Genomic DNA, 142,523 nt, shown 5'->3' with positions numbered 1-142,523 from the left:
TGTGTAGGGTTTCATGAGCCACGGCATTAACGGGTAAGCGGGATCTCCAAGGATCACAATGGGCATTTCAACTTCCCCTACCGTGATCTTCCGCTCTGGGAAAAAAGTCCCGGCCTGCATCTTCCTGAACAGCCAAGTGTTCTGAAAGTTGCGTGCGTCATGCACCTTTCCGGGCCAGCCTGTGTTAATGTCAATGAAACGCCCATGGTGATCCACAAGCGCCTGGAGAACCATATAGAAATACCCCTTCCGATTAACGTACTCGGATCCTAGATGGGGTGGTGCCATAATAGGAATGTGCGTCCCATCTATCGCCCCATCACAGTTAGGGAACCCCATTTGTGCAAAGCCATCCACTATTTCCTGCACGTTACCCAGAGTCATGGTTCTTCTGAGTAGGATGCGATTAATGGCCTTGCAAACTTACATCAACATGATTCCAACAGTCGACTTTCCCACTCCAAACTGGTTTGCGACTGACCAGTAGCTGTCTGGAGTTGCCAGCTTCCAGATTGCAATAGCCACCCGCTTCTCCACTGGCAGGGCAGCTCTCAATCTCGTGTCCTTGCGCCGCAGGGTGGGGGCAAGCTCCTCACACAGTCCCATGAAAGTGGCTTTTCTCATCCGAAAGTTCTGCAGCCACTGCTCGTCATCCCAGACTTCCATGATGATGTGATCCCACCACTTGGTGCTTGTTTCCCGAGCCCAAAAGCGGCGTTCCACGGTGCTGAGCATGTCCATGTATGCCACAAGCAATTTCGTGTCGTACGCGTTACGCGGCTTGATAGCATCGTCGGACTCCTCACTCTCACTGTCACTTTGGATCTTAAGGAATAGTTCGACAACCAAACGTGACGTGCTGGCGAGATCAGTCAGCATACGCCTCAGCAGTTCGGGCTCCATTTCCCGCAGACAGATCGCGCTGCACAGAAACCGTTGAAAGATGGCGCCAAAGGTGAACGGAAACAAAGGGATTTCTGGGATGCGAAGCGATGCATCACGGGGCATTGGGACAGGACCCAGAATGCCCCGCACCCACGCCCCCTTCCCACAACCCATGGTGCCAGAATGGGAAAAGGTGCTCTGTGGGATAGCTGCCCATAATGCACTGCTCCCAATAGCGCTGCAATTGCAGCAAATGTGGCCACGACAGTGCGCTGGGCAGCTGTCAGTGTGGACAGACTGCAGCGCTTTCCCTACTCAGCTGCACGAAGTCAGGTTTAACTCACAGCGCTGTACATCTGCAAGTGTAGCCAAGGCCTTTGTTATGAAACCAGGAACGCTCCCCAGTCAGAAGAGAAGCATTCCCAAGTGTGAAATACTAGTGTATCACAGGAGGTGTCATCTCCTGTCCAACACAAGAAGGTTTACAGCCATCAGACAAGCTATTGTGGAAAATTGTGGACAAAAGACTTAGTTGATTGCTTCCCCCCACACCCATGTAGAGGAGCTGGAGGCCCAAACACTGATCCCATCAGTTAACAATGCCTAGCCAGAATGATCTCTATGCTGCTTGGATGCTGGTGGGCCGGGGGGGGGGGGGGGGGGGGGGGGGGGGGGAGATGTTTTAGTGTTTTAGGCACAAAGGCCTTGGCTATACTTGCAAGTTACAGCGCTGTAAAGCCTCCCCCAGCACTGTAACTCACTCCCCTTCCACACTGGCAGGGCACTTACAGAGCTGTATCTCCCTGGGTACACCGCTGTAGGTACTCCACATCTCCAAGAGGAATAACAGCAGCAGAGGAGTGGCTATGACTCATGGGTGTACCTTGTCAAGTGGCCAATCCTCTTCATTGTTATGACCGGCTGCAGGAATGCGGAAGTGCCGGTTTCAAAGCTCTTACCACAGAGAAAAGCTAACAGTTTGCAGCTTGCTTTGAGTGAGTAAATGAATGAGCAGGGGGCCGGGAGTTCAGAACTTGCAAAATAGAGAGCTGACATGCTCCAAAAAGCACTCTTTCTTCCCCCACACTCTCTGTCACAATCCATCCCCCATTTTGAGAAGCACGTTGCAGCCACATGAATGCTGGGATAGCTGCCCATAATGCACCGCTCCCAACACAGCTGCAAATGTTGCAAGTGTGGCCACAACACTGTGCTGTCAGCTGTCAGTGTGGACAGACTGCAGCGCTTTTCCCTACTCAGCTGTACGAAGACAGGTTTACCTCACAGCACTGTACAGCTGCAAGTGTAGCCAAGGCCAAAGTGAGACAGCTGCAGCTACTCAGCTTGGGCTAGTTCTAAAGGACATACAGAGCTTGCTTATCATAGAAGCTTCTATTATCTTTTGAAACTTACGATTGTAACTCGTTTGTGTGTATACATTTGCCTGCTTTAACCTTTGAAATAACTCTCATTTCCTTCTTTTAGCCAATAAATCGTTAGTAATTTGTTACAGGATTGGTTACAAGTGTTGTCTTTGGTTTGAGATCTGACCTGCAATTGAACTGGGGTAAATGACTGGTCCTTTGGGAGAAAGCAAATATTGTTGTGATTTTTGACACAATGGATCATCTATCACAAAGGCAGGCTTGCCTGGGTGGCAAGAAGGAGTATCCAAGGGGACTGTCTATAACTCTATGGTAAAGCTGTTACAGTGTTTGAGGAGTTCACACTTGATACTTGGTTGTAGAACACACAGTCAGCCCTCAGGTCAGTACTCACATTTCTGAGCTACTCCTAACAGTGTAATCTACAATGGAAAGAGACTAATAAAGAAATAACAACACCTTCATTCAGGAGGTTACATACAATAGCCCTGCAGTGTAATTCTGTAGAATGCTTTTCCAAATAATAAAAATACCTTTCTTTGCATCGAAATCTAAAATAGAGATTTCTCAATGGTAGCAAATTGTGACAGCGGCAGCCTTATTGTGTGTCATAATTCGCTACACATGGACCAAAGGATGGAAAGGGGGTAGCAAATTATGACAGTCATTCCCCCATTCATCTCAACTTGCTACCAATGGATCAGAGGATGGGAAAAGACAGAGGTAGCAAACTGTGACAGACATACCTCTCTCTGTCACAACTTCTGGCCTCTGGACCAGGAATTGGGAAAGATAAAGGATGGGGAGAGTGAGGGGAGTAAATTGCAATGAGAATTTCCCATCCATCAGAATTTATTACCCCCTCCTGAAGATGAGGAAAGGAAGAGGAAGGAAAACTGTCACAGGTGTACCCTCATCCATCACAATTTGTTACCCTGTATCAGGAATGGAGAAAGATAAAAGAAGCAAACTCTGATAGGCATATACCGATTCATCACAACGAGCTACCTCTGAATCAGAGGATAAAGAAAGGTCTGGAGCAGAGGCAGGGGTGAGGGATTCTTCCTAAAGTGGGGAAACCATGAGGCCCTGCCCCTTCTGTAGACCCACCCCACACCTTCTCTCCCACTTGAGACCCCGCCCCCCCAATGAAGCTGGAAGGTGCAGCTGGGCCAGGCAGCCTGGGCCCCTCCACCTGCCAGGGTGGGGGGCCCGAGAGCAGCCCCCAGCCCATGTCCCTGCCCCCCCCCCCGGGCAGGTGAAGGGTCTGAGGCACCCCACAACTGCCTGTATGGCTCTTACCCTGACAAGACAATGGTAAGAGCTGCCAGGGCAGGTGTGGGGAGTCACAGACCCTCCATCTGCCTGGAGTGGGGGGCGCGAGTGACGGGGACATCGGCCAGAGGCTGCTCTTTCATACACACACACACACACCCATCCTGGGCAGGTGGAGAGTCCATGTCTCCCTACAGCTGCCTGGGCTCCCCATGGCCTCTCTTACCTGGGCTGGGCTCCAGCTTCTGAATCTGGCCTGGCCAGGGGGCAGGGCCTCAGGGAAAAGAGGAGGGACTGGGGGCTAGACCATGGAGAAAAGTGGACAGGCTGTGTCCCTTGGGCCCGCCCCCGTGTTCTGGCACCCCTGAAGGGGATGGGCAAAGGTAGAAGTAGAAAATTGTGACAGGCATATCCGATATCCATCACAAGTTTCCACCCCTGTACTAGGAGATAGGGAAAGGCAGAGGATGGGGAAAGGTGAGAGATAGCAAATTTTGATGGGAATGTCCCCATCCGTCAGAATTTACCAGCCCTGGACCAAAGGATAGAGAAAGGCAGAGGTGGTAAAACTATGATAGACTAACCCCGTCCATCACAGTTTCTTACCCCTGGACCAGAAAATGGGGAAAGGTGAGAGGTACTATATTGCGGTGGGAATGCCTCCATCCAGCACAACTTACTGCCCTGGGACTGCAGGATGGGGAAAGGCAGAAGCAGCAACTTGTATGGCAGCAAAAGGGAGAATACACAGATGTCAAACAGCTACCAGTCAGGGTGAAGGGTAGCATGTAGTGCCAAAGAGAGAAAGAGAGAGAATTGGAGGTTTTTTTCCTACAGCCCAGTGATGAGTTAATTTTATCCTACAAGTAACCAGAGGAAGCTGGCGGCATAGCACTCGCAATTCCACGCCCTTAACTAGGGGAACAGCCCTCGAGGCTCAGACCAGGGCTCGCAGACAGAGACATGTGGAGAAAAGAGACCCAGTGCAATCGGTCTCGCTAGGACCCAGAAGGCGCCGGGCGGAGCGATTCCCGGGGTCACTCAGCCTGGCAGCAGGAAGTGAATAGCAGTCGCTGCAGTGACTCTGTTGCAAGACCCCCGGGCCTCGGCTGCTGCCGCTGGGGACCCCAGAGCCCTGGCTGCAGGCGGGGGAGGAACAGTCCCACTGCTCCCCGACAGACTGTCCCAGTGCAAAGACCCCAGCCTGTCCCGTCGCCCCCTTACTGGGACCCAGAGCCCTGCTCCCAGGCAGAGCCCCACGTGGATAGAAGGTGAGACCTGCCCCCCTCCCCAGGGAAAGACGCTCCCGGTGCAGCCTGTCTGCAGGGGCAGGGGGATGCCCCAGACTGCTCCCAGCTGGGCTGACTGCGATTCCCTGCATTGGGCAGAGGAAAGCTGGCTGCCAGCTCCCATAGTTTGCAGTGAATGTGAGGGATTAGGGGTGGGATAGCAACATGTGGGGAGCCAGAGGGGTGTGGGAGCTGGAAGGGGGTTGAAGAGGGGCAGGGGGCTCTGAGAGCCAGAGGGCATTGAGGGGAGAACAGGGATGTGTGAGGGGACAGGGATGCTGGGGGCGGGATGGGACTATGGGACTGCTGAAGGGAGGCTGAGGGAATACCCAGGAATCAGGGGGAGAATTGTGGGTCTCAGGGGAACAGAACTGGAATAGAGGGAAACTCTGAGTGGGGGGGAGGATAAAGAGAAGGAAAGGGGACAGGATGTGGGGAGAGGGGCTGTGGGGAAGCTGGAGGGAGAATATGAGAGCAAGTGGAGACTGGCTGGGGAAGGGAGAGCCAGAGGATAGGAGAAGAGAGAGGGATGGTGAGAGATACAATGGCAGCTACCCCAGCCCATGGGGTAGTAGAGGAAGAGGGGGCTGCCCCGTCTAGGGTGACCAGATGACAGGAAGAAAATATCCGGACACAAGGGGGGGGGGGTCACTGGCGGAGCAAAAAAAACCAAAAATCGAGTGCTGCCGGTGTAACGACACAAACAGCTCCCTCTCCCAATTCCCTATTGTGGCCCAGTGCTGCTGGCAGTCGGGGGCGGGAGCTGAGAACAGCCAAGTGCTGCGGGCAGTCAGAGGAGATTATGCACCCTCCCTTAGCTATGCATACCTTCAGCCTCTGGTTTTCAGGAGGGGGGGGGAAAAACCAAGGGAAAACAGCTGAGTGTTGCGTTTTGTGCTGATACACCCGCAGTCAGAGGAGAAGAAAAAAAAAAAGCCAAGAACAGCTGAGTGCTCCCGGCGGAGGAAAAAAAAAAAAGCGGAGTGCAGCGTCCCGACTGAAGATCAATCGGGACGCGGGACAAATACCTAAATATCGGGACGGTCCCGATTTTATCGGGACGTCTGGTCACCATAGCCCCGTCCAGCACCCAGGGGGGAATCTTATTCCTTAGAAATGGTCAAACATTAGGGAGTGGGCAGGGGACTTTTCCCTAAGGGATCAGAATTTACAAGGTAAATATCCCCCTCCCATACCCTACTCCCAATTTAGACTTCCATATTCTTAAAACAATCTCATTATTTTGGGGGTCTGACTCCTGAATGTTAAATGTTTGGGGTTGACAGGATTGAACAGGGCCCAGGGGGAGGATCAGAGTGTGAAATGGACTAAAATTAATTCAGAAACCTCCCCAATTGCCCTACTCACCCTGACAGCCTGCAGAATAAAAAATACATTTTGCTCCAGATCATCCCATCTTCCTAGGGGCCGGGGAAGGGAAATGGCTGTGAGGAAGCCAGCTCAGGTAGGGGATATTTTGAGGAGAGCTGCTGGGGAGGGTTGTTGTAAAGGGGGAGGGGCAGGAAATACACAGGGTGAGGCAGGGAGAGGGACAGGGTGTGATAATCCTGCTGGGACATGCTCAGCCTAGGGCCTGATTTATGAACAGGCCCATTGTGGGTGGAGTTAACAATCCTCCGTTTCTGAAAGAGGAAACAACTCCCTGGATAGGGCAGGGGAAAGAGACCAGAGTGCTGGAGCTTGAACCTTCTAGCCAGAGATTGCAGTGAAATACAAAGGGAAGGTGTTGGGATTCCTGTCACTGTTCCGTGCCCAGAGCTCTGCTTCCCCCATCAGCCTGTGCCTAGTAGGTAGGTGTGTGGTAAATGAGAAAACCCTGCCCTCCTCTGTCTGCTGGGAAGAACAAGGAGCCTTCACCACCTCTCTGTTCCCTGGAGCCTCCTGGCCACTCTGAACAGGGTGGGGTGGGATTCCGCTCTTCTGGCCCTCCCAGAGCTGTCCTATTTTTGTGCTTCTTCCTCCGTGAATAGTGGGATTGTGGCCGGGGCAGCAGGTACTGAGTGGGGAGCACTTGTTGTTTCAGATGCCGGTGACCTTTGAGGAGGTGGCTGTGTATTTCACCAAAGGGCAGGGGGCTCTGCTGGACCCCAGTCAGAGAGCCCTTTACAGAGATGTCATGCAGGAGAATTATGAGATTGTGACCTCACTGGGTAAGGATTCATTTACCCTCAGCTATTTGAAGCCATAGGGCCTGCATTCCTGCATTTGGTCAGGTTTTTCCTTGCTCAGTGAGATTAGAGGAGAAAGGGTCACATAGTCCACAGCCCCAGTGTGAGAGAGCCATTCACCTCCATACCCCCTCTAATGGGATAGGGGAGTCATGAACTTAATGGACATGCTATTTTATCCCCATCCCTCCAGCTTTCACAGGAGCTGTGTATTATCCTATCTGCACTAATTCTCACTCACACACAGGATCTCTGTTCACCTCACTTCCTGGGAATAGCTCCATGTGTGGGGAAGACTCTGGGCTCTGGTGGTTTAGACATAGACAGAAGTTTAACACCAGAGCTGTTTGTGTCTCAGCAAGTCCCCCAGAGCCCACAGATCCTGAAAACTCCTAGTAAGGGTGTGACAATTCCCCCCTCCCCTAGACATCTGCCTCTCCCAAGGGGGCTCAGTTACCATGTTCCCATCAGTTTAGCTCCCACAACCCCCCAGGAAATCATGGAGTCAGTTTAATCTCAAGATGTGCCCTTTGTGAGGACATACTCCACCAATCCTCAGTGCACTCACATCATGCCTGATTTCACCCCCTGAGCAGGACTCCCCATTTCTAAACCTGACCTGATTGCCCGGCTGGAAGCAGGGGAAGAGCCGTGGGTCCCAGATCTCCAGGTCTCTGAGGAAAGGAAGATCCCAAGAGGCACATGCACAGGTGAGGGGTCAGTGACACTGACACACAAGGTATATGGCAAATGAAGGAAAAAGCTGAAAATGTGGTGTGAGCCCCCTCAGTTCTGCCTCATCTCACCCAGGTCAGGCTGTGGTCAGCAGGTGTCATATCATCATGGCAGATATCGCTCATGGCTTCCCACCCACCCTGTTAGCTATCAGGAGTTTTTTCCCTGACTTCACTTCTCTGTGAATGTTTGGATGGGATATGGAGACAGAATCCAATTTCTCAGTCTCCCCAACAGTTGTTGTGTTTTCCCACTTTTCTATTCCCCTTTGTGTCCTTTGTACTAGCCCAGGCAATGACTCCTGCCTGGATTCTCTCTCTCCTCCAGCAGATGAGACAATGAGTGAGAACAAGGAGGGGAATCCACAGCAGGAAGGTCCCAAGGAAGTGGAACTGCAGGGAACCTTTTTGAGAAGAGCTGAAGGGAATTTTTCCAAGTGCTTGGAACAGAGAAAAGCCTGCAGTAATTTGCGCAGGTCGGAGAGAAACCTGGGAAACCGCCCAATAAAGAAAGTGGATGAATCCATTGAATGTGAAAGAGGCGGCAAGGATCTCAAGGAAACCACAGCCCAGCGGACAAATCACAAGGAAAAGAAACCCAATAAATGCTTGCACTGTGGGAAAAGCTTCAGTCAGCGCTCAGTACTTACTAACCATAGGAGAATCCACACAGGAGAGAAACCCTATAAGTGTCTTGCATGTGGGAAAAGTTTCAGTCAGCACTCAGGACTTACTAACCATAGGAGAATCCACACAGGAGAGAAACCCTATAAATGCTTTGACTGTGGTAAAAGCTTCAGTCAGAGATCAGGTCGGATTACACATCAGAGGACCCACACAGGAGAGAAACCCTATAAATGCCTGGACTGTGGGAAAAGCTTCAATGAGAAATCAACTCTAATTAAACATCAGAGAACACACACAGGAGAGAAACCCTATAAATGCCTTGAGTGTGGGACAAGTTTCAGTGTACCATCAGCCCTTGTTGTACATCAGAGAACCCATACGGGAGAGAAACCTTATAAATGCTTGTACTGTAGGAGAAATTTCAGTCGGTGCTCAAGCCTTATTAGACATAGGAGAATCCACACAGGAGAGAAACCCTATAAATGCTTTGACTGTGGGAAAAGCTTCAGTCAGAGATCGGCTCAGACTAAACATCAGAGAACCCACACAGGAGATCAACCCTTTAAATGCTTGGACTGTGGGAAAAGCTTCAATGAGAAATCAGTTCTGATTAAACATCAGAGAACCCACACAGGAGAGAAACCCTATAAATGCCTGGACTGTGGAAAAAATTTCAGTGGACCATCAGCCCTTATTGCACATGAGAGGACCCACACAGGAGAGAGACCATATAAATGCTTGGACTGTGGGAAAAGTTTCAGTCGGTGCTCAAGCATTATTAGACATAGGAAAATCCACACAGGAGAGAAACCCTATAAATGCCTGGACTGTGGGAAAAATTTCAGTGGACCATCAGCCCTTATTGCACATCAGAGGAGCCACACAGGAGAGAGACCATATAAATGCTTGGACTGTGGGAAAAGTTTCAGTCGGTGCTCAAGCATTATTAGACATAAGAAAATCCACACAGGAGAGAAACCCTATAAATGCTTTGACTGTGGGAAAAGTTTCAGTCAGGACTCACACCTTATTAGACATCAGACAATTCACACAAGACGGAGACCCCATAAATGCTTGGATGATGGGAAAAACATGGGAGAGAGACCCTATAAATGTTTGGACTGTGGGAAAAGCTTCAGTTGGCGCTCAATCCTTATTAGACATGGGAGAATCCACATGGGGTAGAAACCCTATAAATGTTTGGACTGTGGGAAAAGCTTCAGTCAGCGGACAGGCCTTATTAAGCATGGGAGAACCCACAAGGGGGGAAATTGTGAAATTGTCAGAACTCACACCTTATTACACATCCAGACAGTCCACATAAGAGAGAATCCACATAAATACTTGAATGGTGGGAAAAGCTTCAATCCCAGGTCATACCTTCCTAAACATCGGAGAATTCACATAGGACAGAATCTATAAATGCCTCAACTGTGGAAAAAGTTTCATTCGAAGCTCAAACCTTGTTTCACAGACAATCTACGAAAGAGAGAGAGCACATAAATACTTAGATTGTGGGAAAAGCTTCAATGGCTGCAGAAAAAGATTCATTCTAAGCTCACACATTAGTCCCCATCAGATAATTTACAGAAGAAAGAGCTTGAATGTGGGGGTGCCTTCATTTGGTGCTCGCACGGCATCAAGCATCAGCAAATCCACCCAGGGAAGAGCCCTCTCGGATGTCTTTATCTTGGAAAATGCTTTAGATGGAGCTAACACCATACTGGACGTAAGAGACTCCTCCACACAGGAGAGAAATTCTCTCAGTTCCCTGACTAGGGCTGACCAAAGTAAAAACTCCATTTCCTAATTCCCACACACAGCAGTGGCATTTGGCTCCCAGGTATCCAGCTGCCCATGTCTGGGGGCAGGTTCCAGCAGCAGCTGACCCTGAGCTGATCAGCAACCCTCTGTTTTTGCCTGGTCTAAGCAAACCCCAGGCAGAGGAGAAGTCCTTATCAGCCCCTGCTGCAGCCCTGGCTGCTGAACTGATGGGCCTTCCTGCCTCCTGGTAACTTGCTTGGGGAAGGGAGAGAGAAACACTTCCAGAAGCTCCCTGTGCCTGGATAAAGTTCCCCCCTCTCCCTTCCCAGACGTGATGCCCCTTCCATGGAGATTAGGAGAGGGATACTTGGGCCAGGCCTCACATTCACTCTGGATGCCTGTCCCCACCTCACCCCCATTTCCCAGCAGTCCTGGCCTGGTTTCCCCCACTTACCTGGAGCTGGTCCCTGCAGAGTGAATGTCCCTGGGGCTGGCAACTCTTCCCCTCCCTAAATCCCTGAAAGTGCTGGGTTCTGGGGGATCAAGTGTGAAAGGACCAGGAGGGATGGGTTTTGGATAGGAACCTGGGGGATTGAATGGTTGGGTCTGGTGGATGTTGGAAGCAGAGGGTGCTGGAGAAATCAAATATTAGGGATCATGGGCTAAGAGCGGAGAGTACCGGGAAGAGAGGTGCTGCTTGTATCACTCACCCCCTCTGCCCCTTTTTCCCTGCATCCTCTGCATTCAGAAAGCTCCATTGAGAGGGACTGATTTCCACAGGGTCTTTTGTAGGAGGACTAAAGGTCTAGGGATCCCACCTCTGCCTCCACAGCATCATCCTCCAAGGGTCTCTCTGTGGTGGGAAAAGTGGTTGGGATTAGCTAGCAAATCTCCCCTGACCCTCCTCCACTTTTCCTAAACTAGACTGACCCCAACCATCTTACACATTCCATCCCCCTTTAGCAGAGTGATTGTTAGAGTCACTGAGTTCCCCCTTTGGGGAGAGATTGTCTCATTCCTACATAGTCTCACATTGCTCCAGGTTATGCAAAATAAATAAATAAATTATTTTTTGTACATTGACTCCCTTAAAGACCAGAATTAACAGATCCTAAAAGTGCTGGACCAGGGATAGGAAAATGTGGTGTTTTGGGTTCTGTGTTATTTGAGGGTGATGGGGTGAGTTGGAGGGGTTCCCTCTTCTCCCCTTCGCTGTCACACTTCACCCCGACACAGCAGCCTCTGTCTGAGCTTTAGAGAGTTTATCCTCTCCCCATTCTCTCCACCTCCCAGGATGGCTCTTGTCACAATGTTCTTTGCTCTCCATGCTTAGGAATCACACTTTGATTCTTTTGATCCTGACTCAGACTCCTGAGGGCTAGAGATGAGTGTCCAAGACCTGGAGGGGGAATTCAAATGAATCCCAAAGCTCTGTTTGAGCTTTCTGAGCTTAAACCCCTGTTTCCATCTATTGATAAAGTGGCTTCTAGGCTTTTTCCAGCCAAGTCCAGAATATTTGTGGAGGGATAGATTTTAGGTTTGGCTTTTTTTTCTTTTTCTTTTTTAGATCAGGACAATGCTAAAACTTTTGTAAATGACACAACCAAATAATGAGGAGGTGCTGAATACAGGTTTAGCCAGTTCAGAGGAAAATGGATACATTTGTTTTCCTTCTTTTGGGAGTTATGATTCTGTGGGATTTCTCTTTATCTAACCTGAATGTGTTCTGTAGCCCATCTGGTAGTGCTGGATTTTCTCTTTTCTGAAGGGTGTTTAGTCACATACTTTGATATTAGTTTAGTTTGACAGGGTGTAGCACAGTTTTATTCAGGACTTTATGAGACAAACGATCATTTGCCAGAAGAGTCCTTTTTTATTTTATTGTAACCTTTCTTTACCCTTTGTCATGAGATTTTTGTGTGTTTGAACAATGAAAATTATCACTATCTCTCAGCACGAATACCAAGGATGAGAGCTAGATTCACACTCTGAGAGGCCGAAACTGAACGGGGCATGGAGTTACTGCCTGATCCCTACAGAGATGTGAGATGCAGTCAGGAGCGGGAGAGGGTGGGGAAACAGAGCTGGGAAACTGCAGACTTTTCTCTTGAGAGCCAGACAGCTGATGCTGAAAACTGAACTTGCTGTGCCAATGCCAGAGAGACACAGGAATTGCCTTGTGAGTGCTGGGTGAAGTCCCTGAAATATAAAGGGTTACAAATGATGCCCAGAGATGAATTATAAGTGGAGCAGGCAGCATCTCCCGACTGCTGAGAGGAGAAGCCTGGGGAGAGACAAGAAGGAAACTGGGGAAGCCAACAGGTCTGGACTAGCCTTGAAGCCAGGCTGACCCCCATCATAGAGGCCAGACGGAGATGAGCCTGACAAACCAGTTGGTCACCCCTCCCCATCTACCAGTGTCCTGTGTGGGGATGACAGAGACGCTGTCTATCCCACTCACACCACACTGTATCTGTCTAATCGCAGCTCCTTGGATTCCCTGCTCTCTGAGTGTTTGCTTTGTGTCTTGGGGATTTGGGCATAGCAATGTGCTGGGCTGGGGAAGTAAAGTACCATGCTGAGCTGGGCTGGGGAAAGGAGTCTGTCTTTTTTTTGTTCTTTGGAATAATAAAGTAAAATTTAGTTTCTCACACTCCAAGTGTAGTTTGTTTTGCATTAAATACCCAGCAGATTCAGAGTGGAGTTTAACAGTAAAAGCAATGCTAACATGGTCTGGTACGGAAATACACAGTGAGGTCACCCATACAACCTCACCTCTGCCCTGTCATAGGCTAAATTTTAGGCAGTATATTCACAAATTGATATACGTATAATATGGCTGAAGTGATTCTACTCTCTGAACTGGGTTTCATCCCAAGATCCCCACTCTCTCAGCCTTACCACCTGCCTAATTCTAACTCAGATCCGTTTAAATCAATGGGGCTATTTGCTGTAGTAAAATTAAACATTTGAATAAGGTTTTGTGGGACTGGGAGTTTAGATTGCTGGGTTTGGGAACCTCTCTCTGTTGATGCTTGGCCTGTTCCTCATATCACAACTTTCCCCAAATTAATTCATGTCTGATTACCAAGTAATTGTGTCTGAGTTAATACCTTTAATTTTAATACAGCAGCAGTCAGAGGCTCCACAGAAGACTAAGACCTGGTCTACACTGGGGGGGAAGAGGGGGGGAAATATCGATCTAAGTTACGCAACTTCGGCTACATGAATAACGTAGCTGAAGTCGACGTACTTAGATCGACTTACCATGGTGTCTTCACCACGGTGAGTCGACTGCGGCTACTCCCCCATCGACTCCACCTGCGCCTCTCGCGGTGGTGGAGTACAAGAGTCGACGGGAGAGCGCTTGGAGGGTCGATTTATTGCGTCTAGACTAGACACGATAAATCAACCCCCGCTGGATCGATCGCTGCCTGCCGATCTGGCAGGTAGTGTAGAAATACCCTAAGGCCATATTGTTCTAGGTACTGTATATACACATCATGAGAGACAGCTCCTAAGGGAATGAGCTTACAATCTCAATATGCAGAACAGCCAACATAATGATTTTTTCAATGTCAGAAGTGACTCTGTAATCTAAAGGGCTACGAGTGATGCCCCAAGTGGAATGGTGAGGGGAGGGGGCAGCACCTCTCGATTGCTGAGAGAATGAGGTTCTGCACCTAAAGCAGGTATTCAACTTCTGTTATGTGTGAAATATGCCAATTGTTCTTTCCCAGAATTACAGCACTTACCCCTTGTCAAGGCTGAATCCCCAGTCTAGCACTTCGAGTGCAGAAGGTAGGGGCCCGCAAGGATTCTAAAAATTAATACTTGCCACTCCAGGCTTGTATTAAACTCCCAAGGTTACAGCTTTTCTCTGACCTTGGCTTGGTAAATGCTGCCACCACCCAAATGCAAAATACCCCCTTTGACCCAGGAAGGAGCACTTGGGAATTCCTCCCTGTGGGGTACCCTCAAGCCCTTTTATCCTCACCCCCACCCTCCGGGGAGGAGCTGAGAAAGAAAACAAAGGAAATTAGCTGTTGCCACCAGCTAATCAAACAGCATATGCACAAACCTCTTAGGACACCAAAATCCGATCCTGTTCTTAAAAAGAGTAAATTTTATTAAAAACTAAAAGGAAGAAAATATATTTGGAACTTAGGCTTTTGCTAGATTTTAAAAGAGCAATTACAAAAAATTAAGCACCCAAAATAGCTTTTTGGGGGTTCAGCTTAAAGGTTACCAGCAAACAAAAGCATCTGGGGTTAGCACAGAGGAGTCCACAAGCCTTAAAAATAAACAGAAATAAACCTAATTGCGTCTTTCTAAACATTACTAATTTACTTACATATTTGGGTTGTTAAAAGTAGTTCTAGATATGATCTGATGATTTTCATATCTGGTTCAAACTTTACACAGTATGTCTGCTGCCCCGTCTCTTCAGCCCAGAGAGAACAACCCCAGACAAAGGGAAAGTTTCTTTCTCAATTTTTAAATTGCCTGCCCATTGGCTCTTTTGGTCAGGTGCCCACTTCCTCTTCTTTATCTGGGGGACTTTTTAACCCTTTACAGGTAAAGCAAGTAGAGAACAGCTACCAAGAGGGATTTTACAGCTAACTGGCTGGGACTGGGTGTCCATCATAGAATAGAATCATAGAATATCAGGGTTGGAAGGGACCTCAGGAGGTCATCTAGTCCAACCTCCTGCTCAAAGCAGGACCAATCCCCAGACAGATTTTTGCCCCAGATCCCTAAATGGCTCCCTCAAGGATTGAACTCAAAACCCTGGGTTTAGCAGGCCAATGCTCAAACCACTGAGCTAAACCACTGAGCTATCATCTCCCCCTCCCCCTTCATTTATCACATTTTCTGAGAAAAGTAAATCTGTTACTGGCTTTAGCAATAATCATTAGCAATGGGTCTGTTCAGCCATTTAGCACCGACTGTCAGATCCTGCCATATAGTGCTTCCCCTCAAAGCACCATACTATTCTGAGTAAGGTATTTTAGTGCTTGTGGACCCAGATTATGTTAAACTGAGGTTTAGGTTTTGGGTAAGTTTTTCAAAAGCCTCTTTTCAAATATGACTTCAGGTTGGACTTTTTTTAAGGTATTAGGCAGCTGAGGCTGTAGATAGGGGCCTAATGGGGTTGTCAGAGCAGGTTAGGAAGCAGGGGTAGCTCCTGAAAAAGATTTTGGTGCCGGGCTGCTACTTTCACTTTAGGTACCAGAATCTGCCATTTAGAGGCCACTGATCCTCAACCGCCTCCCGCACTGAGCTGCTGCCGAACTCTGAAGGTGTCTAAAGATCCTATGCACCTAATTTTCCGTCATTTAATTCCCCCTCATGCCAACAAATCTGGTAATGGACATGCATACAGCTGCCTCAGACTATGCACACTGATCCCTATTTCATACCTAAGCCCCAGCACACTCCTCACACTAAGGCTATGTCTACACTACCACAGTAAGTCGACCTAGGCTTCACAACTCCACCTACGTGAATAATGTAGCTGGAGTCGACGTACCTTAGGTTGAGTTACCGCGGGAGGTCAATGGGAGAAACTCTCCCCTTGACTTACCTTACTCTTCTCGGCAGGGGTAGAGTACAAGGGTCGACTGGAGAGCAATCTGCTGTCGATTTTGCAGATCTTCAGTAGACCCGCTAAATCGACTGCCGGTGGATCAATCTGAGCGTTGGTCCCGGCTGTCGTGTAGATGTAGCCTAAGTGTTCCCTGGCCTATCTCGCATGTGGCTGCCCCACTGCCCCCTCAGGTTTGTCCCAGTTCCCTACCCCATTTCTGAGGGGGAGGGGGCCTGAGGCCAAATTTGGTGCTGCAACCCACATGGCACAATGCCACTCGCTCAATTTTGGCCCCAGAGCCTCCCCTCCCCCTTACATAACTGTGCTGGGACATTATGGCCTATGCAGAGTGCGCAGAGCAGCAGCCCCGGAACCGGACCACCTGGTGCTTCACCGCCCACATCCAGGTGCAGCATGGGGAGCTGCCGACAGTGCCCACATGGGGGACCCAGACAGGAGAAGGACATGAGTGGGTTTTGCCAACAGCCCACAGATGGGTTAATCCAGCCCTATGAATAACCAGAGGAACCTGATGGCAAAGCACTGACAGCTCCATGAGCCGAGTTAGGGGAGCAGAGCTTGTAACTCCGGCCCAGGGCTAGTAGCCAGTGAGCCTGGTGTGGAGACAAGAGACTGTCTCTGACAATCTGCTCCCTCTGCCCATCTGTTACCAGAGTGAATCACACACAGAGTCAGTGTCCCCGAGAAATGTGTTTCCTACTGCTCCTGGTTCTGGGCTGCCTCTCTCGGACCAGGACCCATCACCCGCATGACCAGGTTGATATTGGGGATGCTCTGGAACAATCCCCAGTCTCCACAGAAACCCCCCGTCTCCCCCTTCCCTGGGATCTGGATGTCTCCTTTCTGCCCATTGACACACCAGCTTCTATGCATGATGTCCCGTTAATGCTGAGAGAAGCTGCCCATTCCCAGGGGACATGGGGCCCCCAGTAGGCAGGTTCTGTGGCAGGGGGGCTGCAGTGCAATCCCTTGATCGCTAGGACCCAGGAAGAGCTAGGATGCGGCTCTGGGAGCAATTGCTGGGTTCACTCTGTCCTGGGGGCAGGAAGGGGGTACAATATGAATCGCACTTGCTGCAGTACCTGGGGCACTGCGGGGAGCCCACGCTCCTTGCAAGGTCCGCAAGCCCCGGCGGCTGCTGCTGGGGACCCAGGAGCCCTGACTGCAGCCTGGAGAGGCAAATCTCTAGCAGTAACATTCCCGCTGCTCCCCAGGAGCCTCTCCCAGTGCAGAGACCCCAGCCTACCCCTTCTCGGGTTCCAGCCCCTGCTCCCAGGGAGGGCACGGCTTGGAGGGAATGTAAGAGAACCTGCCCATCCCTACTCCCCCTCCCCCCCCAGGGAGCGGTGCCTCCTGGTGCCAGCCTGGCTGCAGGGGGAGGGTTTGTCCCCAGGCTGCTCCCAGCTGAGCTGGCTGCAATTCCCTGCTCTATGCCCAGGAAAGCTGCCGCCAGCTCCCATTGGCTCGCAGCAAAATGTATATTGGCTTCTTTGTTCATTTCTTTAAGTTGCCTTTTGCTTGTCTTGGAGCTTTCCATGGGGTCGGGGGTGGGGCAGAGGACTAAGCCCTAAGGGCTCTGAAGCTAAAGGCGAATATCCCCACAGAACTTGCCCACAACAGACACACTATTTCATTATTTTCTTAAGCCAAACTCATGATATCTGGGCTCTGGCTCCTGACTGGGACTGTTTGGGGTGACAGGACGGACCAGGGCCCCTCTTAGATTTCTGAGCAGGAATCAGGGCTCAGAGTCACCCCCAGAACAGCAGGGGATAGAGCTGGATGAGCGAATAGGATCAGCATCTGCCTGGGTGTCCTGGGGGGCTCAGTCATTAGCTGCTGCCACCAGCAGGCCTTGGGTATTGCTGAGGGAGAAGAGGCTGGTGTCTGCCTCTCTCTGGCCTAAAGAAGGGCTCTAAGTAGCTCAAACACGTGTCTCTTTCCCCAAGCAGAAGTTAGTCCAATAACTAACCAACTGGTCTCTCTCTGCTCATGGTATTAGAGCTCTGGAGTTGGTTTATGTGGGTCAGATGCTGCTGCCTCCTCCATTGTGATCTGTGAGCCCAGACTGAGAAGCTGCTGCTCGGCCAGTGGGATCTGTGCTTGGGAGAAACCCTCATTAAAGTGGGGATTTTCTTTGATGGCTAGAACCAGGCCTCTGGGACAGCTTTGGTCTCTGCAAACATCAACTATTGAGCCGAGACTCCAGGTCAGTGGTTCTCAACCTGCAGCCCGTGGGCCACTTGCAGGCCCAATGAGCACACAGATGCAGCCCAGGTGACATCGTCAGTGCAATACAGGGAGTATTGGATGCAGCCTGCTCACATAACACATTATGGGCCACCTATGTGGCCCACAATGGTAAATAGGTTGAGAACCTCTGCTCCAGGTGATGGGAGACACCTGGGTGAAAGTGCTGGGGATGGGCAGGGCAGGAAAGTGATTCTGCGCAAATGGCCTCTTTCGAGGGACCTGTTGGTGAAATTGTACAGGAGGGGAGGGGAGAAAGCAGTGCTTAATTTATGCCAGGGCTGAGCTCCAACACCTCTAGGCTTGGTAGTTCCTAGTCCCTGAATGTCTGGGCTTGCAGCGTCAGTTATGAAAGTAAAAATTTGCCTCAGCCCCTGTTTCATTGCAGATAAAGCACTGGGAAAACAGGAAAGAGACTGAAGGGGCAGCAGGAGCAATAAGTGGAGAAAGAGGTTCCCAGCTCCCAACCCTGCCCAGATCCATTCACTGCCTCACCCTGGGCAGATTGACTTTCCTGGGAACAAGGTGAGGAACAGAGAGAGGAGAAGCCAATTCTTTTCACTGCTGAGTCAGTGGTGGGGGGACGTGCTGCCCTCAAGGACAATGTCAGGGTGAATCTCCCAAAGTGGCTCTTTTGATCCTGCTTTTTTATAGCATTTGCTTCAGAGACTCTTTTTCTGGGAGGGTTTAAAATTGTCTCAGTGGGAGCTTCTGTCTGCAGAGGAAGAGCCAGCGGCTAATCAGGGAGTGAAATGGACTAAAGCTCCTTCCGAAACCTCCGCAATTTCCCTTCTCTCTCTGACAGGCTGAATATTAACATCCATTTCCAACTCCAGATAGTCTCATCTACCAGGGGAGGGGCAGGGAATTGGCTGTGGTGGAGCCAGCTTAGGTAGGGGATTTTCGGGAAGCTGCTGATAGGTTTGCTCTACAGGGGGAGGGACAGTAAATACACAGAGTGAGGCAGTGAAGGGGACAGGATGTGTTAAACCTGCTGGGACATGTTCAATCTGGACCTGATTTTCTGAACAGGCCCACTGGCAGGGGGTGAACATTCCCCCATTTCTGAAACAGGAACAAAACTCCCTGCACAGGGCTGGGAACATTTCCCACTGCCCAGTGCTGGAGCCTGAACTCACTAGCCAGGAGATTGCGTCTGATGATGTCTCAAGGTCCCTTCCAGCCCTACATTTCTGTGATTATAAGAAACATTAGAGGAAGCTGTTGGGATTCCTATCCCTGTCACCTGCTCGGAGCTCTGCTCCCTATATCAACCTGTAGCTAATAGGTGCGTGGTAAATGAGAAGACCCTGCCCTCCTCTGTGTACTGGGAGGGACAAGGATCTTTTACTTTCTTGCCACCCCCTGAAGCCTCCTGGCTGCTCTGATTGGGGGAGATTCTGCTACTTGCCATCCCAAGAGCTTCCTTCCTCCCTCCCCTGGGACAGCAGGTGTTCAGTAGGGAACATTTGTTGTTGCAGATGCCGGTGACCTTTGAGGAGGTGGCTGTGTATTTCACAGAGGGGCAGGAGGCTCTGCTGGACCCTGGTCAGACAGCCCTCTGCAGGGACGTCATGCAGGAGAATTATAAGAATGTGACTTCACTGGCTAAGGGATTCCTGTCCCCTCGGTTATTAGAAGTGGTGGGGTCTGCATTTCTGAATCTGGTCAGGTGCTTCCCTGGTGAGTTAGACTGGAGGTGAACAGGTCCTATAATCCACAGCTGAAATGTGAGACAGGGGTGTCAAAACCTAGTGGACATTAACTCATCCCCACCTCTCCAGCTTTCAAGGGGCCAGAAGCCGTGTATTGTCCTGTCTGTACTGTTTCTCACTCACACCAAGTCTCCATTTCCATCTATTGGTAAAATGGCTTCTGGGTTTTTTCCAGCCAAGTCCAGAATATTTGGAGATGGGCAGATTTTAATTGTCTTTTTGTTTGTTTGTTTTGTTTTTGCATTAGGACGATTCTAAAATTTTTGTAAATGACACAACCAAATAATGAGGAGGTGCTGAGTACAGCAGGTTTAGCCAGTTCATAAGAAAATGGATACATTTGTTTTCCTTCTTTTCTGGAGTTATAATTCTGTCGGATTTCACTTTATGAACCTGAAAGTGTTTTGTAGCCCACCTTGTAGTGTTGGTTTTTCTCTCCTCCCAAAGGCTGTTTTGTCACATACTTTGATATTAGTTTAATGTGACAGGAAGTAGTACAGTTTTATTGAGGACTTTCCGAGACAAATGATCATTTGCCAGAAGGGTCTTTTTTATTTTATTTTTACTTTTTTTTTTACCCTTTGTCAGGAGATTTTTGTGTCGTTTGAACAATGAACGTTATCAATATCTCTCAGCATGAACGCCGAAGGTGAGTGCTAGATTCATACTGCTGGAGTCCGAGACTGAATGGGGCATGGAGGTATGGCCTGATCCCTGCAGAGATGGGATACACAGTCAGGAGGAGGAGAGGGTGGGAGGTGAGGGGGCACAGAGCTGGGAAACTACTGACTGTTCTCTTGAGAGCCAGACAACTGAAGCTGTGAAGTGTGAACTTGCTGCACCAATGCCAGAGAGAGACAGGAATTTCCTTATAAGTGCTGAGTGAAACCATTCTTGAAATCTAATGAGCTACACATGATGCCCCAAGAGGAATGATGAGGGGAGGGGGAAGCATCTCCCGATTGCTGAGAGGATAAGGCTGGGCAGAGGCAAGAAGGAAGCTGGGGAAGCCAACAGTCTGACCCTCATCTTTGAGGCCAGAATGAGATGAGGAGCTTGACAGGCCAGCCAGTGACCCACTCCCCATTTACCCATATCCTGTGTGGGCACGACAGAGACTCTGTTGCCCCACTCACCTCACTCCGCATCTCTCTAATCTCAGCTCCTTGGATTCCCTGCTCTCAGAGTGTTTGCTTTGTGACTAGGTCCCAGCATCTCTCCTGGATTCTCTGCATTTTTCTGCCAGTTTGTAAAAATTTCATATTCTTATATTTCATTTAGTGACACATCATAATTTACTGTCAGTGAAAGTTGCTGCTCTAATGGGCCTGAAATTAGAATTCATCTACTTCTCCCAGCCTCAGAGCAGGTGCAGCACAGGCTCTGCCAGTGAAACCTACTTCAACTGTGGCCTGGAGCGACCACCTCTGGGGATAAAAGGGGAATTGAGTCTCTATGGCCAATTCAAATCTTGGCCTCCATGCTCTGAGGGACAGGAAGGTCTCATATTAAGTGTTATAGAAATCTGTTCACTAGGAACTAGACTGATACACCAACTCCCCCCTCCCCAGCTTATTCCACACAGGTCTCCAAACAGTACTTGGGTGGGAAAGATTCTTGACCACTGCTGTCCTGGGCTGAAGGGTAACAAGTGCCCCAGCAGTGAAAGGCCCATATTCCATCCCCGCAATCCTGAGGCAGCCAGTCCCCAGGGATGTGACATCTCTAGAATATAATTTAGGTTAGTCTTTCCCATTCAATAGGTAATTCCAGAGTCTTCTATAAAACAGTGAGAACCTCAGGATGAAGTTGATCAGAGAGATTTGTATCCAAAATGTGACCTCAAATGTGAAGAACTCAAATGTGAAGTTGCGGAACTATTAACTATGGTTTGTAACCTATCCTTTAAATCGGCTTCTGTACACAATGACTGGAAGTTAGCTAATGTAACACCAATATTTAAAAAGGGCTCTAGAGGTGATCCCGGCAATTACAGACTGGTAAGTCTAACGTCGGTACCGGGCAAATTAGTCGAAACAATAGTTAAGAATAAAATTGTCAGACACATAGAAAAACATAAACTGTTGAGCAATAGTCAACATGGTTTCTGTAAAGGGAAATCGTGTCTTACTAATCTATTAGAGTTCTTTGAAGGAGTCAACAAACGTGGACAAGGGGGATCCAGTGGACATAGTGTTGGCCATGGATTCCCTGAGCTAATGGGGCTTTTCCATTTCTAATATTAATGTGTCTGTGAGTCTGCAAAGGACAACAGCCATTCACATTTAAGCAGTGCATACAATGAGTTACACCAGGGATCAGTAACCTTTGGCATGCGGCCCATCAGGGAAATCCGCTGGTGGGCCGGAATGGTTTGTTTACCTGCGGCATCTGTAGGTTCAGCCGATTGCAGCTCTCACTGGCTGCGGTTTGCCATTCCAGGACAATGGGAGCTGTGGGAAGTGGCGGCCAGCGCATCCCTCGGCCCGCACCGCTTCCCGCAGCCCCAATCTGCCCCACCCCACCTTTTCCTACCCCAGCCCTGCCCCCATCCCCCAAATCCCCGCCCCTGCCCTGCCTCTTCTCCGCCTTGTCCCCTGAGCGCACCGCATCCCCGCGCCTCCCCTTCCCTCTGAGAAAGTCCTAAGCACCGCCAAACAACTGTTAGGTGGCGGTGGGGGGGGAGGGAAGCACTGGGAGGGAGGGGGAGGAGTGGGAACTCAGCGCTGGAGGGGAGAAGGAGGCGAGGACGGGGAGCTTGGCTGCCAGTGGGTGCAGAACACCCACTAATTTTTCCCCGTGGGTGCTCCAGCCCCGGAGCACCCACGGAGTTGGTGCCTATGGGCTCCGAGCGCTGGGAGCCGTATTCCCAGCGCTCGGAGCTATTCCTCTCATGGAGGTGGATTAACAGGAGCTCTGGGAGAGCTCTCTCCCAGTGCTCGTTCATGACCACACTCACACTTCAAAGCACTGTCACGGGAGCACTCGCATGGCAGTGCTTTGAAGTTTCTAGTGTAGACATAGCCTAAGGCTGCTCTGGCTCCATGTAATACAGTATCACCAGCATTCATGACTTTGTCATGAGTCTCATGAGCTTTACTATTTCTTTAACACCCAGCTCCTGGAAGCATGTGATTAGCTGAGTATCTTGGCTGCCATTTTCTAAAACAAGGATGTTTCTATCGCTTGTGGATGAAGAAAAAAACTTGAAATTGTTCCCTAAGTGCAGGGCCAGATTAATGCAGGGGCTTTAGGGGCTGCAGCCTAGGGCCTCAGACTAAGGAGGCCCCCGCAAAAATAAATCCATAATTATATACATCAGTGGTCACCAACCCATTGATCGCAATAGACTGGTCGATCCTGGAGCCTCTGCCAGTCGATTGCGATCTCTGGGCCTCTAAGACTCCAGTGGCGCAGCAGGGTTCAGGCATGCTGCCTGCATGCCATGGCCCGATGCTGCTCCCAGAACCGGCCGTCTGCTGGCATGTCTCTGCAGCCCCTGGCGGAGGGGAGGGAGGAGGAGGCAATTCCACATGCTGCCCCTTCCCCCAGCACTGTCCCTGCAGCACCCATTGGCTGGGAACTGGCCAATGGGAGCTGCGGGGGTGGCACTTGTGGGTGCGGGAAGCACACGGAGACACACAGTTCCCCTCCCTCCAGGGGTGTGCAGAGACGTGCTCGCAACCTGCCACTTCTGGGAGCGGCGTGGGGCCACGGCATGCAGGCAGCCTGCCTGAGCCCTGCTGAGCCACAGGCTGGGAGCCTGTGCCAGGCTCCCTGCCAGAGCCAGCACTTCGCACCCCCTCCTGCACCCCAACGCTCTGCCCCAGTTTGGAGCCCCCTCCTGTACCCAAACTTCCTCCCAGAAAGAAACTAATATAACAGTTGTCCTAAGGTAAGAAGTAGGCTATTTTGAATTAACTTAACTATATTCTACATGTTTTAAAACTGAAATGTAACCACAGAATGGCTTTATGTTAATTAAAAGGCAAGTTAATATAGTGTTAATAGCCTCAATGCCATAATTGTGATATTTTTGTTTTAAATTAGGAAAAAGACTTGTATACAGGGTCCTCACAAAAATCTAGTAGCCCTAGGCCCACAGGAGAGTTAATCCAGCCCTGCCTAAATGCAGCTTCCAATTTATGAGATTAAAAAAAAACAAACTAACAAATAACCCCCTACATTTTTATTTATTTTTATTTATTTGTTCACATTTTTGCTTTTGTTTGTTTGTTAGCTTTTGGGTGTCACTCTGGTTATATTTTCAAGATTTTCGACTAAACCGTGAGTGCACAAGACATACAATTTTTTGTTTTTAGTGAAAGCTTCTATTCTCATCTGAGCACAGCACTCCGAGAGCTGGGACTTTTAGAAAAGCACCAGTTATTGAAAGAATTGGAATAAAATCATAAGAGCTGGGGACAATGCTATTGTGAGACATTTGCTAATGTGGAAAGGGCTGCACTGCTGTGTAGATAAGCTATAAAGCCTCCATTTTCATAGTACCTGAGGACCTCAAAACACCCATATGAGGCAGAGAACAAGGGCTATTATCCCTTTTTTATATAGATGAGGAATGTGAGGCACAGAGCATGTAGGGATTTACTTATGGTCCCACAGAAAATCTTTAATAGAGCAAGGAATGGAACCTGGTTTCTCTACTCCCACTGTACTGCCTTGAACAGTGGACCATCATAATCAGCACGGTCTGCACTGATCGTCCCCCTTGTTGTAAGTCTCTGTAGAGAAGCCCAGGACTCAACAGACCATGGAGACTAAACTCATCTATTCCCCAGGTCAGGGCTGAGGCCCAATGGTTGAGGCAGCATGTGTGAGGGAAGTTGGCACCTGGACCCCAGCACTGCACAGGATATGGGATGAACAGCGAACTCCAGTCTCCAAGGCTCTCAGGCCATTTGTCCATTCTGGCTGCAGGAGCAGATCTGGGGATAGACTGGGGGAGTCTGGTCGTATGAGGCCAGAAAAGGGAATTAAATTGTGATGGAAAGGAATGATTACCAGAGATGCTGGTAGGGAGACAGTTAGTTACATGGGCTGTTCTGTGACTGGGTAATGTGGCAGCTATTTAATGCATTACACTGTGGAACTGATACATTGTTGCAGATGGATGGTGTGAGCTGAAGTCATTTTCTTTGAGGAGAAGGTCTCAGGTGCTGCTCTTTCCTTGCAGGACCCATTGTTTGATATCCGTAGTCATCAGCCAAACACATTCACCCTGCTGTGTTTCTTGTTCCTGGGCCCTTCATCCTGGAATGACTTGGAATAGAGCAATGTCAGTATGAGAGTCAACAGGGAACCTGAGGAGCAGCCCTCTGGAACCAGAGAAGGAAATCCAACTGCAAGAGGCAAGGACCGGTGACACTGCTGGGGATATAGCTAGTTACATGGGCTGCTCTACAACGGGGTACAATGTTGGGCGAGATTCTCACATGGTGCAAATTCGCCTAGAGCCATTGAAGTCACTGAAGGTACATGGATTTACACCAGTGGGGAGTCTGACACATCATTACCACTATTTTATCACATTGTTCTTGGACACATACTTGCATCTGTGTAGTGGGAGCTGCTACATTGATGTAAATTAACTTTCCCAGGCCCAGAGGCCCCCTGGCAGCTGGCTGCCACATCCTAGCCATTTAAATCAGGAGCAGACAGGAAACAAATTCAAATCCCTGAGGAGGGTACGGGGAGGGAGGGGACATTCAAATTTTTTCACAGTTTGGACCCAATTTTAGAGACTGTCTCCTGGAGAGCAGGCCCCCTCCCACTAGCACTCTGGCCACGACAGCAATGGGTGATATGCACAAGAAATATAAGCTGCCTATTTGGTATCTCTGAATCTGCCTGCGAATGCAATTGTTCATCTGGAAAAAAAGTAGAGAGTCAGCCCCACTTCACCAGCAAAGGTCTGAAGCTAACAAATTTTGCAGGATATTCAGTATTTGGGTTGATGCTGCCTGCTGTCCCACTGCACCTCAAAGGCAGGCAGGGTTCCATAGATACAGTGTCCCACCAGATACTCTGTGAGCTCAGTACACAGTGCCCAAAACTGGGATCCAGGACACAATGGCATCAAATGTCACCTGTACAGGTAGCTGTTTAAAATTCCATGCACTTCACAAACATCTCTACTTATTGACCAGCAAGCGGCATGGTCACAACTCTAGATGGAAGTCAAGTGGATACCTTCTTCCCTCTTTTTACCAATGCAAAGCTTTTGATACGGTCTCCCACAGTATTCTTACCAGCAAGTTAAAGAAGTATGGGCTGGATGAATGGACTATAAGGTGGATAGAAAGCTGGCTAGGTCATCGGGCTCAATGGGTAGTGATCAATGGCTCCATGTCTAGTTGGCAGCCGGTATCAAGCGGAGTGCCCCAAGAGTCAGTCCTGGAGCCAGTTTTGTTCAATATCTTCATAAATGATCTGGAGGATGGCATGGATTGCACCCTCAGCAAGTTTGCAGATGACGCTAAACTGAGAGGAGTGGTAGATATGCTGGAGGGTAGGGATAGGATACAGAGGGACCTAGACAAATTAGAGGATTGGGCCAAAAGAAATCTGATGAGGTTTAACAAGGTCAAGTGCAGAGTCCTGCACTTAGGATGGAAGAATCCCATGCACTGCTACAGACAAGGGACCGAGTGGCAGCAGTTCTGCAAAAAAGGACCTAGGGGTTACATTGGACAAGAAGCTGGATATGAGTCAACAGTGCACCCTTGTTGCCAAGAAGGCTAACAGCATTTTGGGCTGTATAAGTAGGAGCATTGGCAGCAGATCAAGGAACATGATCATTCCCCTCTATTCGGCATTGGTGAGGCGTCTTCTGGAGTACTATGTCCAGTTTGGGGCCTCATACTACAAAAAGGATGTGGAAAAATTGGAAAGAATCCAGCGGAGGGCAACAAAAATGATTAGGGGGCTGGAGCACATGATTTATGAGGAGAGGCTGAGGGAACTGGGATTATTTAGTCTGCAGAAGAGAGGGTGGTCAAGCACTGGAATGGGTTACCTAGGGAGGTGGTGGAATCTCCTTCCTTAGAGGTTTTTAAGGTCAGGCTTGACAAAGCCCTGGCTGGGATGATTTAGATGGGGATTGGTCTTGCTTTGAGCAGGGGGTTGCCTGGAACTGGGGCACAGGCCTGGGACAAACCGAAGTGGGCAGTGGTGCAGCCACATGTGAGATAGGCCAGGGAAAACTTAATTTGAGTAGCGTACTGTGGCTTAGATATGAAATAGGGATCTGTGTGCCTAGCCTGAGGCAGCTGTGAGCATGCCCAGAATCAGATTTTTAGGCACCTGTGGGATTTTAACAGCAGAAATTTAGGTGACTAGGATCCTTAGACACCTTCAGTGTTAGGCAGCAACTGGGTCGGGGTTTGAGATTCGGTGGCATTTAAATGTCAGATTCAGGAACCTAAAGTGAAAGTAGGAGCTAGGAACCTAAATATTTTTGTGGATCTAGCCCCTGGTGCCCAACCCTCTTTGACAACCCCACTAGCCTCCTATCTGCATCCTCGGGTGCCTAATACTTTTAAAAATCCAACCCTAAGTCATTTTTTAAAAAATGCTTTTGAAAAACTTACCCAAAAGCTAATGGGCTTTAAAAATCAGTTTAATATAATCTGGACCCACAAGCATTAATATAACTTAACCAGAACAGCATGGGGTTTTGAATGGTATCACTCCACGGCAGGGTCTGACGGTGCTAAATGTCTGAACAAACCCATTGTTAATGATTATTGCTAAAGCCAGTAACAGATTGACTTTTCTTAGGGTACGTCTTCACTACCCGCCGTATCGGCGGGTAGCAATCGATTTATCCGGGATCAATATATCGCGTCTCGTTAAGACGTGATATATTGATCCCCGAACACACTCACCGTCGACTCCGGAACTCCAACAGAGCGAGCGGCGGTAGCGCAGTTGATGAGGGAGCCGCAGCCATCGATCCTGCGCCATGTGGACCCCAGGTAATTCGATCCAAGATACTTCATCTTCAGCTACGCTATTCATGTAGCTGAAGTTGCATATCTTGGATCGATATTCCACCCTCCCCCCACAGTGTAGACCAGCCCTTAGAAAATGTGTTCTGCACTCTAGGAGTAAGTGCTGTAATTCTGGGGAAGAACAATCTGTATTTTTCACACATAACAGATGTTTAATACCTGCTTTAGGTGCAGAGCCTCGTTCTCTCAGCAATAGGGAGGTGCTGCTCCCTCTCTGCATCATTCCTCGTGCGTCATCACTCGTAGCCCTTTACATTTCAGGGTTGCCTCTCACATTTATAAACTCATTACATTGGCTGTTCTGCATATTGAGACTATAAGCTCTTTCCCCGAGGAGCTGTCTCTCACGATGGGTATATACAGCACCTAGCACAATATGGACTTAGTCTTCTGTGGAGCTTCTGGCTACTGCTGTATTACAAATAATCATGGTATTCACTGAGGCCTGGTCTACACTAGGCGTTTATGTCGAAGTTAGCGCCGTTACATCAAATTAACCCTGCACCCGTCCACACTGCGATGGTATTTAGTTCGACATAGAGGTCTCTTTAATTCGACTTCTGTACTCCTCCCCGACGAGGGGAGTAGCACTAAATTCGACATGGCCATGTCGAATTAGGCTAGGTGTGGATGGAAATCGACGCTAATAGCTCCGGGAGCTATCCCACAGTGCACCACTCCGTTGACGCTCTGGACAGCAGTGCGAGCTCGGATGCTCTGACCAGCCACACAGGAAAAGCCCCGGGAAAATTTGAATTTGAATTCCTTTTCCTGTCTGGCCAGTTTGAATCTCATTTCCTGTCTGGACATCGTGGCGAGCACAGCAGCACTGGCAACGATGCAGAGCTCTCCAGCAGTGATGGCCGTGCAGTCTGGGAATAGAAAGAGAGCCCCAGCATGGACTGATCGTGAAGTCTTGGATCTCATCGCTGTGTGGGGCGATGAGTCCGTGCTTTCCGAGCTGCGATCCAAAAGAAGGAATGCAAAGATCTACGAGAAGATCTCTAAAGACATGGCAGAGAGAGGATACAGCCGGGATGCAACGCAGTGCCGCGTGAAAATCAAGGAGCTGAGACAAGGCTACCAGAAGACCAAAGAGGCAAACGGACGCTCCGGATCCCATCCCCAGACATCCCGTTTCTACGAGGCACTGCATTCCATCCTCGGTGCGGCCGCCACCACTACCCCACCAGTGACCGTGGACTCTGAGGATGGGATACTGTCCACGGCCGGTTCCTCGGACATGTTAGGGGACGGGGAAGATGAGGAAGGAGATGAGGAGGGCGAGGCAGTCGGCAGCTCTCACAACGCTGATTTCCCCGACAGCCAGGATCTCTTCATCACCCTTACAGAGATCCCCTACGAAGCGTCCCCAGCCGTTACCCCGGACACAGAATCTGGTGAAGGATCAGCCAGTAAGTGTTGTAAACATCTAAACATTTATTTTTAACAAAACAGGAATATTAACAATTAAAAGAATGGGTTGTTCATGATTAGTGTGCCCTAGGCGCTTAACGGTTTAGTAATGGGCAGTGCAAGTTTTGAAAAGAAATCTAGCAATGTCCGGTTTTCAGTGATTGTCCTGCACAAGCCGCTCTACTATTTATTCCCTGCTACTGCAGCTACAGTAAAATGCGGTCTATGTGTCCGGGGATAGAGCAGTAATCCTCCTGGGACATCTCGATGAAGCTCTCCTGGAGGTAATTTGAAAGCCGTTGCATGAGGTTCTTGGGGAGAGCGGCCTTATTGGGTCCTCCGAAGTACGACACGTTGCCGCGCCACGAGATTATCAAGTACTCGGGGATCATTGCTCTGCACAGCAGGGCGGCATACGGCCCTGGTCTTTGGAGGCTTTCCCGGAGCATTCTCTCTTTGTCGCTCTCGGAGATCCTCATCAGGGTGATGTCGGCCATGGTGACCTGCTTTTAATTAGGTAGGGGAATGTTAGTGTTGGGACTGCTTTCCCGTTCCTTTACAGAACTGTAACCGCTGGTTTGCAGCCACGCGGTGGAGGCGGGAGAGGGGCAGCCGAAAGGGATCGTTCCTGGGGACAGCCGCGAGGGGGTGGGACAGGGGCAGAGTTCCCGCTTGCCGGATTGCTGGCAGCAGGGACTGACATTGCTTTAAATGTGAAATGAGGCCAGTGGTAATATAAAAGTTTTAAACTGCCACAAGTGTACGGCTTACCATGTCTGCCTGCAACAGAAATTCCGTTGTGCTGCCTCGCTTCTCAAATGTGCTGTTCAAGACCCCAGGCACTGAATGCGAAGGCCGAGAATTCGACCTTGTGCTGAGTGCGCATGTGAAAGGTGCTGTGCATGGTCTTGTTCACAGAGAAAGACTATGTTCTTTGTTCACAACTACATTTATCTTTCTGAGGAATTCACTCCCTTTTTCCCATTTCCACAGCCCCGTCTGCGACTGTCTCACAACCTAGCCTGGAATCACACTCCCAGAGGCTAGCGCGGATTAGGCGTAGGAAGAAGAGGACACGGGAGGACATGTTCTCTGAGCTTAGGGCCTGTTCCCAAGCCCAGGCAGCACAGCAGACCCAGTGGCAGGAGAACTTGACCCGAATGCACCAAGCCAACATGGATCGGGAGGAGAGGTGGCGGCAGGAAGACCAGCAGGCGACTCAAACGCTGCTTGGACTACTGAGGGAGCAAACAGACACGCTCCGGCGCCTTGTGGATGTTCTGCAGGAACGGAGGCAGGAGGACAGAGCCCCGCTGCAGTCCATCTCTAACCGCCCTCCCCCGCCACCAAGTCCCATACTCACCTCACCCAAAGTGCAAAGAAGGAGAGGCGGCAGAGTCCCTGCTAAGTCTCACTCCACCCCTGCAGAGAGCTCTAGTAGCAGAAGGCTCTCATTTCCCAAAATTTGAAAAGTTCTTTCCTTCCCGCCTGACACAAGCCCACGTCCAAGTTTCACCTCCCAATGCCATGTGTAGTTGATAATAAAAAATTCGTTTCTGTTAACTACTGTTTCAATCATGTTCTTTTGGAGGAGGAGGGGAAAGGGGGTTGGTAATTGGACAGGACAGTCTCCTTTGGCAGGGTACATAGTCGGGGGCAGGCACAGCAGCAGGGCACATACACAGTGCAGTGATGCAGTGACTAGTTACCCCGGTTAGTCTGGGAGGTTGTTTTGATGTAATGTTGGGGGGGGGGGGTTGCTCTGTGACTTTGTGGCGGAGGAGGGCAGTTACAGATCTTAAGCGCCGGTCCTTAGGCAGGATCACAGAGCCACACAGCATGAGATCTGTAACTGTCCTCCCCCTGCCACAAAGTCACATAGACCCCCCATACACACAGTCCCGATCAGGAGGGGTGACAGGCTCCGTTGAAACAAGCATCCCACCGCAGCGGAGCCTGTCAATCCTTGAGTTTAGAAGCTGCATTCGCGTCACAACACTACACCCGCTCCGCACCACAGTCCGCGTCCCAGTTTTAAAAAATTCCCGCGAAAACAGTATTAAAGAAAACGGTGTGCTTTAACAAAGTAGAACTATTTTTATTTCGACACGTGTGTTGGAGGGGGGGTGAAGGGGGTATGTAACTGGATAGGATAGTCAACATTAACTGGGTAAAGAAACGGGGGCAGGTTTAGCTTCTCAGTACACAAACTTTAAAGTCACAGGTTACCCTGCTCACTCAGGAACTTTGCTTTCAAAGCCTCCCGGATGCACAGCGCTTCCCGCTGGTCTCTTCTAATCGCCCGGCTGTCTGGCTGTGAGTAATCACCAGCCAGGCTATTTTCCTCAACCTCCCACCCCGCCATAAAGGTCTCCCCCTTGCTCTCACAGAGATTGTGGAGCACACAGCAAGCTGCTATAACAATGGGGATATTGGTTTCGCTGAGATCACAGCGAGTCAGTAAGCTTCTCCATCTTCCCTTGAGACGGCCAAAAGCACACTCCACCACCATTCTGCACTTGCTCAGCCGGTAGTTGAAGAGTTCTTTTTCAGTGTCCAGGGCGCCAGTATAGGGCTTCATGAGCCAGGGCATTAGCGGGTAGGCTGGGTCCCCGAGGATGACTATAGGCATCTCGACATCCCCAACAGTTATTTTGTGGTCCGGGAAGTAAATACCTTGTTGCAGCCGTCTAAACAGACCAGAGTTCCTGAAAACACGAGCGTCATGAACCTTGCCCGGCCATCCGACGTAGATGTTGGTAAAACGTCCCCTGTGGTCCACCAGTGCTTGCAGCACCATGGAAAAGTAGCCCTTTCGGTTAATGTACTGGGTGGCCTGGTGGTCCGGTGCCAGGATAGGGATGTGAGTTCCATCTATGGCCCCACCGCAGTTTGGGAATCCCATCGCTGCGAAGCCATCTATGATCGCCTCCACGTTTCCCAGGGTCACTACCTTTGGCAGCAGTACATCAACGATTGCCTTGGCTACTTGCATCACAACAACCCCCACGGTAGATTTGCCCACCCCAAACTGGTTCGCGACTGACCGGTAGCTGTCTGGCGTTGCAAGCTTCCAGAGGGCTATGGCCACTCGCTTCTGTACACTCAGTGCAGCTCGCAACCGGGTGTCACTGCACTTCAGGGCAGGGGACAGCAACTCACAAAGTTCCAGGAAAGTTCCCTTCCGCATGCGAAAGTTTCGCAGCCACTGGGATTCATCCCAGACCTGCAGCACTATGCGGTCCCACCACTCAGTGCTTGTTTCCCGTGCCCAGAATCGCCGTTCCACGGCATCAACATGACCCATTGCCACTGTGATGTCCTCGGCACTGGGTCCCCTGCTTTCTGACAGGTCTGTGCTACTCTCAGACTTCAGGACATCACCGTGGTGCCGTAGCCTCCTCGCCTGACTTTTCTGCATCTGCCTCAGGGAAACCTTTATGATAAGCTGCGAGGCGTTGAGAGCGGCCACAACTGCAGCGATGGTCGCAGCGGGCTCCATGCTCGGAGTACAGTGGCATCCGCGCTGTCAATGACTGGAAAAGCGCGCGAACTGATTTCCCGCCGGCGCTTTCAGGGAGGGAGGGCGGGAGTGATGGACGGATGACGACAGTTTCCCAAAAGCACCCTGGACTCATTTTGTTACCCAGAAGGCATTGCCGGCTACACCCAGAATTCCAATGGGCAGAGGGGACTGCGGGAACTGTGGGATAGCTGACCACAGTGCACCGCTTCGAATGTCGACGCTTTCACCGTTAGTGTGGACGCACAAAGTCGAATTACTGTCCTTAGTGTGGACACACACGTTCGACTTTGCAATATCGATTACAAAAATTCGATGCAAGTAAAATCGAACTACTCTCGTAGTGTAGACAAGGCCTGAGACACAATTATTTTGTAAGCAGAGAAGTATGAATTTGGGGAAAGTTGTGGTATGAGGAACAGGCCGAGTATCAACAGAGAGAAATTCCCAAACCTACCACTCTATACTCCCAGTCCTGCAAAACCTTAGTCACTTGTTTAATTGTCCTACTGTCAATAGCCTCATTGATTTAAATGGGTCTGAGCTAGAGTTAGGCAGGTGGTAAGGTTGAGAGAATGGGGGTCTTGGGCTGAAACACAGCTCAGAGATCAGAATCGCTTTAGCTCAGCTTTGTGCCACAGGCCGCCTGTGTGTCCGGGGTCCCAGCGTGGTGGTTTCTGAGCTGTCCCGCTGCCCAGAGCAGAGGGGTCGGGGTCCGGGTCAGCGCTGCTGGTCTGCCCCATGTGGTGAGAGTCTGGGGTCAGGGCTGCTGGTGGGCCCCACAGGGTCTGTGGTCCAGGGGTGCTGGTGGGCCCCACAGGGTCAGGAGTCCAGGGCTCCCGGCCAGCCCTGCGGGATTGGGGCCTGGTGCAGCTGCTCAGCACTGCAAGCTCCAGGGTCTGGGTCCAGAACAGCCGGCCTGCCCCATGTGGTGGGGGCTGGGGCAGCCATCTGGCCCCGCAAGCTCTGGATCCCAGTCTGGGACAGCCAGTACACCCTGCAGTCTGGGACAGCTGGCCCAGCCCCCTGGGGTCTGCGGAAGCCAGCCAGTCCCATGGGGTCTGGGGCAGCCGGCTGGCCAGGGCAGCTATGTGCTGGGGTCCAGAGTCTGGGACAGTCACCTGGCCCCATGGGGAGCCAGCTGGCCTGCCCCGCATGGGTCATGGGCAGTTGGCCCCGTGGGGTCTGGGCAGCCACGTGCTGGGCTCCAAGGCGGGAAGTCATGTGCTGGGCTCCAAGGAAGTGGGGTCTTGTTCCTGGGCGCAGTGAGGGTCAGGGTCGGGGCTGTCGCTGCCCTGCAACGAACCCCTGCGGTCCAGGTGAGTATACTGCCTGCAGCTGAGCCTATGACAGGGCAGAGGTGAGGTTTTATGGGTGACCTCACTGTACATTTCCATACCCGACCATGTTTGCATTGCTTTTACTATAAACCTACCTCTGAATTTGGTGGGTATTTAATGAACAACAAGCGACACTGGGAGTGTGAGAAAATAAATTTGACTTTATTATTCCAAAGGACAAAGACAGACTCCTTTCCCCTCCCCCACCCCAGCTCAGCAAGGTTAGGGTTACCATATTTCAGCAAACAAAAAAGAGGACGGGAGGAGCCCCGCCCTAGCCCCGCCCCTGCCCCTCCCACTTCCTGCCCCCCCAGAACCCCCAACCCTCCCCCCGTTCCTTGTCCCCTGACTGCCCCCTCCTGGGACCCTTGCCCCTAACTGCCCCCCAGGACTCCACCCCCTATCTAAGCCTCCCTGCCTCTTGTCCCCTGACTGCCCCAACCCTTATCCACACCCCCACCCCCAGACAGACCCCTGGGACTCCCACGCCCCATCCAATCACTCCCCACCCCCTGACAGCCCCCCCCAGAACTCCCAACCCATCTAAACCCCTCTGCTCCCTGTCCCCTGACTGCTCCGATCCCTCTCCCCACTCCTGCCCCCTGACAGCTCCCCCCCAGAACTCCCAGCCCCCCACCCCCCTGCTCCTTGTCCCCTGACTGCCCCCTCCTGGGACCCCTGCTCCTAACTGCCCTCCAGAACCCCACCCCCTACCTAAGACTCCCTGTTCCTTGTCCCCTAACTGCACTCTCCTAAGACCCCCCCCAACTACCCCCCAGGACCCTACCCCCTACCTGTACCCTGACTGCCCAAAACTTTCTCCACTCCCCCCAAAAAGCCCCCCCCCCTGAACTCCCGACCCCCCCCCGTTTCTTGACTGCCCCCTCCAGAACCTCCCTGCCCCTTCTCCTGTCCCCTGGCCCCCTTACCCTGCTGCTCAGAACAGGGTGTTGGGCTCTGTGCGAGCCGGACACATGGCTGCGCTCCCCAGCACAACACACAACCCGGTCCCTGGCCCTGCACAGTGCTGCCGGACCGGGACACTGGGCTGCAAGGGAGGAGGAGCTGCCGGCTCAGAATGCAGGGAGGGAGGGAGGGAGGGGGGAGGAGGAGCTCCTCTACAGCTGCTCCAGAGTCCAGCCCGTGACTTTCCTGCAGCCCTCCCAGCCGCTCGCTCTGCTCTGCCGGGGAGGGGGGAAATCCCGGACATTTTGAGTGATTTACAAATTCCCCCCGGACGCTATTTTTAGCACAAAAAGCAGGACATGTCCGGGTAAATCCGGATGAATGGTAACCCTAAGCACGGTACTTTTCATCCCCAGCCCAGCACATTGCTGCACCCAAATCCCCCATGCACCAGCAACAAAGCAACATTTACAAACTGGTAGAAAAGTGCAGAGACTCCAGGCAGGTCCGGATTAACTTTTTGTGTGCCCGGTGCCAAACATATTTGTGGGCCCCCATTGGGGAAATAGGGCACGTGATAGGGGGCTGTCCGCAGAGTGAGGGGCCGGTTGGGGGCAATGAGACGCAGCGCAGCAGGAGTGGTCCCACTCAGCCCAGCACAAGGGCACTGTTTACAATCCCCAAACTACTAGACGCACACTGGCCCGTCCAGCCCTGTGCTGCCAGCGTGACCCTTCCACACTGCCCCCCTGCCCAGTGCCCTGCCCTTATGCCAACGCCCCCTCACGCAGAGACTTCCCCCACAGATCCCTATGCCCAACACCCCCTGCCTAGAGACCCCTCCCCGCTGACCTCCCACCACAACTGCAGTCTGGGTGCAGGCAGCTCAGTGGGGGATCTGGATGCACAGGGAGGTGCCAGGTGCAGGGGCAATGGGAGTCTGCAGGGGGGACCAAGTGAAAGTGGTTGGAGCTCAGTGGGTGGGGGTGGGGGAGTCTGGGTGCAGGGGAGGTGGGGTTGTTGTACTTAAAGTACTGCACAGGATCTTTTCAGGGGGAATAAGGCAAACACCACATTCATTGGTAATACACGCATCAGTCAACACTGTATCATGTGCATATGATCTATATTACACTCATGCACTCACATACACACACACAAACACACTCTGTCTTGTTGTTACCAACTAGTTGCTCCCCTTAACTTTACTGGCCAGGTGAGTTAGATAGGGGAGGGGTGGAGCCGGGCTTCTGCCGATCCGGATCGATGCTCCGATGTTGACAAGACGGGACCCGGGGTCCTCTGCAAGACACCTCACATTTATAAAAAGAAGAACAGGAGTACTTGTGGCACCTTAGAGACTAACAAATTTATTAGAGCATAAGCTTTCGTGGACTACAGCCCACTTCTTCGGATGCATAGTGGGCTGTAGTCCACGAAAGCTTATGCTCTAATAAATTTGTTAGTCTCTAAGGTGCCACAAGTACTCCTGTTCTTCTTTTTGCGGATACAGACTAACACGGCTGCTACTCTGAAACCTCACATTTATAGCAGCTTCCCTCTCATGCAAATCTGTACCAGATTCAAAATTTGTGTCTGTGTCAGTTTGTCATTTGAGCTGCTTCCTTCTGGGTGTTGTCCCAATGCTGTTCACAGAGGGTGTTTCCAAAAGAAGGTGCTGGCTTCTAACCCCATCCCCACCCCAGGCCGTCAATATGTCTGCTCTTCTTTAATAAGCCCACTTGACAAGTTTGATTGTCCTTGGGTCTGGCTTCCATCCCCTCTCCAACTAGCTGTCTGGAGGTGCTTGCCTTCCACGCCTTGCTCATTCACACCTCATTCATTCAACATGCCAATTGATTAAGGGAGTGTGGGGAGGGGGAATCTTGGGGTAGGTCTACACTTACTTCCTGGTTCGGCGGCAGGCAATCCATCTTCTGGGATCGATTTATCGCGTCTGGTCTAGACGCGATAAATCGATCCCGGATCGATCCCGGAAGTGCTCGCCGTCAACACCGGTACTCCAGCTCAGCGAGAGGAGTACGCGGCATCGACGGGGGAGCCTGCCTGCCGCGTCTGGACCCGCGGTAAGTTCGGACTAAGGTACTTGGAATTCAGCTACGTTATTAACGTAGCTGAATTTGTGTACCTTAGTCCGAAGTGGGGGGTTAGTGTGGACCAGGCCTTATTCTACTCCTAGCAAAAAGACATTTTTCTTCTACTTTAACTATCCTTAGGGGCTATAACATTATACCAAGGCTTAACACAAAGTTTTCTATAAGTTTTTCTACATAGGGATCTGATACAAAGTTCTTATATCAAAGGACTTGATACAAAGTTGTATGAAAATAGCTTAATACAGGGTTATATGAAGAGGCATAATACAAAGTCATATGAAAGTTATGTGAAGATGCTTAATACAGAGATTTATCTACAGGGTTCATTTGGGTGGGGATCTAGGTGTAGTGGTTGGGGCTCAGTGTGGAGGGTGTCTAGGGGGACTCATCGGGGTGGTACAGATGCAGGGGAGGTGGGGCTTGTCAGGGTGAGAGTTTGATGGGCCTGCTTAACAGGGGAGCACCAGCAGCTGCCAAGGGGATCCGCATGCTGGGCCCCCGTTTCCCCTATCCCAGGGATCGGTAACCTTTGGCACATGGCCCACCAGGGTAAGCCTCCTGGCGGGCTGGGCCGGTTTGCTTACTTGCTGCATCCACAGGTTCAGCCGATTGCGGCTCCCACTGGCTGTGGTTTGCCGCTCCAGGCCAATGGGGGCTGCGAGAAGCCATGGCCAGCACATCCCTCGTCCTGCACCCCATTAGCTTGGAGCCGCGATCGGCCGAACCTGCAGACGAGGCAGGTAAACAAACTGGCCCAGTCCTCCAGGGGGCATATCCTGGCGGGCCGAAGGTTGCCGATCCCTGCCCTATCCCCTTCTCTTCCCCATTCCATGCCCCTTCCCCACCATTCCATCTCCTCCCCATCCCACCCCCTTCCTTCCCCACCACTTTGTCCCCCTGCCCTGCCTGCCCCACCATGGGCACTCACTGTTGTACAAGATGAAGGATGGCTCCCAGCACTCAGAAAGGAGCTCAACCAGCACTAGGACCCAGAAGGTGGTGTCCAGCTGCAAAGTCCTGGGAGCTGAGCAGCACCTTCTTTTTTCAGCCTGACTGTGCAGCTCTGCAGACAGAGTAGGTATGCTCGTTCCACCCCCCCTCCCCAAGGCCCCACCCTGCCTCTTCTATGCCTCCTCTCCCCAGGTGAGCATGCTGCAGCTGTGCTCCTCCCCCACCCTCCCGCTGGCAAACAGCTGATCAGCGGCAGGGAGGGCGGGAAGGAAGCAAGCTGTGAGAAGAGGCAGGGGAGGGGGAGCTTGGCTGCCCTATTGCAGCAGGAGCCTCACTGCCAGGAGCACCAAGCTTCTGCCCCCCTCAGGAGAGAGCGGGGGGCGGAGAAGAGTGGGCCTGGTCAGGACCCCCCTGAAGTGTGGGCCCGGCTCCATGGCGCCAGTGACTCCATGGTAAATCCACTACTGACTCCAGGAGAGATGCTGGGACCCAGTCACAAAGCAAACACTCCGAGAGCAGGGAATCCAAGGAGTTGAGATTAGAGGAATGCAGTGTGGGGTGAGTGAGGAAGACAACATCTTTGTCTCCCCACACAGGACACTCTAGTAGATGGGGAGGGAGTGACCAGCTGGGCTATCAGGCTCTTCTATGATGGGGGTCAGCCTGGCTTCCAGGCTGGCTGAGGCCTGTTTACTTCCCCAGCTTCCTTCTTGTCTCTGCCCAGCGTTGTCCTCTCAGTAATTGGGAGACACTGCCCCCTCCCCAGTTGGGGCTAGGGTGACCAGATGTCCCGATTTTATAAGGACAGTCCCGATTTTGGGGTCTTTTTCTTATATAGGCTCCTATTACCTCCCACCCTCTGTCCCGATTTTTCACACTTGCTGTCTGGTCACCCTAGTTGGGGCATCATTTGTAACTCTTTAGATTTCAGGGATAGCTTCACCCAGCACTCACAGGGCAATTCCTGTCTCTCTCTGGCATTGGTGCAGCAAGTTCACAGTTCTCAGCATCAGCTGTCTGCCTCTCAAGAGAAAAGTTTGCAGTTTCCCAGCTCTGTTTCCCTCACCTCCAACCCTCTCCCCCTCCTGACTGTTTCTCACCTCCCTGTAGGGATCAGGCAGTAAGTCCATACCTTGTTCGGTCTCAGCCTCTCGGTGTGTGAATCTAGCTTTCACCCTTGGTGTTTGTGTTGAGAGATAGTGATAGTTTTCATTGTTCAAACACACAAAAATCTCCTGACAAAAGGTAAAGAAAGGTTAAATAAAATTAAGAAGGACTCGCAGACCCCTGGGAGCAGAGATGGGGTGAGGAGGGGCCTTTTGTGGAGAGTCACTTTTCTGTCCTGCCCCAGCACTTTCCCCCAGGTCTATCTCCTCACTTGGAGTCTCTGGCTTAGGAGTTGATATGGCAGAGCTCAGGGCAGCTCAGGGTGTAGTTCCAGCCTCACGAGAAAGTCCCCTCTTGGCTGGACAAAAGCGGGGGTGGCTTTAATGAAGGTCTGTCCCAGCACAGACCCCACTGGGCAGCAGCAGCTACTCAGCCTGGGCTCTAAGAACACAGTGGAGGCAGCACATCTGCCTCAGGAAGCCCAGCTAACTCTAGGGCTCTGGTATCCTTAGCAATTGCCAGAGCCCTCTGGTGGGGGCAGCTAATGATCGAGCCTCCCTGTGCTGGGAACTCATTCTAACATTATCACACACTTTTTCACAGGCGGCCAACCTCCTGGCTGACATCTCACTTCTGTGGGTGAGTAGGGAAACCAGGGCACAACTACTGTATGCTTGCGGCTTTCACCCTGGTCTGTATGCAGCTCAGCTATATGCCACTTTGGTCCCAGCACCAGTGATTGCTAAATGGCATGGTACAGTTTCCTACAATGGGGGAACTAACAAGGCTGCAATCCCTTGGAATCTGCGGCAGAGGATTAACAAGTACCTCTTGGAAACTTTCCAGAGCCTCTCTCTAGAGCATTCCCTGCAGGTCTCGATGTCCATCGACACCCTGCTTGGCCATGCAGATTAGCTACACAGGGCAATGTCCAGCTCACAGAAAACACTACCTGCCTCCCACTTTTCAATTCCCTACACAAGTCACAGCAACTTACCCGGCATCTCATCTGCTTCCTGCTCCCCATAGAGCACTTCTGGAGTGAAGAAAAGTTCCTGGCTGCTTGCCCCACCGGGTAACCCTGCTGGGAGCTCCACATCCTCTTCTAGCTCCATCCAGAATTTCAGCCTCTGGGTTACCCCCTTTCTGCTGCTTCCAAAGTATCTACGGGGCAATCGGCGATGGAGGTGGGGTCATCACCGAAGATAGCATTCAGCTCCTTATAGAAGCGGCAGGTCTTAGGTACACCACCGGAGCAATGGTTTGTCTTCCGCGCCTTATGGTACACCTGCTTCAGCTCCTTTATCTTGTCTCTGCACTGCTGCATGTCCCGATCATAGCCCTTTTCGCACAAGCCTCGAGAAATTTGCCCATATGTGTCCCGATTCCTACGGTACAGTCACAGCTGCGACTGAACAGACTGCTCTCCCCATATACAGATCAGATCCAAAAGTTCAGCGGTGGTCCAAGCGGGAGTGCGTTTGGTGCGATAGCCAGCCATGCTCACCTGGGAAGCCAGTAAGCAGGAAATGAGATTTAAAATCCCTGGGGCTTGCAAGGGGGAGGGGTGGGTTGGCTGCAGGGCAGCGGAGTTCAAACCGCTGACCAGAGCAGCAGCATGGGAATTATGGGACACTTTCTGGAGGCCAATAAAATAATAAATAATAATAATAATGAAAGGCATGGTGTCTACACTGGCTGTTTGTTGACAGTAAAGGGAGGGGAAAAGTTAAAATTCTCTTGTGGGGTGGAAGTTTTTTGTCACCAAAACTGGGCGTTTTTTTTTTGACAAAAGTCCCATTGCAGTGTGTATGCTATCGCTGTTTTGTCACCAAAAGGTTTTGGCGACAAAACTTGCCTTTCATAGACAAGGCCTAAAAAGGAACAAATCAGAATTTTCTTTCATGCTTTATTTACAGTAAATACCCATCAGAGTGAAAAGGAGCTGAGAAGCAGCTTCAATACCCACAACAATGAAAAAGAGACCCTTAGATTTTGGAAACAATTTTTTTAATAGTGCTAAAATGGCAACAAAATCAAGGAAGTAACATATGAAATTAATGAGTTACAGTCTCACCTAGCCGGGTGGAAGTGGGGGGGACTGAACCAGAAAGAATAGAAGAAACAAAAGGAAAAGATAAAGTAAAACAAAATGAACAGTGTGTCCTGGAGAAAGGGTGAAAGGGGAAACAGCCAGAGGCCGTGAGAGGGGAAGGGATAAACTCAGGGGAAAGAATGGAGAACGCGATGGGGAATGATCTGTGATAGGGATCAGAGGAGAGTGGAAGAGACACACAGAAATCAATAGGGATGGGAAATGAATGCTAGAAAAATGGTGAGTAAAAATGAACAGTATGAAAGAAAAGGGAACACAAAAGGGACAAAGATTTATAAAACATCACTGATTTGTACAAAACGCTCCCTGCTGCTGCGGAGCTTCCAGCTTCCCATCCTTGGTGCTACATGGAGGGAGGGAGGAGGAGCTTCCATGGGTTCATAGAGATGAAGAGCCGGGGTCTGGGTAGATGGAAGTCCTCCAGGGTCACAGAGACTTGGATGACGGTAGCTAGAGAAGCCCATTTTTTCCTTCTTATCCCTCCACCCCCCATCCCCATTTTCAATGACACTGTCTGAGCCCAGATCCACAGAGTCATCCTGGATCACAGAGAACAGTGACAAACAGGCTGCAAAATCCTTGGGGCAATGAAGTTGGCTTCTCTGCCTCCATCACTCCTTGCTCTCTATGGTTTGACAGATCAGAGACCCCTGCCTCAAGACAGTAGAGACTACACTGTATGAAGCTAGAGAGGCTGGTTTCAGGGTCCCCAGTAGGATGTTCCCCTTCGCCATGTGTCTCAGGGCCACAGTCTGAGCTGAGATCCTGGCCACCCCACCCAGAGCCAGGGGCGGATTCTCTCCCCAGTGACAGAGGCCGGCGGGAAAGCGAAGATTGGGGCCCCATCACCAGCATTGAAAAATGTCACCTGCCTCCGTTCACAGTCTAGATAAATTCCGAGCCTGCTGGGGACCTGGTTGAGAGGTAGGGGGGGTCTCAGGGGAGGTGAGAGACTGGCAGTGACCCCAGCAGCACTCCACAGCCCAGATCCCTCCCTCAGGGTTACGGCTGATCCGCCCTTTCCTGTTCACAGACTCTCTGGCCACCCCCACAGCCCAGTATAGCCCATCCCCCACTGGAACCTCCCAGTAATGTTTCCCTGAGGTGAAACCTTCAGAGCCCAGCACACAGAGGTCAGTGTCAAATCTCTCAGGATTGTTGGGCAGATCCTGTGCTGTGTCTTCCCATCTCACACTTTTCCGATCCTCAGACAGGACGAGTTGGGGATGAGCCGTGTCTGGATCCAGAGTCACAGTCACTGGGGGGGAGAGAGAGAATCAGAGCGCGAGGGGCTGAGCTCAGCCCTAGGGGAGGCTGGGACCATTTCTCACACTCCCCAGCAGCCATGTTCTGGCTGGATCCCAGGGAACTGCCTCTGTTCTGGGCACCTGAGGCTGAGCAGAGAAGTCACTGCAGTAGTTCCTCCATCTGTGTAATTGGACCCACTTCATTAGTTTCTCATTTAGTTGCAGAGGCTTCAGCTCCCAGCTCCCCCTGCTAAAGCTGCTCCATTCCCAGCAGCAGAGAAACAGCCAGGAAGGTATCAGAAGTTTTTGTGAGGAGGGAGCAGAAGAGGCAGGTATCAGCTTTAAACCCCAGAGGGAAGCTCCCTTCCCTAATGCAGCCTCCACTCCCAGGCCAGGGAACAGAGAGGATGGTACAGCATTGGGAGGCGCTAAAACTGGAGAGTAGGAGGCAGCATTGTGTGGGGTTGCCCCATTCCCAGCCCAGAGAGAAGGGAGGAGCTGCCAGCATCAGAGGGAGAGCATATCCCCAATCCAGGAAGCAGTGGATAGCTCCAATGAGAGAGACCTGCCCACAGGAAAGGTAGGATATAGGAGAAGAGTGATGGGGAGACCCCCTGCACCGGGGTAAAGCAAAGGGATGCAGGGCCGGCTCCAGGCACCAGCAAAGGAAGCAGGTGCTTGGGGCGGCCAATGGAAAGGGGCGGGTCTTTGGCAGTAATTCGGCGGCGGGTCCCTCAGTCCCTCTCTTCCTCTTTGAGCTGCTGCCTAAGTGCTGCAGAAGAGGAAGAGAGGGAGCGAAGGACCCGCCGCCGAATTGCCGCCGAAGCATGAAGCGGCACAATTGTGCTGCCGCTGGAGTGCCGCCGATCGGCTTCATCTTTTTTTTTTCCTGCTTTGCCGCTTGGGGCGGCAAAAAAGCTGGAGCTGGCCCTGGAGGGATGTGTCAGTGCAGAGAACTCTGTTCGGGTGCTGGGCAGTGAGAGTGTTTCTGTTCAGCAGCGTGGGCATGAACTCAGCACTAAGGTTGGTGTCAGGAGTGTTTGTGTGACTTCAGCTTGGGATCTCCTCACTGTTTCATGTGTTATTTTTAAGGCTGTGAATGTCATGGCTGGTGTTCGTTTGATTGGTAACTTTAGTTACAATCTCATGCAGATGTATTCACTGGAATTTTCTCATAATTTAAAGATAATCTCCCCTGCAATCTCACCCAGTCTGAGTGATCCCAGGGATTCTCCTCTTTTTGTCTCCAGTGTAGATGGCAGAGTGGCTGGAGGGGGAAAGGATTAAAGAGACAAGAATTCAGGCTTTTGTAGTTATAATAGCATTTGCACTCTGACCTCATAGAACTCTGTTTTAATTATGGTAAAGAAACAGACAGAGACACACTCATGTCTTTAATATAAACCAATCTGAAACGTACCTCCATTATCCAGTTCTCCAGAGCACACACAAGGTCATTACAAGGGCCAATCAGAGGAGGGGCCAGGAGAGCCATTTAGCCTGGGGCTCAAGCTCAAAGGGGGCCTCAAATTTAGACACTTATTATTTTTTTGACATTTGATAAATTTCAATTTGTTTTTATGCACATTCCTATTGGACCAAAATGTGACACACACTCTCAGCTTACAGTGGCAAATTTAAGCAAATAAAAGATGTGATTTGGTAAAAGACATAATTTTTTTGTTAACTGATATAGATTTTTTATTTTTATTATAGTTAGGGGCCTCAGAAAGCTGGAAGTGGCCCAGGCCTCTCTGGACCTCTGAGAGGGCCTGGTCATTACAGCATTAAAACATAGCCCCCATACCAACTAAAAATAGTATTGCTGTTGTTGCAACTTAAAATGTTCATTTCTGCATTTTTAAAAATGGATACAATTTACTAGAAGTAACTGTTCAGGTATGCTGTAAATAAAGAAGGCGGGAAATTTAATGCTTTTCCTGGAGGGGTTAACTTGTTTAAAAGAAACTCCGCATCTTAAAATAATGGATAGAAAGCTCTTTGCCCATTCTACTGACTATCTGAATTTTTTACTATTCAATCTGGCCCCAGTCCAATTAGATCAGATAAACAGAGTTCTGCTGTATTTCCTTTCTCAATCAGGCATTTCCTAGCAATGGAATCAACAACCATGAGAATCCAGTTGCTTTGTTTCATTCACTTACTGACTTTTGTCATAACCTAGACCCAGATCATACAAAGACTTTGGTATAAAAGTAAATTTACCCACTTTGGTCCTTTTGATACTAACGGGATGTTCAGAATTTGCAAAATTCTGGCTCTAATTGTGAGCTGTTGTGTCTGTTTACCCAGTGTCTCTACAGAGAGCAGAACGATGGGGCCCTCGGCCTGCATAGGCAGAAATAGGAATAATAATAGAATCATATTATCAATGTGGAAATGGGAGACGGTTGACTCAATGGGCCAGATTCACTCCAGTACTGGCAAAAGAGGAGAGGGGAGGCAGTTTGACTCTGCTATTCAGTAGCTGCAGGGGCCGGTGCAGACTTTGGCACAGGCTAAAGAAGTTTTGAAGTCCAGTGAGAGTCCCTATTACAGCGGCCCTCATGTTTCTTGGCTAGCAGAAAGAGTAGGCACAGCTTTACACTGCCCACATTCCTCTATCCCTTGTCCACCCCCTCCCTCTTCCACCCGCCCTCAACAACCCCACTCCATTCCCAGCCCTCTCAGGAATGCTCCTTGTAACTGCAGCTGCTGTGGAGGAGACACAAGAGGCTCCTGTGCTGGAGGGATTCCTCATGGTGTGGGAGGGGCTTTTTCCTTCCCTACAGCCCATGTGGCACAGACTAGTTGCCATATGGGACCAGGGCATAGTGATGGACTATGATTTAACAAGTGGCCTATAATTTAGGGTCCAGATTTTGGTCCCAATCTTTAGGCACCTGGGGTCTGGTTCTCAGAGGGGCTGGGCATCTGCAGCTCCCATTGATTCCACCTGCAGCTGTGGATGCTACACAGCTCTGCAGCGCATGCCCTGCAGTTCTCTACTTAGAAGAGAAACTCAGGTGGCCAAAATTAGGTCATTTTACTAAATTTGGGCATTAATATTCTGACCTTTAGAAAGTCATAATTAATGTGAGACATCCTGTTGCCTCAGCCCCTACTACATCTGCTCAATTTGTCTGCTTTCCACTATATATTATGTTAAGAATTGAGAATAGGTACAAGGGTCATTTTTTTATGCATAAGTTTGGACAGCCCGAGATTGTGCGTTTAGACTGACTGTTTTGGCTTTGTCCTGGTTGGCAGTTTGCTTTACATAAGGGAAATGTTGCCTTAAGTGACCTTGTGATTAAGTGATGTGTTCATAAGTCGTTATGTGGAACAAAGAGATGATTTGACCCCACAATATGCTTAAGGACAACAGACACCCAAAATATACTGCCCAGGAGCAGTTAGCAAAATCCAAAAAACCCAGATGCAGAGAAAAGGGACAACGTGACCTATACATAATCAGTGGTAATAAACCAATCAGAAAAGAGAATAATAATATGAAAATAACTTGGACAGAAAAAGCTCTACCCATTATAAAGTTCATGCATGTGTATTGTATGAGTTATATAAAATAATTAATATTCATAACACTCAAAAGTTATTGCAAAAGAATAAATATATATTTTGGACATGTATAATATATCATACTTCGTAAAAGGTAGTTAGAGCATCATAGGAAAAATCCACTGTGACCCGCCTATGCCCCAGAAGACAAAAACTGGCCAGTACTTCTTTCTGTATGTCTGTCATTTCTTACTCCAATACTAATTATAATTGTGAGGCATGCTTTTTGTACAAATAAAGGTTTGAATTCATAACCCTGAGTGTCTTGGACCCCAAGTGCATGGCAGTCTCACCAACAATTAAATAGAAGCATAAACTAATTATGAACTAATTAGCCAGAGCCATTCTCCTGCCATAGTCTCAGAGGCTTATCCCAATTTCCCTACCCTAGATCCCTTCTCAGTACCTTTGAATTTCCTCAGAGTCTTCATTAGAGCAATAGTTTTCTGGAAGAAGTCACTGAGTCTCTTTTCCAGTTCAGGAGAAATCTCCAATGGCTGCTGGAACTTCCCCTTCTCACACCTGGACAGAAACCGTTTAACGTGGTTATATTTCATTTAGTGACTCGTTATTAGTTCTTGCTAGTGAGGTGCTGCTCTAATGGGCCTGGAGTTAGAATTGCTCTACTTCTCCCAGTCTCAGAGCAGGTGCAACACAGGCCATGGCAGTGCAACCTCCCCCACAAAAGTCCCATTAATGTTCTTCAACTCTGGCCTGGAGAGACCAGCTCTGGGGATAAAAGAGAAATTGAGTCTCCATGGTCAAGTCACCCCTTGGCCTCCACCCTCTGATGGACAGGAGGTTCCCATGTGAAGTGTTGTAGAAATCTGCCCACTAAAGATTGATTCACCAACTCCCTCCAGCCCAGCTCATTCCATCCAGGTTTCCAAACAGTCCTCAGGTGGGAAAGACTTGATCACTGCTGCCCTGGGTTGAATGTTAACCAGTGCCCCAGTAGTGAAAGTCCCATATTCCATCTCCCTAATTCTGATGCAGCCAATCTCCCAGATATATGACTTCTCTAGGATATCATTTAGGTTCATCTTTTTCATTCAATAGGCAATTCCAGAGTCTTCTGTAAAAAGGTGAGAACCTCAGGATTAAGTTGATCAGAGATATTTATATCCAAAATGTGACCTTCTCCCCACATTTTGCTGTAGAGCCCTGGGGAGATATGTTGCTAACATCATCTCCAAATTCTTTCCCAGCATTATGAAGTGTGAGGGGGAGTGAAAGAGAGCCACCTACCTGCTCAAGGTGCTTCTGACATCATTTTGGAGAGAGAGAGAGAGAGAGAGAGAGAGAGAGTTTCAGTCCCACCTGATCCACGCTTAACATTCCAAGGAAGAGATTTTGCAAGTATGGGGAAAAGAGGCCCTGGCCTGGACCCAGGACCAATGGATTCCCTGAGCTAATGGGGCGTTTCAATCTCTAATATCTGTGAGTCTGTTACTGCAAAGAACAATAGTCATTCATAATTTAGCCAAGCACACACTGAGTTACACTGTGGTCTCTAACTGCTGGACTCCTGTGCCCATGTTTTAGGAGCAGTCCTGTCCCTGTGTTGGGATCTGGATTATTTCTAACACCGCAGGAATTCAGTTGCTGGTTTCTGATACTCCCCCTCCATCTCACTGATCAGCTCACTGAGACGGGAAATCTCCTCAGAGAGTTTGGTGATATTTTCATTCTGTATCTTCTCAATCTCCTTGTCCAGCTTTTCCAGCTGGGCCAGCAGGAGTCGCTCTTGTTCCTCCAGGAACTGCAGCAGTTGCTGAAATTCAGAAACGATCTTCTGCCTCTCCTTTTCTATCTGTTTCTGTAAACCAATAGGGAAAGGGCTGGTCAGGGATATGGAGGCAACATGGAGTCATGGGTGGTGGGTGAAGCTTCCCTTGGGGAGGCTAGGCCCCTGCCCCGCCTCTTCCAGCCAAGGCTCCACCTCTTCCAGCTGAGGCCATGTCCCTGGTCTCTGCTCTCAGCCCTCCCCCCCCCCCCCCCATGGCCCTGGCTAGAGTAGGGGGAGGAGAGGGTAGCTGAGAGCTTGGTCGGGGTCATGGATGGGGGCTCAGAGCTCGGCCCTGGACAGCGTTCTGAGCCTGTCCCCTGTTTTGCCCCTTCCGCCCGCAGTCCCATACATAGCTCCATCCCATTCCGCCTGTTGTCCCAAGGCCATGCCCCACTCCACCTCTTTCCCCTGAGGTCCTGCCCCCACTCACTCCTTTCTGCCCCCTTCTCCCCCTACGAGGCGGGGAACAAGAGCTCTTCCAGCCTTGGCACCATGGGAGGGGGAGACTTTTCTGCAGTTGGCCACAGTCCCTGGGCATTGGCCCTATGGGCCCATACAGTAATCCACCACTGCCTTCCCACCCTCCCCTGGGCGAGTGAGGTTTGTGAAGGCTTAGCTTCCCCCAACCTTCATTATGTGCTACCCGTGCCTTGGGTCTGATGAGTTTGCCTTGATGGCCTGTTCCACTTAGCAACCAGCGAGGCCTACTGAAAAAATATACTAGGTGAAACAGTCAGGCGCTTGGTTGCTTGACCTTGCTAGATAAGAGAATGCTTGCAGAGGCTGGGAAAAATGCTTGCAGATGCTTTTTGAAGTAACTTGTATTTCTTTGTCTAACCATGAAGCTTATCAAACTATAACAGTTATTCTTTGTTTCTCTCTTGTATGCTGGGAAAATATAGCTGGGAAAATACAGTGATGATGCGGCAAAGTGGCTAATAAAGACAGTTTGCATCTGCAGAGAGGAGGGGGGCTGGTTCTAGGGATACGGGCAGTAGTTCTCTATTATATTGCATGCCTACAATAAAGAGCTTGATAGTTGGATATTTGCTGGTCGTTGCCTGTCTCTTTGCGGTCGGACAATGAAACCTGAGCCGTCCGGGATAAAAGAAATCCCCGACAAATTTGGCGACTCCGCCGGGACTCGTCCGACTCTCCGGCGAGGGGGTCCGTCTCCGACGCAACGCAGCGCGCATCCTTCGATTGAGAGGAGCCTTGCCTAGGAGTCGGATCTCACGTCGGCGATATGGTGTTGTCTCATGAACCAGCCTGAGTCCGTTTAAATCCAGCAACATCATGGGGGGAGGGATAGCTCAGTGGTTTGAGCATTAGCCTGCTAAACCCAGGGTTGTGAGTTCAATCCTTGAGGGGGCCACTTGGGGATCTGGGGCAAAATCAGTACTTGGTCCTGCTAATGAAGGCAGGGGGCTGGACTCAATGACCTTTCAAGGTCCCTTCCAGTTCTAGGAGATGGGATATCTCCATTTAAAAAAAACAAAAAACATCCACCTGCCCTTTGAGCAGGAGTCACAGGAACTAGGTAAGTGAGCGCTCGGTACAGAAAAATGGGACAAGGTGGCAGTAAATGCCCAGGGAACACCCCATTATCTCCCATTCTGAGAGATTGGAAGGATATATCCAGGACGGCCGGATTGTCCAAGGCTAAGATGAGAAATTTGTGTCAGATCCAATGGCCGTCATCTACCTTTCATTTGTCACCGACTAGAGACTGGCCGGAGTGTGGAACCTTTTCCACAGATAGGATGAACTCCTTAAGGGATATTTTGGTTGATCTTAGGCCGGGACAAATTAATTATTTGTTTGTGTGGTATAATTATAAACCCACGGAGGGACGGGTAGCTTTTGAAGCTGTTTGTATGGAGAGCTCTTGTAAAAATCCCCCGCCATATGCCCAGAGCCACACCGGGATAAGGACGATTTTGTTTCTGTTTGTCCCCCTGTCCGGCGGAGTTTCAGGCTTCAAAAACAGCAGGTTAGGGACAGGTCAGGGACAGAGGAGAATCAAGGGGGGGGGGGCTCAGGGTGATGTTCCCTCATCTTCAGAGGGATCAGGCAGCCTCACCCCCTCTGTGCAGCCTTCAGCTAGCCTTCTTCAAACTTGGCCAAGGGCTGCTTCTCAAACACTCCCAATATTACAGCAGCCCTCGTCCTCGCGGACCCCCACTAGATTACTTAACTCTGTGAGGGAGGATGTTTCTGAGACACCCCTGATATTACAAGCCCTGTTGAGAACTTATCCAGTTCCACTGGTCGCTGGGGGACATGCGATGGTTTTTACCCATACCCCGTTTGCAACTTCAGATTTGCTTAATTGGCAGCACACTATGCCTCGCCTACGAGACAATCCCGAGGAAGTGGAAAGAATGTTCCACACAATCTTTTCCACTCATGTGCCCACTTGGGCAGATGTAAATCAGTTATTAGACACTCTCCTGACAGAGGAAGACAAAAAGTAAAAGAAAAATCTGCAGTCCATTTGAGCAATTCTTGGCAGACTGCTGCCCATAAGTGGGATCCCAACAATCCAGCTCAAAAGACAAGTTTGGATAATTTTTTGAAAGCTGTTTTGAAAGGCATTAGGGACGCAGGGGAAGCTACTCCAAATTGGAGTAAGGTGACAGCTTGTGTTCAGCGTCCAGATGAGCATCCCTCTGACTTTTGTGCCTGACTGATTTGTGAACTTAGAAAGCATGGGAATTTGGATCCTGAAACCGATCATGGAAAGGATATACTTAAATTGGTTTTCATGTCACAATGTGCAGAGGATATTGCTAAGAGATTTAGAGAGCATCCAGATGGTATGCAAGGGAAAAGTTTGCCTGAGGTAGTTAGCATCGCTACTAGAGTGTTTAATGGAAGAGAGGAGAAGAAAGAAAAAGAAAAAAGGAAGGAAAAGCAGAAGGATATAAAGAAGCAAGTGTCACTGTTGGCAGTAGCAATGACTGGGGGAAGGGGAAGAGGATGGAACAGAGGTGGATGGAATGGACGGAGAAGAGGAGGAGCAGTGAGAGGCAGAGGACGTGGAGAAGGAGTTAGAAGTAGTGATTGTCATTATTGTGGTGCAGAATGACATTGGAAGAGAGAGTGCCCAGTGTGCCCTAAGAAGGAATATAAGCCAGAGGCAGCAGGGCAGTTCGCAGAGGACAGCGAATGAAGGGAGGTGCCGCTCCCCTGGAGTCCTGAGATTTATGAGGCTGGACTTGTGCAATTTAAATGTGATGCCCGGTTCCCTATTATTCCCCTTAAAATAGGGAATGAGACTTTTGAACTGTTAGTGGACACCCGTGCTACTCATTCAGCTATTCCCAAGGGAGCGGTCCCAAAAGGAAATATTGAAAAATGTGTGATAGGAGTTACTGGAGAGACAGAAGGATGTTTTATGACCAGCGAATGCATGGCCACTTTGGGCCCTTTAAATATTCAGCATTCCTTTTTGCTTATGAATGGGCCAGTAAACTTGCTTGGGCGAGATTTGCTGTGTAAATTGCATGCTCAAATTTTTTGTAATCTGGATGGCATCATTCTAAGGTTCCCATTGGAAAAGGCATATTTATTGGCAGGGCTGGAATGGAAGTTCAAGGATCTAGTAAAAACCTCCCTGTGTGAGTGCAAAACGAAGTTAACCCTATAGTGTGGGGAGGAAAACATTCAGTGGGACTAGTGAAATCAGCTCCCTTTTTAAATCTGACAGTGAAAAGTGACAAGCCGTCGCCTGCCCAGAGACAAAACCCTTTGAAACCTGAAGCTGTTCAGGGGCTAGGGCCCCTCATACAGGATTTGAAGGAGAAGGGAATTCTGGTGCCAAGCGTCTCCCCTTGCAATACCCCTATTCTGGCTATTAAGAAGCCTCAGCCTGGGCCAGATGGAAAACCAGTGTATCAAATGGTTCAGGACTTAAGACTGATTAATCAATATGTGATCCCAGAACACCCTGTAGTGCCAAACCCTAGCACCATACTGGCAATGGTGCCGCCAGATGCAAACTGGTTTACTTGTCTGGATCTGGCAAATACTTGTTTTTCTGTACCGGTTGCCCTAAATAAACAGTATTCACTTTGCATTCACTTGGGGAATACTAGGTGCAGCCGGGCAAAGGGGGGAGAAACAGGAAATTCCACCCCCAGGGCAACTTACATGGACTAGAATGCCCCAAAGGTATGTGGAGGCATCAGGGGTGTTTGCTAGAATTTTAGCAGAAGATTTAAAAAATGTCCAGCTACCCCACGGCTCTACTTTGGTAACTTATGTTGATGATATCTTAGTGGCATCAAAAACACAGGAAGATAATGAAATTGATTCCATCTATCTACTTAATCAGTTGGCAATGAAGGGACACAAAGTCAGCCCCACAATATTGCAATGGGCAAAACAAGAGGTGAAATATTTGGGGTGTACTTTAGGGCTGGAATTCGTTGCATAAATCCCCAGCAGGTAAAAGCAATTTCCTTTTCCCACAACAAAACGAGGAATGAGAGGCTTTATTGGAATGATTGGATTTTGTCGTTCATGGATAGTGGCTGCAGGCGAATTATTGAAGCCGTTACATGAGTTAACTAAAGAAGGGGCAGAGGAGCCTTTACATCCAAATGCTGAGCAGTTAAGAGCCTTCAGACTACTCAAGGAGTCCCTTGTTCAGGCCCCCGCTCTAGGGCTCCCTAATTATAATAAACCCTTTGACCTGTATGTACATGAATCTAAAGGAGTGGCATCTGGAGTGTTAACACAATTATTTGGAGGCTCTCCTCGACCTGTTGCTTATTTGTCAGGACAATTATACCCTGTAGCTCAAGGCCATCCAGGCTGCCTAAGGAATGTTGCAGCAGCTGCTCTCATTGTGGAAAAAAATCAAGAAATAGTACTAGGACACCCCCTCACAATGTACACACCTCATGCTGTGGCCAGCCTGTTAAATTCACAACAGCATAAGCATCTGACTAACCAACGATTGTCAAAATATGAAATTGCTCTCTCAATGACTCATGGGGTAACCCTCAAATGATGTGCCACGTTAAACCCAGCTTCTTTGTTGCCCCAAGAGGGAAGTAGTGGATATGTGCATGATTGTTTGCAGGTTTTGGACTTAATTTCCACCCCTCGCCCTAACCTTACTGATGTTCCCCTCCAAGATCCTGAAATGGAGTTGTTTGTGGATGGATCTGCCTTTGTCCGTGAGGGAATCAGACACTCCGGATACGCAGTTACTGATAGCAAGACTGTATTAATAGGGAAAGCTCTTTCACCCGGGGTGAGTGCCCAGGCAGCAGAGTTGAAAGCCCTGACTGCAGCCTGCTTCTATGCTAAAGGAAAGAGGGTCAATATTTATACGGATTCAAAATACGCTTTTGGGGTGTGCCACGCCACAGGTGCAATTTGGAAGGAACGAGATTTCATTACCTCGTCTGGAGCTCAGATTGCCCACGGAAAGGAAATTGCTGAACTGCTTCAAGCCATTCAGGCTCCTAGGGAGATTGCGGTGATATACTGCAAAGCTCATACCAGGCAAACTGATCCAGTTGCAATGGGAAATCGCTTGGCTGACAGGGTGGCCAAGGCAGCAGCCCTACAAGGGGCCCAGTTAGACCTGATCTCTCCCTTAGCTCAATGACAATTACAAGCTTCAGATACTGAAAAGGCAACATGGGAAAAGTGGGGGGCCCAACCTAATTCAGTGGGAATTTGGGAATGTGATGGTCGTCCTATCCTACCTAGAAGCTATCAGCGTGAGGTGCTACAAAAGGTTCACCGTAACACCCACCTAGGAGCGAATAAAATGGTTCAAATCATTCTTAGGCAGTTTGTATCCCCTAGATTAAGTGAAATGGCTAGAAGAGTAGTGGAAAGTTGTATTCTTTGTCAGCAATGTAATCCTAAGGGAACTTGCCAACAGGTGCCACCTGGTGGGCGCAGATGGGCTCATAGGCCCATGCAGCACATTCAAATTAATTTTACTGATTTACCTTCCTCAGAAGGAAAGAAACATTTGTTAGTGATCGTAGACAGGGCCGTAACAACAAAGAACGTGGCCCCCTCCGAACGGTGGCCCCCTCCGAACATATGTCCGGGCGGGGCCCCTTACAATGCAGAAACTGGAATGCAGTATTTATTTTGCCACTTTTAGGGACCCCCTTCCTTGCGGGGCCCCCTTCGGTCGGAGGGTACGGAGGGCGCTCGCTACGCCTCTGATCGTAGATCGACTTTCAGGATGGGTAGAGGCCTTTCCCACTGCCCAAGCCATTGCCAAAGCAGTTTGCAAGGTGCTTCTTAATGAGATCATGCCAAGATTTGGCCCTCCTGAAAAAATTTATTCTGACCAGGGAACGCATTTTACAGCAAAAATTTGCAAAGAACTCACTGAAGCAGTTGGGACAAAATGGGTTTTTCATGCCCCCTGGCACCCTCAGAGTTCAGGCCAGGTGGAGCGTATGAATGGAACTCTAAAGAACACCCTAACTAAGTTGTGTAAGGAACTTAAGATGAAATGGACGAAAGTTCTTCCTTTGGCTTTGTATATTGTTCGGACTACCCCGAATTCTAGGACTAAGCTAGGACCCTTTGAGATACTTTTTGCACATGTACCCCCTTCCTTTACTTCTTTGGTTTCAATGCCTAGTGACACTGATCTGACTTGTGAAATGGAAGTTTATGTAAAAGCATCGCAGCAGCATTTAACAACATTACAACAGTACTCAGCACAGTCTCAATCTTTACCATTGTGGAAAGCTGTTCATTCTATTTCGCCAGGTGACCCAGTGTGGATCAAAACTTACTTCAACCCAAGTGGCCAGGACCGTTCGAGACTATCCTGGTGAGCCCTACTGCTGTTCGGGTCAAGGAACTTCCCACTTGGATTCATCATACCAGAGTAAAACGGAGCCTCGCTAGGGAGCCCGACCTGGTAAAGGGTTCCCCAGAAGCAGATGGCGTCGGACTTCGAGGGAGCCATGCACGTTCACCCCACTGCGAACCGGGTGGGCCAGAAGCAGGCGACCTTCTTGCTCAGGACAAATGGACTGCTACCCCTTTGGGCAACCTATGGCTCAAATTCAAGAAGAAGTATACTGGTGCCCATTCCCCAAGGAATGGCAATGAATAGTTGCCTGGGGAGTTGGTGGACTCATTTGTGTATTGTTTGTTGTTTTTATATGTGGGTTACTACTGCTTTATATAATTATAAAATGTGGGTGCTGTCTAACTGCTCAATTGTGCAAAACAGCCCCTAAGGTCAGTCAACCTTATCATGTAATCTAAGTTGTGTTCCTCGAGTCCCCTTAGTGGGTCCTCTAGGAACAAAGCGGGGACTTGATGAGTTTGCCTTGATGGCCTGTTCTGCTTAGCAACCAGCGAGGCCTACTGAAAAATATACTAGCTGAAACAGTCAGGCGCTTGATTGCTTGACCTTGCTAGATAAGAGAATGCTTGCAGAGGCTGGGAAAAATGCTTGCAGATGCTTTTTGAAGTAACTTGTATTTCTTTGTCTAACCATGAAGCTTATCAAAATATAACAGTTGTTCTTTGTTCCTCTCTTGTATGCTGGGAACTTCCCCATACACGTTAACAGACTTTTCCAGTAGCTGTACTGGCCGCGATTGCCAGGGCAAATTAATCATTAATCATTAAACACACTTGCTTTTAAACCATGTGTAATATTTACAAAGGTACACTCACCAGAGGTCCCCTGTGTGCCCTCAGGGTCTTGGGTGAGTTCGGGGGTTACTGGTTCCAGGTCCAGGGTGACAAACATATCCTGGCTGTTGGGGAAACCGGTTTCTCCTCTTCCTTGCTGCTGTGAGCTACCTACATTACCTCCATCCTCATCTTCCTCGTTCCCCGAACCCTCTTCCCTGTGTGTTTCTCCATTGACGGAGTCATAGCACACGGTTGGGGTAGTGGTGGCTGCACCCCCTAGAATGGCATGCAGCTCCGCGTAGAAGCGGCAAGTTTGCGGCTCTGCCCCGGACCTTCCGTTTGCTTCTCTGGCTTTGTGGTAGGCTTGCCGTAGCTCCTTAATTTTCACGCGGCACTGCTGTGTGTCCCTGTTATGGCCTCTGTCCTTCATGGCCTTGGAGACCTTTTCTAATACTTTGCCATTTCTTTTACTGCTACGGAGTTCAGCTAGCACTGATTCATCTCCCCATATGGCGAGCAGATCCCGTACCTCCCATTCGGTCCATGCTGGAGCTCTTTTGCGATCCTTGGACTCCATCACGGTTACCTGTGCTGATGAGCTCTGCGTGGTTACCTGTGCTCTCCACACTGGGCAAACAGGAAATGAAATTCAAACGTTCGCGGGTCTTTTCCTGTCTACCTGGTCAGTGCATCTGAGTTGAGAGTGCTGTCCAGAGCGGTCACAATGAAGCACTGTGGGATAGCTCCCGGAGGCCAATAACGTCAAATTCCATCCACACTACCCCAATTCCGAACCGCAAAGGCCGATTTTTTCGCTAATCCCTTCGTCGAAGGTGGTGTAAAGAAACCGGTTTGAAGGGCCCTTTAAGTCGAAAAGAAAGGGCTTCGTCGTGTAAACGTGTCCAGGCTTAATTCGATTTAACGCTGCTAAAGTCGACCTAAACTCGTAGTGTAGACCAGGCCTAACAAAGTGACAGAACAAGGAGCAATGGTCTCAAGTTGCAGTGGGGGAGGTTTAGATTGAATATTAGGAAAAACTATTTCACTAGGAGGGTAGTGAAGCACTGGAATGGGTTACCTAGGGAGGTGATGGAATCTCCTTCCTTAGAGGTTTTTAAGGTCAGGGTAGAGAAAGCCCTGGCTGGGATGATTTAATTGGGGACTGGTCCTGCTTTGAGCAGGCGGTTGGACTAGATGACCTCCTGAAGTCCCTTCCAACCCTGACACAGAAGTAGTTTTGCTGCAAACAAGTCTAATCCTAGCGGTATTTGGCATGGACCATGTCAAGGCTGCTTCCCCACTTTGAACTTTAGGGTACAAATGTGGGGGCCTGCATGAAAACTTCTAAGCTTAACTACCAGCTTAGATCTGGTCGCTGCCACCACTCCCAAAGCTAATTCCCTTCCCTGGGTAGCCTTGAGAGACTCTTCACCAATGCCCTGGTGAATACAGATCCAAACCCCTTGGATCTTAAAACAAGGAGAAATTAATCATCCCCCCTCCTTCCTCCCACCAACTCCTGGTGGATCAAGATCCAACCCCCTTGGATCTAAAAACAAGGAAAAATCAAACAGGTTCTTAAAAAGAAGGCTTTTAATTAAAGAAAAAGGTAAAAATCATCTCTGTAAAATCAGGATGGAAAAATAACTTTACAGGGTAATCAAACTTAAAGAGCTCAGAGGACCCCCCTCTAGCCTTAGGTTCAAAGTACAGCAAACAGAGATAAACACTCTAGCAAAAGGTACATTTACAAGTTGAGAAAACAAAGGTAAACTAACACGCCTTGCCTGGGTGTTTACTTACAACTTTGAAATATGAGAGACTTGTTCAGAAAGATGTGGAGAGCCTGGATTGATGTCTGGTCCCTTTTTGTCCCAAGAGCGAACAACTTCCCAAACAAAGAGCACAAAGAAAAACCTTCCCCCCCCTCCCAAGATTTGAAAGTATCTTGTCCCCTTATTGGTCCTTTGGGTCAGGTGTCAGCCAGGTTACCTGAGCTTCTTAACCCTTTACAGGTAAAAGGATTTTGGAGTCTCTGGCCAGGAGGGATTTTATAATACTGTACACAGGAGAGCTGTTACCCTTCCCTTTATAGTTATGACAGACCTGCACTGTCTGGAGCTCTTTTGTGTGTGGACTCAAGGTGTTTGGGGGTCCACACAGTGTTTAACACAGTGACCTCCTCTAGTGCAGGCTGGTATTTGAATGTAAGCCCTCATGGAGCAACACATGAGTACAGCATCCCAGTGGGAAATCTCCTCTCCCTGTTAGGCTTGAGACCTTTATCACAGCGTCTTTACCTTTTAATGGCCACATTTCATCACTGCTCAGTGCTGCTGGGGATGCAGCAAGGCCTAGTGGTTAGGGCCCTGATCTAGTCCTTGAGAGACCTGGGTTCTATTCCCAACTCTATCACTGACCAGCTGGGTGACACTGGGAAAGTCACTGCCCCTCTCAGTGCTTCTGTTTCCCCTCCCACCCTTTGTCTGTCTTGTTTAGAATCTAACCTATGCAGGGCAGGGATCGTACCTCACTGGGTTTTGTGCAGGGCCCAGCACAATCATGGTCAGATCTCATTTGGTCTGTTGGGGCTACAGAGACGAAAATACTACTAATAAAAAGCATGTTACAAATCAGTAACAACAACAGCTTGTAATTTCCTAGTCTCCACTCTGAAGAATATAAGAATGGCCATCCTGGGTCAGACCAAAGGTCCATCAAGCCCAGTATCCTGTCCTCTGACAGTGGCCAATGACAGGTGCTCCAAAGAGAATGAACAGACAGATTATCATCAAGTGATCCATGCCCTGTCACCCAATCCCAGCTTCTGGCAAACAGAGGCTAGGAATACCATTCCTGCCCATCCTGTCTAATAGCAATTGATGGACCTATCTTCCATGAATCTATCTAGCTCCCTTTTGAACCCCATTATAGTATTGGCCTTCACAACACCCTCTGGCAAGGAGTTCCAGAGGTTGACAGTGCGTTGTGTGAAAAAATACTCTCTTGTGCTTGTTTTAAACCTGCTACCTATTAATTTCATTTGGTGGCCCCTTGTTCTTGTATTATATGAAAGAGTAAATAACTTTTCCTTATTTATTTTCTCCACACCAGTGATGATTTTATAGATCTCAATCATATCCCCCCTTAGTCGTCTTTTTTCCAAGCTGAAAAGTCCCAGTTTTATTAATCTCTCCTCATACGGAAGCCGTTCTATACCCCTAATCATTTTTGTTGCCCTTTTCTGAACCTTTTCCAATTCCAATATATCTTTTTTGGGATGGGGCGACCACAACTGCACGCAGTATTCAAGGTGTGGGCGTACCATGGATTTATATAGAGGCAATATGATATTTTCTGTCTTATTATCTATCCCTTTCTTGATGATTCCCAACATTCTGTTCGCTTTTTTGACTGCCACTGCACATTGAGTGGATGATTTCAGAGAACTATCCACAATGACACCAAGATCTCTTTCTTGAGAGGTAACAGCTAATTTAGACCCCGTCATTGTATATGTACAGTTAGAATTATGTTTTCCAATGTGCATTACTTTGCACTTGTCAACATTAAATTTCATCTGCTATTTTGTTGCCCAGGCACCCAGTTTTGTGAGATCCTTTTGTAGCTCTTCACAGTCTGCCTGGGACTTAACTATCTTGAGTAGTTTTGTATCATCTGCAAATTTTGCCACCTCACTGTTTACCCCTTTTTCCAGATCATTTATGAATATGTTAAATAGGACTGGGCCCAGTACAGATCCCTGGGGGACACCACTATTTACCTCTCTCCATTCTGAGAACTGACCTTTTATTCCTACTCTTGGTTTCCTATCTTTTAACCAGTTACCAATCCATGAGAGAACCTTCTCTCTTATCCCATGACTGCTTATTTTGCTTAAGAGCCTTTGGTGAGGGACCTTGTCAAAGGCTTTCTGAAAATCTAAATACTCTATATCCACTGGATCTCCTTTGTCCACATATTTGTTGACCCCCTCAGCGAATTCTAGTAGATTGGTGAGGCATGATTTCCCTTTAGAAAAACCATGTTGACTATTTCCCAACAAATTTTGTTCATCTATGTGTCTGACAATTTTGTTCTTTACGATAGTTTCAACCAATTTGCCTGATACTGAAGTGAGGCTTACTGGCCTGTAGTTGTCAGGGTCACCTCTGGAGCCCTTTTTAAAAATTGGCATCACATTAGCTATCCTACAGTCATTTAGTACAGAAGCTGATTTAAATGATAGGTTACAGATGACAGTTAGTAGTCCTGCAATTTCACATTTGAGTTCCTTCAGAACTCTTGGGTGAATACCATCAGGTCCTGGAGACTTATTACTGTTTAGTATATCAATTTGTTCCAAAACCTCCTCTAATGACACATCAATTTGGGACAGTTCCTCAGATCTGTCACCCAAAAAGAACGGCTCACGTTTGGGAATCTCCCTCACATCCTCAACAGTGAAGACCGATGCCAATAATTCATTTAGTTTCTCTGCAATGGCCTTATCGTCTTTGAGTGCTCCTTTAGCATCTCGATCATCCAGTGGCCCCCCTGGTTGTTTAGCAGGCTTTCTGCTTCTGATGTATTAAAAAAAATGTTTTGCTATTACTTTTGGAGTCTTTGGCTAGCTGTTGGGAAGGGAACTTTGGCTAGCTAAAGGGAACACTCTCACATAGACTGGCCTATAACTCATGTGATTTAAACCTCACTGGTCATTTAACAACTTCTGTTCTGTAGAAAGTTCCCTTATGGCACCAGTGGGAGCAGGGTTTGAAGAGGAACCAGCTTCCCAGAAAGAAATTCTCTCACATCAGACATCTTTAATTCTTCAGGGCTTTTTGCCTTTCTTGCCACTCTGCCATATAATTTACTTGTTATACACAGGCTTTACACAGCGGAATAATGCAGTTACACTGGGTTCCCTCCACATCTTTTAGCTCAAATGACCCGAAGTGGGAAATGGTTTGGAAAAGAATTCAACTTCTAAGAGAAAGGTTTCTTGCATTCTACATCTGTAAATTCCTCATGCTGCATAATTTATTTTTTATAGCATGTTTCATACAATGGAGGCTTTACAGAGCTCAGAGATGCAGTTACACCACTAGCTGTGATAGGCAACTTGCTATAAAATTAATCTGTAAATAAAATCCAAAGTTATTACTCTGATTAATAGCTTAAAAAGATATCCAAAATCTAAAGTTACTCAACTTAAAAGCAATTCCTTACATTGTACTCCTAGGCAGTCTCCTCTAAGGGAACCACCATGTGAGCTCACGACAGATGGCAAATCAGTCAGATAAAAGTTTGATCTTCTTCACAGAACAGTTTCAAAAGCTCTTGGTGTTCCCTGCACACCCTCTCCCCTCCCGAGCCTTTTGCTGCCTCTAAACTTGGCTGTTTCTATGTCTTTCATGAGCTGCCTGTTTGACCTGAGGTTTCTCTGTTGCAGTTTCTCTTTACTGAGGGCCAGTGGCAGATTAACACACTGGCCCATGGGGTCTCAACCAACTTGGGGCCCCCAGGAGCACCGGAACCTGTGTAGGAGGGAGGAGGGCCACCAGCACCAGAATTGTGGCGCAGCCCTCTGCCCCTCCTGTTCCCCAACAGGCCCTGCCCCCTGGCCAGGCCAGAAGCTGGAGCCAGGCTGAGGTAAGAGCCGCCCAGGGAGCCCAGGCCACTGTGGGGAGCCCTGGACCCTCCACCTGCTGGGGGGGAGCAGCCCTTGGCCCGGGTCACACACCCAGGGCAGGTGGAGGCTCCAGAGCTCCCCACAGCAGCCTGGGCTCCCTGGTTAGCTCTTAGGGATCCTTGGGGGGAGAGCAGGAGCAGGGGGCGGGGCCTAAGGCCCACCTCAGTCCCTCCCATGACCAGGAAGAGGCTGGCACAGTCCCTGGCACAGTGCCTGCCTGAGGATAAGGAGGCAATGCATGGTGGAGGCATGAGGGGTCACATGCCCCACAGATTTCTGGGGATTCTTCTGGTGGGGACAGCCAGCAGCAAAGAGGCAGTACTCCGCCTGGCAGCAGTGCTCTCCCTGGTCCTTGCAGCTTGGGGAGGGAGGGAGGAAGCAGCAGGAGCTGGTTGCCAGCTGAACTCCTCCCCTGCCACATGGGGCTATTTCACCTTCCCTGGTGCTGAAGTCCCAGTGCTGCTGCCTGCTTTGCAGACGGTCCACAGAGGTGAGTCGGGGCTGGAGGCAGAGGCATAGTGTGGGACTCCAGGAGCAGGGAAGGCAAAGCAGCCCCATGTGGTGGGGGACGGAGCTCAGTCAGCCAGCGCCTAACACAATGGGGTCCTGGTCATTGACTGAGGCTCCCAGGTCCTATGATAATACGGCCAGCCACCCTGCTGTTTCCTCCCTCCCCAGGTTGCAGGAACACACTGATACAGCTACTGCCGGGGGGTTTGCTGCCTCCTTAATGCTGGGTGTCCATGCCAGAGGGGTCCTGAGAAATCAGAAATCACGTGACTCCCAGAATCTTTCATTTGTGCCCCCCACTAGCCACAGATATGTGTCACCTCTGAAAGTGGGGGGCTATGGCTGCCCCACTGGTTCTGGTTCCCCTCAGCCACCGGAGTGTGGTGGGCCCAAATATTCTTTGTGCCCAGGGCCCCAATCAATCTTAATCTGCCTTTGCTGAGGGCAGGAGATGGCTGTATCGGATCCCTCCCAGCACAGGCTGAGCAGGCTTGGCTATAATTGTGCCCACATGCCAGAGTGATGGATTCTGTGAAATACTCCAGACAGATGGGACATGTAGCTTCATCCTGGAGACTTTCCACCCAGTTGTCTGCAGCCATGGCTCCCTCTGGGCAGTGTAACAGGGTAAGGTTCAGGTTCCTGAGCTCAGAAATATGCCCCACCTGCAACAACACTGGGTGTTTCCCTTTGCTGTTTGCTAAAGGTCAAACACCAAAGAACTACACTGAGCATGTGGAGAGAGAGAAGCTCAGGGGTTTGAAAGCTAGCTAACAATGACTCACAGACCTGAGAGGTTCAAAGGACAATTCTGCAGCCATTGAACCTGAGTAATATACAGAAACAGCATTCAAACATGACGCTGGGTAGAAATTTGAATTTTTTAGAAGGGTCATAGTGCTACAATCTGCCTTTGTCAAAGGGCTATTTTTCATTTGGGGTAAATGCAATCTGAGTACAGCAGAAAATTCAGAAAGTGCTCAGATTATGTTTGAAAAGAAAATAAATGACACATACAAAAGCTTGTTTGGAGGGAAGGGAAATTTGTATACTCATTTATATACACTGCAAGCTATTTGGGGGCAGGGACCTCAGTATATGTAAGCTGCCAGCACAGATTTGTGTATCATGTTTATTTTCTTGGGATGGTAAACTGGGCCTTCTTCCCCACCTGCTTCACATACAGAGCCCCCAGCTTGGGAGAGGGGGATGAGGATCCCATAGCAGTAGTTGTTGGAGTGAACATCACATTGAGATGCGTAGGGCAGTTTCCTCTTCTCAGAGCTATTAACTCAGGCTCTCTACAGACTCAGTCACAAGTCACTATATCAGTTATGCTTGTGACATATTTTCAAACTTTTCTTGTCAATCATATCGGCTAGAAAGTTACTTTTTGGTTACTGATTTTTTTAATTCTGAAACCTGAGGATCTGTTTTAATCATGTGACTCCAGAGATGGGTCTCTAGGGAAGAGCCCAGAATACCTGCACTTAAACCCACTCATGTATAGACGTTCCAACAGGGGCAACTGATTCTTCCTAAAGGTGGAGGGGCCACAAGGCCCACCCTGTCCCGCCTCTTCCCCTGAGCCCCTGTTCCCGGTCAAGCCAGAAGCTGGAGCCAAGCTGTGGAGCCAGGGACCCTCCACCTGCCTGGATTGTGGGGGCCCAAAAGCAGCCCCTGGCCCATGTGTCCACCTCTTGGACTCCCCACTCTGCACAAGTGGAGGGTCTGCAGCACCCCACAGCTGCCTGCGTGGCTCTTACCATGGTCCGGCTGCAGCTCTTTGGCCCCCAAGGCCCCACCCATGGGCCAGGCTGGAAGCCAGAGCCAGGTCAGGGGAATAGCCACGCAGGCAGCTACGAGGAGCTGCAGACCCTCCACCTGCCCTGGGTGTGGGACCTGGGGGCCAGGGACATGGGCCGGAGGCTGCTCTCGGGGCCCCTCCACCCAGGCATGTGGAGGGTCCATGGCTCCCCACCACTCCCCGGGCTATGTTCATGATTAATAACAACACCCTGCTGGCAGTGCCTGGGCTGTCAGGGGTGTGGTGGGAGCATCTCATTCCCTCCATTCCTGGCCTGGCAACAGCATGGACACATCTTGCTTTAATCCTGAGTGTGAGGAAAGTGCCTCACACAGAGCTCTAGTCCCCTTGTCTCCCTAATGAACAGTGCAGGATTGACAAGCTGAGGCAGCATCAGTGGCTAGAGGTCCCTGCAGGGGGGAGATTTAGGTCGATCCAGAGATCAGGGGAGAAAATCTGGGAAACTGGGAGATTCTGGGGCTCTGAAAGACTTAGTCTGAAAAGGAAAGGATTAGATTAACCCAGATCCACAGTGTTTCCTACCTTGTATTTCGGGGCAGCCTCCTCCATGAGAAGCACCATGTGAGTTCTGTGCTCGGGGGATCTCTCACAAACCACACACACAGCTTCCAAGTCCTCTTCACAAAACAGATCCAGGGATTTGGCGTGTCTCTCACACAGATTCTCTTTTCCTGGTTTTATATCTAGTTGTTTGATTTTTTCCACTATATTTGCTAGCTGATAGTTATTCCGGAGAGTCCCTTTCCGGATTCGGGCTCTGCAGTTGGGGCAGCACACAGGGTCATAGTCCCCCTTTGTCCATGTACCACAGTACTGAGTGATGCAGCCTCGGCAGAAGTTGTGCCCACAGTGTATGGACACTGGGTCTGTCAGATATTCCAGGCAGATGGGACATTTGGTTTCCTCTTGGATTTCCTGTACAGGAGTCACTGAGGCCATGGCTGCTGGGATCTCTGGTCTTCTGTTCTCTCTGCATCAGAAATGGTTTTGCTGATAATGGGAGGTGCCTGTCCCACCTCATATCAGGTGCAAAATGAAGTGAAGAAAAAGGAGAGGCCAGAAGGAGGAGCAGGAGAAAGATAAGAAAAGAAGGAAGCAGGAACTACATAGGCAAGGAATGGGAGCAGTGGGGTGTAAAGTAGCAGAAAGGGAGTGAAAGGAAAAGGGGGGAAGGACACAACCAAACAAGAACACAAAAGCTTAAACTCAGGGTCTGTCTACACATTACATGTCCAGGGAGTTGTATTCCAGTGGCTAGCACAAGCTGCCATCTTGCTGCTGCAGCCACATTGCTATTGGTAGTGTGTTTGCTCCAGCAGAATCAAAACATGTACATCTACACAAACTGTGCTGTGTAGACTTGTCCTCAATCAAACTAGGACATTCTTAATTCACAACGAGGGCATCCACAGCCAAACACAGACTTGCATTGAAACAACAGTAAGTGGGAACTAAACATAACTGAGTTATTTAAGTGACTGTCGGGGTTCCCCCCCCCCACTCTGAACTCTGGGGTACAGATGTGGGGACACGAATGAAAGACCCCCTAAGTTTATATTTTACCAGCTTAGGTTAAAACTTCTCTAAGGCACTAATTCCTTAGAGTGATATTGCTGCCACCACCAAGTGATTTACACAAAATATTCAGGGAAGGGTCACTTGGAATCCTTATCCCCTTAAAATATCCCCCCAAGCCCCTTCACCCCCTTTCCTGGGGAGGCTTGAGAATAATATACCAACCAGTTGCCTTAGCAATGTGAGCACAGACCAGACCCTTTGTCTTCAGGACACTGAATTCAATCCGGTTCTTAAAAGAAGAACTTTATTTATAAAGAAAAAAGTAAAAGAATCACACCTGCAAAATCAGGATGGAAGGTAACTTTACAGGGTAATAAAAAGATTTAAAAGACAGAGGATTCCCCTCTGGGCTCAACTTCACAGTTACAAAAACAGGAATGAAACTACCCCTGTAGCATAGGAAAATTCACAAGCCAAAACAAAAGATAACCGAATGGATTTCCTTGCCCTACTCACAGTTTCTGTGGTTTTAGAGGGATTATTCTAGGTATATTTTTAGGAGATATTGTACCTGCTTGGCTTCTCCCTCCGTCCAGAGAGGGAACAACCCACAGGACAACAACAAAATCCTTCCCCACCAGATTTGAAAGTATCTTCTTTTCTCATTGGTCCTTCTGCTCAGGTGCCAACTAGGTTATTTGAACTGCTTAACCCTTTACAGGTAAGGCAATCCAGTACAGCTGCCAAGGATACATAAAGGTTGCTACCCTTCCCCCTATAGCCATGACAGTGACAATGTGTGGGCAGAGGAGCCTTGGCTTGGCTGTGTCTTGCTGAACTTCTAGCCACCCACCTGGGACCAGACGGGCTATAGAGGCTCCATTGGTTAAGGTCAGTTTGTGTGCGCTAGTGATAAGGCATGAAAACAGCAACAACTCAGTAATCAGCAGTAACCCTTGAGCTGAAGGGTGATTTTATGGTAAATCTTTTAAGATTTATGAGATCGCAGTCTAAAGGTTACAGCCCAGCCCATTCAAAACACCAGCTAAGAGCTAGAAAGAAGATTTTAGTTATAAACTTTGTAAAACTCCATAGACAGAAGGGAAAGTAACAATCCTACCCACCCCTGCCCCATTCCAGCTGTCCCAGTCTCTTCCCATAATTTTTTCTCCTTGGGCCAATACTGAGCTCATAATCACTATGTGTACTGATTCTCCTGGGGGAAAATACAAGCCAGGGATCCATGTTTTTGGTTTGTCTGGGGAGAGAAGTGTCAGCTCTGAGAGAAGGAACAATAAGGACTGCTCAGCACACAAAGCTAGATATTCTGAAGTCCACAATAAGCAGCAATCTACTCCTCTGCACAGGCAGTTTGCTGCTGGAGCTCCCCGCAAATGTTTCCCACCACGCATTTGCTGCCATAGGTCTAGATTCTGACCCAGGTTCTACCATTGCTCCTTTGACCTGAGCAGTTAGCCAATGTTTGGGGCCTCGCTCCATTCTTCCATGTGGAGGAGAAATTGATTATAGGAATCACGTATTTCTTTGGTGCAGTCATTATTATTTACAAACAATGTCCCACACATTCCTGTGCCCTGACGACAGTATAAACAAACAGCAGCAGGCAGTTTCCTTACTCAGAAATCCACACCTGCTTTTCCAGGGAACCCTGTGCCTGTAGCAAACTCTGTCTCAGTTTCCTGCCAGGATCAGACTCATGACTGCTTCTCTTGGCTTTCAGCACACAGAAAGCTGCCAGCCAGTCCCTCAGACACTGTATTTTCAGCTAGCTCCAGGGAACTGCCCCTTAGGCTTGACATACACTTAAAACATAGGCGCTGATTCTGTGGATGTTCTGGGGCTGGAACATCTATGGGGAAAAAATGATGGGTGCTGAGCAGCCCCCCATCAGCTTCCCCCACCCCCCAGCACCTCCTGCCCACCAGCAGGCCCCGCAGATCAGTGCCTCTCCCTCCATCCCCGCACCTCCCTTATTATAGAGGACCACTGAGATGAGTAGAGTTAAGGCTGAGACCAGCTTTCCGTTTAAAACTTGACTATTTTTAATCAACACTTCCTCAGATTGCCTTGATATTTGGAGTGCCTTGTGGAGGAGCAGGTTCGGACTAGTGGCCCAAATTTGAGGCCATTTGATGAAAGGTTCCCAAGATTACTTTTGAGTGAATTCTGTGCCAATGCGCACACACAGAATTCATTGCCCCCAGAGATTTTTTTTTCTCCTCAGAATATAGATTCTGCTGGAGAGGTGCTGCAGTTACACCTTTTGCCCACCAGGGGTTTCCGCAGTGCCAGAAGAGAGGGCAGCCAGCTGGGCGGAAAGGCTGCATTCCTCACAGCAGGACCAAGTAAGGAGGGACAGAGTGGGGCACACGGGGCTGCTGGGGTGTGTGTGTCACAGACTGGGGTTCAGAAGGACTCGGGGGAGGACAGACTGGGGTGTGGGCTCAGGAGCTAGTGGGGTGATTGCATTGAGCCAGGGGCTGAATGGGAGGGGGCTGCAGGGATACGTGGGGATAGGGGAGAGGGGTTCTGGGACACATAGGGATAGGGAAGGGGGCTGCAGAGACACACAGGGATGTGGGACAGGGGCTGCAGGAGCACACAGGGACAAGAGCAGATTTGCCTGCCTTAATGGGAGAGGCTAGGGGTCAGCCAGGGTCTGCATGGGAGAGACTCCCCAACTCCCTAACAATCTCTCCCCCACCTGCAAAAGAAACCTGTTCCATACTTCTCCCACCCACACCCAACAACCCTCCAGGTTCACTCCCAGGCTTCTTCCCTCTCTCTCAGCTCTTCTGTTACCCCTGACTCCACAAGCCTTTGTACTGCTTCTGAGGAGTGCAGGAAATATGTATCTGTATTGTAGTTTAAATGAATTATTACTCAAAGTTATGTATTAATATGCCTAGTAAGGAATCTATTTGTCAAAAAAAAATTATTGAATCTTTTTTCTTGTTGTCTGTATGGTTACAGATGTACTTATTGACAGGTATTTTGAAATAAATTAACAAAATAATTGAAACTGGCATGATTATAATGTATTATTTTGACAAATAAAATACACCTCTACCCCGATATAACGTGACCCGATATAACACGAATTCAGATATAACACGGTAAAGCAGCGCTCCGGGAGGGCAGGGCTGCGCGCTCCAGCAGATCAAAGCAAGTTCGATATAACGCGGTTTCACTTATAACGCAGTAAGATTTTTTTGTCTCCCGAGGACAGCGTTATATCGGGGTAGAGGTGTATGCAGATTTTTTCAGAATTTTAAAATATTGTTTGCACAATTTTTTGGTGCAGAATTCCCCCAGGAGTACAAGCTACAGTTCCCTGAATAAAACAACTTTTCCAAAAGTGGATGGCTTCTACCAACATTTTTGTGTCCACTAATAGGGAAAAGCCCAGGGCTGAGCATTTTGCATCTGTGTTTCACTCACTGGAGGCTTACCCCCATTGGACCCACTAGCCTTTTCTGATCACCGTTGGCTTCTCCTGATAAGACCAGCTCTCAGATTCCTATGGCTGCCGCACTAAAGTGATTATACTGAGCATGTGCAGAGAGAGCCCTGCAGGGTTGAAAACCAGATGCATCTCATAGACTCTGGGTGCCTCTGAGGGACTGCAATGGCCACAGAATCTGAGTGTCACCTAGACATTATGAGCTCAAATCCAACCCCAATCAGAAATTAAAAAGAGGAGGGATCTTGTTCCAATCTGCCTCTGAGAGGTTTGTTTATTGGGGGGAATGTAGCAAGGTGAGGGAGATTATGGAGAGGGGGATAAATGAGGATGGCTGAAGGGGAGGGGAGAGTGGTTGGGGGCTCAGATGAGGTGGGGAGGAGGGGAGGATTACAGTAGTGGGAGAGGTGGGAGGAGTGACATGGAGGAGGGGCTCAGACACCTGCAAAGGGGCATGGTTCCCTCAGATTTAAAAATTTTATTAAGATGATGTTAAAAAAAACAATAGTGAACAGAGTTTGAGCATAGAAGTTTCTGGTTATCAGGGAATAACATACAGATTATCGAGGGTGCAAAGTTTGGTTTAAGATAAGGTGGCATGAGGAATACATAATCTGCAATATCCCCGACTGGGGGTAAAAGGTTGATGGGTCAAAGTACAGACATTGAGATATGAGGGTATGAAGCTCATAAAGTGGCTATGTTCGGGTGTGGATAATAATGAGTGGATATGATGATGAGGATGGATTGACCCTCATTTGGTGAGATTTAATGTTCAGGGAGTTTATGGTGCCAGTTCATATGATCTAACGGAGAAGGTCACTTGGTCTCTTTCTCGTAGTGGAAGAATGATGTCACTCTGGCTCACGCCTCCTGGTACTGTCGGTGGCCGGTGATGTGCTCGATGTAGATGTCCCTGGACCATCGGATGGCGTCTGAGACCATGAGGCGCCGCATGAGACGTGCGTAGCATTGACCGATCCCGCAGGTCCGCAGCACACGCTCGTTGCAGGGGTCCCAGGCGCCCAGGGCTCCAACAATCAGGGCGTCCATCTGTACCTCATAGCCCTTCGCTCTCAGGGTATCAGCCAGGGAGGCGTACTTTTCCAGCTTACGAGCTTGGGCTTCGCAAAATGCCAGGGTCCTGTTCTCAAAGGAGACCGTGACGTCGACGAGAATGATTTTTTTCTGGGCCTCATCGGTGACGACCATGTCAGGTTGTAGCTGGCTGTCAGTACCGGCGATGGTGCAGATCACGGAGATCTCCCCTAGGCGTGGCGCAATGGCTTTCACCAGGCGGTTCTGGATGGCGTTGTGGCACAGCTGCCAGGCTCTGGAGTGGGGTTTGCAGGTGCACAGGACGTGGGGCAGGGTCTCGTTGGGGTAGCCGCACTTCCTGCAACGCTTGTCTCGGTTCCCATGGCGGACGGCTCCATTGAGCGGGACGCAGTTGAGCCGGGCACGGTGGATGAACCACCAGTCGGTGAAACGGGTGAAGCCACCCCTGGCGAGGAAGTGGTTGCTAGCGTCCCACTTGCTGGTCAACTCAAAGGCTTTACCCTGGTCCGGTTTACGCTTCAGGGCTTCCAAGTACAGCAAGCGGATGGCGGCCTTCAGAGTCCTCTCCAGCAAGACCCTGGCCATCGGGGTGACGATTGTGTTGTCGTCCGACCTGATCTGAGGCACTCGGACTCCCAGCTCCTGGCACTCCTTGCACCACTGCCAGCAGCAGCCGATCCGCTTCTCCAGGCGACGCGTGGCGTTGCGAGTGCGGGACCACAGTGAAGCGATGTCGCGCCCATCCCGACCGAATTCCCCATCCAGGGAGCCGCTCAGGAAGGTGGCGATGTCTTGGTTCGAGGGGGCTCTGCCGATCCGCTTCTCTGTCGCATCACGCAGGGCGTTCGCAGCAATGTTCCTCACCGTGGCGTCAGGACATGTCAGCAGGCGGAAGGCGTGGGTGATCACCGCGATGTCACACAGGTCACCCATGCAGGGGACGTTGGCGCCGCCGTGCCTGTGGGCGATGTAGACCAGCTCGTTGCTGGCTCTCTGGGGAAGGAACAGCCACTTCTTCACCAGCTTCCGGATGATCTTGTCTGCCTTGTTGAGGGGCACCTTCGCCACGGTGGATCTCCTTAGGGTGAACGAGATGTGTGAGATCAGGAAGGTGTTCAGGGCGTTTATCTTCTGCCACGGTGCCAGCAGGGAGGCATCAATCTTGGCGGCATCCTGCAAGATCTCCTGGATGGTGTCCTCGGGTGTCTGCCGGACATGGAACTTTGTTGGCGTGCCCAGGTGCTGGTATGCCTGCCCCTCTGCCAGGGGGATGACGGGCTCACCCTGGATCTGGAACTCCATTGTCTGCACCGAGTCCCTTTTGCTGCCATCAATGTTCAGAGTTGCACACTTCTTCGCATTGAAGTGGAGCCCCATCCAGTCAGTAGCTCGGCTGGTGGCATCTAGCATACCTTGGAGGCTCTCTGGGTCGTCCGCGGTCAGGACCAGATCGTCCGTGTAGGCCAGAATGCTGAGTTTCTTGCCGTGCAGGTCGAAGCCGGTCGGGCCGCTGGAGATGGCTCGGATGAGCGGTTCCATGGCCAGGTTGAAGATGATGGGGCTAAGGGGGCATGCTTGTTTCATACCGCGGTGGATAGGGATGGCGTACGTCTCTCCGTCCGTGGCACGGATTGGTGGTGGTGCAGTCCTTGTAGAGGTCCCAGAGGATCTGGATGAAGGTTTCTGGCATCCCGAACTCTCCCAGGGTGGCAAAGATGTGATGGTGGGGTATGGACCCAAAGGCGTTGGTCAGGTTAAGCCATGCTACTGCGCACTGCCTCTTAGACCTCCTGGCCTCCTGGATGGCCGTCTGAAGGAGGAAGTTGTGCTCGTAGCATCCCTCGCAGGACATGAAACCCTTCTGCACTGAGCTGACGGTGCCCCTGCACACTGACCAGTCTGTGATCCTTGCCACGAGGCAGCTGGCATACAGCTTGTAGATGGTGGAGCAGAGGGAGATGGGCCTCCAGTTGCCAGGGTCGTCTCGGTCGCCTTTTTTGTGGATGAGCACGGTCATGGACTTTTTCCAGGAGCGGGGAACGCGATGGAACTGCTTGCATTTGTTGAAGATGGCAGCGAGCACCAAGCAGCCAGGGTCTCGCTTCTTCAGCAGGGGGTAGCGGATGCCATCTTTTCCAGGGGCGGTGTTTTTGGTTCAGGTGCTGCGGGGACGGTTTGCAGCCTTGTTATCCCTCGGACTGTGGAGGTGTTCAGCTGGGTCTTGTGGCGGGGGTCCTGGTGTGGTGGGGAGGGCAGCTCTCGGTGTCTCCGAGGCAGCACTGGATCTTCTGGGATGGAGTGGGATTCTGGAAGCACCGGTGCTGGGCTTTGTCGGGGCACGGTCGTGTTTGGAAGCGCTGGGGATGGTTCTGGTTCTTCTGCAGGCGGCATCCAGCTGGTGGGTCCTCGGTGGGGCATGGGGTTTTTGGCAGTCAGAGGCTCTTTGGGTAACCTTGGAGGAGGTGTTGGGTCTCCCGGGGGCGGGGTCTGGTTGTGGGATCTGGGGGCTACGGGAGGCTCCTCCGTTGGCTGGATCTTGCCGTGCAGCCTGGGGAACGATGCTAGTTGCTCCTACAGCAGGGCGGCATGAGGTTACCTGTGGGGGAGCGCTGCAGCGTCTCGCGTCCATGTTGTGCCAGATGGTTTTTATGAAGTCGCTGAGGCATCTGGTGAGGTTGTTGACCTGAGAGGTGGCGGTGGTCCCCCTCACAACAGGGTCCAGCGTGGGGATTCTGGAGACGGGACCACACACACAGAATGGGAGAATGTGGGACTGACAGGCCCCATCCACCCCATATCCCAAATTGCTCTGCTATCCCCTGCCATGTCACCCCTCACATCATCCACCCTCCCTCATTCCCCCCTAATTCCCATGGAAATGAGGCAGTCTGGAACCTCAAGGTACAATGCACCTCTTTGCTTTGATAACACACTCATGGGAGACTCAGACCCAGCTCCCCTCATATCTCATATCATCTATGAATCCCTGATGCTTCTCAAACTAATCCCTAGATTTCCTCACATCACATACACACCTCTGCCAACATGGTGGTAGGTGGGGGAACAATTCCTGATATTCCCAAGGCCCAGAATTATCACTCAGTAGGTCACAGGTAGAAAGGCAGGAGTGCTGACAGAATTTACACATGCCGTCCTGATGCCCAAGAGATTCAGAAGGAAACTGGCATCCTAACTGATAAGTGCGTGCTGATGGAGGAGCAGTAGCCAAGGTGGCATGAACATTTCTGCTTAAATGAGGATTTTTCAAAATGCGTTCAAATCCATGTGCAGGGGCAGATTGCCTAGGAAATGGCTGAGATATATCAGGGTCAGAGTTGGAATTAGCTGTGAAATTTTGGAGTTATTTCATCATAGGGGTTAGGAGTTAGTTACCCTAAAATTACCTTTATTCTGCAACTCAGCCCAGATCCACAAAGGGACTTTGGGATATTCTGCTTGGGTCTGTCTCAGTCTTTCCTGTTAAAGCTCTTCCACAGTTTAAATAGGTTTCAGAGAAGCAGCCGTGTTAGTCTGTATCCACAAAAAGAACAGGAGTACTTGTGGCACCTTAGAGACTAACAAATTTATTAGAGCATAAGCTTTCGTGGACTACAGCCCACTTCTTCGGATGCATACCGAAGAAGTGGGCTGTAGTCCACGAAAGCTTATGCTCTAATAAATTTGTTAGTCTCTAAGGTGCCACAAGTACTCCTGTTCTTTTTTCACAGTTTAAATAGTTAAATATGCATTGGGACAGAGGCAATGAGAATGATTCTGCAGTCCTATCTTTAGGGCAGTCACCTGAGAAGGGATTTAAACTGGGATCTCCCACCTCTCCAGGTCAGGCAGAGAAAAGAGTTAGACTGGGGTCTCCCACATTACTGGGGAATTCCCTAACCACTGGGTGGAAGGTTCTAAAGTAGGTTATGCTGATTTAGGAGTGCTCTAAGCACACCTGCCAGACCAACTCTCCACCCCCCACAAGCATCTGGGCTCTAGATGCCTGAGTCCCTCTGTGGAGCTGGGCATTCCTGGTTTGCCAAGGTTTGTGTGTAGGTAATGAAATGTTCCTGCTCTGGAGGGGCACAAGGAGCGCAGGCTGGGGCTAAGGGCCTTCAACTTTAACTTCATGTTAAATTCACAAGCAAAACTTTGCTATGTTCATGTTATCAGTAGAAAGCATGGCCCAGCTCTACACAGGTACTTGACAGGTTTCAGAGTAGCAGCTGTGTTAGTCTGTATCCGCAAAAAGAACAGGAGTACTTGTGGCACCTTAGAGACTAACAAATTTATTTGAGCATAAGCTTTCGTGGGCTACAGCCCACTTCATCAGATGCATGCAGTGGAAAATACAGTAGGAAGATAAATAGATACACAGAGAACATGATCCATTGTCTACAGCCAAGCTCTACGATACAATCGCATTTGCTCCAACCTTGCAGACAAAGACAAACACCTACAAGATCTCTATCAAGCGTTCTTACAATTACAATACCCACCTGCTGAAGTGAAGAAACAAATTGACAGAGTCAGAAGGGTACCCAGAAGTCACCTACTACAGGACAGGCCCAACAAAGAAAGTAACAGAACGCCACTAGCCATCACCTTCAGCCCCCAACTAAAACCTCTCCATCGCATCACCAAGGATCTACAACCTATCCTGAAGGACGATCCCTCACTCTCACAGATCTTGGGAGACAGGGCAGTCTTCGCTTACAGACAGCCCCCCAACCTGAAGCAAATACTCACCAGCAACCACACACCACACAACAAAAACATTAACCCAGGAACCTATCCTTGCAACAAAGCCCGTTGCCAACTCTGTCCACACTTCTATTCAGGGGACACCATCATAGGACCTAATCACATCAGCCACACTATCAGAGGCTCGTTCACCTGCACATCTACCAATGTGATATATGCCATCATGTGCCAGCAATGCCCCTCTGCCATGTACATTGGCCAAACCGGACAGTCTCTACATAAAAGAATAAATGGACACAAATCAGACGTCAAGAATTATAACATTCAAAAACCAGTTGGAGAACACTTCAATCTCCCTGGCCACTCGATTACAGACCTAAAACTCGCAATATTACAACAAAAAAACTTCAAAAACAGACTCCAACGAGAGACTGCTGAATTGGAATTAATTTGCAAATTGGACACCATTAAATTAGGCTTGAACAAAGACTGGGAGTGGATGGGCCATTACACAAAGTAAAACTATTTCCCCATGCTTATTTCCCTCCCCTCCCCCCCACAGTTCCTTATATCTTCTTGTCAATTGCTGGAAATGGGCCATTTTCATTACCACTACAAACAGTTCTTTTTCTCTCCTACTGATAATAGCTCACCTTAACTGATCACTCTCGTTATAGTGTGTATGGTAACACCCATTGTTTCATGTTCTCTGTATATATATATATATATTCCTACTGTATTTTCCACTGCATGCATCTGATGAAGTGGGTTTTAGCCCATGAGAGCTTATGCTCAAATAAATTTGTTAGTCTCTAAGGTGCCACAGGTACTCCTGATCTTTTTACAGGTACTTGAGTGTCTAAACCTCATATTTAGGCCCCTAAATTCCAATATTAGGTTGTACTGATGCCTCATCTGGAAGCGTCTCTCCCATGTAAACACCAGCATGAGCCACAAACCAGGGGAAGACAGGCATGACTCCCCTGCCTATAATCCCTGTGAGGGTTGATTTCGTAGGCATGCTCTGAGCACCCTTGCTGCACCAGGTGCCATTAACATCAAGGAGAAAACAGTAGTGAAGGTGCCCTCATTATAGTTTTCGGTTCAGTGGTTAGAGCCTTCACCCAGTATGTGGGAGATCTGCATTCAATACCCCCCATCTGCCCTCTGGGGAAAAAGGAATTGGACAGGGGCCTCCCACCTCTTGAGAGCATGCCCTAACCACAGGGCTATGGGATATTCTGATGTGGGGATCCCTCAGCCTCTCCTGTTGAAGCTGTTCCACTTTGGATAAATGATTGAAGAGTCATTGGGGAAGAGAAAGAGAGAACGACAATTGCTCTATTACCTGGTGCTTAGATCACACACCTGGACAATGGGAAACCTGGACAATGGGAAACCCCTATAGGAAACCCCTATTCAAATCCTTTCTCCCCTTCAGCAGTGAGAGAAATTGAACCATTGGTCTTCTACATTCTAGCTGAGGGCTCTGACCACTGGGCTAAATCTTACATGGTGGGCACTGCCACCTCCTCTTCTGGCCATTTTGTGTGTATTGAGGCAGGCACCTGTGGTGTTGTGAGGATTCTTGGAGTTGCAAGCTATTGTTTTAAGAGCAGAGGTGGGGAGTGGTTCCCTGGTCATTTAAAAAGGGGTTCTGTAGCAACCCTGTGAGCAGACACTGAGGCCGTGTCTATGCTACAAAATTAAGTTGACATAAGTTACTTTGACAGACAGCCACCACAGTAATTAAGTCGGTTGTGCATGTCCACACTATGCTCCTTGTGTCTATGGTGTGCGTCCTCATTAGCAGTGCTTGCATCAATGCAGAGAGCAGTGCACCATGGGTACTTATCCCACTGTGCAACTTGCCACCATCTAGCACAAGGTCTTTTGGGAAGAGTTTGCAATTCCTCATGGGGGCAAAACATTCACGCAGGGATGAGTGGGAACATGGTGTGAACGTCCAATGCAGTTTTCTTCCTCCCCTAATTTTATCTACAACCCATAATATTTCACGCCTCTTTTCAAAAGCTAGCAAACCCACACGTCTGCCATCTCTAGAGAAGCCTGGATCCCGCACAGCTCTGCACAATTGAGGTGAGTGTTGTGAACATAATGCACCTGATCTTGCAGTATTTCCAAAGCCACCAGAGGAGCCACCACATGGAATATGGCAATTCCTTTCAAGTACCCTTGCTGGAAGCCATGGAAAGAAACAATTCCAAGTTGCTGCTGGCAGTTGTGGAGCAGCTGACTATGGTGGAGCACCAGTTCTGGTCCTGCCCCAGAAATAAGCACTGACTGGTGGGATCGCATTGTTATGCAGGTATGTGATGAGGAACAGTGGTTGCAGAATTTTTGGATGTGCAAGGCCACTTTCCTGGACCCATATGTGGAATCATAGAATCATAGACTATCAGGGTTGGAAGGGACCTCGGGAGGTGCATCTAGTCCAACCCCCTGCTCAAAGCAGGACCAATCCCATACTAAATCATCCCAGCCAGGGCTTTGTCAAGCCTGACCTTAAAAACCTCTAAGGAAGGAGATTCTACCACCTCCCTAGGTAACCCATTCCAGTGCTTCACCACCCTCCTAGTGAAAAAGTTTTTCCTAATATCCAACCTAAACCTCCCTCACTGCAACTTGAGACCATTACTCCTTGAGAACTCGCCCTAAACCTCCCCCACTGCAACTTGAGACCATTACTCCTTGAGAACTCGCCCTAGCCCTGCAGAGCAGTGATGCTAAAATGAGATCTGCATTGGCAGTGGAGAAGCGAGTGGCAATAGCTCTGTGGAAGCTTGGAATACTGGACTGCTATCAGTCAGTTGGGAATCCATTTGAATTTGGGAAATCCACCGTGGATAAATCCACCCAAGTGTGCAGGGCCATTAATCGCTTTCTGCTAAGAAGGACTGTGACTCTGGGCAACGTGCAGGATCTGGTTGTTTTTGCCGCAATATGGTTCCTGAAATGCAGTTGGCAACAGATGGCATGCGGATTCCTAGCTTGGCACCAGATCACCCTGCCTTAGAGTACATCAACAGAAAGGGCTACTTTTCTATGGTGTTGCAAGCACTGGTGGATCAGCAGGGACGTTTTATCGACATCAATGTGGAAAAGTGCATGACACATGCATCTTTAAAAACACAGGCCTTTTCGGAAAGCTGCAAGCAGGGACTTTCCTTCCAAACAACAAAATCATCCTTGGAGAAGTTAAAATGGCACTAGTGATCCTGGGAGACCCAGTCTATCCCTTACCCACATGGCTCATGAAGCCATATACCGGACACCTGGACAGTTGTAAGGAGCATTTCAACAACAGGCTCAGCACATATAGAGGGACAGTTGAATGTGCCTTTGGCCATCACAAAGGTTGCTGGTGGAGCAGTTTACTCACTAGGTTAGACCTCAGTTTTCTTTTTGTTTTTTGTTTTTTTGTTCCTCAATGTAACTTGCTTCAACAAAACTCTGTAGTGTAGACAAGGCCTAGGTTAGACCTCAGTGAAAAAATATACCCATGGTTATAGCTGCCTGCTGTGTGCTTCATATCTGTGAAGCAAAGGGGGAGAAGTTTCCACTGGTGTGGAGGGCAGAGGTGGATCAGCAGCTGCTGATTTTGAGCAGCCAGATATCAGGGCTATAAGAAGAGCTCAACGGGGAGCTATGTGGCTCAGGGAGGCTTTGAAAGACTGCTTTAATAATGAGCCACGGTAATGTGCGTTGCTTTTCTGTGTGGTGCCTGCCAATGTGTTTTTAGCACCCTGAACCACACTGTGAGAGCTGTCTCTGTAGTAATGTAACCTTACAAATGTACTTCTTGCTGTGATCTCAGAATGATATCACACACACATACCTGCTCTAAGCCTTAGACACCACTCCCCTCCCAGAGCCGGGGAGAGAACCCAGGAGCCCTGACTCTCAGCTCCCCTCTCCCTTTAACCACTAGACCTCACTCCCTTACCAGAACCAGACAAGTGTCTGACCTGCCAGCAGCATGAGCTGTGGGGGGATGCCCCGCACTGGGGATTCTGCATCTTGCTGAGTTGGGGCCTCTGGGTGCTCAGAGCTCATCCTCTCCTGGCAGAGGAGCCCCTGGATTCCAGCTTCTCCAGACACCCCATGAGGGGGTCAGCCAGCAAGAGCTACCTGCCCCACCGGCTGCCCTCTAGGGGAGAATGGGGGGCATACTCCATTCAGCCCCTGGACTCTCCAAGGGGTGAGGAACTGCTTGATATGATGGATCTCCAGGGACTCGGCTGAGACCTGGACACTCATTTCACACAGGGGCCACCCCACAGTCTGCAGTATGTGAGTGGAGGCTGGTGGTTAGAACAGGGAAGGGCTGGGAGCCAGGATTCCTGGGTTCTATCTCTAGCTCTCACTCCCTGTGTGACATCATTCATATCCCTCTCACTGCCTCACTTTGCTTGTCACCCTTCTTTCCCCTGGGCTTTGAACTAATAAAGATGAATTAAGTTTCCATAAAAGGACTTTTATTGCACACACATACAAACAAATATATGTACAACAAAAATAAACTTTACAAATACAGGCCAATGAAGTTGGGAGGGGGGAAGTGCATTCATTTGTCTTTTAAAAACACATATACTGACCTTGTCTGTCATAGATCAGTCTATGTGTGGCTGTGATTGTCTGTACTCTTCCCCGGAGTGGAGTGGTAGGGAGAGGGCACCAGCCCTTCAAACCATGTGCAGTGTGCTATTCGAACCATGTGTGCGTGTCTGTGTGGGGGGGGGTGGGGGAGGGGGTATCAGTCTGGAATGCAGTTCTGGATGGGCTGCAGCAGGAGGTGAACTCAAATGTGTTACACCTGAAGGTCAACCCGACTCCTCAGAATGTCTGTTTTTGCCTTCAAAAGCGCTATCATCTCCTGCTGCATGTCACACTCATTCTCCTGAGCTTTTCTCCTCTCCTCAATGTCCCTGGCAATTTTGTGCGAGAGAGCAATCCTCCATGCCCTCTGCTCAGTGTTCGCTGCCAGGGCTGGCTCTAGTGTTTTTGCCGCCCCAAGCACCAAAAAAAAAAAAAAAAAAGCTCCGAGAGGGAGTGACGGCCCCGCCGCCGAATTGCCATGGAACAGCCGGACGTGCCACCCCCCTCTTCATTGGCCGCCCCAAGCACCTGCTTGCTATGCTGGTGCCTGGAGCCGGCCCTGTTCACTGCTCCAGACATTTGCATGATCTCTGCAAACATATCATCCTGCATGTGATGTTCCCCTGGTGTTATCCAGACTGGTGATCTGCTAGGTCACTCCAATCCTCGACTCTGGGAGCCAGCCTTATCCTGCTCTGCTGTGAGAACCCCCACTCCTGAGCTGTTCATGCTCAGCCTCTAGCATGTAAGCTGCTTGGATTGTGCAACCAAACGACACTAGCCAATATCTCCAGTCCCAGACACAACCCTAGGAACCTCCGTCTTGCAGTGTCCAGTTATGCCTGCTGGACGCTGTAAGCTTATATGAGTTCATCAATTTAACAAAGAAATTGATATGTACCAGGCTTATTATCCCAAGGGGAGTCTCTGACATGCTTCAAACCAAACGCACTGCTTCAGGTAGAATAAACAAACAGATTTGTTAACTACAAAAGATAAATTTTAATTGATTATAAGTCAAAGCACAACAAGTCAGATTTGGTCAAATGAAATAAAAGCAAAATGCATTCTAAGCTGATCTTAATACTTTCAGTGCCCTTACAAACTTAGATACTTCTCAGCACAGGCTGGCTGGTTGCCCTTCAGCCAGGATCTCTCCTTTGATTAGCGCTTCTGTCACTTGGTGGCGATGTCTGTAGATGGAGGTGGAAGAAAGAGAGAGAGCATGGCAAACGTCTCTCCCTTTTATCATGGTCTTTCTTCCCTCTTGGCTTTGCCCCCCCCTTCAGGGTCAGGTGAGCATTACCTCATCGTAGTCCCTGACTGACCACGGGAAGGGGGATGACTTACTCGAGAGTCCAACAGATCCTTTGTTGCTGCCTAGGCCAGTGTCCCTTGTTCCTGTAAGGCTGGGCTTGGTTCTTCCCATACATGCCCTGATGAGGTGTGAACTGCGCCTCTATTCCTGGAGAGTTTTGCCTGGGCTTGATTTAAGCCATGAGGACACATTTTCAGCCTCATAACTATATACATTAAATTACAACCTATAACATTACTATAACAACAATGCTCAGTGCATCATGAGCCTTCCGAAGACACCCGACATGACAAACTTTGCATTGGACACCACACAATCATTTTAGAAGGATTAACGTGGGGGTGCTGGGTGTTCCCCTGAGGTACAGAGTGTCACACAAACCCAGCAGTTTCCCAACTTGGTTCTCCCACCTCCCACCCTCTCCTCCTCCTGAATGTATCTCACGTCACTGGAGGAATAAGGCAGTAACTTAGTTCCCGATTTCAGTCTCTGCCTCTCGGAGTGTGAATTTAGCTCCCACCCTCAATATTTGTGCTGAGTCATATTGATACTTGTCATTGTTCAAACAACACAAAAGATCCCATGACAAAGGGTTAGACAAGGTTAAAATTAAATTAAAAAAAATACTATTCTGGCAAATGATCGTTTGTCTTGTGAAGTCCTCAATAAATCTGAGATACATCCTGTCAGACTAAACTAATATCAAAGCATGTGACAAAGAGAGAAAAACCCACAATCCAGGGTGGGCTATAAAACAGTTTTACATTCATAAAGTGAAATCTCAGAGAATCTTTTAAGACTCAAAATTAGGAAAATAAATTTACCCATTTTCTTTCATGTCCACCATGGATTCCGAGCCAATGGGAGCTGCGGAGCTGGTGCTTGGGGCGGCACCTGTGAACTGCGGGCGGGGGCAGTGCATGGAACCCCCCTGGCCTCTCCTTTGCACAGTGGGAAGTTGATATGAAGGACAAATCCAACAGGTTCCTTTTTAGATAAACTTTCCAAAAAGTTCAGCCAGAGGCAGACACCCAGCATAGAAAATTTCAGCCTGAATGATTAATGCTCATGGGTAGAGGGACTGGGTCTCCGTTAGAAGAACAGACAGCCTCAGAGTATGGCACAGGCACATAGAAGTTAGATGGGACGTGGCGCTGATAACAGGAAGTGAAATGTGTCCCCCTCTTCATGCTTTGACCAAGACAGAAAGCGAAAGTAGAAAAGGAACTGGAATGCTATGGTGATTTTCAGTCCCTATCAGACCCTCATTCTGGTTATTATTATTAGACAAGGTAGGTGAGATAATCTATTTTATTGGACCAACTCCTGCTGGAGAGAGACAAGTTTGGGAGCCACTCAGAGCTCTTCATCGGTGCTGGGAAAGATTCTCCCAGCATCACAGAACAATGGCAAGGAGAAGCGGATTGTAATTAGAGACTGGGATGACTGGAGATGGAGAAATCCTCTTTTCTTATTATCAGAGGGCTATTGCTCCCTATCTCAGCGACACTGTGAGGTGGGATCACCAGAGTCCTCTTGTACCATAGAGGAGAGTAATAAACAGGCTGAAAAATCCCTGGGGCAATGAGACTGGGTTCTCTACCTTGATCACTCCCTGCTCTCTATGCTGTGCCAGTCCAGAGACTCCATTGAGTATCCAGGATCATAGAGACTGCAGGATAGACAGTCTGCAGAGTCAGCAGCCCTCCAGGGTCATCGAGACAAGGGTGTCTGTTACTAGAGAGGCTGAATTTAGGGTCCCCAGAAGGATATCTCCCTCCCCGAGACACAGTCTGAACCAGGATCCTGCCACCACAAGACCCCGTCCCTATGGCAGCCATTGAAGTTGATTTGTGGAAGAGCAAAGAAAGCACTTAGAATTGTCACATGATGGTGCTAGTGTGAAAGAGAAAATATCAGTTCTTTAAATATGTAAGGGGTTGTCCCCTTACTAACATTCAGTGGGGGTGTTTTGGTTGGCTAGCTTAGGGTTACCATATTTTGAGCCTCCAAAAGGAGGACACTCCACGGGCCCCCCCCCAGCCCCGCCCACGCCCCCCCGCCCCAACCCCGCCCCTTCCCCAAAGTCCCCACCCCAACTCCGCCCCCTCCCCTGCTTCCCGCGAACATTTGATTCGCGGGAAGCCTGAAGCAGGTAACGGAGGTGTGGGGGGAGGAGGCACGGCCCAGTCTGGCCCCCCCCCCCCGGCGTCTCCAGCCTGGGTCAGCTCGGGCCCTGGGGTGCCGGCCCCGGGCCTGGCCCCCGGCCGAGCACCCCCGGCCCGCCCAGCACTGCCAGTCCCCAGCCCGGCCCCCGGGCCCCCGGCCGAGCACCCCCGGCCCGCCCAGCACTGCCGGTCCCCGGCCCGGGCCCCTGGCCGAGCATCCCCAGCCCTCCCAGCACTGCCGGTCCCCGGCCCGGCCCCCGGGCCCCCGGCCGAGCACCCCCGGCCCTCCCAGCACTGCCGGTCCCCGGCCCGGCCCCCCGGCCGAGCACCCCCGGCCCTCCCAGCACTGCCGGCCCGGCCCCCAACCCCCGGCACCACACCACCGGCCTGGCCCCCGGCTCGGCACCGCACCGCCGGCCTGGTCCCCGGCCCGGCCCCCGGCCCCCAGCTCGGCACCGCCGGCCCGGCCCCTGGCCCGCCCCCTGGCCCGGCATCGCCGGCCCGGCCCCTGGCTCGGCACCGCACCGCTGGCCCGGTCCCCGGCCCAGCCCGGCCCCCGGCTCGGCACCGCCAGCCCGGCCCCGCCGGCCCGGCCCCCGGCCCGGCCCCGCCGGCCCCGCATGTCCCGATTTTCCCGGACATGTCCGGCTTTTGGGGATTTCCCCCCAGACGGGGATTTGGAGCCCAAAAAGCCGGACATGTCTGGGAAAATCCGGACGTATGGTAACCCTAGGCTAGCTCCCAGCACTAAAAGAAAGGGGAAGGATCAATGGGAAATCAGGACCTGAGACTGACAGTCCCCAGGGGCAATGGGGAGAGGACAACACTCCAGGTCAGCCTGAGTGACAGGGCGGGCAGGCTAATCAGGGAATCAGAAGGCCGGGGGGGGGTCCCGTCCTCCCTATGAGCTGGAATTGCCAGGGTGAGACAGAGCTGGGCCGAGCTGAGCTGCAGAGCAGAGCCCTGCAGATTCAGAGGGGCCAGAAAAGCAGCCCAGGGAGCAGAGCTGCAGCCACAGAGCCAGAGAAGCAGCTCAGGGGGGGCTGGAGGCAGAGCAGCAGCATCAGTGCTGAGGCAGAGTGGAGCCGGAGCTAGAACAGTGGAGCTGGGGCTAGAGCAGTCTGGAGCCGGGTGCAGTGAGCAACTGGGGCCAGCCAAGGGGGGACCCTGGGCAAAGAGCCCAGTGCAGAAAGACACGCCCAGCCAAGGGTCCTTGCAGGCCAGACTGGGAGGGGGAATCTTAACCCGAACGGGGGGCTGATGCTGGGAAGAAGGGTCCCACCACCCAAAGCCTGGAGGTGTGTGGCCACCACCAGAGCAAGTGTCCAACCCACAGCATCCCTGCAGCACAGCCAGGGCCTGAGAAGGAGGCCTGGGACCTACAAGGAACACTGTGAACTGACATTCCAGAGACACTGTTTGTGATGTTCCCTCCCACAGAGGGGGGTGATGTGTTTTCCTTTAACCGTTCCCATTTTTCCTTATTCTTTTAACAATTAATTGCTGATTAAATAAATTGTATTTGCTTTAAATTGTATGTAATGATCAGTGGGTCAGGGAAGTGTCCAGTGCAGAGTACCTCAGAGTAGGGACACCCTAGCCTCTGTCCTAGGTGACCACAGCAGGGTTGGGGGTCGAGCCCCCCAAGAATCCTGGGCCCAGCCTTGTTGGGGTTACAAGGACTCTGCCAGACAGGAGAGTGGAAGGGGAGTCCACAAGGGCAGGGAGGCCTCTGGGTAAAGGAAGTGGGAGCGAGGACTCAGATCCTTCCGTTAGCCCATTTCACCAGGGTAGTGCAGAAGCCAGGAAACTTCCCCACAATAGCGGGACCATTCCCCCACTTACACATAGAAACACACATAGTGATATTCTTTCTGGGGTCTCAGTGCCAAGAGATCAGCATTAGGGTGGGGGGAGCAGAATGGGAATCGGATCCAGAGAGTTCTTTTATTTCACAGTCCATACCATAGGTGCAGTTTGACATCTATATTTGGGGAGGCAGCTCCAGTCAGGCCAAGGTAGGGTGACCATATTTCCCAAAGGAAAAATGGGACACTGTGCAGGGCTGGTGTGAGCCCTCCCTCCCCATTCAGGGCTGGACTGAGCCACTCACCTGAGCTCCTCTCCCGGCATGGGGGGCAGGCAGGGCTCAGGCAAGCTGTGACACACATACTAGATAGAAAGAAGAACAGGAGTATTTGTGGCACCTTAGAGACTAACAAATTTATTAGAGCATAAGCTTTCGTGGACTACAGCCCACTTCTTTGGGCTGTAGTCCACGAAAGCTTATGCTCTAATAAATTTGTTAGTCTCTAAGGTGCCACAAATACTCCTGTTCTTCTTTTTGCGGATACAGACTAACACGGCTGCTACTCTGATACTAGATAGAGTGGACATATTTCCCAAAGGCTGGAGCTGGCGTTACTGCTTGCTCAAGCCCTGCCCATGCATGGGACTGGCATCGCCACTTGGCTCCCCTGACCATTCCGCCACACCCCACTTTTTTTTTTTTTTTTTTTTTTTTTTTTTTACAAAAGTGGGCATTTGTCCCATTTGCTTTTGCCAAAAAAGTCGGGATGGCTTGGACAGGGCTTAAAAGAGAGACGTTTGGTTACCCTAGGCCAATGGGGCTGTACTTGGGGCAGGGGGGCAAATTCTGCATCTGTTCTCTTGGACTTCTGGTTCTTTGCAGATGGCAGCAGGTGTGAGGGGAGCTGGCACTCAGGCTCCTGTGCTGCACAGGCCATGGGCTACAGAGAGAACTCTGATCTCCAAAGCTCTCAGGTGACTTGTCCAGTCTGGCTGCAGGAGGGATCTGGGGACAGAGAGAGGGGGCCTGCGAGTGTCTGGGGAGCAGCCCCCTAGGACCAGAAATGGAAATTCGGCTGTGTTGAGAAAGGAGCGCTTGCCAGGGATGTGGCTAGTTACACAGAGCTGGCATGCACTGCATACAATGTAGCAGCTATTTAATGCATTACACTGTGGAATTCGCACATTCTTGCTGCTGGATTGGGTGAGCTGAAATTATTTTCATTAAGGGGAAGGATGTCACTGCTCCTTCTTTTGCTGGAGAATGGATTGCTTGACATTTGTAACCATCAGTCCCCACCAGGGCCGGCCCACAACATTTTGGCACCTGAGGCGGGGAGCTCAAATGACGCCCCCATGCCCCTTTGCTTGGACCAAAACTTTGAAAGGTCTCAATTCTGCCTTCTTCCTGTTCTACTCCTCTCATGGTACTGCTCTGCTACCTACCCCAATAAAGGAGAACAGCTTAAAATGCCTTGTTCCAAAATTTTAAGTAACACTTAACTTTCAAACGCCTGAACAGCAAATGTAACTTTTCTTGTCTACATAGTAAACACTGGCATTTTAATCTGTTTGAATAATCAAAGTGGTACTTTCCGTGCCTTCTTGGTTGCAAAGATCTGAACTGCTTCCTGAAGGTCCACAGTCGGGGCCAACTCATGCTCTATTGAGATGGTTGCAAGGCCGACCAGCCTCTCCTGTGTCAAATCTACCTTATCTATCTATCTTTATCTATTGTGGAGCGTAGATGTGTTTTTATTAAAGGGTATTATGTGTTTTATTACTTCATATTCATAGTTTCAGATACAAGAATTATACAGTCATACAAATAGGATGAACACATTCAGTAGATTATAAGCTTTGTTATGATACCTTACAAGAGACCCTTTGCATAAAGCATATTCCAGTTACATCATATTCACACTTATAAACATATTTCCATAAAACATATGGAGTGCCACGTCACACATCCATATCACAATTTCCAGCCAGTAGCAGTTACTGACATCCTGGTAGGATTTTTTGTTGAACAATCACAACTTGCTGCCCCACAATTGCCCCATCCCCTGGCCCTGGGGTAAAAGTTGTGATGGATGTGGGCACTCTCATCGCAACTTGCTACTCATGTGAAATCTCTGTTTTAAATTTGGACACAAATAAAAAAAGATTCTAATTTGATATATTTTTCTAAAGTAGAACAATTTTGTTTTATTTGTGTCCAAATTTAAAACCAAGATTTCACATGAGTAGCAAGTTGTGAGAGGAGAGGCCACCCTCCATTTCAGATTACAACTCCTAGACCAGGTGAGGGTAGCAACTTGTGAGGTGGGGACCCTCTTCTATTGCAAGCTGCTACCCCTGGAGCACAGGATGGGCAACCCAGGAAATCAGTCAATGTTGAAGTCATATGGTCACAAAGAATAAATTTGTGCTATTAAAAAAAGCCAACAAAACTTCAGTATTAAAAACAGTAAATGACAAAGTCACAATAAATACATAAGTGTTATAAGAGTAAAAAAACCTGTTTAAAAGTAAATAATTTGAATGAAGCTGCAGTGACATTGGGTTACAGGAACCAGATTCAGACAACCAGAACAGTAGATGACACAAATTTGTGAACAGCTGCAAGGCCGTATGCAGACACCTCCCTCAGATGGAAACTGACAAGGAATTCTTGCAAATACCAAAAGATGAAAATTATGATTTTTTTTAGGATGGGGAGTGTTTGTGTGAGTGCATGTGTATGTGTGTTTGCACGTATCGATGTGTGTGTGTACATGGATGGGTTTATGGCAAAGAGATTATGGGAGGAGCTGGTGAGAACAGCTGTTAAGTTTTGGGTGAGAGAAATCCTTTGCATTTAAAATTATTAGCGTGGTAAAGGTTAGGAATTAGTTTGTGATTTTATATTTTATTTCCTTTTCTAACCAACTCTCATCTTCCATACCAATACTATTTAATCACTTAAAAACTACCTTTCTATAGTTAATAAATCTGCTGCATATTTAATTTAAACCAGTGTGTTTTTGACTGAAGTGTTTGGGGAATCTACTCAGGTTTCAAAGGCAGATGCATGATCCATTTCATTGTTAAATTGATGGATTTATGAGCTTGTACCACTCTGTGGCCTTGGCTACACTTACCGGCAAGTTCGACGGCTGGAAATCGAACTTCTGGGTTCGACTTATCGCGTCTAGTCTGGACGCGATAAGTCGAACCCGGAAGTGCTCGCCGTCGACTGCGGTACTCCAGCTCGCCGAGAGGAGTACCGCGGAGTCGACGGGGGAGCCTGCCTGCCGAGTGTGGACCAAGGTAAGTTTGAACTAATTCGAAATAAGGTACTTCGAACTTCAGCTACGTTATTCACGTAGCTGAAGTTGCGTACCTTAGTTCGAATTAGGGGGGGTAGTGTAGACCAAGCCTGTGAGTAACTGAATGGTAGAAAGGCAGCACATTTCTGGGGTGCAAGGCTGGGACTAGAGATATGTGGGTGCCACCCTATATGGAATTCAAGAGTGGCTGGGCATAGCACTCTGGTATATGTCTGGAGGTGGCTTGCATTCTAGAGGCTGGGGTGAGTAGCAGAGTGGCAGCTCACATAGCAAAGCAGGGCATAGTGACACAATACTGGAGAACAGAATGATCCAGCAGTCCAGATTGTACCCAAAGCAAGTCACACCCTCTCCTAGCCCTGCCTCCATCTGTTTCAACCTCCTCTGTCTGGACTGTTCTGGTCTCTGCACAAATATTGCCCAACCCTCCCCTCTGAATGGCCCCTCTGCCCCCTCTAGCCACAGTTACAGCAGGAAGCAGATTCTTATGGTCCGTGAAAGCTTCAGCAGCTGTCACTGACCATGTTCACATGGCTCCAGCCTGCTCAGTGACCCCACAGCAGAGGCACTGACCGCCTCAGTTCCCAGGGAGTACTCAACTCCTGCTTTACCCAAGGTCCCTGCCTCCACTCCACAAGCCCCCATCCTGCCCCCTCCTCCCTAGCACTTCCCCACCAGACCTTTTCCTGCCCCTGCTCCCAACCCACCCCACCTCTCCCCTCCCCTCCCCTTGCCTCTTCCTGCCCCCACTTCTTCCTTCTCCCCCTCCAGGGCCTCCTGCACGCTGCTGAACAGCTGATCACTGGGAAGCGCTGGGAGGGACGGAGAGGAACTGATCTGTAGGGACTGCTGGCAGACAGGAGGGCTGGTGGGGAAGCGGAGGAGCTGATATGCAGGGCTGCCGGTGGGTGCTGAGTACCCACTATTTTTTTATGTGGCTGCTCCAGCCCCAGAGCAGCCATGGAGTTGGCACCTATGACTCACAGTAATGAATTCAGAAGGGAACATTTTCTAGAATTGCCCCAGACAGGCTGTCTGGCCACCAGGGGTTTCAATACGTACCTGGGCTCCAGTGCATAAGCCCTGCCTCCCCACCCCAGTAAAAACCTACTGTTCCCCTTATGGAGGAATTCCCCCCCCCCCGTATAAAATATGGTGCAATAGTTGGTCTCTGAGTTTTGGGGGGGGGCGGTTTCCTGCTTTGACTAAGGCCTTGGCTACACTCGCGGATTCATAGCGCTGCCATGGCAGCGCTGTGAAGCGCGAGTGTAGTCGCGCCGCCAGCGCTACGAGAGCTGTCTCGCAGCGCTGCAAGTACTCCACTTCTCCGAGGGGAGTAGCTTGCAGCGCTGCGAGGGAGCGTGCAGCGCTGCAGGCGCTGATTACACTGGCGCTTTACAGCGCTGCACTCGCTGCGCTCAGGGGGGGTGTTTTTTCACACCCCTGAGCGCAGCAAGTGCAGCGCTGTAAATTGCCAGTGGTAGCAAAGGCCTAAGGGTTGCTGAGAAGAGAGTGCCACAGCAGGGGAGAGGGAGCAGGACGGAAATGGGGGAAGAGACTGGAAGGGGCAGCAGGAGCAATAAGTGGGGAAGGAGATTCCCAGCTCCCAGATTTGCCCAGCTTCCTGGGCCATGCGATGGGGAATGCGAGGGGAGGTTTCCAATGTCTCTGTGCAGATGCCCCAGGCATGAGAATGTTTGGGTGGCTTCTTCCTCAGAGGGAACCTCACCCCTTGGAGCCCTGCCTCCACAAATCCTTCGCCCAGGGGATAAAATCCCTGGGACTTAACCATGTGCAGCCCCCAGTAACTGATGGGCCCTGCCCAGCTGCAGTCCTACCCTGGCCCTGGAGGCTGGTGAGCCTAGATGTCTCCCCACCCTGCCCCAGAGCAGAGATCCCTCCCCTTTGGGAGGTGCAGGCAGCAGTGGGATCCCCCATCAGCCCTGCCCAGCTGCATGGAGACAGATTGCTCTTTACCTTGGGGAGAGTCAGACACATGCAGGACCCTGAATCAGTCTCCCTGGGGCTGGGAATCTGTCCAGACTCAGGGCCTGAATGAAGAGATGGTACAGGTGGGGCTAGACAGTCGGTACCCTCTGTCTCCAGGCTCAGTGTCTCCCCAAGTTCTTTCGGTCCCTGGGAGCTGCCAGGATCCCTGGGCTTCCCCCAAGCTCAGTGTCTCTCTGCATGCCCTGGAGTGAGCAGCGCTGTGTCATCTCCACCCAAAGGCACGACCCACTCTTGGGCCTGGGGAGAGAACCCCCCCACCCATCCCAACAGCCTGGCCTTATGAGGGTGTGTTCTGCCTCACCCCACTCTGCACAGAGGAGCTGCTGCAGACTTGTCAAGGCAGCTCCATCAAGTTCACTTTGTCTGATTTTCCTGTTCACACCCATGTGAACCAGGAGTGACAGGTTTAGTTTCACTTCTTTGTTCACATAAAAGTGCTGACAATAGCAATGGGCCCTTTCCAGAGGTGAAAGTAAGCTGGTCTGGTCCGGTACGGCATGCCAGACTGGACCGGCTTCTCCAGTGGTGATTTAAAGGGCCCGGGGCTCCAGCCACTGTGGGGAGCCCCAGGCCCTTTAAATCCCCGCCAGAGCTCTGGCAGCTGGAGCCCCAGGGCCCCGGCAGCTGGGCTCCGGCACGGATTTAAAGGGCTGGGGTTTCCAGAGCACTGGGCCCCTTAAATCCCCACCCAAGCCCATCTGCTGGAGCCCCGGGGCCCCGGCAGCCGGGCTCCGGCAGGGATTTAAAGGGCCTGGGGCTCCCCGCAGCGGCCGGAGCCCCAGGCCCTTTAAATCAGCACTGGAACCCTGGCGCTGCTACCCTGCAGGGCAGGAGCACCAGGCCCTTTAAATCCCCACCCAAGCCCAGCTGCCAGAGCCCAGGGGTAGCGGCGGCAGGGCTCCCATGGTGATTTAAAGGGCCCGGAGCTCCGCGGTGGCCGGAGCCCCAAGACCTTTAATTCACCCCTGAGCCCCGGGGCTCCCTGCCGCCTCTGCAGCTGGTTGCTCCAGGGTGATTTAAAGGCCCTGAGGCTCCCAACCACAGCCAGAGCCCCAGGGCCTTTAAATCTGGAAAGGCCCCGCCTCTTCTGGGTGAGGCCATGCCTCTTCCAGCTGAGGCCACGCCCCCTGCTCAGGACTCTGGCGTACCGGTAAGTCCTTTAAGTTACTTTCACCCCTGGCCATTTCCCTTCTGCCAACTGCCTCCTGCTGCGGGTTGAGTTGGGAATAGGTCAAGCTTAGTCAAATTACAAATGATGAATATAAACAAATAACACAAGTATGTAGAGACAAGGAACAAAATGAGATCAAACTAGCCAGAGACATAAAGGGTAACAAGAAAACATTCTACAAATACATTAGAAGCAAGAGGAAGACTAAGGACAGGGTAACCCCGTTATTCAAAGAGTGGGGGCTGAAAACAATAACAGAAAACATGGAAATGACTTTTGTTTCGGTTTTCACCCAGAAGTTTGGTGGTGATAGGATGTCTAACATAGTGAATGCCAGTAAAATGAGGTAGGATCAGATGCTAAAATAGGGAAAGAACAAGTTAAAAATTACTTAGGCAAGTTAGATGTCTTCAAGTCACTAGGGCCTGATGAAATGCATCCTAGAATACTCAAGGAGCTGACTGAGGAGATGTCTGAGCCATTAGCAATTATCTTTGAAAAGTCATGGAAGACAGGAGAGATTCCAGAAGACTGGAAAAGGGCAAATATAGTGCCAAACTATAAAAATGGAAATAAGGACAATCCAGGGAATTACAGACCAGTCACCTTAACTTCTGTACGCAGAAAGATAGTGGAGCAAATAAATAAGCAATCAATTTGCAAACATCTAGACGATAATAAGGTGATAAGTAACTGTCAGCATGGATTTGTCAAGAACAGATCATGTCACACCAACCTGATAGCTATCTTTGACAAGGCAATAAGCCTTATGGATAGGGGGGAAGCCATATATGTGATATATCTTGACTTTAGTAAAGCTTTTGATACTGTCTCACATGTCCTTCTCAAACAAAATAGGGAAATGCAACCTAAATGGAATACTATAAGGTGGGTGGAAAAACTGGTTGGAAACTCATTCCCAGAGAGTAGTTATCAGTGGTTCACAGTCAAGCTGGAAGGGCATAAAGAGCGAGGTCCCTCAGGGATCAATTCTGGGTCTGGTTCTGCTCAATATCTTCATCAATGATTTCAATAATGGCATAGAAAGTACACTTATAAAGTTTGTGGATGATACCAAGCTGGGAGGGGTTGCAAGTGCTTTGGAGGATAGGATTAAAATTCAAAATGATCTGGACAAGCTAGAGAAATGGTCTGAAATAAATAAGATCAAATTCAATAAGGACAAATGGGCAGGGTGTGGGCATAGCAGGGTGACAGGGTCTCATCCCCAGTGTTAGGTAGGAGATGGGCTTCCACATGCTGCATCATCTGAAGTTTTCTCATGGTATTAATGGCTAGAACCACCAGAATCGGGGCCTCCTTTCCCACTTCTGATCTGCATTCCCTGCATGCCGTGGGCATCTGCTAAATTCCCCCAGGCCTGCAGGAAAGCAAGCAGCAGAATACCTGTCCCAACTTTCAGGGTCTCTAAGGTTATGTCTACACTGGCAGAGTTACAGTGCCAACAGTTACAGCGCCGCTCAGAGAGCGCTGAAGGGAAACTGCTGTTGTGTGTTCACACTGTCAGCTGCCTGCACAACAGTGTGTTCACACTTGCATTGGTATTTAGAGCGGTGCACTCTGGCCAGCTATCCCACAGAGCATCTCTTCCTCTTCTGCCGCTAAGTGTTATGGGAAGGCGGAGGAGGTCGCGGGGCATCCTGGGTCCTGTCTCAATGCCCTTTGATGCATTGCTTCGCATCCCAGCAATCCCAGTGCTTCTGTCCACATTTGGCACCATCTTTCAATGGTTTGTGTACTGTGCACTCTGCCTCTTCGGTCTGCAGGAATGGATCCCTCACAGTTGACCAATATGCTGCTCGCTCTCACTAACATGTCACAAGTGGCAGTGGAGTTATTCCTTAAACTACAAAGGCAAGAGTTGTTCAACATTGATTTTGCCATGCGTAGTAGCTACGACACGAGCTTGCTTGTGGCATTCAGGGAGGTGCTGACCACAGCGGAACGCCGCTTCTGGGCTCGGGAAACAAGCCCTGAGTTTTGGGATTGCATCGTGATACACGTCTGGGATGATGAGCAGTGGATGCAGAACTTTCCGATGAGAAAAGCTACTTTCATCGGACTGTATAATGAGCTCACCCCAGCCCTGCAGCGCTAGGACACGAGAATGAGAGCTACCCTGTTGCTGGAGAAGCACATGGCAATTGCACTGTGGAAGCTGGCTACTCCAGACTGCTACCAATCAGTCGCTAACCAGTTCGGAGTGGGAAAGTCGACCGTTGGACTCGTGTTGACGGAATTGTGCAGGGCCATTAATCAGATCCTGCTCCATGAAACCGTGACTCTGGGTAACGTGCATGACATTGTGGCTGGCTTTGCACAAATGGGCTTCCCTAACTGTGGAGGGGTGATAGATGGGACGCATATTCCAATTCTGGCACCAGACCACCTAGCTACTGAGTACATTAATCTGAAGGAGTATTTCTCTATGGTTCTCCAGGCGCTTGTGGATCACCATGGGCATTTCACAGACATTAATGCAGGCTAATACGGAAAGGTGCATGACGCATGCATCTTTCCAAACACTGGCCTGTTCAGGAAGCTGCAAGCAGGGACTTTCTTCCTGGACCAAAAGAGCACTGTAAGGGAAGTTGAAATGCCCATTGTGAGCCTGGGAGACCCTGCTTACTCCTTAATGCAATGGCTTATGAAGCCATACACGGGGAGCCTTCACATGCAAAAAACAACTGTTCAAACTGCCAGAAAATTCAAAGCAAAGAGGTGATTTCTCTGGGTGTTTCAGGTCACCTGGAGGTATTTACCTGTAGGCCATGAATCAGAAATCTGCACATCTCTTCAGATACCTGCATAAAACATCCTGACTGTAAACAATAAGCTATTGTGGGTGTCTGACTCACAGCCCAGAGAACCGGTCTGAGTGGTTTGCGAACAATTGTACAGAGGTGAAAAGTTCATTCAGCTAAATGTTTCCCCTAAGACTCTACAGCTCCAAAATGCTTCACCAATAAGTATTTTTCATTATTACCATATCAGGAACAGTCAATTAATTAACTACATGAAAAAAATGTTTTTAGAAACATTTTTCTATACATAAAGGCCCCTGACACACCCCAAACACAGAGAGCAAGCACACACAAATGCATAGAAAGTTACACACAGGTGTGTCCTCTTTCTGACACTTAGGGAAGCTATTTCAAAGGTCACTCCCCACCAGCTGTATCTATGTGTCCCCCTTCCTCTGCCACCACAATTATTTTACTACCACATGAAACTTTCACATTCCAAACTCGCAGCAACATTCTGCAGAAAAGCATGATTCCACAGCCAAAAAATTCACCCCGGCCATGCAATTATCATCCAGAATCTGAGCTCTTGGCCTGGCCCACTGTGGCACTGTACAGGGGCCATTAAAACCAGTGTCTGGATGTGGAAGACTTTCCCCCATACGTCAAAGGGCCCCTTGTAAGCCCCACGATAAGGGATGTTCTGGGAGTGCAGCAGGGGGCTAGTGGGGCTAGGAGGGAATCTGCTGCAGGCGAAGGGGGTGGGTCCATACTGTTAGCACTATGGGCTTTTTTCACAGTTCTGCCTCCTATACGCAGCCCACATTGGGCTCCTGTGACTTGGGGTATCTCCCCTGGACTACCTTACATTACACTGGGGGATGTTTTCCCCCCTCCCCCCTTAAACAGCCTTGGATCCCAAAGGTGCAAAAGTGGTGTAAAGCAACCTTTTCCATCCCTAGAGATGTGAGTTCTGTGCTGTACGTACCAGAGGCTGGCACAGTATCATACCCTTTGTTTCCAGCCCTTGTGGTTGCAAAGACAAGCTTGAAAAGGAACTGAGTGTAAGTAATGCAGTGACACTTGCTTGAGTCTGCAAACAACCTGAAACAATAGCACTACCAAATGGGAACTTCTCCATTTCTCACAGCTCATTGGGCTCGCGATGCCATGGAATTCAGCATTTCTGTTACAGAATTCACAGTGTTCCTGGAGCAGTGTGGTGGAAAAAATAACCATTCGTTGTGTTTGGATCTGTCATAACTATAAAGGGAAGGGTAATAGCTGTCCTGTGTACAGTACTATAAAAACCCCTCCTGGCCAGAGGCTCCAAAATCCTTTTCCCTGTAAAGGGTTAAGAAGCTCAGGTAACCTGGCTGGCATCTGACCTAAAGGACCAATAAGGGGACAAGATACTTTCAAATCTTGGGGGGGGGAAGGCTTTTGTTTGTGTTCTTTGTTTTGGGAAGGTGTTCGTTCTCCGGGAATGAGAGGGACCAGACATCAATCCAGGTTCTCCACATCTTTCTAAACAAGCCTCTCCTATTTCAAACTTGTAAGTAAATAGCCAGGCAAGGCGTGTTAGTTTTCCTTTGTTTTTCTCAACTTGTAAATGTACCTTTTACTAGAGTGTTTATCTTTGTTTGCTGTACTTTGAACCTGAGACTAGAGGGGAGTCCTCTGAGCTCTTTAAGTTTGATTACCCTGTAAGGTTAATTTCCATACTGATTTTACAGAGATGATTTTTACCTTTTTCTTTAATTAAAAACCTTCTTTTTAAGAACCTGATTGATTTTTCCTTGTTTTAGATCCAAAGGGGTTTTGGATCTTGATTCACCAGGAGTTGGTGGGAGGAAGGAGGGGGGATGGTTAATTTCTCCCTGTTGTAGATCCCAGGGGGGGGTTGGAACTGATTCACCAGGAGTTGGTGGGAGGAAGGAGGGGAATGGTTAATTTCTCCTTGTTTTAAGATCCAAGGGGTTTTGGATTTGTTTTCACCAGGGATTTGGTGAGGATTTTTCAAGGCTTCCCAGGGAGGGAATCCATTGATGGTGGCAGCCGAACCAGAGCTAAGCTGGTAGTTAAGCTTAGAAGTTTTTCACGCAGGCCCCTACATTTGTACCCTAAAGTTCAAAGTGGGGATCTCAGTCCTGACATGGTGAATAGCGGTGGGATCATTTTAAACCCAAAAGCCAGTGAGATTTTTTTTTTTCCTTCTAGCTGCTTGGAAAGCAGAGCTGGAAGTAGATAGATGCATATCTTATCTCTCCTTGCCTGAAGGCAGAGGTGTTAAGTTTTTTTTACAGGTCCTTTGTTAAGAGAAGGGTTCAATTAGCAAATGACTGGTAAAAGGTATTTACAAGCTGAATTGTTTTTTTTTCTTTTTACATCCTCGGGAGTAGCTAGTTAGAAAGTTACTGTTAACTCTGCAGCAGCCAGAGCTGAGAGCTTCCCAGTTTGTCAACTGCAAAGGGGGTTACCCAGCACAAGAAAACAGGAAAATGACTACCAAAGAAGTAGCTAACAAAATAGAACTGGCCAAACTAGAAGCAGAAGAAAATGAAAGAAAACATCAGAGACTGCTTCAATTAACAAAACTCGAGACAGAGCAGAGAGAAAGAGAAGAAAAAGCCAAAGAGGAGGCCCACAAGAGAGAGATGGAGCTGAAAGAAAAAGAGATGGAGGAGAGAGAAAAAGAAAGGAAGCATGAACTGGAAGTAGCAAAGGCTAAGCAGGATGCACCAGCCAATGCTAACAACCCCCCTCCAGGTACCACTTCCCATCCCAGAAAATTCCCCATCTACAAGGCAGGCGATGATACTGAGGCCTTCTTAGAAAATTTTGAAAGGGCCTGCCTTGGATACAGCATCACTGCAGACCAGTACATGGTAGAGCTGAGGCCGCAGCTCAGTGGACCCTTAGCAGAGGTGGCGGCTGAAATGCCTAAGGAACACATGAACAGTTATGAACTTTTTAAAAACAAGGCCAGACTCAGAATGGGGCTAACACCCGAGCATGCCCGTCGGCGGTTCAGAGCCTTAAAGTGGAAACCGGATGTGTCATTTACCCGTCATGCCTACCACATTGACAAAAATTGTGATGCCTGGGTATCAGGAGCAAATGTTAAATCTCTGGAAGATCTGCTTTCCCTAGTAAAAATGGAGCAGTTTTTAGAGGGTGTTCCTGAGGAAATAGAAAGGTACATCCTAGATAGGAAGCCCAAAACTGTAACTGAGGCGGGGGAGATTGGAGCCCAATGGGTGGAGGTGGCAGAAAAGAAAAAAACTAGTAGCAGTTGGAGCGAATATCAGAAGGGCCAAGCCGAAACAAAACCTTACCACCGGGGACAACCCAAGGCCCCACCCACATCCCAAGGGAAACCCCAGACGCCTTCTCACCCCACCACACCAGTCTCCACCAACCAACCTCGTCCCGGTGATACCTTAGCAGGGCGATGTTTTAAATGTAATGGACTGGGACATATAAAGGCTCACTGCCCCAAGAACCCCAACCGATTACAGTTCATTACACCCCAATCACACCAAAGATCCCCAAACCCAGATGCCTCTCTCATACCCTCGGAGCGAAGGGAAACCTTGAGAGTGGGCGGAAGGAAGGTTACCGCTTGGAGGGACACTGGGGCTCAAGTGTCAACTATCCACCAATCCCTAGTGGACCCCAAACTCATCAACCCAGAGGCTACAGTGACAATTCAACCCTTCGTGGCACAATCTGTAACCTTGCCTACAGCCACGTTGCATGTCCAGTACAAGGGCTGGTCAGGAATGTGGACTTTTGCAGTCTATGACAATTATCCCATTCCCATGCTGCTGGGGGAAGATTTGGCCAACCATGTGAAGGTAGCCAAGAGGGTGGGAATAGTCACCCGCAGCCAGGCTAAGCAAGCTTTCACCCCCATCCCTGTTCCTGAGCCGTCCACCAGGGCCCCGTCTGTGTTACCGGAGACCCAGACAAAGGTGGTGGAACTGGATCCTCTGCCAACGACTGCAACAGCCGTAGTGGATCCAATCCCAGAGACCCAGCCAAAGCCAGTCCCAGAACCGGAACTGGCAACGCAACCAGCACCAGAACCATTGCCAGCCCTGAGTCCAGCGCTTGCAAACCCGTCTACAACTCCAATGCCAGAGGGCACCAGCGAGCCTGAACTGGCAGAAGCAGCAGATAACCCTACCCAAGAGGCTCAGCCAGAGCCTGAGTTACCACATAGTGCACCAGCGGACAGCGGTTCACAGTCAATGGAAACAGCCCCAGCACCTGCATCACTTCCAGAGGGACCAAGCCCCAGTCCACAGTCCAAGGAGGAACTGATGTCTCCAGCATCAAGGGAACAGTTCCAGGCCGAGCAGGAAGCAGATGACAGCCTTCAAAAAGCTTGGGCGGCGGTGCGGAGCACCCCACCGCCTCTCAGCTCTTCTAACCGATCCCGGTTTGTTGTAGAACAAGGACTTTTATACAAGGAGACTCTTTCTGGTGGGCACCAGGAAGACTGGCATCCTCAAAGGCAGTTGGTAGTTCCCACTAAGTATCGGGTAAAGCTCTTGAGCTTAGCCCATGATCATCCCAGTGGCCATTCTGGGGTGAACAGAACCAAAGACCGGTTGGGGAAGTCCTTCCACTGGGAGGGAATGGGCAAGGACGTTGCTAATTATGTCCGGTCTTGTGAGGTGTGCCAACGAGTGGGAAAACCCCAAGACCAGGTTAAAGCCCCTCTCCAGCCACTACCCATAATTGAGGTCCCATTTCAGCGCGTAGCTGTGGATATTCTGGGTCCTTTCCCAAAGAAGACACCCAGAGGAAAGCAGTCCGTACTGACTTTCATGGATTTTGCTACCCGTTGGCCGGAAGCAGTACCCTTAAGCAACACCAGGGCTAAAAGTGTGTGCCAGGCATTAACAGACATTTTTGCCAGGGTAGGTTGGCCCTCCGACATCCTTACAGATTCGGGAACTAACTTCCTGGCAGGAACCATGGAAAGCCTGTGGGAAGCTCATGGGGTGAATCACTTGGTTGCCACCCCTTACCACCATGAAACCAATGGCCTGGTGGAGAGGTTTAATGGAACTTTGGGGGCCATGATACGTAAATTTGTGAATGAACACTCCAATGATTGGGACCTCGTGTTGCAGCAGTTGCTTTTTGCCTACAGGGCTGTACCACATCCCAGTTTAGGGTTTTCACCATTTGAACTTGTGTATGGCCGTGAGGTTAAGGGGCCATTACAGTTGGTGAAGCAGCAATGGGAGGGGTTTACGCCTTCTCCAGGAACAAACATTCTAGACTTTGTAAGCAACCTACAAAACACCCTCCGACATTCTTTGGCCCTTGCTAAAGAAAACCTAAAGGATGCTCAGGAAGAGCAAAAGGCCTGGTATGATAAACATTCCAGAGAACGGTCCTTCAAAGTAGGAGACCAAGTCATGGTCTTAAAGGCAATCCAGGCCCATAAAATGGAAGCGTCGTGGGAAGGACCATTCACGGTCCAGGAGCGCCTAGGAGCTGTTAACTATCTCATAGCCTCCCCCACCTCCAACATAAAGCCTAAGGTATACCATGTTAATTCTCTTAAGCCCTTTTATTCCAGAGAATTAAACGTTTGCCAGTTTACAGCCCAGGAAACAGATGACGCGGAGTGGCCTGAAGGTGTCTACTACGAAGGAAAAAAGGATGGTGGCGTGGAAGAGGTGAACCTCTCCATGACCCTTGGACGTCTGCAGCGACAGCAGATCAAGGAGCTGTGCACAAGCTTTGCACCAATTTTCTCAGCCACTCCAGGATGGACCGAACGGGCATACCACTCCATTGACACAGGTAATGCTCACCCTATTAGAACCCCACCCTACCGGGAGTCACCTCATGCCAAAACTGCTATACAAAGGGAGATCCAGGACATGCTACAGATGGGTATAATCCGCCCCTCTAAGAGTGCATGGGCATCTCCAGTGGTTCTAGTTCCCAAACCAGATGGGGAAATACGCTTTTGCGTGGACTACCGTAAGCTAAATGCTGTAACTCGTCCTGACAACTATCCAATGCCACGCACAGATGAGCTATTGGAGAAATTGGGACATGCCCAATTCATCTCTACTTTAGACTTAACCAAGGGGTACTGGCAAGTACCACTAGATGAACCCGCTAAGGAAAGGTCAGCCTTCGTCACCCAGGCAGGGGTGTATGAATTCAATGTACTCCCTTTCGGGTTGCGAAATGCACCCGCCACCTTCCAAAGACTTGTAGATGGTCTCCTAGCGGGATTGGGAGAATCTGCAGTTGCCTACCTCGATGATGTGGCCATTTTTTCTGATTCATGGGCAGAGCACATGGAGCACCTGGAAAAAGTTTTCGAGCGCATCCAGCAGGCAGGACTAACTGTTAAGGCTAAAAAGTGTCAAATAGGCCAAAACAGAGTGACTTACCTGGGGCACCAGGTGGGTCAAGGAACTATAAATCCCCTACAGGCCAAAGTGGATGCTATCCAAAAGTGGCCGGTTCCAAAGTCTAAGAAACAGGTCCAATCCTTCTTAGGCTTGGCTGGATATTATAGGCGATTTGTACCCCACTACAGCCAAATCGCCGCCCCGCTGACAGACCTAACCAGAAAGAAACAGCCAAATGCAGTTCAGTGGACTGATGAGTGTCAAAAGGCCTTTAACCAGCTTAAGGCAACACTCATGTCTGACCCTGTGCTAAGGGCCCCAGACTTTGACAAACCGTTCCTCGTAACCACAGATGCGTCCGAGCGAGGCGTGGGAGCAGTTTTAATGCAGGAAGGACCGGATCAAGAATTCCATCCTGTCGTGTTTCTCAGTAAGAAACTGTCTGAGAGGGAAAGCCATTGGTCAATCACCGAAAAGGAATGCTACGCCATTGTGTACGCGCTGGAAAAGCTACGCCCATATGTTTGGGGACGGCGTTTCCAACTACAAACAGACCATGCTGCGCTACAGTGGCTTCATACCGCCAAGGGAAATAACAAAAAACTTCTTCGGTGGAGTTTAGCTCTCCAAGATTTTGATTTTGAAATACAACACATTTCGGGAGCTTCTAACAAAGTGGCTGATGCACTCTCCCGGGAAAGTTTCCCAGAGTTAACTGGTTAACAATTGTTCTTGGAATGAAACATATTGTTAGTTTTTATATAATCAGTAGTATGTCTAAAGGTACATGTGTCTTATTAACTCTGTTTTCTCCTAGAACTCCAGGAAGAAATCACAGCCAGTGTGGAACCGAACATCCAACACTATCTGTGATTTGGGGGGCGTGTCATAACTATAAAGGGAAGGGTAATAGCTGTCCTGTGTACAGTACTATAAAAACCCCTCCTGGCCAGAGGCTCCAAAATCCTTTTCCCTGTAAAGGGTTAAGAAGCTCAGGTAACCTGGCTGGCATCTGACCTAAAGGACCAATAAGGGGACAAGATACTTTCAAATCTTGGGGGGGGGAAGGCTTTTGTTTGTGTTCTTTGTTTTGGGACGGTGTTCGTTCTCCGGGAATGAGAGGGACCAGACATCAATCCAGGTTCTCCACATCTTTCTAAACAAGCCTCTCCTATTTCAAACTTGTAAGTAAATAGCCAGGCAAGGCGTGTTAGTTTTCCTTTGTTTTTCTCAACTTGTAAATGTACCTTTTACTAGAGTGTTTATCTTTGTTTGCTGTACTTTGAACCTGAGACTAGAGGGGAGTCCTCTGAGCTCTTTAAGTTTGATTACCCTGTAAGGTTAATTTCCATACTGATTTTACAGAGATGATTTTTACCTTTTTCTTTAATTAAAAACCTTCTTTTTAAGAACCTGATTGATTTTTCCTTGTTTTAGATCCAAAGGGGTTTTGGATCTTGATTCACCAGGAGTTGGTGGGAGGAAGGAGGGGGGATGGTTAATTTCTCCCTGTTGTAGATCCCAGGGGGGGGTTGGAACTGATTCACCAGGAGTTGGTGGGAGGAAGGAGGGGAATGGTTAATTTCTCCTTGTTTTAAGATCCAAGGGGTTTTGGATTTGTTTTCACCAGGGATTTGGTGAGGATTTTTCAAGGCTTCCCAGGGAGGGAATCCATTGATGGTGGCAGCCGAACCAGAGCTAAGCTGGTAGTTAAGCTTAGAAGTTTTTCACGCAGGCCCCTACATTTGTACCCTAAAGTTCAAAGTGGGGATCTCAGTCCTGACAGGATCAGAACAGCCTGAGGCCCACTTTATTACAAGCATGCAGGGAGACACAGCCAGCCTAGCTGGTTTGTCTAACAAAGGAACACAGAAGCTTATATAGCTTAAAACCACATTTAGTCAAACACACTTTTTATTCGTAATAGCCTTTTAAACAGAAAAACAGCTCCTTATTAGGAATACAAAAGCAACAAGCTTTTCTGTTTATTATCAGGTTGTACTTTTGCAGTTAAGGCTTCTAGTGATTACAGTTACATTTCACAAGACTGGCATTTTTCATTCTTTCTCTTCTCCTGCCACTTGTACACAGTTATTTTAATTAAAGTTATCTTGGTCAAAGTTTGGGCCTACTCAGTTTTTCCTTACAGCAGGTTGCCCAACATTTTATCTTTTGCAGACAGCAGTGAGGGGAGCCACCCCACCCCTAGCCAGCCAATGCCCCAGTCAGAGAAGGAATCTTCCTTCACCCTTTCAAACATGCAATAGTCTGACCAACACCGAAGAAACCCATCCTGGAAACTTCAGTTCTCACCACTATTGCCCATCGTCAAATCTCCTACTCCTGAGCAAGCTGAGAGGGGAGCTAGCAAAAGGCCCACCACAAGCTCATCTAGCTGAAGCTAACACTCTGGACATGGCTCCCACTCTGGATTGAGGACATGGAAGTGAAAATGCTTTAGGAGCACTGAGGGACAATCTCCTTCTGGCAATGGACAGGGGGCTAGAAACTGACCAAGGAGCTATAAACTCATGCTGACGTGATGCTGTAAATGAGTAGCATTCCCACCTGGCTCCAGAGCCTGCACACGCTGTGTGGGGTCAGACTCACCCCTTCCCTGGGACTTTGCTTTATTCACAAGGTAACTTAAAATAATGCAACGCGAACTCCAGCCCCAGCTTTTCTCTCAATCTACCTTTTCCTAGGGCTCCTCCTGTAGTGCCAGAAGAGAATGGGCACAGCAGGTCCTGGAGTAGCTGTCAATGGGACATTCTCACTGAGATAGAGCGCTCACAAAGGCTGAGGTCCTTGGCTGGCCCCTGGATGTCCAGAAGGAAGGGCCTGTGCTCTAACAGAACTGAGCATAGGAAGGACAGAGGGTCAAGGTCATCCCCAAGGCAGACATCCCGACTAGTATGGCTCATGGAATTTCACTACAGGCCAGAGTTACAAAGGTATGGCAGTATCCATAGAAGCAGACAGACACCTAGTGGGGTTCTCAAAAGCACCTCAGCAAGTTATGTGCCCAAGGGCTATTGAAACCAATGGAAATTAGGCACCTAAGAGTTATTGAAACCAATAGGAGTTAAGTGCCTAAACTGTGTAAGCACTTTTGAAAATCCCACTAGGTACCTATCTGCATCTTTAAGTTCCTAAATAACTTTGGAAATCTGGCCTTACAGACCTTCCTGCTTGAGGGGGGAAGAGGTGCTAGAGACCCTGGTATAGAGCTAATCTGACTTAGGTTTGTGCACTGCAGTGTGGATGCCAGAGTCCTAGATTTGAGCATGGGTCAGAAAATTCTTAATCTAGGATTAAACTGCAGTGTAGAAGGTCAAGACCAGCATTCCCTAACACGGGTCAGTTGACTCATGTCCCAGTAACCCTGGGGTTAAATTGGAGCGTAGACATACCCTATGTGTCCTGGAGAGTGACAGCAGCACAGCAGATCTTCACAGTGGATGGATTTCTTCTTGCATGTGACCAGCATGTAAAAGAATTGTTACTGTGTGGACTGATCTACTGAGCAACAATACACTGCTTGGCCCTGTCTCTGTGTGGTAGGACTCATAATACTTAGTCCAACCACGAGTGCAGGGGACTGGACTAGATGACCTCTCGAGATCCCTTTCAGTTCTATGATTCTATGACTTGTAGCACACAGAGCTTGGATGTCTTTTGTTGTATGGCTGCTTCCATAGCACTGCTGGGAAATGTTCCATGAATTTGGTTACACCCATGAGTGTATGTTTATGATCATTTGGACACAAAACAAAGACAAACACCTCCTTTGTTATTTGTCCCTAACACCACCAGGGAAAGAAACCACAGGGGTCAACATTAAGAAAATAAATAGGTATTACTGTGAAAGATTGTTTCTCAGCCAGCACTGTGAGCTTGTGGTCAGGGGTGAAAGTAACTTAAAGGACTTACCGGTACGCCAGATTTAAAGGCCCTGGGACTACTGCTGTGGCTGGGAGCCCCAGGGCCTTTAAATCACCCCGGAGCTCCCAGCTGCTCAGAGGCGAAATAAATGGTGCGGGACTCCGGCTGCCACGGAGCTCCAGGCCCTTTAAATCACCACGGGAGCCCTGCTGCTGCTACCCTGGGGCGGCAGGGCTCGGGCGGGGATTTAAAGGGCCCAGTGCTCCTGCCACTGCGGGGAGCCCTGGGCCCTTTAAATCCCCACCCAAGCCTGGCTGCAGGAGCCCCAGGGCTCCGGCAGCGATTTAAAGGGCCAGAGGCTCCAGCCACTGCGGGGAGCCCCGGGCCCTTTAAATCCCCGCCGGAGCCCGTCTGCCAGGGTCCTGGGGAGCTGCCGGAGCTCCGGCACTGATTTAAAGGGCCCGGGGCTCCCTGCAGCGGCTGGAGCCCTGGGCCCTTTAAATCATCGCCGGAGAAGCCGGTCCAGTCTGGCACGGCGTACCAGCTTTTGCCAGTACGCCATACCAGATTGTACCAGCTTACTTTCACCTCTGCTTGTGGTACATGAAACTATGTAAGTACCATGAATTTTTTTTCTCTGTATTGAATATTTATATCCTGCTCCAATTCTCAATGGTAGTTCATAGACAGACATTTCTCATTTTCATCCCTGACTTGGGAACAAGGTACGGTGCTATTTTGCTGGGCTGCACCCACCAGACAAGCTCCACCTACTGGTGATTAGAGTCGGTGACATTGTTTGGATGAATAATTCATTTGCCAAAAAATGCCATTTTGGTCAACCTGAAACTAGTTGCAGACTTGACACAAATAGCGTTTGGCTAGTCACAAAGGATCTGGAGAAGGAGGCAGTTTCATTGTGCTAGCCCCATCTCCCCAGAACCATTTAGCCTAGTTGTTCAAACACTCACCTGAGATGTAGTAGCCCCAAGTTCAAATTCCCCTTGTGGAACTACAGTCAAAGACTCTTGAATCACTGAAAAGTCTGAAAAAATCAGTTTCAATTTACCCCAACCTGTTTTATTGGAACTGCCAATGAATCTGTTTTTCACCAAGTCTCACATGTTACATCAAAATGAGGAACTCCACAGAATGGAATGTGCAGATGTTTAAAATCTGCTTCCATGTGCTCTGCTGGATGCCAATGGACTCTTCAGGACTTAGGGTGGAATGTGCAATAGGAGTTATGCTCCTAACTTCTATTTAGGCTCCTAACTCCAACCTATTTCAATCGTTGATTTCAATGGAAGGTAGGAGCTGAGGTAGAAATCAGGAGCCTAACTCTCTGTGAGCATTCAGCCCTAACTTCCACTCAGTGGGGCTCTGATTAGAGCTGCTAAAATAAAATAAAATTAAATACATTTTTTTAAATCAAATTTGAAAATCAGACCTCTTGTGAACGTTTTCACAAGTTTTCCTACTTTTTCCACCAGTTCCAGTTTGGATCCACACATGGGCTGGGCTCGGCTCAGGCTCTAGCATAAGGCCCTATCTACTAGAGTTGTGTGATGGTTTCAGATCTATCTACCTTTCATGGTAAAATGAACAGAATGTAACCAATGTCTGCCTGAGTCTGTAGCCAGCCTCCAGGAGTGAGGTACAGCAGACATTACAACCAAGGTGGAAGCCTAGTAGCCCCACTGAGATTACATGAGCAGACCTAGCCCACAGCTGTTAGGTGGCGGGCGGGAAGTGCTGGGAGGGAGGGGAGGAGCAGGGGGATGGGAGAAGGAGGCGAGAGGGGGGAGCTTGGCTTCCGGTCAGTGCCTATGCTTGGTGCCATATGGGCTGGTTGGTGAGGGGTTTGGTGCCTTTCTGGATTCTGCTGGATTGGTTTCTCTTTGATGTGGGTCGAATGCCCCACTTAGCTCCCCTCCTTCACTCTGACCTGTACACTACAGGGGTCAGATTTTGTGTCACAAAAGTAATATTGCACTTGCAGTAGGTTTTATAATTATCTTTTGGGACTTTGGTGATTCTTGGGTTGCTGGACCCAAGAGACTTTGAGGGTGTTGGACTTTTGGGAATTTGGGTGATTTTGGGGTTGCTGGTTTCAATAACCAACGGGAAAGGACACGGCCCAATTTGCTGGGGTGGGTCTTTGCTCATGGTTTGGTCTATGAACTCTAGTTGTGGTATTTTCCCAATTTAATGCTATGTCGTTTACCTCATGTTATTAAACATTTTCTGCTACACCGAGACTCTATGCTTGCGAGAGGGGAAGTATTGCCTCTTCGAGGTGCCCAGGGGTGTGTGTAAGATTTTCCCAGGTCACTGGATGGGGGCTCGAGCTGGTTTTGTGTTACGCTGTTGGGAGGGGACCCCTATGTACTGAAACCGGCCCTTGCTGCTATCAACTCGGCCTGGCAGAAGGGTTACACGTGCATGACATTGGCTGGCTTTGCACAAATGGGCTTCCCTAACTGCGAAGGGGCAATAGATGGCACTCATATTCCAATTCTGGCACCAGCCCATGTAGCCTCCGAGTACGTTAATCGGAAAGGGTATTTCTCTATGGTTCTCCAGGCGCTTGTGGATTACCATGGGCATTTCATAGACATTAAAGCAGGCTGGTCTGGAAAGGTGCATGACGCACGCATCTTTCAGAACACAGGCCTGTTCAGTAAGCTGCAAGCTGGGACTTTCTTCCCAGACCAGAAGATCACCATAGGGGAACTCAAAATGCCCATTGTGATCCCTAGAGACTCCGCTTACCCTTTAATGCCATGGCTCATGAAACCCTACACAGGGAGCCTTGACAGATTTGCGTATATCCTGTTATCATACTCAGCCTTCCTGTCTGGAGTGCTGTGCAATGAGTGCTGCACTTCTGGATCGCTGAAATGCATGGTGATGGGGGTTGAGTGCAGTGGGTAAGGGTCGTAGTTTGCAGGGCTGGGTGGTGAAGCTACAGGTGTTGGAGGCAGCTGGTGGCGATAAGAATCCGGATGTTGGGGAAAGTGGGTTGGAGGTGACATGGGAGCACAAGGGAAAGAGTTTTGGGACAAGGGCTGCAGATGGGGGGGGGGCGGGCGGGCACGGAAGTGCTCAGCCTGCATTGCTACGAGCGCCTGTATCGAGTCTGCTTGGCGCTCCATAATGCTTAGCAGCCGCTCCGTACTTTGTTGCTGGTGATCTGCATTCTGCTGGCGGAGCCTCCTTTCACTCTTCCGCCACTCCTGCGCTTTTTGATTTTCATTAAGGGACTGCTGCATTATTTCATGCAGCATGTCCTCTTTGCTTCTACGTGGCCGCTTCCTAATTATTTGGAGTCTTTTGGCCATTCATAACAAGGCCGAAAGACTCCAAAAAGAAGAGATCTGTAAAGCCAAAATACAACCCTTAACAGAGGCAGCTTTGTTCACACCAGACAGAGCAATGATTCGGCCTTATTGAAAGACAAGCACAGTTTATGCAATAGCAGAAATTGCCCATCCCAAAGTGAGTGCACATAACCCACAGGAGCCCTAAAATGGTGAGTAAGCACAGGGGCAAGAAGGACTGATTGTTTCACGGCCATACTGTCCTCTGGGCTTCTGTGCCTTGGGGAGAGCCAACAGCTGCAGGAGGGCCCTATACTAAACGCTAAGAAGATTTTCTACAGGAGTTCATCCTGGAAGATATCTCGCTGCTGAGGGTGACCCGGGAAGCAAGGGAGGGTCTTCTACTACAATGCGGCTTCCACCCTGGCCCATATGCAGCTTGCCTGTGTGCAGCAATGGTTCCCCTGCCCCTCACGGCACAGTGGCTCAGACATGTTAGCCTTACTGGGACAAGGAGGACAGTAGCTCTGCCAAGGAACCTGCGCAAGCGGATTGCCCAGTTTCTGCATGAGACCTTTGAAGAGATCACTGAGGTCAATTACCATGATGTGAGAGAGCACATAACGCCCTATTCCACATCTAGACATGCATGCAGCCCTAACCTTCCTCGCCCCAAGAGCCCACACCGAACAACTTCCTTCCCAAAATAAAAGCCACTTACCAGGCACCTCCTCTGTTCTTCCCCAAGCACCGGCCGCTGCGACTGGCTACATTCCTCCTGGAAACATTTCCTGGCTGCATGCATCTAGGGACGCCAGGGTGTCTCCCTCCTCCTCAGCACCTTCACTCCTGCTTTCCTCCTCCTCCTGCCTTGTTGAACTGGGTTCTGACTTGTCCATGGTGGTCTTCGGAATGGAGGTGGGGTTGCCCCCAAGTATTGCGTCCAGCTCTTTGTAGAAACGGCAGGTCACGGGCAGCACCAGAGCGGCGGTTTGCCTCGCAGGCTTTGTGCTAGGCATTCCGCAGCTCCTTCACTTTAACCCTGCACTGCCGTGCGTCCCAGTCATGGCCCCTTTCCATCATGTCCCTTGATATCTGCCCGAAGATATTGTAATTCCTACTGCTAGAGCACAGCTGGGACTGGACAGCTTCCTCCCCCAAACACTGATGAGGTCCAGCATCTCGCCATTGCTCCATATTGGGGCTCGCCTGGCACGTGGAGGCATGGTCACCTGGAAAGATTCACTGAGAGCACTCCATGCCTTGCTGACCAAACAGGAAGGGGATTTTCAAAATTCCCAGAGAATTTAAAGGGCGGGTCTGATGGTTGGTCACCTGAGGGCAGGGCAATAGAGTTCAAAGTGATGACCAGAGTGGCTAGAACAGGCATTGTGGGACACTTCTGGAGGCTGATCAGAGTGCATTAATAGACCAGGGCATCCACACTGGTCCAGCCAGGGCACATCAAATGTTATGCTTCTCATTGAGGTGGATTACCAGGAGCGCTCCAGCTGCGGAGTCTGGGCGCTCTACGTGCGTTGCCAGTATGGACGCATCATGAATTAGGGTGCCCGGGGCTGCTTTAATGTGCTCTAACTCGCAAGTGTAACCATGTCCTAAAAAGAGGGAGGGGAAATAGAGGCACAGAGAGGGGAACTTACATGTTTAACCGAGCTGAGAATAGAACCTAAGTATCCTAAGGCCCAGGGTAGTGCTCCCATCTCAGTAGTACCTTGTACTGATGAAGTATGGCCATTAGGAGGGAAAGACGCCTTGGTTAGGGTCCCAGGCTGAGAAGGGAGATGAGGTTTCCCATGGGATGTTGAATTTCTGTCCTGCTCCATGAGGGTTTAAACTCAGATGCCGGCCTGCACTAGAGGAGGTCACTGTGCTAAACACTATGTGGACCCCAAGGACTTTGAGTCCACATACAAAAGGTCCATGCCAAGCACCACTGGGATTAGACTGGATTGCAGCAAAACTAACCCCTGGGTGGTGCTACCCTGTGTCAGGCTGAAGAACAAGCCGAAGTGGTTCCATTAGTCCTTACACTGCTCTCCCACAGTGCGACATTTTGAAATCTCTAGAACCCATTGCTTCAGAGAGCTTTCCTGGGAGCTGGGGAACAACTACCCAGGTGGCATTGCAACTGGAAGGGTTCAGGACAGTACTAGGGCAAACCAACCCCAACCATTCTTAACAAAAATCAGCACATCTAATGGGGTTTGCCCTAGTGCTCAGGCCAGTTCTGTCAAACCAATTCAGTCCCCAGGGCTTCAGGGCTGACTTCTGGAATCTCCCCAAATCTACTGCTCCTGGGTGCTTTGCTAGGAACTGTGGGGTAGCTACACAGAAGCATTGCCACTGAAAGGGTTTAGGGCAGATTAAGGCAAACTTCAATCATCCTGAACACAAATCAGCACTCTAACAGGGTTTGACCTATTGCTTATACCAGTTCAATACACTCCCCATGGGGTCAGGGCTGGAGTTCAATGGGAGTGGGGGCGGCTCTAGGCACCAGCAAAGCAAGCAAGGGCTTGGGGCAGCCCATTTGCAGGGGCGGCAGGGATCCAGCATGAGAGCTGAGAACCAACAGGGGGCCCTGGGAGCTGTAGTTTCTTGGTTAGCTCCCTGCCTATAGAGCCAGCCCTGGAGCAGGGCAAGAACTACATTTCCCAGCATTCCCTTGGCCACTACCAACAGGAAAGAGGGGGAGGGAGTGAGGAAGCTGAGACCTCATGCTACAGCCTGCTTTGAATGGAGAGCTGCACTGGGAAGGATAGGGATACCATATTTTAACATTCAAAAAATAGGACACTCCACGGGAAGGGAGGGTAGCCCCACCCTGCCACCATCCACTCCCTCCGACTGCCCCCCCCCCCCCAGAAACCCCAACCCATCCAACCCCCCTGCTCCCTGTCCCCTGATCATCCCCTCCCCTCCTGAGACCCCTGCCCCAACTGCTCCCCAGGACCCCACCCCCTATCTAAGCCCCACTGATCCTTGTCCCCAACTGCCCCCTCCTGAGACCCCCCCCCCAACTTTCCCCCTAGGACTCCACTCCATACCCGTTCCCTGACAAACCCCTAGGACTCCCATGCCTATCCAACCGCTGCCTGTCCCCTGACTGCCCCCCCAACCCCTGACCCACCTAACCCCCCCTTCTCCCTGCCCCTGACTGCCCCCCCCGGAACCCTCTACCCCTTCTCCAATCCCCCAGCCCCCTTACCATGCCACTCAGACCAGCGTGTCTGGCTTTGCGCAGCGCCAGACATGCTGCTGCATACATGCTGCTGTGCTCCCCTGCGGAGCCACAACCCCCCCGCCCCCCTCAGCACCTGCCTTCCAGATTTGAACTCCTCAAAATTCAAGAGTGCTCAAGCTGTTTGTTCAGCTGTTACTTCATTTCTCCCAAATCAAATATACTGATCCACTGTAACTTGCTGTAGAAAAAGTAGGATAAAATTGAGCAAGAAATGCTTCCCAGTGGTTATTAGGACTGGAATTGCTATTTTCAACAGCCATTGCCTTTTTGTTTGTTTGTTTGTTTGTTTGTTTGTTTAAAAGGAAGACAGTGATATTGCATTGGCAAATTCCCCATAGAAAGAAAGAGTGGAACAAAAGAATAATAAAGGCACCTCAACTTTTCCTCATTTATGTAGGACAGTCTTATAATATGCATCCAGATATCCTCCAATCACACAAGCTGAAAATTGTTCCACTTTACTGCAGTTCTGTAACCATGCGGGAACCAGACCTGTCTGTGTTCTGTGCACATCTAAAATTCCTGCTGAATGACCTGCCCTGGGAGCGAGTTACCAGTGACCCAGGGCTGCGGCATAAGGAGGGTGCGGGTGGGGGGGGGAGAGCCCAGGGCTGGGGCGGCACGAGGTGTGTGTGTGGGGGACAATGGTGGGGGGTTAGAGGGGAGCCCAGAGCTGGGGCGGCAGGGTGTGTGTGTGGGGGGGGGTGAGAGCTCAGGGCTGGGGCGGCAGGGGGGTACGGGTGGTGGGGGAGAGCCCAGGGTTGGGGCGGCAGGGGGGTGCGGCGAGGAGCCCAGGGCTGGGACGGGGGGCAGCCAAATTTTTGTTTGCTTGGGGCGGCAAAAAACCTAGAGCCGACCCTGAATGGGAGATAAGCCCCTTTAAGATTCCCAGCCCATATTTCCAGCCCTGTATCACTGCGTAAGTTAAACTTTCACAAAAATAGGTTAATTGATTCCCCACTCTCACCCTTACATCAAACCACCCAAATAATTTCTGTTCCTTCAGGAAAAAATCCAGGCCCATTTGAAGACTCTGAGGGAAGAGAGAGAAAAGCTCCTGAGATTTAAAGTGACTGGAGAGGAGAAGAGCTGGGAGTATCTGGTAGGAGCCCATTGTTATTAACTTGCAGGCACTTGCAGTGGGATGTCTGTTTGGGGGAAGATTCCTCTGTGCCCTTGGGGAATGTGGCCTTCTTTCTGTTTTTCCATGACCATGGATTGCTGTGTTAGAGTTATGTGTGTGTATGCATACATACACAGAGCCTGAAAAATCCTCTCCCAGGATCAGGATCACATCATATTCTGCAGAATCTAAGCTTCCATTTAAAATAATGAGTTAATTGCTAGCGCTTGTACCTTTCACTATACTCCTCCCAAGGTGAGCGGTCTATGGCTAGGTCTACACTACCCGCCTGAATCGGTGGGTAGAAATCGACCTCTCGGGGATCGATTTATCGCGTCCCATTGGGACGCGACAATCGATCCCCGAATCGACGCTCTTACTCCACCAACGGAGGTGGGAGTAAGCGCTGTCGACGGGAAGCCGCAGAGGTCGATTTTGCCGCCGTCCCTACAGCGGGGTAAGTCGGCTGCGATACGTCGAATTCAGCTACGCTATTCCCGTAGCTGAATTTGCATATCTTAAATCGACCCCCCTCCCCCCGTAGTGTAGATGTAGCCTTAATCTCATGCAATGCTGTCTGCCCATGTCTGCAGACATTTCTGGGGTTGTTTAATTCTTTTTTCTCCCCTGGCATCTCTGTCAATGTAGGGCTCAGTCTTGCCTGCTGCTTCTCTGGATCGGGATAGGCACATGCCTCTGATAACACAGTGTGCTGGCTATGTCAGACATGGAAACATACCAGAAAGAGATATTGGGGCCAAATGGGAAGGTGTTAGAAAATCCTCTCCAAATTAACGACAGGGTATAGTCATGTGTATAGATCTTACAGTTTGCAAAGAAATTCTCTCTCTTGCACACTCAGCACTCCATAAAAGGACCCTAGAATCTTCTCTATAACCCTTACCTGTTCTTTCCTTTAAAAAAATAGATACAGACACAAACCAAGAGGCAAAAGATTGTGTCTGAATTTCAGCAACTGCAGCAGTTCCTAGAGGAACAAGAGCGACTCCTGTTGGCCCATCTAGAAAATCTAGAAAAGGAGATTGTGAAGATACAGAATGACAATGTTACTAAACTCTCTGAGGAGATTTCCTGTCTCAGTGACCTGATCAGTGAGATGGAAGCGAAGTGTCAGAAGCCAGCAAGTGAATTCCTGCAGGTGAGACTCAGTTAGAAATACCCCAGATCCCACCACAGGGACAGGACAGCTCCTAAATCATGGGCACTGGAGTCCAGCAGTCAGAGATTACAGTGTAACTCACTGTGTGCATTGCTTACATTAATTATTGCTGCTCTTTGAAGAGCTCAGGGCTGGCCTTACCATGAGGTGAACTGAGGCAGCCGCCTCAGGTGCCAGACTGTGGTGGCGGGGGAGAGGGGGGCGCCACTAGGGTGACCAGATCACCCAAGTCAAATATCGGGACGCGGCGGGGGGGTGGGGGTGACGCAGGGGGGTGGGGGGAGTGGCGGGGGGCGGGGCCAAAAAAACCCCACACCTTCCTCCGCAAGCGCTGGAGGGAGGCCTGGGAGACTCAGGGGAAGCGAGACTCAGGGGAAGCGCGGGGCCGGGGTGAGTAAGAGTCCGGCCTGGTCCCGAGCAGGCAGGACTCAGTTGAGTGGTAGGGAGAGGAGGGGGGCGGCCCGCGGGGCCAGGCGGTGGCTGTTCTCACCCCCAGGCAGCGGGACTCGGGAGCAGCCGCTGCTGCAGCTCCCACTGCCGCGGGGGGAGGAAGCGGCCATGGCGCTTGGCGGCTGCGGCTCTGGCGCCCCCGAACCCCCCGAGCCGGGGCCTGCTGCGGGGACCCAGTAGCGCGCACGCTGCGCCCAGCCCAGCCCCTGGCCAGTCGCGTCTGGGCTGCTGCCCAGCTGGTGCTATCGCGCGGCGGCCCCGGAGTGGGGGCAGCAGGCCCCAGCCCCCCCGTCCCGCAGGGGAACGAACGGGGCTGGGCGGCCGCGCCGCGATAGCACCAGCTGGGCAGCAGCCCAGACGCTGGCCAGGGGCTGGGCGCAGCGTACGCGCTGCTGGGTCCCTGCAGCAGGCCCGGGGGGGTTCGGGGGCGCCAGAGCACTTCCGGGCTCCAGGCTCCGGCGCATTTCCTTGTTTGTCCAGTGTCCCGACCGCATGTCGGTCGGGACGCGGGACAAACAAGGAAATATCGGGACAGTCCCGATAAAATCGGGACGTCTGGTCACCCTAGGCGCCACTAGGACCCAGAGGCTAGAATATTGTGTCTGCTGCTGGTGCATATGTATTCTCTCTGCTCTAGTTGCACAGAGATTGTGGAGTGCTGTGCTGGAGAAAGGAGGGCACAAGAGACATAACAGAAAGCAGCAGGAGCTGCAGGGAGAGAGAGGAGGAGGAGCCTCTTATGTCCCTCTCTAGCACCCCCAGGAGCTTGCACTGATACCAGCTTCTCAGGGAGCTTCCTGTTTCCTACTGCTTCCCTGAACCCCCTTGAGGAGAACAGGCAGTCAACTGAAGTAGTAGGAGCAAGTTAGGCCCTTAAGATGCTGATATCTTCCCTCACTCAGGCTCTGCTACCAGCCTGCTTATTTGTCCCCTTCAATTGAGTGTTGAGAGCCACTATAGCTTGCACAGAACAGCAGTCATGAGTGAAAGAAGAAAACGCCCCTCTGGGACAGCATTCAGAAAAAGAAAGAAAGCAAAGGAAGCTTTTCTATCTAAGCAGGAAGGAGCTCTCCTGAGATACATAGACACAAATGTTCAAGGTGAGCCTTCTGGCCCCAGTGAGGATGTGCGTGGTGAGGAGATGCCTGATCTTCTAGTTAGAGTGCAGGTGACCTGACAGCTACTGCAGCATCTATATCTCTATCTCAAATGGATGTAACCAGGCACATTCCTGAAGAAAAGTGTAGATCAGAGAAGAGTGTGGTGGAGGTTCAAGAAACAGTTGCTGCTGAGTTTAGTTCCTTAAGTCTAGATGATCCAGAACTGTGGACCCACTTGAGCAGTAGCCTGAGGGACTTCTTTGTACTGCATGGGCCACAGCAAGTGAAAAACTTCATGATCCCCAAAGACAATGAAAATAGAAGTTTCCATCCAACACATTACTGGTGTGAAATCCCCAATGGTGACAAAGTGGAGAGGCCATGGCTTATGTACTCAAAAACCCAGAATGCTGCATACTGTTTTTGTTGCAAACTCTTCCAGTCTAATATTCCAGCCACATTGGGTTCTACAGGAACAAAGGACTGGAAAAATCTGGCTAGAAATCTGGCATGCCTTGAGAAGGCAGCAAATCACCAGAGAGCATTCCATAGGTGGAAAGAGCTTGAGATGAGACTAAGGTTAAAGGCCACCATAGATGATCAGCATCAAGAGAAGATTGCATCAGAGTCTCTTTACTGGCAAAATGTTCTGAACAGGCTCATTGCCATTGTGAGAATGCTTGCTAGCATTGCGTGGCACTTCAGATCAGCTGTATGTGCCAAACAATGGAAACTTCCTTAAAATTGTGGAGCTGATGGCTGAGTTTGATGCTGTACTCCAGGAGCATCTAAAAAGAGTCACCACCCAAGAAATGTACACACACCACTACCTTGGAAAAACAATTCAAAATGAGATCATACAATTACTGGCAACAAAAGTCAAACAGAAGATTGTGGCAGATCTAAAGTCAGCAAGATATTACTCTGTTATTCTGGACTGCACACCTGACATCAGCCATATGGAACAAGTTACTTTAGTGGTGCGTTTTGTAACAACAACAGAAACTAGTGAAAATGTCCCTGCAGTGGTGACTGTCAGAGAGCATTTTCTAGAATTTATTGACATTGATGATACTACAGGAGCTGGTATGACAGATGTGCTCCTTAAAAAGCTGGAAGATATGGGAATTGCGATAGCTGACATGAGAAGTCAGGGCTACGATAATGGTGCCAACATGAGAGGAAAGAACAGAGGAGAGCAGACACAGATCTGAGAGTTAAACCCTCGAGCTATTTTTGTCCCTGCAGTTCTCATTCATTGAACTTGGTGGTCAGTGATGCAGCATCAGCTTCTAGTGAGGCTGCTGCATTTTTTTATGTAATTCAAAGCATCTATGTATTTTTCTCTGCATCAACTCATCAATGGCAAATTTTGAAACAACATCTGGGAACATCCTCTCTGACACCGAAACCACTGAGTGCCACACAATGGGAAAGTCGAGTGGAGGCGATAAAGCCTATCAAACACCCAATTGGGAACATAGATGATGCCGTAGTTGCCATTATGGAGGATAATGCTATGACAGGAACTGTTCGTGGGAGAACAGTGGCAGAGGGAAATAGAATCACCAGAAACATACATAACTTTAAATTTCTGTGTGGCTTAGTGTTGTGGCATGACATACTCTTTGAAATAAATGTTGTAAGCAAGAGACTCCAAGGTGATGACCTTGATATATCTGGAGCAATGGAACAACTGGACAAAGCAAAGTCGTACCTACAGTCTTACCGGTCAGATGAGGGATTTCAAAACGTTCTGAAGAGTGCACAGAAATTGGCAGAGGAACTTCACACTGAAGTTATTTTCCCACCCATTGAAGAATACACGAGTCACCGAAGAAGAAGATATTTTGATTACGAGGCACAGGGTAATCCCATAAGAGACCCCAAACAACAATTCAGAGTTGAATTATTTAACCAAGTGCTAGATTGTGCAATACAGTCAGTTGAAGAATGCTTCATGCAACTCAAGGAACACAGCAGTATATTTGGGATGTTGTATGATATTCCAAAACTCCTCACTTTATCTGAAGAAGACCTACAGCAGCAATGCAGGGCACTAGAGACAGTGTTGACACATGATGACATGCGCAATATTGATGCGAGTGACTTAGGTGATGAACTGATAGCCTTTCAAGATACATTTCAGTAGGATCAACTCCAAAGGCTGTTCTGGAATATATGTGCACAAATAAGATGACCACTCTCTTTCCAAATGCTTTTGTTGCTCTACGCATACTTCTAACAGTTCCTGTAACAGTTGCCAGTGGAGAACGCAGCTTCTCCAAGCTGAAGTTAATAAAAACACATCTTAGTGTTAGTCTCTAAGGTGCCACAAGTACTCCTGTTCTTTTTTTAAAAACACATCTACACTCTACAATGACACAGGAGAGGTTGGTCGGCCTTGCAACCATCTCAATAGAGCATGAGCTGGCCCCGACTGTAGACCTTCAGGAAGCAGTTCAAATCTTTGCAACCAAGAAGGCAGGGAAAGCACCACTTTGATTATTCAAACAGATAAAAATGCCAATGTTTACTATGCAGACAAGAAAAGTTACATTTGCTGTTCAGGCGTTTGAAAGTTAAGTGTTACTTAAAATTTTTGAACAAGGCATTTTAAGTTGTTAGTTCTCCTTTAGTGGGGTAGGTAGCAGAGCAGTACCATGAGAGGAGTAGAACAGGAAGAAGGCAGAATTGAGACCTTTCAAAGTTTTGGTATGGGGGCATCATTTGAGCTCCCCGCCTCAGGTGCCAAAATGTTGTGGGCCAGCCCTGGAAGAGCTACAAACTCATTTATGTCAGAGATGTCAGTCAACTCAGCAGATCCATGGCTCTGAAGCCAGGGCAGTGCCTCTTTTCCCCATAGCTGAAAAATGGCTTCCCTGGTATCCCCAGTGTATGACATCATGGCATGTGGCACTAAGGTTGTTTTTCTGTCTCTTTCCTCTCTAGGATTTCAGAAACATCTTGAGCAGGTAGGTGGCTCTCTCTCACTCTGCCTCATGCTTCACAATGCTGTTGTAAGTGGCAGGGCTGGATTAAGGCAGGGGTTTAAGGGGCTGCAGCCCAGGGCCCCAGAATAAGGGGTCGCCGCAACAGGCCTACCAACAGGGGGGTTAAGAGAGGGCAATTGCCCAGGGGCCCAGGCAATTTAAAAGGGCCTGGGGGTCCCTGGCCACCACCGCCGCCAGCAGCTCAGCAGGGCTAAGACAGCTTCCTGCCCGCCCATTCCACGCCACTCCCGGAAGTGGCTAGCACGTCTCTGTGGCCCTTGAGGGGGGGTGTCTCCACTCACTGCTCCTGCCCTGAGCGCCAACTCTGCAGCTCCCATTGGCCAGGAACTGCAGCCAATGGGAGCTGCAGGTGGGCGCCCATGGGCAGCGGCTCACCGCGGAGACTCCTTGACCCCCCTCCTAGGATCCGCTGCCAGAGGGGTGTGCCAGTCGCGTTTGGGAGCCGCCCGAGATGAGGGATGATCCTCTGACCCTCTCCTGCACTCCCACCCCCTGCCATAGCCTAGAGCCCACACTCCGCACACAAACTCCATACTAAAGCCCGCATCTCCTCCCGTACATAAACTCCTTCCCAGAGCCCACACCCCCCTCCGACAGGGGCCCCATATAATCTAATAGTCCCAGGCCCACAGCAGAGTTAATCTGACCCTGGTAAGCAGGGAAATAAGCCTGCTATTGTGGGGAACTTTCCTGGCTTATACACTACCCTGGTGAAATGGGCTAGCGAAAGGATCTGAGTCCTTGCTCCCACTTCCTTTACCCAGAGGCTTGCCTGACCTTGAGGGCTCCCCTTCCACTCTCCTGTGTGGCAGAGTCCTTGTAACCCCAACAAGGCTGGGCCCAGAATTCCTGGGGGCTTGATCCCCAACTTTCTCGTAGTCACTTAGGGCAGAGGCCAGAGTATCCCCACTCCTGGGTGCTTTCTCCACACTGGCCCAGGATTCGGGCTCGACCTCCAACCTTGTTGTGGTCACTTAGGGTAGGGCCTATGGTATTCCCACTCCGGGGTGCCCTCTCCACACTGTACACTTCCCTGACCCCCACTGATCATTACATACAGTTCAAAGCAAATAAATTTATTAAAAAGCAATCAATTTAAACAAAAAGGAAAACAATGGGAAAGGTTAAAGGAAAACATATCACCCTGCTCTGTGGCATGGGGACATCACAAACAGCTGTCTCTGGAATGTAAGGGCAGTTCACAGTCTGTTTCTCACATGTCCCAGGCCTCCTTCTCAGGCCCTGGCCGTGCTGCAGGGATGCTGTGGATCGGACACATGCTCTGGCGGTGGCCACACGCCTTCATGCTCTAGGTGGCAGGACCCTTCTTCCCAGCGTCAGGTCCCACGTCGGGATTATGATCCCCCTCCAAGACTGGCCTGCAAGGGGCCCACTGCCCAGGGTCCCCTCTCACTCTATCCAGCTGGCTGCTCGCCACACCTGACTCCGGACTGCTCCAGTCCCACTCTGCATCAGCACTGATGCTGCTCTGCCTCCAGCTCCTTGGGCTACTTTTCGGCCCCTCTGGCTCTGGTTGTTTCAGTTCTCCCAGCACAGATCTGCTCTTGGGCCTGCTTCTGTGTCTCTGCTCCCAGCACAGATCTGCTCCCTGGGATGCTTCTCTGGTTCTCTCTGGCTGGCACACCCCTGCTCCCCAGCTCAGCTTGGGGCCCTGCTTTCTCCTTAGCTCGGCCCCTTCTGTCTAGTCTGACCCAGGCAATTCCAGCTCACCCAGAGGACAGGAATCCCCTGGCATCCTGACTCCCTCATTAGCCTGCCCGCCTTGTCAAGAAGGCTGACCTGGAGCATTGGCCTCTCCCCATCCCCTCTGGGGATTGTCAGTCACAGGGTCCTCATTTCCCATTGACCCTTCCCCTTTCTTTTGCTACTGAGAGCTAGCCAACCAGAAAACCTCCACTGAGTTTTAGTCAGGGGCCAACAGTCCCTTTACATTCCCCCGTGCTAAAATTCTGCCTCAGATACAATATTCACACCAGTACATCTGGGCTCCATGTTAACAACATATACCCACATCATATTGTATAAAAAAAATCCCATTAACAATTAACAAAAGAACATGTAACATATTTAACATTTTTCAGAGTAGCAGCCATGTTAGTCTGTATCCGCAAAAAGAACAGGAGTACTTGTGGCACCTTAGAGACTAACAAATTTATTAGAGCATAAGCTTTCGTGGGCTGCATTCGAAGAAGTGGGCAGTAGCCTACGAAAGCTTATGCTCTAATAAATTTGTTATTAACATTCTGTGTCTACTTCCTTCTACTATACATGATAATATTCATTAAAACACTATATAGAACCAATAACATACTCATCTCTTAAGTTTAACAGGCAGTACACCCTTAGGCTAGGTCTATACTACCCGCCTGAATCGGCGGGTAGAAATCGACCTCTCGGGGATCGATTTATCGCGTCCCGTTGGGACGCGACAATCGATCCCCGAATCGGCGCTCTAACTCCACCAGCAGAGGTGGTAGTAAGCACCGCCGACAAAAAGCCGCAGAAGTCGATTTTGCCGCCGTCCTCACAACGGGGTAAGTCGGCTGCGATACGTCGAATTCAGCTACGCTATTCACGTAGCTGAATTTGCGTATCTTAAATCGACTCCCCCCTGTAGTGTAGATGTACCCTTAGTAGTTCTCTGGGATCTTCTTAAGACTGATGGTTCATTACCCATATTTTCTATTCCCCTGTCCCCTGGTAATAACAGATCAATTCAAGGGATCTGGCCATTTTCGTCAGGGTTTGGGTTTGCCACATTGGTTTCAGTTTCCTCAGGAAATGCTGCTCTATGCCTTCTATGAGCTCTGGTTAGTCTAATAGTCTAACGCTTTAGCTGGTCCCTATGTACTAATCTCTCAGGACCTCCTTTCCCAGGCTGGATAGTGTAAGCAGCAATTCAGGATTGTTGTGTGTCACCACAGTGTGGGGATTTGACTCCCATTTGTCCTGTATTTTATTATGTCTCTATGGTTATGAACTGGTACACAGTCACCAGGTCTGATGAGAGCCCCACTGGACTTGTGATCATAAGTCCTTTTCCTAATTTGGGCTGGGCCTTTAGTTGTACTGAGAGCAACTTTGCCACCTGTCTTTGGCCTGTCATGGACACCTTTGACCCAGTCATCAAAATTGGTCACCTCATCCATAGAAAAGACTTCTTGATGTTTCTCTGGCAACGCCCTCAAGTTAGCCACCTGTGCAGGAATCAGCCCCTCGTGTGCCACTTGAACTGCAACTGGCAGTCTCCCACCACATCTTTCTTGAGGAAAGGTAACTTGTTCTGCCTTCTCCCTCCTTGTCACCCGCATCTCATTTCCATTCTCTTCAAACGTTACCTTCACCTGAGGAATAACTCCCTCAGGCTGGTGTACCTCTGAAGTTCTGTTTCGAGGATGCAATGCCACAGCCTTCGCACTTGCGTTTAGAAGACTCACTGGTACTCTTCCTTTATTGGCATTTGTCGGTATATTGGCTGTCTGGAGCCCGTTAGTTAGACTTGCCCCAGATGTAGGCTCTACAAGAGCTTGATATCTTATGGTATTACCTGGTACCCAGCAGCGTTCATGAAGGATCTTCCCTCTCCAAGGAGGCATAATGGTCTTCTGTTTTCTGCCCACTTTAACATTTCCAATCTGCCCCGCAGGGCCCAGTGAATGGTTTTGTCTCTCTGTTCGAGCCAGTACTCTACTGAGCACAGCATTCTTCTTAGATTGCCCATGATGGTTCATCCTCCTGGCAACAGTTGCTCCTTCAGCTCACTAATGATGTTCATCCCTAGAATCCCTGGGACTCCTTCTCCCATATACCTCCCTTCAGAGGCTTTGTCTTTCAGGATGAAGATGCATTTTCCTGACAGTGTCTGGCCCATGTACTGGGATTGCCTGTCCATTAATTGCTGTTAGACGTACAAACAGTGTGCTGTGAATGGTCAGCTCCCTGTCCTTCAAATATTTTTGAAAATGTGACTCAGTGTTGGTGGTGACTTCTGAGCTAGTATCTAACAAACATCTGCTCTTCACCCCTCCTATACATACTTCAGCAGTTAGTCTCCAAATGCTCGCTTACAGAAGTCGCTAGATATACTGGCACTGCCCGCGTTCCTTTCAACACTGTATGCAGAGTGATTTTCCAACAAGGACAGGCCTAGGAATCCTTCTGCCACTGCTTGGCCTTCTACTGTAGATGGACCACTCACTCCTGGTGCCCCGTTGGTTACGAGTGCCTAGGACCCTGCTCTCCTTCTCAGTGGACATTCTCGGCTAGTATGCCCTGGCCTTTCACAAGTGTAATGAATGTACCTTCCCAGCTCATTCTTCAGTGGGGATCTTTGGGATCCCTTGGATACTTTGGCATATTAATAGGATTTTTTTCTTTAATCAACTCGGTCATCACTTTCAGTATCTCCCACTGTTGTACCATCAGTTTTTGGAGAGCTTCACTTAAACTTTCCAATGTTAACTGAGTTTGGGGCAGGGACTTTTCCCCAGCAGTTCCATTCACTAGGCCCCCCACTTCGTGTACGGGGGTTAGGCTTGGCTGTCTCTTCCACAGGAACTTCCTCTTCTTCTGACCACATAATGGCAGCCTGCATGAGTTCATGGAACTTCTTACCAGGCTCTTCCTTAAAGCTCCTTTTCATTTCACGTCGGAGGGAATCATCCCGGAGTCCCAGCACCAACTGCTCTTTCAGAACCATATATGAGTCTGGAATTCGTTGAGGATCTTGCTGCTCCACCTTGCTCATTCTCTCCTGGAGGTCATACGTGTATGCCTGGACAGTTTCACCAGGCTCCTGCTTTCTCTCAAACAACTCCTTTAGTCAGGTTCCAATAAGTACCTTGTCTCCATACACTTCTAGGAGGAGTTCAAATACTTTTCCACATCTTTATTGTCTGCCATTGCAAGCATTGTCTGAACTTTACTGTGACCCTGGCCTAGCCCTTGAGGTGCTCCTCTATGAAGTTCACACGACCTTCTTCAGGTACTCTTAGCACATGCGTAGCTGCCTTCACAGACTTGACCCATTCCTGTACCATAAGTCTCCTGATCTAACCAGAAACCACCAAAGTCTGTGACTTTTTGCTCCCATGGGACATAAATAGTAGGGGGTTTCTTAGCTTCTGCTGCCTGTTGATAAGGCTTCTCTCTGTTTGGTTCTAGCTTCTTGTAAGGCAGGGGTTCTCAAACTGGGGATCACAACCCCTCAAGGGGTAGCGAGGTTATTACATAGGGGGTCACAAGCTGTCAGCCTCCACCCCAAAGCCCGCTTTGCATCCATCATTTATAATACTGTTAAATATATAAAAAAGAGTTTTTAATTTATAAGTGGGGGTCGCACTGAGAGGCTTGCTATTTGAAAGCGGTCACCAGTACAAAAGTTTAAGAACCACTGTTGTAAGGCCTCAGTTTGGTCTAATAATCTGCACTGAGGTTCAGCAAACTGGGCCCGTAGTTCTTCAATTCCAGCCATGGTAGGGTTCTCGACCAGGTCTGGACAGTGCTACCAGAACTCAACCAATAAACCAATGGACCCTGTCCATGTGGAATGAGCTGTGTGGGATGAGCAGATAACACGACGCACACAAGAAGCATGGGAACATACAAGTATTAGTGCATGGAGGTGAAGGCGAGAATTGGCCATGAAGAGTTGATTCCCCTTTTATCCACAGATCTGCTCTGTACAGGCCAGCGTTGAAGAATATGAAGGCTTTTGGGGGATGGTTGCACAACTATGGCCTATGTTGCACCTGCTCTGAGGCTGGCAGAAGTGGAGGAATTCTAACTCCAGGCCCATTAGAGCAGCAACTTTCCTTAGCCAGGAATTATAATGAGTCAGTAAATGAACTGTAATAATGTAAATTTCTCTCTCTCCAGGTTTGAGAAGGGGAAGTTCCAGCAGCCAGCGGAGATTTCTTGTGAGCTAGAAAAGAGACTCAGTGATTACTCCCAGAAAACTATTGTTCTAATGGAGACTCTTAGGAAGTTCAAAGATACCGAGATGGGCTCTTGGAGAGGAAATCGGGGTGTGTTTCTGAGACCGTGGGAGGAGACGTGCTCTGGCCAGTTGATCTGTAATTAGGTTATGTATCTATGTAATGAAAAGTGGAAAGCAACAAATTGAGCAGATGTAGCAGGGGCCCAGGTGCCAGGATATCTCACACTCATGCACTCTGTGAGCTTTGGTAAAATCATTAAGGTAAAAATATAGCAAAATGTGGGTACCTCGGTTCCTCTCTCCCAACTACCGAACTGCAGGGCATGTGCTCCAGAGCTGTTTGGCATCCACAGCTGCAGCTGGTGTCAGTGGGAGCTGCTGGTGCCCAGTGCCAAGGAGATCCAGGTTCAAGTGCCTAAAGGTCAGCACCTAAAATTTAATCTCTAAATTAAGGGACAACTTTGAAATGTGGACCCAGTCCATCCTTGTGCTCTGGCTCTGAATGCCAGCTCGTGTGGACCAAAGGGGTTGTAGGGAAGGTGTAAACCCAGCATAGGAGCCTCTTGTGCCACCTCCACAGCAGCTGCAGGCACAAGGAGTGTTCATGGGTGGGGGGGGGAAAGGAGTGCAGTTGTCAGGGGCAGGGTAGAGGAGGCAGGGACGGAGCAGGAATAAAGGGGTGTGGCCAGGGTAAAACTGTGTCTCGGACACACTGCCCCCTAGCAAAGCCATGTAGGGGCTGCTGAACCAGGGATGCAACTCTGGCTGGGCCTCACGACTTCTCAAGCCTGTGCCAAGCTCTGCACCAGCCCCAGCAGCCACTGAATAGGGGAATCACAAGGTGCAGCACCCCACCCCACAACCCTTTACCAGTGCAAAGGTGAAAAAGGCCCATTGAGCCAATCCTCTCCCTGCCTCAGTTTCCACATCTATAAAATAATTGTATTATTATTTGTATTTCAGTCTATGAAGGATGAGAGCACTACTGTGCTGAGCTCTGCACAGATGCTGAGTAAATTGACGCAAAGAGCTTACAGTCCAGGGCCCTAAACCTGCAAATTCTCAGTTTCCCATTGATCTCAAAGGGACCAAAGTGTGTAAGGTTCCATTCATGCTAAAATCTTTGCAGGATCTGGGCCTAGGTTATGACAAAATGCAAAAGGAGAATGAGACAAACCGAGTGGGGTCTGGAGGATGAGGGAACAGGAAATCCGTTTTCCACATAATATCTCTTCTGAGGGTTAATGGATATTGGTTCTATTGATTTGAGATGCCTGAATAAAAGAGAAAATAGAAGGTTTCAGATTAGCTATTATTTAAAATCTGAGTGTGATTCTGTCACTCTCGCACAGTTTCTCTCGCATAATTAAAACACAGTTATGTCAAGTAAGAGTGGGAATGTTGTTATAAATATGACAGCCTGAAATTTCATGTCTTTTTTCTTTTCCCCCTTCAGATAGTCTGGGCTCTGAACTAAAGATAAAAGGAGGAGAATCTCTAGTATCATACAGACAGGGTGAGGTTTCAGGAGGAGAAATTAAGAGAAATTCCCATGAAAACATTTTGATGAACATGTAGCGAAAGATACAAACCAAACAAACACCAACCATGACACACATCCTTAAAAAATAAAACACAAACATGAAATACTGAGGAGATCCCAAGCTGAAGTCACACAAATAATCCTGACACCAAGCTTCGTGATGAGTCTATGCACCCACCGATAAGCAGAAACACTCGCACTGAGCAACATACAAACATCCTTACGCTGACCCTGGCATTTCCATGCACATCCATGTGCCTTTGAAATATTCAATTCAGAGGGTTGCCACATCCTTCTGCTTTCCCCCATGTGAGGGGCGCTCTCTCATTGCTCTTTACCAGCATTCTACCTTTCTCTTCAACCGGGTTGGGCTGGTCTTTCCTATTTGAGCTGGTTCCTTCTTCCTCTGTTAGAGGTAAGGTTCCCCCTCTGATGCTGCCACTTCCTCTCTTCTCCATGGGCTGGAGAAGGGGCTACTCCTCCCAGTGCCACCTCCTATTTACTACTCTCTGGTCTTGAGTGATTCTTCCCCAGTGCCCCACCCTCTTCTCTTCTCCCAGGTCAGGAAGAGAAGGGTGGGCTCAGTGTACAGCTTCCCCCTGGGTTTATATCTGTTGCCTCCTGACTCTCACTCCCCTCTCTGCAACTTCAGGCTCTGACCTTCCTCTCTAACCCTCAGAGAAGCAGCTCCAGCAGGGAATGTCACTGGGAAAGGGGGAGAGAGGCAGTTTCTGCAGCCCCACAGCAGCTCACAGCAGCCAGGGGGAGGAACTACCAGGGCATCTCTGCTCGGTCTCAGGGACTCAGGAGAGAGAAGCAGCTCCCCAAGCTGGTGGTGTCAATCAGAGACCATGTGCTCTAATCTCTGTGACCCTTTTCCCCTCCAGACTCTTTGCCATCTGAGCTAGAGCAGGGAAGGGGGGGATCTCTGGGATCACACACCCAGGGTGAGCTCTGGGGGAGATTTTCCTTCAATTAACAGAACATTCCCATGAAAGCAACTCTCCCCCACACCAGTAACCAGACACACTCTCACTGACCAGCCCCCGAGCCACCTTAATTGTGACCTGGTCATTTGTATTGTCATTGCCATGTCTTTCCAATAGTGAATTCAGGGCAGTCAGTAGAGAGATCTCTCTCCTCGTGGATGTCACATCCTTCCCTTTTCACCTGGGGGAGAGACTCTCTCCCATGGCTCTTCTCCAACATCGTACCTTTTCTTGGGGCATGGCTGGGCTCTCCCATTCGAGCTGCTCTGAGGGTTGGGGAGATGGTGTCTCTCTAGTGCTGCCACCCAGGGCCGGCTCCAGGCACCAGCCTACCAAGCATGTGCTTGGGGCGGCACCTGGAGGGGGGCGGCGCTCCGGCCGACCAGGGAAAGCGGGGCCGTGGCCGGGCTCTCCGCCCTCCTCCCGGCGCTCCGGCTGGTCGGGGAGAGCGGGGCCCCGGCCGGGCTCGCCGCCCTCCTCCCGGCGCTCCGGCCGGTCGGGGAGAGTGGGGTCCCGGCCGGGTTCACCACCCTCCTCCCAGCGCTCCGGCCGCCGGGGAGAGCGGAGCCGCGCCGGGCTCGCCGCCTTCCCCGCAGCGCTCCGGCCGGCCAGGGATAGCGGGGCCGCGGCCGGGCTCGGCGCCCTCCCCTGCCACGCTCCCCGCCGGGGGGCGGGGGGAGGCTTTTTTGCCTGGGGTGGCAAAAAAGCCAGAGCCGGCCCTGCTGCCACCTGCAGTCCTTTCTTCTCTCGGGACTGGGGAAGGGGCTGTCCCACCCAATGTCACCTCCTGCTCACTGGCCTTGAACCATTGGCTCTTCCCCAGTGCTGCACCTTCATCTCTGCTCTCTGGCCTGGGAGTGGAGGATGCATTTAGGGGAGGGACCTTTTTGGGGTTCAAATCTGGTACCTGCCTCCTCAAGACCCTCCTAATTAAGTTTTTGCTGTCTTTCTTGCTGAGTCTCTGCTTCTGGGAATGAAGCTGCCCCAGGTGGGGATCAGGGAGTTGCCACCTCTATAGCCAAATGAGAAACTACTAAAATGGCTCCCATTACCCAGGCTGAGGAACTGCAGTTGTAACCTCTGGGTGGGCTAGAGTTCACTTCATTTCTCTTCTCCAATGCCTAAAAAACCCCAACTCCCATAGAAAAGCAACTGGAGACCCAGAATTCAATCTCTAAGGATTTTCAGCAAGAATGGCCCAGGATCAACCTCCCCACATTCAAGTCCCAAAATAAATGAAAGGAATGAACTTAATTAAGTAAGAATTTTATAAAATCTTATGATAAAGAAACATAATAAATAATAACTTAATTTTTACAACATAACATGGCTATTTTATAATCCAGAGTCATTATCTTCACAGTTATACATAAACATTAATAAAGAAAACAAATTAAATCAAAACAGGTCAGTCCCTACCGAAACACAATGAGAGGAAACTCAGAGTTCCCAAAAGCTTAGGTTGATTTCACCAAATCTATACCTCCGATCACCAAAGCTATACACTAGGCTGAGTCATAAGCAACATCTTCTTGCCACTTGCTTGTAGGACTCTTCAGTTGGAATCCATGCAGACTCTTCCTCTGCTGAAATCACTGCTAGTCAGTCAGCTAACCGATTAACCAACTACACAGTTAAGTATATAATTAAAAAAAAACCTGTTACAAGAAAATACAAAACTTAGAATAGCAAAATATAAATGACTCTTTCCCCATTACTACATTTAAGAAAAGTTGATGAATCATACTAGTTGAGACAATTTAACTAAAATGGTTGAGCTAAAATCAAACAGCATTCAATGTATACAATTAAAATATAGGAAATTATTTTTCCCTCCCAATCTCCCCTTTCTATCATTAACATTGCCCATGCTTCCCTGATGGAGGGTTAACAATATCACTAGCCTGCTGCAAAATGCTTTAGAGTTAGGGAAAACAGCCTGCTTTCTGCTTCTGGTTCAGCTTCTCACACAGAGCACATGGCCTTTTGCAAAGCAGCTTGCCCACATGCCTTCTGACCCCAGTAAAGGGGAACCTATTGGAGCATATCCAAAACTACCACACCCAATTCCAGAAACTTCTGGATGTGGAGTGCTAAATCTGCCTAGCAACAATGATCCAGACACAACTCCTCCCTCCCTCCCTCCCTGAATAGGATCCAGGACTGTCCCAGCCAGAACTGTGCTTTATAGGCATGTCAGAAATGGTTGCAGCCTCTCCCAGGGTTGAGCTCTGCCTCTAACTCTCTGATTCTCTCTCTCCTCAGTGAATGTGATTCTGGATCCAGACACAGCTCATCCCCAACTCATCGTGTCTCAGGATATGAAAACAGTGAGATGGACAGACACACGGCAGTATCTGCCTGACAATCCTGAGAGGTTTGACACTTGGGGCTGTGGGCTGGGCTATGAGGGATTCACTTCGGGGAGTCATTGCTGGGAGGTTGTGATGGGAAATGAGGAACGCTGGGCTGTGGGAGTGGCCAGAGAGTCTGTGAGAAGGAAGGGACGGATCAGCCTTAATCCTGAGGAGGGAATCTGGGCTGTGGAGCGGTGCTGGTGGGGTCAGTGCCAGGCTCTCACCTCCCCTATGACCCCCCTGCCCCTGCCCCGGGTTCCCAGGAGGATCCTGGTGTGTCTGGACTATGAACGGGGGCAGGTGACATTTTTTGATTATGGTAACAAGGCCCTGATCTTCACTTTCCCGCCAGCCTCTTTCACTGGGGAGAGAATCCACCCCTGGTTCTGGCTGTGGGATAGAGAGACCCAGCTCAGACTTTGCCCCTGAGACAAGGTAGGGGGAGGAATATCCCACGGTGGGGCTTGAGATCAGCCTCTCTAGCCTCATACATCCTTTTCAACATGACCCTGGAAGTCTCCTGTGTTCCTGTAGACTTTCTACCCTGTGGTTTCTATTGTCCTGGAGGCTCTGCGGGGTCTCTGACCTGTCAGACCATAGAAACCAGGGGGTGGATGAGATAGAGAAGCCAGTCTTATTGCCCAAAGGATTTTGCAGCCTGTTTGTCACTGTCCTCTGTGGCGCAGGAGGTCAGACAGTGCCACTCAGATGTTGTGGGAATAGCCCAATGGGAATGGAAAAAATGGACTTCTCTAGCCTAAGTCATCCAAGTGTCTGTGACTATGGAGGACTCCCATCTACCTAGTCCCTGGCTTGTGTCTATGACCCTGGAGGACCCCTGTGTACCCAACCATCAATACCTCATCTCTGTGACACTCCTGTCCCTTCCTGCAGCACCAGGGATGGGAAGGGGAAGAGGCAAAGAACCCCTGGAGTGGCACAAGGAGCAGAGGGGCCCTGAGGGGCAGACCTGGGGGCTGCAGGGTCAGAACTGATGGGGTGGCAAGGGCAGGAGTGACATAGGGGCTGTGGCTCTAATTACTAGCTGGGCTGGGAGGCAGGCAGATGTGGGGTGGCAGGGACACAGAATTAATTAATTGGGATTTGGGAGGTTTCAGGAGAAACTGGAGGCTCTGCACCAGCAGAGCAGCTGGCAGATGGAGACCCAGGGACTGTCAAGTGTGACCTCCAGACCACAAGGGAAGGGACGCTATGGTGGGAAGGAGTTGCTGGCAAGTGAGGGGAGGGGGATGTCATGTGAATGAAGGTGAGCTGGCTGTGGAGAGGGGAGATGCAGGTACAGAGCTGGTTTGACCAGAAGGGAGAGAAGAAATAAAAGGAAATAGAAAACAGGAAAAATGAAGTAAAACAAGAGTAAATAGAGAAGCCTGGGGAAAGAGGTACAGTGGTGGGGAACTGAAAAGAGTGAAAACAAAGCAATCCTGGGAAGGGGAGAGCTCAGGGGGAAGTGGGCGGAGAAGGGATAAACTCAGGGGAGAGAACTGGGAACCTGAGTTGTAATGATCTGTGATAGGGAATAAAGGAGATTTAGGGGGAAGACAGAGAAATAAATGGAAGGAAAACATGTGTTAGAGACAATGATGTGCAAAACTGGCTGAAATGAAATACAAGGGAGAAGGAAAGAGAATGTGAGAGCAAGAGGAATCTCAGTTCCTCCTGACATACACACTGGATCCCTGGCAAGGATTTTGCTAAAATGGGGATAAAAGGCCCTGCTGAACTAAAGGGCTAATTCCATGTCCAATATCTGTGTGTGCATAACTCTTCAAAGATCAATAGTCATTCACATGTCAGGAATGCACACACTGAGTTACACTGCGATCTCTGACTGCTGGATTCCAGTGTCCACAATTCAGGAGCTGTCCTCTCCCTGTGTTGAGATCTGAAATGTTTCTAACACGGTCTCATCTGCAGGAATTTACTCAGTGGCTTCTGATACTTCCCCTCTAGCTCATTGATCAGCTCCATAAGACAGGAAGTCTCCTCAGAGAGTTTAGTGATTTATTTTCATTTGGGATCTTCAAAATCTGTTTGTCCAGCTTGGCCAGGCAGGAGTCGCTTTTGTACCTCAAGACACAATCTTCCATCTTGTAGCCAATTCGTTCATTTTATCATTCATTTATTCTGTGACGTTACGATTAACTAACATGTTATGTCATATATAATCATTGTATGCTGAATAGATTTAAATTGGAGGATTATAGAAGTTTAAGATTGATCAGTAGTTAGAAGGAATAATTATGTATTAGGTATCTAAGTAAAAAGGGCTAAAATGCAAAGCCTACAGGCTGAGGCCTGTAAGATGTCAGCTTACCATACTAGGCCACAGGCTTAAGAAATGCGTGACATACGTAAGTGACCAAAGAATGACCCGATGCCGCAAGATTATAGGGAAAATATGTACCAATGGGTGATATTGCAAAAAATTAAAAGTAAGAGTAATTGTTTGCTTAGAAGATACCTGGTAGTCTTTCTAACACATGCCATAACCGCAGGGTGAAATATGTGCATAAATGCTATTGCGGTATCGTCAGAATTACAAATAAAAGAAGGGTGCCCAGATTGGGAAAACTGAACTCCCTATGGGAAAACTTCAGCAGGAACCATCCCTCTACTGATGATCAATTGGCAAGGTATCCATCAGACCTTAAGAATATCATTAAGGATGTGAGTATGACAAAATTTGTAATTCGTGCATAGGTCTTTATAGGACTTCTTGGGTAATCGTAACCTTAACTGTAACTTTATTAAAACTTATAAAACAGACTAAACCTTGTACTTGTGAATATATGTGTGGTCACTACCCTTGGTCTTTATGTGTTCCTAAAGACCCTAAATCTGAAGTTATTAACAGAGGTGACTTTCATTCTGCTGAGCTTGAAACTGTAGCCACCAGAGCCAAACCCACGGTGGTGTAATACCACATTACAAAATTCACTTTAAATAAAATAAAAGGCTACAACCTCTTGCTTTGTGTCTGTTTCAATAAAAAAAAATTGGGAAAGGGCTGGTCAGGGATGTGGAAGGGGCTGGAGTCTTTCCTGGAGCGCTGAGTATGCAGGAGGAGATTTCTTTGAAAACCCTATTGTGACATTATACTTCATATTCTTTATGAAAATATGCTTATGATATGAATATGACATAATTAAGAGATGCTTTATGCAAGATAACTCTTGTAAGGTATCATTGGAAAGGTTAAAATGTACTGGATGTGATTATCCAATTGATATGCCTGTATCATTTCTGTTTCTGAAGTTAGGAAAATTGACTATGTATCTACATTCCAACTATGTTACTTTGGATGACGCTCCCTTCTAACACTTCAGGTACAACAATGGAAAAGCCAGACAGCGCTGATGGCCCATCAGCGCTGACAATGGACTGTGAAAAGGCTTGGCCTTCCTGCAGATGCTCCATACTGCTACTGACTCATGGACTCTGGGATACTACAGAGTGAGGTGGTCTTGTCACCTGATACTGAACATTACCTGGGACTTCTTGTAAATTTCCACCAGAAGGGAAGGGGGGTCACGTTTGGGAGACAAGGGTTCTTGCCTTATGTAAATCCTATTTAAGGGTGGGGAGGAAGGCAAACTGGGCTCCTCCCCTCCATGGGTGCCGGCTCAAGAAGAAAGACTGCTAAAGCCACCTGAAGGGAAGGCAGGGGGAGAGTCCAGACTGAGACAGGGATCTAATCTGAAAAGGAATATAACTGGAACTCTGAACCACTGAAACTTTGCAACCTGCCTAAAATAACATTTAGGGTGAGAATTTACATTTTGTAACCTGTTTCTTAAGTATATTGAGCGTAGTTTGCGTGCTCTGTTTTATTTCCTTAGTAATCTGCTTTCTTATGTTTGCTACCTACTTAGCTACTTAAAATACACCTGTTATAGTTAATAAACTTATTTCTGGTTTATACTATAACCCAGTTTATGTGATTTCTAACTGGGGATGGGTGGGGGGGAAGTGTGAAGTTGTGCATACTCTCCTCCATATTGAGGGAAGAAATGAATTTCATATAATTTTGGGTGTGTGTACCGCAAGGGAGGTGGACATCTGGGTGCCATGGCAAGCCCCTAAGGCTGAATCTTTCCAGAGCAGATCTCTGACTCTCTGTGTAGCTGGGTGTGGCCCTGCCTGTGTGCTTGGCTGGAAGAGGCTGGTGAGCCAAACCCAGCAAGACCAGGTAAAAGAGGGCCCAGGCTGGCAGAATAAGCTGACTCAGTGGTATCTCAGCACACCAGGTGACATCCCGGGGGTCCAACCCATCACAATGGCATAGTTGAGCAGGATAGTATGCTGCCATTATTGCCCTGAAACACAGGGTGGTGATTGTAAGAGAGTTTTAAGTGTGGTTGCTAGGGAACAGACAAAGTGGTTACTGGTTTGTTATTTTCTGTTTGCTTATTTCGGGCAAGAGAAGTAGGAACAGAAAAGTAGGAAAACGAGTGAAAGTGAAGCTACCAGGAAGTTGGAGCTCTACAGGTTGCAGGTAGAGGAAAATGAAAAAATACACCAGAAACAGATAGAATTAAAACAGATGGAAATTGATGAGCAGAAGTCTGCATGTCAGAGGGCTCTGGAACTGAGGCACCTAGAGGCTGACAAAGAAATGGAAGTGGAAGCAGCCAGACAGAAGCAACCTCTGGAATTGAAAGACAAAAAACTGGAGGAAAAAGAAAAGGAGAGGAAACATGAACTGGCTGTAATGGAGTGGAGGAGACAGAGCCCCCCCACCAGGGGCCCCACCTCTCCAAAAATCCACAAGTGAGAGTGGTTGTGTCCACCATATAGCGAGTCTGGTGATATTGCCAAATATTTCATCAGCTTTGAGAGACTGTGTATGCTCCATGCAATTCCTGAGGACCAGAAGATGACCACTTTGGTTCTAGTATCAGAGGGGTAGCTGTGTTAGTCTGGATCTGTAAAAAGTGACAAAGAGTCCTGTGGCACCTTATAGACTAACAGACGTTTTGGAGCATAAGCTTTCGTGGGTGAATACTCACTTCATCAGATGCATGTAGTGGAAATTTTGAGAGGCAGGTGTAAATATGCAGGCAAGAATCAGTCTAGATGTGTTAGTTTATAAGGTGCCACAGGACTCTTTGTCACTTTGGTTCTAAAATTGACTTGGAGAGCTCTGGACATATTCAATAAGATGTCTATTGGTGATGCTTCAGACTATGGTAAATTTAAGAAATTAAGTATCAAAGGGGTAGCCGTGTTAGTCTGGATCTGTAAAAGCAGCAAAGAGTTCTATGGCACCTTATAGACTAACAGACGTATTGGATCATGAGCTTTCGTGGGTGAATACCCACTTCTTCGGATGCACGTAGTGAAAATTTCCAGGGGCAGGTATAAATATGCAAGCAAGAGTGAGTAAGGCTAGAGATAACGAAGTTAGTTCAATCAGGGAGGATGAGGCCCTCTTCTAGCAGTTGAGGTGCTTAAGAGAGGGGCTGGGTTAAGTAATGTGGCTTATGTGAACCAAATGAAAGATTTACTGGAGAAGTGGGTGAGGGGAAAACGTATTACAAGCTTTGAAGGAATGTGTGATTTGGTTACTCAGGAACAATTCCTGAATGTCTAGTGATGATGTGAAACAGTGTTTATGGGATAAAAAAGTGGAAACAGTTGATGAGCTTGCTTCTTATGCTGATAAATTTGAACAATCCCAAGCACCTAGTAGGAATAAATCACAGGCAGAGGGGTTAAAGTTTGGTGGGAAGCAAGGTCCCCGTTTTATTCCTGGGGAAAAGGAGGCTGGATGGGAGGAAGGACTCTCACCTCCCAAAGTTCACTCCTCCAGTCCTCGGCCCAAATCACCTGTGAAAAGAGAGGAGCCCAGAATGTGCTATCATTGTAATTCCACTGAGCACCTGAGGAATAAATGTCCTCTGCTGAGTGGGAACAGGCAGCAGGCAACTCATGGAAATGCTGTTACCCAGAGCTCAGAGGCACATTAGGCAGTTGCCACTTATCACATAGGATTTGTAAAGGTTGCCACTGCACAGCCAGACAGTAAGCACATGAAGGGTGTCAAAATAAATGGCAGGGTGTTTCCTGCTTGGAGGGATACTGGTGCAGAAATTTATGTGGTCAGGAGAGACATGGTTCAGGAGAAAGACATACTGCCAGGACAAATGGCAAAGTTTTTGTTAGTAGGGGGTCACAAAATCCTTGTGCCTTTAGCTAAAGTGCACATGCAAGCTGAGGATTTACAAGCTGAATAAACCATTGCTCTGGTCTCTCAGAACCCCACAGAAATTCTTCTGGGGAATGACTTTTTTAATGTGGCTAGGACTGTCCAGGGGTCTGTCAGCAGTAAGAAGAAATCTTGTGCTGAAATCCCAGAGGGAAAAAGTGATGTCACAAAAACTGCTGGGGAAATGGGAGAGTGTTTCTTTAATTCCTCCACAGCAGTGGAACACTGCTGACAAGGGTGGGTGTGGTTGAGACCAGCTCTTATCCAGAGGCTACAGACAAGCTTTTCTCCAGTGGGGGATGGGAATGTTTTGCCTGATGGTAGGGACTGTCCAGGTTGCTGGCTGCCAGGACATTGCAGTTAAGCTAGGAGCAAATCCTACTCTAGGATGCATAGGGAGATGTGCCTTAGAGGGAGAAGATGGAGTCCAAGAAACTACTGCAGTGAGTGAGGATTCCATGGGCTCTGTAACTGGAGGCTAAACATATTCAAAGAAGGAGAAGGGTACAATGCTTGCTAGTGAAGGGTCTGCCATGGCTGGTAGCTGTGAGCCCACAGCTGGACAGGGGACAGATTACCCTCCAGAGAGCACAAGGGTGTATGCCCTGAGAGGGGGACCAAAGAGGTTGAGAAAGAATGTGGAGGAGTACAGGAGTGTCTCCCCACTTATTACAGGGAAGGGTTTGCCCAGAAGAAATTTGCTGGATCTGCATCTGTAATCCCAGGCACCTCACCTGTGGCTCAGGTTTTAAGAGGAGATGGTGTAACTGACCTCCCTTAGGGGAGCAGCCATACAGCTAACCTCTGGGGAACAGAAAGAGGGATGACTTCTCTTCTTACCCACAGAGATGAGCCTTCACACAGCCTCTCTACAGCAGCAGGGACAGGACAGGCTCTTCTGGTTGTGGGATCTGAGAGGATGACAAGATCCTTATATTCTGGGGTGAGGTAAGGGGAGAGTTTGTCATCAGTGAAGGTGGGTGTGGAATGTGGCACTGAGAAGAGGCGGTGCTGGTTCTCAGACATTCACCTCCCTCCTCCTCACTCTCCACGGATGGGTATGTGACAGGTTGGATCACAGAAACCCCCTGGGGGCTGCCACCTGATGTGCCAAGGACTACTTCTGCCCCTGCTTTCCCTGCCAGCTTGGGACTCCAGCACCCTGTCTTGCTGAGCCAGACACCCCAGTCTGCTCCAACACAGACCCAGGGTCTGAACCACGTGCCCCAAACCTGCAGACTTAACTGAAAGTGGCTTGGGAAGTGTTCCTGTCTTTAACACTCATATGCCCAACTCCCAAAGGGGTCCAAACCCCAAAATCCGTTTTACCCTGTATAAAGCTTATGCAGGGTAAACTCATAAATTGTTGGCCCTCTATAACACTGAGAGAGATATGCACAGCAGTTTGCTCCCCCAGGTATTAATACATACTCTGGGTTAATTAATAAGTAAAAAGTGATTTTATTAAATACAGAAAGTAGGATTTAAGTGGTTTCAAGTAATAGCAGACAGAACAAAGTGAATTACCAAGTAAAATAAAATAGAACACGCAAGTCTATGTCTAAAAAAACTGAATACAGATAAAAATCTCACCCACTAAGCTTCCTTTTACAGACTAGTCTCCTTCTAGTCTGGGTCCAGCAATCACTCACACCCCAGTAGTTACTGTCCTTTGTTCCAGTTTCTTTCAGGTATCCTTGGGGTGGAGCGGCTATCTCTTGAGCCAGCTGAAGACAAAATGGAGGGGTCTCCCACAGGCTTAAATAGACTTTTTCTTGTGGGTGGAGACCCCCTCCTCTCTCCTATGCAAAGTTTAGCTACAAGATGGAGTTTTGGAATCACATGGGCAAGTCACATGTTGATGCATAACTCAGAACTTACAGGTAGCAGCCATTGCCCACATGGTGTCTTGAATGTCTCCAGGAAGACTTCTTATGTGGATTGGAACCTTCCAACATTCATTGTTCATTAAATGCTTCTTGATTGGTAACTTAATTTGCACATTCATTTCTCAAGAAGTTGACCAAATGCTTTACAAAGGCTACTTAAAAAATCAAGCCAGTACACTGCCAATATTCATAACTTCGAATACAAAATTGACACATGCATGCAAATAGGATGAATAGATTCAGTAGATCATAACCTTTACATAGATATGTTACATGGCATATGTAGCTTAAAACATATTCCAATTATGTCATATATACATTCATAAACATATTTCCATAAAGCCTTATGGGGGGCACCGTCACAGGGTTTCACTGCACAGGCTCAGAAATCCAGTCACCCATCTGCTCCCCTTTCTCTGAGTGGGGATGCAGTCCCTGAATGTAGCTGTTTTCTCAGCCCACAGCTTCCCCAACATTAGCACGAAAGCTTATGCCCAAATAAATTTGTTAGTCTCTAAAGTGCCACAAGGACTCCTTGTTGTTTTAACATTAGCAGTGTCTTTTCACCTCTTAGAGGCTGGGTTCTAGGCTATTCATGGCTGCTGTTCTACCTCCCCTGCCCACTCCCTCTGGGAATGCAGAGTGCCCCAGTGCAGCCTGGGAATGGCCAGGTCCATGTTTCCCTCACAATAGAAAGGGAACCTGGTCCCTACTGGTGTTTGGGTCACAGATCCCACCCCCCAAATAAACCAGGATATGCAAATGGCAGAAAATACCCTCGACACAGAAAGGGAAGTTTTAAAAACTGATGTATTAACGATCAGGGAAATTGCAACCTAACCCACATGGACAATGAGTCTCCTATTTGTATGAATGTTAGTGGCTATGACTCAGCTGTTCCTCTCAACACCATTTTTGCCTGGGGTTTTCGGAATCCTCAGTAGTGGTAACTTAACTGTTTCACTCCAGGCAGTTCCAGGAATAAATCAATGGGAACACAGTGATTCCATCTGATAAATGATTAATACAAATACATATGCTCTATCTATAAGTGCAGTTTATTAGATTTAAGCACACACAGGCATAAACAATAGGTTTAAACATCCCAGATATTTTCCTAAAATCTGAGTTGGTGTTGAGTAATTAATGGTAGGTCAGCGCTAGACAAATGCTTCCCTCCTGGGGAAAAAGGTGTCAGAAAAACATCTCTCTTAGGATGGCTGCAGAGGACTGCTCCAAAGTACATTCTATATCTAATTCTTTTTATAATTAACTTGTACAAAACACATAGGTCAAAGTGACCCCTACTACATCATCACTTTTCCTAACAATTTTAGTCATAATAAACTTCTATATCAAATAACAGAGGGGTAGCCATGTTAGTCTGAATCTGTAAAAAGCAACAGAGGGTCCTGTGGCACCTTTAAGACTAACAGAAGTATTGGAGCATAAGCTTTCGTGGGTGAATGCCCACTTCATCAGACGCAAGTAATGGAAATTTCCAGAGGCAGGTATAAATCAGTTTGGAGATAACAAGGTTAGTTCAATCAGGGAGGGTGAGGTGCTCTGCTAGCAGCTGAGGTGTGAACACCAAGGGAGGAGAAACTGCTTCTGCTTCTGCAGTTGGATAGCCATTCACAGTCTTTGTTTAATCCTCATCTGATGGTGTCAAATTTGCAAATGAACTGGAGCTCAGCAGTTTCTCTTTGGAGTCTGATCCTGAAGTTTTTTTGCTGTAAGATGGCTACCTTTACATCTGCTATTGTGTGGCCAGGGAGGTTGAAGTGTTCTCCTACAGGTTTTTGTATATTGCCATTCCTGATATCTGACTTGTGTCCATTTATCTTCTTGTGTAGTGACTGTCCAGTTTGGCCAATGTACATAGCAGAGGGGTATTGCTGGCACATGATGGCATATATAACATTGGTGGACGTGCAGGTGAATGAGCCGGTGATGTTGTAGCTGATCTGGTTAGGTCCTGTGATGGTGTTGCTGGTGTAGATATGTGGGCAGAGTTGGCATCGAGGACACAAGTCAGATATCAGGAATGGCAATGTAGAGATAGAGTGAGAAAGGCCAAAGGCCGTGTAGAGTTGGACCTAGCGAGGGGAATTAAAAGCAATAGTAAGAGGTTTTACAGCCACATAAATAGGAAGAAAGCAAAGAAAGAAGAAGTGGGACCGCTGAAGACTATTGCCGGAGAGGAGATTAAAGACAATCTAGGCGTGGCGCAATATCTCAATGAATATTTTGCATCGGTGTTTAATGAGGCCAATGAAGGGATTAGGGATACTAGCACCACTACAGAGGGGCATTCAGGATGGGGGATTACCGTATCCGGGGTAGAAACAAAACTTGAACATCTTAATGGGGCTAAGTCGGGAGGACCGGACGATCTTCATCCGAGAATATTGAAGGAATTGGCGCGGGAAATAGCAGGCCCATTAGCGATAATATTTAATGAATCTGTAAACTCGGGGGTGGTCCCGTTAGACTGGAGAATAGCTAATGTGGTTCCTATTTTCAAGAAAGGGAAAAAAAGTGATCCGGGTAACTACAGGCCTGTTAGTTTAACATCTGTAGTGTGCAAGGTGTTAGAGAAAATTCTGAAAGAGAAACTAGTTGAGGACCTGGAGATTAGTGGCAATTGCAATAAATTACAACATGGTTTTACGAAGGGCAGATCGTGCCAAACGAATCTGATCTCCTTCTTTGAGAAAGTAACGGATTTATTAGATAAGGGAAATGCGGTGGACCTAATATACCTGGATTTCAGTAAAGCGTTTGATACTGTACCCCATGAGGAATTATTGGTTAAACTGAAAAACATGGGGATCGATATGAAAATCCAGAGGTGGATAAGGAATTGGTTAATGGGGAGAATGCAGCGGGTCGTATTAAAGGGTGAACTGTCAGGTTGGAGGGAGGTTACTAGTGGAGTGCCTCAAGGTTCGGTTTTGGGACCCATTTTATTTAATCTATTTATAACTGACATCGGAACCGATTGCAGGAGTGGGCTGATAAAGTTTGCGGATGATACGAAGGTGGGAGGCGTTGTAAATTCGGAAGAGGATAGGGATATCCTGCAGGGAGACTTGAATGAGCTTGTGAATTGGAGTATCAGAAATAGGATGAAATTTAATAGTGAAAAGTGTAAGGTGATGCATTTGGGGATGACTAATAACAATTTTAGTTACAAGATGGGGACGCATTGGTTAGAAGTAATGGAAGAGGAGAAGGACCTAGGGGTCCTTGTAGACCGCAGGATGACTATGAGTCGACAATGTGACGTGGCGGTGAAAAATGCTGTCTTGGGATGCATTAGGCGAGGTATATCTAGTAGGGATAAGGAGGTCCTGCTTCCGTTGTACAAGGCGCTGGTGAGACCTCATTTGGAGTACTGTGTGCAGTTCTGGTCTCCCATGTTTAAAAAAGATGAACTCAAACTGGAACGGGTGCAGAGAAGGGCCACTAGGATGATCAGAGGAATGGAAAACCTGTCGTATGAAAGGAGACTAGAGGAGCTTGGGTTGTTTAGTCTGACAAAGCGAAGGCTGAGAGGGGATATGATTGCTATCTTTAAATATATTAGAGGGATTAATACAAGGGAGGGAGAAGAATTATTCCAGCTTAGTACTAACGTGGATACGAGAACAAATGGATATAAACTGGCCGTGGGGAAGTTCAGGCTTGAAATTAGATGAAGGTTTCTGACCGTCAGAGGGGTGAAATATTGGAACGGCCTTCCGAGGGAAACGGTGGGGGCGAGGGACCTGTCTGGTTTTAAGATTAAGTTAGATAAGTTTATGGAGGGAATGGTTTAATGGTAAAACATAGTAGTCAAGGAAAACCAAGCAATGGTAGGTAAATAGCATAGAATCATAGAATCATAGAATCATAGATTATAGGACTGGAAGGGACCTCGAGAGGTCATCGAGTCCAGTCCCCTGCCCGCATGGCAGGACCAAATACTGTCTAGACCATCCCTGATAGACATTTATCTTAAATATCTCCAGAGACGGAGATTCCACAACCTCCCTAGGCAATTTATTCCAGTGTTTAACCACCCTGACAGTTAGGAACTTTTTCCTAATGTCCAACCTAGACCTCCCTTGCTGCAGTTTAAACCCATTGTTTCTGGTTCTATCCTTAGAGGCTAAGGTGAACAAGTTCTCTCCCTCCTCCTCATGACACCCTTTTAGATACCTGTAAACTGCTATCATGTCCCCTCTCAGTCTTCTCTTCTCCAATGGCTAACAGGGGTCAGGATGGAGACTCTTGCCTATATGCTCGGGGTCTTACTGATCGCCATATTTGGGGTCGGGAAGGAATTTTCCTCCAGGGCAGATTGGCTGAGCCTCTGGAGGTTTTTCGCCTTCCTCCGCAGCATGGGGCAGGGATCTCTAGCAGGAGGGTCTCTGCCGATTGAGGTCACTAATAACAGGATTGGGGACTTCAGCAGCAGAGTCCAGAGAAGGGGTAGGGACGGTTTTATGGCCTGCAGCATGCAGGGGGTCAGACCAGATGATCATAATGGTCCCTTCTGACCTTAAAGTCTATGAGTCTATGAGTCTGTATAATCTCTGGGTATGTCTACACTACGAAATTAGGTCGAATTAATAGAAGCCGGTTTTATAGAAATCGGTTGTATACAGCCGATTGTGTGTGTCCCCACATAAAATGCTCTAAGTGCTCTAGTCGGCGGACCGCGTCCACAGTACCGAGGCTAGCGTCGACTTCCGGAGCATTGCACTATGGGTAGCTATCCCACAGTTCCCGCAGTCTCCGCCACCCATTGGAATTCTGGGTTGAGATCCCAATGCCCGGATGATGCAAAACAGTGTCGCGGGAGGTTCTGGGTACATGTGGTCAGGCCCCTCCCCCTCCGTCAGAGCAACGGCAGACAATAGATTCGCGCCTTTTTACCTGGGTTACCTGTGCAGACAACATACCACGGCAAGCATGGAGCCCGCTCAGCTCACCGTCACCATATGTCATCTGGGTGCCGGCAGACGTGGGACTGCATTGCTACACAGCAGCAGCAGCTAACTGCCTTTTGGCGATAGACGGTGCAGCATGACTGGTAGCCTTCATTGGCGATCTGGGTGCTGGCAGCTGTGGGGCTAGCAGCCATAGGGCTGCATTGCACCAGCCCCTTGCCTTTTGCCTTTTGGCAGTAGATGGTGTATTACGACTGGTAACCATCCTATTACAAGTTGGATCATTGCACATTAGCAGACTCTTCCCTGAGCAGCAGATCGTGCAATAGGCCTGAAGGCCATCGTAGTACACTAACTGCCAAGCGCCCAGTATTTGCTGCCAAGCACCCAGAAGATGCCGAGGGCTATCAGTCATGCTGCACCGTCGTCTGAAGATGTAAAAAATAGATTTGTTCTGTATTCATTTGCTCCCCTCCCTCCGTGAAATCAACGGCCTGCTAAACCCAGGGTTTTCAGTTTAATCTTTGGGGGGACCATTCTGTGTGACAGTTGTTTGTGTTTCTCCCTGATGCACAGCCACCTTTCTTGATTTTAATTCCCTGTACCTGTACGCCATGTCGTCACTCGGCCCTCCCTCCCTCCTTCTCCTGGTCCATCAGATACTAGTTTCGCACCTTTTTTCAGACCAGGCGCCATAGCTAGCACTGGGATCATGGAGCCCGCTCAGATCACCGTGGCAATTATGAGCACTATGAACACCACGCGCATTGTCCTGGAGTATATGCAGAGCCAGGACATGCCAAGGCGAAACCCGGACCAGCCGAGGAGGCGATTGCAGCGCGGCGAAGAGAGTGATGAGGAAATTGACATGGACATAGACCTCTCACAATGCACAGGCACCAGAAATGTGGAAATCATGGTGTTACTGGGGCAGGTTCATGGCATGGAACGCCAATTCTGGGCCCGGGAAACAAGCACAGACTGGTGGGACCACATCGTGCTGCAGGTGTGGGACGATTCCCAGTGGCTGCGAAACTTTCACATGCGTAAGGGCACTTTCATGGAACTTTGTGACTTGCTTTCCCCTGCCCTGAAGTGCCTGAATACCAGGATGAGAGCAGCCCTCACAGTTGAGAAGTGAGTGGCGATAGCCCTGTGGAAGCTTGCAACGCCAGACAGCTACCGGTCAGTCGGGAATCAATTTTGGGTGGGCAAATCTACTGTGGGGGCTGCTGTGATCCAAGTTGCCAGGGCAATGAAAGACCTGGTGATATCAAGGGTAGTGACTCTGGGCAACGTGCAGGCAATAGTGGATGGTTTTGCTGAAATGGGATTCCCAAACTGTGGTGGGGCCATAGACGGAACCCATATCCCTATCTTGGCACCGGAGCACCAA

General features: G+C 49.3%; 4 protein-coding genes across 5 annotated transcripts; 3 read left to right on the top strand and 1 right to left on the bottom strand.

Moving 5' to 3' along the window:
- The first annotated feature begins 4,496 nt into the window (after positions 1-4,496).
- Positions 4,497-12,801, top strand: LOC101934822 (zinc finger protein 436-like). Of its 2 annotated transcripts, none has more exons than XM_065562383.1 (4): positions 4,497-4,816; positions 6,879-7,005; positions 7,620-7,733; positions 8,089-12,801. In XM_065562383.1, the coding sequence occupies exons 2-4, from the start codon at positions 6,879-6,881 to the stop codon at positions 9,567-9,569; spliced, it is 1,722 nt and encodes a 573-aa protein (XP_065418455.1). In that variant the 5' UTR covers positions 4,497-4,816; the 3' UTR covers positions 9,570-12,801. The 2 variants fall into 2 exon arrangements, with proteins under 2 accessions (XP_065418455.1, XP_023957478.1); XM_024101710.3 differs by having other exon boundaries at positions 4,498-4,816; positions 8,086-12,801.
- A 15,794-nt stretch (positions 12,802-28,595) lies between these two features.
- On the top strand, positions 28,596-30,736 carry LOC135974443 (uncharacterized). Its single transcript, XM_065562575.1, has 2 exons — positions 28,596-29,172; positions 30,167-30,736. The coding sequence occupies exons 1-2, from the start codon at positions 28,596-28,598 to the stop codon at positions 30,640-30,642; spliced, it is 1,053 nt and encodes a 350-aa protein (XP_065418647.1). The 3' UTR covers positions 30,643-30,736.
- Positions 30,737-41,110: 10,374 nt separating this feature from the next.
- Positions 41,111-64,956, bottom strand: LOC112058973 (tripartite motif-containing protein 10-like). The gene is made up of 5 exons (XM_065562650.1): positions 64,051-64,956; positions 47,308-47,878; positions 46,466-46,581; positions 43,688-43,747; positions 41,111-42,491 (listed from the first exon to the last, which is right to left on the bottom strand). The coding sequence occupies exons 1-2, from the start codon at positions 64,465-64,467 to the stop codon at positions 47,642-47,644; spliced, it is 654 nt and encodes a 217-aa protein (XP_065418722.1). The 5' UTR covers positions 64,468-64,956; the 3' UTR covers positions 41,111-42,491; positions 43,688-43,747; positions 46,466-46,581; positions 47,308-47,641.
- A 7,678-nt stretch (positions 64,957-72,634) lies between these two features.
- On the top strand, positions 72,635-131,967 carry LOC101952133 (E3 ubiquitin-protein ligase TRIM15-like). The gene is made up of 7 exons (XM_065562986.1): positions 72,635-72,640; positions 111,361-111,456; positions 112,406-112,636; positions 117,160-117,182; positions 123,120-123,160; positions 124,637-124,696; positions 127,978-131,967. Exons 1-7 carry the CDS (start codon positions 72,635-72,637, stop codon positions 128,496-128,498), a joined length of 978 nt encoding a protein of 325 aa, XP_065419058.1. The 3' UTR covers positions 128,499-131,967.
- Positions 131,968-142,523: the final 10,556 nt, after the last annotated feature.

Source organism: Chrysemys picta, chromosome 12, assembly GCF_011386835.1.
Source record: "Chrysemys picta bellii isolate R12L10 chromosome 12, ASM1138683v2, whole genome shotgun sequence".
Classification (NCBI taxonomy): domain Eukaryota; kingdom Metazoa; phylum Chordata; order Testudines; family Emydidae; genus Chrysemys; species Chrysemys picta.
The sequence above is the reverse complement of the archived record's forward strand: the minus strand, read 5'-3'. Positions and strand labels throughout refer to the sequence as shown.

Coding starts and splice junctions, on each gene's coding strand:
- LOC101934822 (XM_024101710.3), top strand. CDS start 6,879: ATGCCGGTGACCTTTGAGGAGGTGGCTGTGTATTTCACCAAAGGGCAG. Junction 7,006..7,619: donor TGAGATTGTGACCTCACTGG/GTAAGGATTCAT, acceptor CCCCCTGAGCAG/GACTCCCCATTTCTAAACCT. Junction 7,734..8,085: donor CCCAAGAGGCACATGCACAG/GTGAGGGGTCAG, acceptor TCTCTCCTCCAG/CAGATGAGACAATGAGTGAG.
- LOC135974443 (XM_065562575.1), top strand. CDS start 28,596: ATGCAGAGCTCTCCAGCAGTGATGGCCGTGCAGTCTGGGAATAGAAAG. Junction 29,173..30,166: donor ATCTGGTGAAGGATCAGCCA/GTAAGTGTTGTA, acceptor CCATTTCCACAG/CCCCGTCTGCGACTGTCTCA.
- LOC112058973 (XM_065562650.1), bottom strand. CDS start 64,467: ATGGCCTCAGTGACTCCTGTACAGGAAATCCAAGAGGAAACCAAATGT. Junction 47,879..64,050: donor AGGCTGCCCCGAAATACAAG/GTAGGAAACACT, acceptor ATTGGTTTACAG/AAACAGATAGAAAAGGAGAG.
- LOC101952133 (XM_065562986.1), top strand. Junction 111,457..112,405: donor AGAAGAGCTGGGAGTATCTG/GTAGGAGCCCAT, acceptor TTAAAAAAATAG/ATACAGACACAAACCAAGAG. Junction 124,697..127,977: donor TCTAGTATCATACAGACAGG/GTGAGGTTTCAG, acceptor CTCTCTCCTCAG/TGAATGTGATTCTGGATCCA.